Here is a 118,758-nt window from a genome sequence, read left to right as displayed (position 1 = left end):
GTATTATAGTAGTTATAATCTTGTACATAGGGGCAGTATTATAGTAGTTATATTCTTGTATATAGGGGGCAGTATTATAGTAGTTATATTCTTGTATATAGGGGCAGTATTATAGTAGTTATATTCTTGTATATAGGGGGCAGTATTATAGTAGTTATATTCTTGTATATAGGGGGCAGTATTATAGTAGTTATATTCTTGTATATAGGGGGCAGTATTATAGTAGTTATATTCTTGTATATAGGGAGCAGTATTATAGTAGTTATATTCTTGTATATAGGAGCAGTATTATAGTAGTTATATTCTTGTACATAGGGTCAGTATTAGGGCGGGTTCACACATGGCGGAATTTCACTTAAATTCCGCTGCGGACACTCCGCAGCGTTAATCCGCAGCGGAGCCGTTTCTCCATTGACTTTCACTTTAATTTAGCAGTGTTCGTTTACACGATGCGTACAATTCCGCTGCGGAGCATAGGCTGCGGAGCGGAATTTGGTGTCCGCAGCATGCTCTGTCTGTTGCGGAGCAGTGGCGGACTGGTTGCGGACTCATGGCGGAATTTCTCCATTGACTTCAATGGAGAGTCAAAATTCCGCAATGAAGTCCGCAGATCTTATGTGTGCTGCGGAGCGTATTGTTTTTACTACCATGACATTTCTTCATTCTGGCTGGACCTATGTATTTCTAGGTCTACAGCCAGACTGAGGAAGTCAATGGGGCTCCCGTAATGACGGGAGCGTTGCTAGGAGACGTCTGTAAATAGTCACTGTCCAGGGTGCTGAAAGAGTTAAGCGATCGTCAGTAACTGTTTCTGCACCCGGGACAGTGACTACCGATCTCAATATACATGTATCTGTAAAAAAAAATATAAGTTCATACTTACCGAGAACTCCCTGCGTCTGTCTCCAGTCCGGCCTCCCAGGATGACGTTTCAGTGTAAGTGACGGCTGCAGCCAATCACAGGCCAAGCACAGGCTGCAGCGGTCACATGGACTGGAGCGTCATCCAGGGAGGTCGGGCTGGATGCCGAAAGAGGGACGCGTCACCAAGACAACGGGCGGTAAGTATGAATTTCTTTGACTTTCACTAGGGAAAGTGCTGTCCCTTCTCTCTATCCTGCACTGAATAGGGAGAAGGGAAGCACTTTTCCTGCAGTCCGCAGCGGCCAGTCCGCATCAATTTTCTGCACATTTTGTGCAGATCCGCAGCCGTAATCCGCAACCCGGATTAGGTGCGGCATTGATGCGGACAGTTGCGGAGGAATTCCGCCATGTGTGGTCATGCCCTTATAGTAGTTATATTCTTGTATATAGGAGGCAGTATTATAGCAGTTATATTCTTGTATATAGGGGCAGTATTATAGTAGTTATATTCTTGTATATAGGAGCAGTATTATAGTAGTTATATTCTTGTATATAGGGGGCAGTATTATAGTAGTTATATTCTTGTATATAGGAGCAGTATTATAGTAGTTATATTCTTGTATATAGGAGCAGTATTATAGTAGTTATATTCTTGTATATAGGGGGGCAGTATTATAGTAGTTATATTCTTGTATATAGGAGCAGTATTACAGTAGTTATATTCTTGTATATAGGAGCAGTATTATAGTAGTTATATTCTTGTATATAGGAACAGTATTATAGTAGTTATATTCTTGTATATAGGAGCAGTATTATAGTAGTTATATTCTTGTATATAGGAGCAGTATTATAGTAGTTATATTCTTGTATATAGGAGCAGTATTATAGTAGTTATATTCTTGTATATAGGGAGCAGTATTATAGCAGTTATATTCTTGTATATAGAGGGCAGTATTATAGTAGTTATATTCTTGTATATAGGAGGCAGTATAAGGGCGGGTTCACACATGGCGGATTTTCACTTAAATTCCGCTGCGGACACTCCGCAGCGTTAATCCGCAGCGGAGCCGTTTCTCCATTGACTTTCACTTTAATTTCGCAGTGTTCGTTTACACGATGCGTACAATTCCGCTGCGGAGCATAGGCTGCGGAGCGGAATGTGGTGTCCGCAGCATGCTCTGTCTGTTGCGGAGCAGTGGCGGACTGGTTGCGGACTCATGGCGGAATTTCTCCATTGACTTCAATGGAGATTCTAAGTTCCGCAATGAAGTCCGCAGCTGTCATGCACATGTTATGTGTGGTGCGGAGCGTATTGGTTTTGCTACCATGACATTTCTTCATTCTGGCTGGACCTATGTATTTCTAGGTCTACAGCCAGACTGAGGAAGTCAATGGGGCTCCCGTAATGACGGGAGCGTTGCTAGGAGACGTCAGTAAATAGTCACTGTCCAGGGTGCTGAAAGAGTTAAGCGATCGGCAGTAACTGTTTCTGCACCCGGGACAGTGACTACCGATCCCAATATACATGTATCTGTAAAAAAACATATAAGTTCATACTTACCGAGAACTCCCTGTTTCTGTCTCCAGTCCGGCCTCCCAGGATGACGTTTCAGTGGAAGTGACGGCTGCAGCCAATCACAGGCCAAGCACAGGCTGCAGCGGTCACATGGACTGGCGCGTCATCCAGGGAGGTCGGGCTGGATGCCGAAAGAGGGACGCGTCATCAAGACAACGGGCGGTAAGTATGAATTTCTTTTACTTTCACTAGGGAAAGTGCTGTCCCTTCTCTCTATCCTGCACTGATAGGGAGAAGGGAAGCACTTTTCCTGCAGTCCGCAGCGGCCAGTCCGCATCAATTTTCTGCACATTTTGTGCAGATCCGCAGCCGTAATCCGCAACCCGGATTAGGTGCGGCATTGATGCGGACAGTTGCGGAGGAATTCCGCCATGTGTGGTCATGCCCTTATAGTAGTTATATTCCTGTATATAGGGGGCAGTATTATAGTAGTTATATTCTTGTATATAGGAGCAGTATTATAGTAGTTATATTCTTGTATATAGAGGCAGTATTATAGTAGTTATATTCTTGTATATAGGAGGCAGTATTATAGTAGTTATATTCTTGTATATAGAGGGAGTATTATAGTTGTTATATTCTTGTATATAGAGGGCAGTATTATATATAGTAGTTATATTCTTGTATATAGGAGGCAGTATTATAGTAGTTATATTCCTGTATATAGGGGGCAGTATTATAGTAGTTATATTCTTGTATATAGGGGCAGTATTATAGTAGTTATATTATTGTATATAGGGGCAGTATTATAGTAGTTATATTCTTGTATATAGGAGCAGTATTATAGTAGTTATATTCTTGTATATAGGGGCAGTATTATAGTAGTTATATCCTTGTACATACGGGGGCAGTATTATAGTAGTTATATTCTTGTATATAGGGAGCAGTATTATAGTAGTTATATTCTTGTATATAGGAGCAGTATTATAGTTGTTATATTCTTGTACATAGGGGGCAGTGCCATGTGATTTGAGAATGATTGTAGCACCAGTGATATCAATATTACTAATGACTAGATATTCCCTTTAAGCCGTCGCATCTAAGCAGTGATTATCAGGTAAATATGTGATTACATTTCACCAGGAAACCTTTTAGTCCTAGAGAAAGATAAGAACTTGCCAGTAGCTGTGGTGGTCGGGCGCTCAGAGCAGGAGAAGGTTTTGCCAAGTTGTGTCCTATGGGAACCAGGAGTTGAGAGTTATCCAAATTCTGAGCAGATCTGAAATCACAGTTCAACGAGGATTAAAAATATCAGCTGTGAACTGATGTTTCTCCGTAAACTTCGACTCCTTCTCATCTCACTTGTGCACTCAGGGCAGACGATCATTTTCATGTTCTACCGCCCGTTTTGATGTAATTTATACCCCAACAGATTATTATATAGAATTAAAGACGAGGGGAACACAAAAAAATATTAATTTTTTTCAAAATGATAAGAACCACTTGGCAAATACAACAACTTCCGAGCCTATGTAAAAAAACAAACAAACTGATTTTTTGGGGTTTATTGAGACAGTGGAATTGTGAAATGGAAAGAACATCGCGCTTCCCCTCTTCTCCACAGCTTTACAGATCTGCCTATTAAAGTAGTCATACTTTTTAACAATAACCAAAGCACCATTTCAGGAATCGGGAACCCACCAAGAGTAGTCGCGACCTCCCAATTCCATAGTAGTGATGTGGTCATCTATGGCACAATTGTTGGTTATCAGTTGTCCTGCAGTTTCTCATGAGGTTTCCACTGGTCGGAAACAGATGTCTTGTCACTATTGATGAGTTATTCTTTAGTACCAGTGATTGATATCTGTTGTGTTGACAAAAAAAAATTGCCTCTGGCCCTTTAAGTAATTTTCATGATCAGGAAGATGGTCGATCACTTCCTGCTGTAGTGTTTTCGTGCGCTTACTGCTCAAAGACCGATTGTAAATGAAGTGTAGATGTCTGACAAGGGGAGTCAGAGACGACTCACACTGGATGCGTAACTGAAGGCTCAACTCTGCTTGTAGAAATGGTACTGTTTATGGGGAGCTCTGACTGGCACTGTACTGAGGGCACCGGTTAACACTGTTTGCGGGAGAGAGCTCTGGCTGACACTATAAGTTTAGGGAATGCACTTGCCTTGATTATGGGAAAACTTTTTCTGGCATTGTTTATGGGGGTTCTTTTCTGGCACTGTTTAAAAGGGTAACACTGCCTGACACTGTTTATTGGGACACTATTTATGGGGAAACTTGGTGGCATTGTTTATGTTGCCCTGACATAGTTTATACTGGTACCGCTGCCTGCCACTGTTTATGGAGAAATTTTTCCTGACACTGTTATTGGGGCATTATTCTGGGCACAATGTTATGGGAAACTATGACCGACACTGTTTATGGGGTGTTCTGGCTGACAATGTTTATAGAAAAACTCTGTCACTGTAATGGGGGAATTGTTAGGAGATTTTTTTCTGGTGCTATTATGGGGGATTTCTGCCATTGGTTGTAAGTGGAATGCTGTCTTGTACCCTACAATGCTTTTGTGGGCGTGGTCATGGCACTGAGGGTGGAGCTTGAGGGTCTCTTTCTTAAATAGAGGCAATTATCGCATAAGTCCGCTGACTAACGTCCACAAGCCAAAAATCTTCAACCTTTACTGAACAATTCTCATCAGCTGTAGAGGTGTTTGTAAGGTGCGGAAATATTTCTCAACGTTGTAATTGACCCCGGGGAGGTTTGTTTGAACAACTCAGACCATTTGGCTTCACTTAAAAGATCTGCGGAAATGTTTCTTGGTGTAAAATCACAAAACGCAATGTTCTCCTGGAAAACAATAACTGGTAAAATAATAACAACTCTCATCGGTTTCTTTCAGCGCTCAGTCAGAAAAAAAAATAAACTTTTCATATCAAGGATCACAGCTGGATTCCTGCAGAGCACGGATGAGTGATATCACAATACACACGGGCGCAGCACGCACAGCGTACACAAAACGACGCCACACCGATCCCTGCAGAGCATCGCTGGGAGGAGAACCAAGGAAAATATCAGGACGTCTCTACAGGGAGTCAGGGATTGAAGCCGATCGTCCACTAACTTGTTTCTGCTTCTGGAAAAGCTGGGTGACCACTGAAATGACTGTCAATACCATTACCCAGCTTTTCTAGTCCCCTGAAAACTTATATGCCTTATCTAACATTCTAGAAGTGCAGATTTATAACGTTAACCTGTTTTCCCTTACGTCCTGCAGCAGCAGAATAATGGGGTCTTTCTGTGAAATAGTCGGACAGATGGCGTTTATGATTAAATCAAATTAATCACTAATTAACTGAAACCTCCTGACCCTATAAAGCGACGTCCAGCCCCTCCAGCCTCTCCAGCCGCTCCAGCCGCTCCAGCCCCTCCAGCCTCTCCAGTCTCTCCAGCCCCTCCAGCCCCTCCAGTCTCTCCAGTCTCTCCAGCCCCTACAGCCTCTCCAGCCCCTCCAGCCCCTCCAGTCTCTCCAGTCTCTCCAGCCCCTCCAGTCTCTCCAGCCCCTCCAGTCTCTCCAGCTCCTCCAGTCTCTCCAGCCCCTCCAGCCCCTCCAGCCCCTCCAGCCTCTCCAGCCGCTCCAGCCCCTCCAGTCTCTCCAGCCCCTCCAGTCTCTCCAGCCCCTCCAGTCTCTACAGTCTCTCCAGCCCCTCCAGCCCCTCCAGCCCCTCCAGCCTCTCCAGCCGCTCCAGCCCCTCCAGCCTCTCCAGCCTCTCCAGTCTCTCCAGCCCCTCCAGCCCCTCCAGCCCCTCCAGCCGCACCAGCTTGTGGGTTTTCTGGATGGTTCGCTGCTTGTTTGCTTTGCATTATGTTTCTGTTCTTATTTTTCTTGAGCCCCCTTTACTAGAACAGTGTCCACCTCTTGGGCAGATTAAAGTCTGATCCCGCTGGAGCTCGTACTCAATATTTATCAACCATCATAGGCAAAATTTTTGGTTCTCCGAGGAGACGGCTCTTGAGAGGTCAATTTTGAGTCCCACCAGACAAGAGGGCCCTCCCTATGGGGTTACTTCTTGCTAAATTCCCATTATTGTGTTGCTGGTCGGATGTAAGGGAAGTGTAGGCTTCTAACGTTTATCTGTTCTCCCTTTACGTAAGAGTAAGTCCAAACGGTGCGGCCCTGACCCGGTCGCGACGCGGTCAAAAACCATGCCAGCACCATATTCGGCGCGGTTGTCAACTAGCCTGTTAATGGCTGCGTGTTATTGCGGGTAAAACAGCCATTTACCGAATGTGGTGCCGGTGCGGTTGTTGGCCGTGTCGCGACCAGGTCACGGCCGTTCCGTTTAGATTCACCGTATCAGCAGCACAAGCTTCCCGACCTGATTACTGCGACTACTTTATAAGAAACACAAGGGGGAGGGGCTGGACCACCTTTTAGGGTATGTTCACACGGCAGCGTCCATTACGGACGTAATTTGGAGCTGTTCTTCATTGGATTCAATGAAAAACGGCTCCAATTACGTCCCAAGAAGTGTCCTGCACTTCTTTTGACGAGGCTGTAATTTTACGCGTCGTCTTTTGACTGTGACGCGTAAAATGACAGGTCGTCGGCACAGAACATCGTAAAGCCCATGGAAATGAATGGGCAGATGTTTGCCGACGTATTGGAGCCGTGTTTTCAGGCGTAATTCGAGACGTAAAACTCCTCCATTACGCCTGAAAATAGGTTGTGTGAAGCCAGCCTTATAGTAGCGCTGTGGATGGCACTGTTATAGGGGCACTGTGGCTGGCACTGTTATAGGAGCGCTGTGGCTGGCACTGTTACAGGGGCACTGTGGCTGGCACTGTTATAGGAGCGCTGTGGCTGGCACTGTTATAGGAGCGCTGTGGCTGGCACTGTTATAGGAGCGCTGTGGCTGGTATTGTTATAGGAGCGCTGTGGCTGGTATTGTTATAGGAGCACTGTGGCTGGTACTGTTATAGGAGCGCTGTGGCTGACACTGTTATAGGAGCACTGTGGCTGGTACTGTTATAGGAGCGCTGTGGCTGGCACTGTTATAGGAGCACTGTGGCTGGCACTGTTATAGGGGCACTGTGGCTGGCACTGTTATAGGGGCATTGTGGCTGGCACTGTTATAGGGGCACTGTGGCTGGCACTGTTATAGGAGCGATGTGGCTGGCACTGTTATAGGAGCGCTGTGGCTGGTACTGTTATAGGCGCACTGTGGCTGGTACTGTTATAGGAGCATTGTGGCTGGCACTGTTATAGGGGCATTGTGGCTGGCACTGTTATAGGGGCACTGTGGCTGGCACTGTTATAGGAGCGCTGTGGCTGGCACTGTTATAGGAGCGCTGTGGCTGGCACTGTTATAGGAGCGCTGTGGCTGGTACTGTTATAGGAGCGCTGTGGCTGGTACTGTTATAAGAGTGCTGTGGCTGGTACTGTTATAGGAGCGCTGTGGCTGGTATTGTTATAGGAGCGCTGTGGCTGGTACTGTTATAGGAGCGCTGTGGCTGGCACTGTTATAGGAGCGCTGTGGCTGGCACTGTTATAGGAGCGCTGTGGCTGGCACTGTTATAGGAGCGCTGTGGCTGGCACTGTTATAGGAGCGCTGTGGCTGGTACTGTTATAGGAGCGCTGTGGCTGGCACTGTTATAGGAGCGCTGTGGCTGGCACTGTTATAGGAGCGCTGTGGCTGGCACTGTTATAGGAGCACTGTGGCTGGCACTGTTATAGGAGCACTGTGGCTGGCACTGTTATAGGAGCGCTGTGGCTGGTACTGCTATAGGAGCACTGTGGCTGGCACTGTTATAGGAGCGCTGTGGCTGGTACTGCTATAGGAGCACTGTGGCTGACACTGTTATAGGAGCGCTGTGGCTGGTACTGTTATAGTAGCGCTGTGGCTGGCACTGTTATAGGAGCGCTGTGGCTGGCACTGTTATAGGAGCGCTGTGGCTGGTACTGTTATAGGGGCACTGTGGCTGGCACTGTTATAGGAGCATTGTGGCTGGCACTGTTATAGGAGCATTGTGGCTGGCACTGTTATAGGAGCACTGTGGCTGGCACTGTTATAGGAGCACTGTGGCTGATTATGGATCTGGGCTTCTAGAAATTTTCATATACCGGTCCCTTTTTCCAGTGTACAGAAGTTTGTGATAGGACTACACTTCAACATTGGGGCAGATTTATTATTGTCTATAATTTACCAGAAGATGCAGCAAATTCATTACAGTGGTGCGCGCTCTGTGATAGGTTTGGAGCCACTTGCTAGACATGTTAGACACTTTTCTCTGAATTATACCCTCTCGATTGGCTTATTTTAAACTAATATTTTCCGCCCAAATTTTGGCGCATTTTAAGTCTCCGCTGGACGCTTTCAAATATCACTAGTATGGTGCAAAAAAACGTATCTAAAAAGTATAATAATTCTGGCACAAGGCGTGTACGCCATTTTTTTGGCGCAAGTTAAGCATAAGCTCCGCCTCATTGCTGACTCTGATAGGAGATATGGTGGTGTCTTGTATAGCGGTAGAGCCCAGGACCCTCCGCACGCCCTGGACTTGTGCCCTGACGAAGTACCCAGCACAACTCATCTTAGAACATTTTTATTTTATCGTAAGAACAGTTGAAATTTTGGACATAAATTTGATGTTCCAATTTGAAATAAAATAATAGAACATTTGTCGGGATTTATTCCATATAAAGTCCCAGTAAGTACTATCACCCCATATACCCAGGTCAGTGCCCCCCTTCTCGCAGGCAGGCGGTGGGGTTAACGTGAGTATCTGCCGGCACACGTGTGGCGGGTGAGGGGACGTTTCTTGAGGCCGGGACGCTTGGCCCATATTCAGCTGCTTTCAGGGTGATGTCATTAACATTTGGTTAAGTAAAAACAACAACAACCGAGTCGCTCAGACCCATTTATGGAGATTTTTCCATCATTGAGTGTTTTTTGCAGATGTTTGATTGATGAATCCCCAGGACCAGATACATGAGACGGGGGTTGGCACCGACTACACGTCTCTTATATTCATTCACATCCTCACCTTGTGGGGGAACTGCAGGCAGAGCAGAGAAGCAAAGAGAGTACAACGTTTATTTCCATATATTTTTTTGTTATATCTGGTTCTGGGAAAGTTGGGTGATGACCAATATCATCACCATTAAAATGAATTATAGCCTCCTCATGGTCACCCAGCTTTCCCAGACCCTAATGGCAAATTTGCCTTGCTATACAGAGGATACATTACTATATAACTAGGCAGATGTGCCATTCAGGCATCATAAAAAGCTGGGTGATAATTAAGCACTTGGTTTACGTGTCCTACAGCATAGTCCTACTATCTGGGCTGAATCAATATTACTGTTCATCCTGTGCCTCCTGATTCATGAATGGAATGTTAGAACTACAGTAAAGACCGACACAGGCAGTAGAAGAAAGAATGCAGGCATGGATATAAGTCTGCACAACAATCCAGAATTATAGGCTGTTCAGGATCTGTGGAAAGTTGGGTGTTGAATGACTTAGTTTTAGTTTTACCGGAGAGCGTGGCTTCTCATTGGTCCGAAGGTTCCCTAGTTATCGGTAACGCAGCTGAGAGACATATCCTTGGCTTTCAACACAGAATGGGATCCGCCCTGGAACAAATATTTATTAGTACTGAGCGTCGTACACAAATTGCGCAGTATTAAGTCAGCGGCGTCCGTGACTGAGTGATGGTCGGGGGATGGGAGGTTGTGTACTATTCATCTATCATCAGAGACAGTCCATGTAGAACAAATAAACCGAATGTGTCATTAATAAAAATCAGGAGGCTCCGGGCGATGACATTGATGACCTAATCTAAGAGAGGGCGAACGAGGTAACATCCGAGCGCGGTCCCGGGGCATCGCACCTCGCTGCCTCGCTCACATCATAAAAGAGATTTTTGGTTTTTATGTAAATAAAGCTTAATCGCTATATAAATGAAACGTTTTACAATGTGTCAATTCAACATTTTCAAGATTTCTGCTTGCTGTCAGTGAATGAGAACACTTGTGTACATTCTGAGGTCATGCCTAGTCCTGTCCTCAGCTGAGAAGTGGATATAATTGTATCCAGTCTAGACAACGCTCTGTGACCTAAACATCCTGCACTCCAGACTGATACATTGTAGCAAACTATTAGATCTGTGCGGCTGCTGCTGATGTGTTTATCTCACAGAGCGTTGTCTAGACTAACGAACGTTGTATATGTCCGTGTGCTGTCTGTTAAAAAAACGGACAGCCCATGGACCTACGCAATTCAATGGGGCTATTCAGGCGTCCGTGATTTTTCACGCAACGTGTTTCCGTTGCGTGAAACTCACTGCATGTTCTATTCTGGTCCGTTTTGAAGACCACGTCGCCCATTGAAGTCTATGTTGAGAAATTGAAGTAGATTAGAACGTTGTAGAACTTTTTCTTTATAAAGTGATTAAGATTTATTTACATAAAAGTGGAAAACCCCTTAGGCCGTGTTACCACGTAGCGTAAACGCAGCGGAATTTCCGTAACGGAATTGTGTGTGGAAATTCCGCGGCATTTACAGCAACAGCAAAGTGGATGAGATTTGGAAAATCTGATGCCCACGCTGCAGAAAAAAACGCAGTGTAAACATTAATAACTTGACCTGCGGTTCGGAATTTAATTCCTGCATGTCAATTTATGCCGCGGTTTTGCTGATTTTACGTTGCGGGTTTTCCTCATTGAATTTAGTGGGGATGCAAAACCCGCAACAGGAAGCCAAGTGTTACGATTTTTTTGGCGTAATCGCAAATCTGGAAAAAAAGAATCATACTTACCCAGAACGCGCTCCTTCTTCCTGCAGTCCGGCCTCCTGAGATGACGTTTCATCATATATGACCGCTGCGGCCAATCACAGGATCCCGGAGCGGACGTCAATGGAGGGATTGGGTAAGTATGAGCACTTTTTTCACGCAGCAGAAATTCCATCTGAAAAACCGCACCACAATGTGGTTCGATTATTCGACGGAGGCTGCTGCGGGTTCCACGTCGGATACGCTGCATGATTTTTACGCAGCGTATCCGACCCGTGGGAACTTGGCCTAAACATGAATAAGGACAAGATACAAAGTCAGAGTAAGGAGTCCGGATGGAGACCGTGGATATTGTAGAGGGCGACGTTCCCATGGGCGGCGCGTCACCGCTAAACATACAATATAGCATTTTATATTATGTTTTACTTTCCTTTCTTATCAATTTTTCTATTTTTACCTGGAAACCATAATCAAGTTTCTCTTAGGATTCCCGTACACGATGCGGCCGAGCTGCAGAGAATCGTGCGGTTTTATTGTGAATGGCGGCGGTTTAGCGATGCATTCTTCAGCCACACGATCTATACAGGTATAACATATGGAAACCATGTGCTTCACCTGTGCAGGCGGTGCTCGGCCGCCTCGGGTATATGATGGCGTCCCGCTGTGAATAGGCTGAGGGTCACATCCGCTTATTATCACCGTAGGGCCCCGCGTACACGACCGTAGATTTCACCTATCCGTAAATATTGTCCGTAAATACGGATCTGTAGTCATTTCTAGCCATCCGTAAATCCTCCGCATCTACGGAACAGTGTCCGTAAAAAAGGTCCGTAGTGCATCCGTAATGCAGACGTATTTACACATCCACATCCTTTCTACGGCACGGACACCCATCCGTAAAACTACGGAAAGGTGTCAGTGACCCATAGAAGTGAATGGGTCCGTAATTACAGATGAAAACTACGGTCGTGTGCATGGGGCCTCAGGCCGGGTTCCCACGGGTCGTATATGCTGCGTAAAACTACTGGCAGTGATATGGGAATCGAGGATAATTTGGCAGATTTGCCATTCAGGGCTTCGGGAAAGCTGAGTAGTTGTGGGAGCTCTGGTGGCCCTATTGTTTGTCACGCAGCTTTCTAATTAAACAAAGAAGTGGCTGATCCGAATTGTTAACAGCTTGACAGAAGACGACGACTCGGGACGTTCTATTTACTGGAGATTTTGCGCTTTTTTTTTTTCTTAAAGGGGAAGCGCTCTTTAAATTACTTGAAAATTTTGGCAAAAAAATATGTTTTCCTCTTTTCCCCACTGATTGAAGAAGATATGAGGGGATGAGGAGGAGGTGATGAGAGGATGATGAGGAGGTTCATCGGCATCGCCCTGTCTAGTGGATCTCGGCCTGTAAATATCCAACCACAAACTTCAAAGGAAGGAATTTTGTTTTGAATCGTTTCCTCCTTGAGAATTGACTTGACTTCAATCCTGTGTCTGTGGCTCCTCCAGGCTGCGGCGCGTGAATGTGCTCAAATATAATCACAGATGCTTCAGGAAAATGAGAGTATTCTCGGGGTGACCTCCTGACTGGGGACCTGTGGCCCTCAGCGCAAAATATAGCGAGTGATCTCATAGGGAGGAGGAATGTACAGAAATGCTGCTGAATTCTGTAACATCCAGTAAAGGCAATACTCATATTTATGGGGGCGCGGGCATCAGCCAGTGCTCAGGGCCACACGGCTGAGGGGGCCACTAGTTGTCCTTTTTCCCCATATTGATTTCGGATCCCAGCAATGGGGTGGACTGAGACGCAACAGATGAGTATCTCACAATAAAAGTGGTTTCTGTTTTGATGCAACTTGAAGACTTTGTGTTTCAATTATTTCTTCTTTTTCAAGATCTATGCTTGCTGTTAGTGAACTGGAAGATTCTTGTTTACATCCAAAGGCTGAAACCTTTAACAGACTTAATGCTTCTCACAGCTGAGGGGTTGTTACAATTGTATTTAGTCTAGACAATCCCCTGTAAGCTAAACAGTCTGGACTTTAGACCGATACATTGTAACAAACTGTCAGGATAGGAGAGAGGTTTATGCTGCTGCTGATATATTTAGGATTGCATAGACTGGATACAACAGTAACAAACTCTCAGCCTTGAGAAGTAATAGGCCGCATGCAGATGGTTGTAATGCAGCTGTATAGAACGATATTCATTCAGTTGAAGCACAGAGAACAGCAGTAAAAATACCTGTAAAATACGGTCACATCACAGTCACCTGAACGCAGAACATGAACCGAGAATTAGGAAATGATAAGTAAATTAGATTGCAAGCTCTTCTGTGACCTCCACCACTTGACTGATTGGTTGCTATCCGACAGCTGTAAATGTGAAGGCTTGTAAAATTAATATTTGTGTTATTTTATTTCTGCCCATCCACTGGTACCAATGTGGTGCCCACGAGATGCTGCTGCCATAGAATGGAACTTTAAAAAAACAAACAAAACAGAACATCTTAGATTGAAATTGATCAAATAAAAAATAATATTTTCATTACAATAAATATTTTAAGTGGAAAATTATTAATATGTAAAATATAAAAAAATGAGGGTCAATTTGGGAATAACCCTTTAAGAGCTGTAATTTCCGAGAACAAAATCTGAAAATCCAGATTAAGAACAATAAACATTCTACCAGGAAGTGGAAAAACCCATCAGAGAAGCCACAGCACTCATCATCTCCTCTGTAACGCTCCCCCGTAAAGCCCATGTTCCCCCTGTCACCGTTTATATACAGAATGAGTCTCCAAAAACGGCGTACATACATACATTACATTACTTATCCTGTACTGATCCTGAGTTATATCCTGTATTATACTCCAGAGCTGCACTCACTATTCTGCTGGTGGAGTCACTGTGTACATACATTACTTATCCTGCACTGATCAAGAGTTACATCCTGTATTATACTCCAGAGCTGCACTCACTATTCTGCTGGTGAAGTCACTGTCTACATACATTACATTACTTATCCTGTACTGATCCTGAGTTACATCCTGTATTATACTGCAGAGCTGCGCTCACTATTCTGCTGGTAGAGTCACTGTGTACATACATTACATTACATTACCTATCCTGTACTGATCCTGGGTTACATCCTGTATTATACTCCAGAGCTGCACTCACTATTCTGCTGGTAGAGTCACTGTGTACATACATTACATTACTTATCCTGTACTGATCCGGAGTTATATCCTGTATTATACTCCAGAGCTGCACTCACTATTCTGCTGGCGGAGTCACTGTGTACATACATTACATTACTTATCCTGTACTGAACCTGAGTTATATCCTGTATTATACTCCAGAGCTGCACTCACTATTCTGCTGGTGGGAGTCACTGTGTACATACATTACATTACTTATCCTGCACTGATCCTGAGTTACATACTGTATTATATTCCAGAGCTGCACTCACTATTCTGCTGGCGGAGTCACTGTGTACATACATGACATTACTTATCCTGTACTGAACCTGAGTTATATCCTGTATTATACTCCAGAGCTGCACTCACTATTCTGCTGGTGGGAGTCACTGTGTACATACATTACATTACTTATCCTGCACTGATCCTGAGTTACATACTGTATTATACTCCAGAGCTGCACTCACTATTCTGCTGGTGGAGTCACTGTGTACATACATTACATTACTTATCCTGTACTGATCCCGAGTTACATCCTGTATTATACTCCAGAGCTGCACTCATTATTCTGCTGGTGGAGTCACTGTGTACATACATTACTTATCCTGTACTGATCCCGAGTTACATCCTGTATTATACTCCAGAGCTGCACTCACTATTCTGCTGGTGGAGTCACTGTGTACATACATTACATTACTTATCTTGTACTGATCCTGAGTTACATTATGTATTATACTCCAGAGCTGCACTCACTATTCTATTGGTGGAGTCACTATGTACATACATTACATTACTTATCCTGTACTGATCCTGAGTTATATCCTGTATTATACTCCAGAGCTGCACTCACTATTCTGCTGGTGGGGTCACTGTGTATATACATTACATTACTTATCCTGTACTGATCCTGATCCTGTATTATACTCCAGAGCTGCACTCACTATTCTGCTGGTGGAGTCACTGTGTACATACATTACATTACTTATCCTGTACTGATCCTGAGTTACATCCTGTATTATACTCCAGAGCTGCACTTACTATTCTGCTGGTGGAGTCACTGTGTACATACATTACATTACTTATCCTGTACTGATCCTGAGTTACATCCTGTATTATACTCCAGAGCTGCACTTACTATTCTGCTGGTGGAGTCACTGTGTACATACATTACTTATCCTGTACTGATCCTGAGTTAAATCCTGTATTATACTCCAGAGCTGCACACACTATTCTGCTGGTGGGGTCACTGTGTACATACATTACTTATCCTGTACTGATCCTGAGTTACATCCTGTATTATACTCCAGAGCTGCACTCACTATTCTGCTGGTGGAGTGACTGTGTACATACATTACATTACTAATCCTGTACTGATCCTGAGTTACATCCTGTATTATACTCCAGAGCTGTACTCACTATTCTGCTGGTGGAGTCACTGTGTACATACATTACATTACTTATCCTGTACTGATCCTGAGTTATATCCTGTATTATACTCCAGAGCTGCACTCACAATTCTGCAGCTTCAGAGCTGAAATCCCCCCCCCCAACATTCCCTGCTTGTTTAGTGTTTGTACAGAGCTTGCGCTGTAGATTTTAACCTTTGAAATTATAATCTTTACACTAAGCAAGGGCGAGCACACACCTAAAATAGTCACTAATTTATAATAGTGCAGAGAGAAGCAGCTGTTATTAGTCACACATAATGATGTGAAAGTCTCAGCACTGGAGATATGTGACATAAAGTCGTGATCATGGGGGAGGGGAGGTTTCTACACTTTCTTCTGTTAAGTTATCCTCTAATGTCACAGCTGGGAGACAACCAATATGGCGGCCATTATAGCCTCCACAAGGAGTTCTAGCTGCATATGTACTTATAGAACTTCTGCCGATGTGATATGGGCGTGGCCTGTCCATGTAGGCGGGATTAAGCTACGCAGATTCAGGGAGCCAAGATATAAACAAGCAAGACAAAGTGAAAGACTGTAAGCTAGCGGGCATCAAGAATGATTTTGTAACATATTTTATTTTTAATTAGATAAAACCCAAACCGTAAACATCACATGACTGAAGCGATGACATCACATTGACTGAAGTGATGACATCACCGGTGACATCACTGCTCCCTATGAATTAATTGGTTGATTTTTCTGATGCCTCTACTTAAACTGCTCTGTGTTTGCTTGTTATGGGCAATAGTGTTGTGATAAGTGAGGCCTAATAGTCCAAATAATGTAACAAAGTCACGTATTTATTTATCTCCAGGTCATGTAATCACAATTTCCTCAGAAAGTCCCTCCATTTGTAATGAATCCGTCCTCTCTTGGAAATTCCAGGGTTTCCTGCACTTGGTAGGACATTATATGCCGGCAGTGATCTTATATAAGGTCACGCGGAGACCAGCAAATGGTGAATTGTAGGATGAACATCACAGATCATAGTAGACAATCGCTTATGTAGCAATTCCCGAATGTAATGGTGTTATCAGCATCACCCTCATCATCTGCAGCAGATCCTCCACAGAGAAAGGAGACAACATTAGCAGTGGTCATTCCTCTAATCTGGCATTACTGGGACCTGACAGATTATCAGACATTTTTAGACTCTGCTGCAATTCTGTGCCGGACTATCAGAATTTCTGGACTATTGGATTCTTGATTAAAGAAATTTTACTGTATAAGAAAATATATACAAAGTTTTGCTTTCTTAATATTTGCTAAATAAAGGTAAGTGTAGCGTGTATTGAGAGGAACAGCCAACAGTGGCGCCCCCTGCTGTTCACAAGGGAAAATGCCTGCTAGCTACAAATGCTAAAGCATAGATATATATATATTTATTTAGTTATTTATTTTGGGGTGGTGGTCTGTACCCCTACTGTCCTTGCAATGATAGGGCCCTGTAAGAAGTTGTTACTGTACTTGCGCCACCTGCTGGACACCTTTATAATATCTATTCAGCAATAATCTATAGAAATGGGAAAACCTAATTTTGTGTTGTTCACCATTTACAGATGTACATTACGGATGTCGTCATCTTTAACTTGATTCTGATAACGTGCTGCAGCGTGATATCACACAACATAAGCCATTGAAAAAGTCAAGATAAGAAATCCAGCCATTGTTTATTTAATGCGTTAAAAGTCAAGATAAAGACGACTACATCTGTATATAGAAAAAACTGGATGTAAAGATGTCCCTATAGCTGGAAGTCCCGGTCCCAGATGAACGCAGCTCTGCGGAGCGGATGGTATTGCTGTATTATTTGCCCACTTGGTGCCTTATGGTCCATTTTATTCTTAAATTGAAGCCTGTGTTCACACTTTACTGCGATCTGCCAGCAGGTAGAACCGTATAACATGAAAGCTTCGTCTGCAAACAAGTGCAACCTCATAAGCGAAGCAAGTTATTGGTTACGTTCAAGACAATGGCTTCCAGACATAGAGATAGTGAATATCCAGACGTCACATAACTGAGCAGCCACAGGCGAGACCAGAAAGACGCTGCTTAGTGTAGACTCTGCCCTCCCGGCCGTATACATGGCACGACAGGCTCTTCCCACTGTATCCATACTGGACATTCGCTACTGGGATCATCTCCACCGTCTGATGCTGAGTGAACAGAGGACCAGAACATGAAGATATAAAGAATTTGTGTCATTTTTAGATAGAAAATGGTGTTTAACATAATAGATTTTTATAATAGGATTATAATTTAACAGCATCAGCGCTGCACTGCAGGATCAGGCAGCACTCAATGTAAAAAGATGGATCTGGCGCCATCTTGTGGCTATACTTAGGTAATGCAGCTCATGCAAGTGTGATGGAAAAGTGGACACACCATATGTGCAGCTGCAAAGGGCTCAGTAGATAAGGGGGGACACTACCACCTTAAACACAAGCTGCAGCTTTCTACTTTCTATAAGATTGTATGTAAGGAACTAGACCAAGGAATTTATAGGTGTCACAATTACTGGTGGATCGTGAGAGATTGGGGGGGGGGGCTCTATGATGAGATATTCAAGATTAAGAGGCCTATATACTGTGTCCGCCCCTGGTCAGGACCTCCCCCACCCTCCTCAGAATGATTATTATTTGGACTCTACATGAAGGATTATTACTGTGATCATCGTCTATCTGCCTAATTATTCCGAACTACTGCTCCTTCCATTATAGAGGGGCCCCAAACATGAACCTAGATCTAGCCCCGGGGAATGTTCCCAGCAGAAAGTATCACACATGATATTATTAGATACACAGCTCAGCCGACAGTATCACACATGATAGGATTAGATACACAGCTCAGCAGACAGTATCACACATGATAGGATTAGATACACAGCTCAGCAGTCAGGATCACACATGATAGGATTAGATACACAGTTCAGCAGACAGTATCACACATGATAGGATTAGATACACAGCTCAGCAGACAGTATCACACATAATAGGCTTAGATACACAGCTCAGCAGACAGTATCACACATAATAGGCTTAGATACACAGCTCAGCAGACAGTATCACACATGATAGGATTAGATACACAGCTCAGCAGACAGTATCACACATGATAGGATTAGATACACAGCTCAGCAGACAGTATCACACATGATAGGATTAGATACACAGCTCAGCAGTCAGTATCACACATGATAGGATTAGATACACAGCTCAGCAGACAGTATCACACATGATAGGATTAGATACACAGCTCAGCAGTCAGTATCACACATGATAGGATTAGATACACAGCTCAGCAGATAGTATCACACATGATTTTTCTGAATGTTATTATTATATACAATGTGACTTCAAGTCTGATGAATAAATTAAATTTGTGTTTTGTTCTCTGTGTTATAATAAGAGCGCAGATAATATTGATCCAATCCACCAAATGATCTGATTAACCAATTACATTTCTGCGCTAATCAGCAGCTTCAGGTGGTCGGAGGGGGAGGGGACTGGGAGACTTTCTACAAGTTTCTGAAAGAACAAGCTGCAGAAATCTGTCAGAGAACATAAAAACTGATCCCCTTCATCTCTCACTGTGGGTGGGGTTTAGCATAATGGGTTGGGCTTAGCATAATGGGTTGGGCTTAGCCAGGCAGGTTTCCTATTACAGATATAGCTGGGGAGGATCTTGCTACAGCAATACGCCTCCCAGCCAGAGATTGGACTGGTCTGAGGTCTGTGAGGAGGGGGGGGGGGAGGGGGGTAAAAATATATATATACACACACACACACACACACACACCCTAGTACTACTATTACTCTACTACTACATTAGTACTACTATTACTCTACTATTACACTAGTACTACTATTACTCTACTACTACGCTAGTACTACTATTACTCTACTATTACACTAGTACTACTATTACTCTACTACTACGCTAGTACTACTATTACTCTACTACTACTACACTAGTACTACTATTACTCTACTATTACACTAGTACTACTATTACACTAGTACTACTATTACTCTACTACTACACTAGTACTATTACTCTACTACTACGCTAGTACTACTATTACTCTACTATTACACTAGTACTACTATTACTCTACTACTACACTAGTACTACTATTACTCTACTACTACACTAGTACTACTATTACTCTACTACTACACTAGTACTACTATTACTCTACTACTACACTAGTACTACTATTACTCTACTATTACACTAGTACTACTATTACTCTACTATTACACTAGTACTACTATTACTCTACTACTACATTAGTACTACTATTACTCTACTATTACACTAGTACTACTATTACTCTACTACTACGCTAGTACTACTATTACTCTACTACTACTACACTAGTACTACTATTACTCTACTATTACACTAGTACTACTATTACTCTACTATTACACTAGTACTACTATTACTCTACTACTACACTAGTACTATTACTCTACTACTACGCTAGTACTACTATTACTCTACTATTACACTAGTACTACTATTACTCTACTACTACACTAGTACTACTATTACTCTACTACTACACTAGTACTACTATTACTCTACTACTACACTAGTACTACTATTACTCTACTACTACTATTACTCTACTACTACACTAGTACTACTATTACTCTACTACTACACTAGTACTACTATTACTCTACTATTACACTAGTACTACTATTACACTAGTACTACTATTACTCTACTACTACATTAGTACTACTATTACTCTACTATTACACTAGTACTACTATTACTCTACTACTACGCTAGTACTACTATTACTCTACTATTACACTAGTACTACTATTACTCTACTACTACGCTAGTACTACTATTACTCTACTGTACTACTATTACTCTACTATTACACTACTACTACTATTACTCTACTATTACACTAGTACTACTATTACTCTACTACTACACTAGTACTATTACTCTACTACTACGCTAGTACTACTATTACTCTACTATTACACTAGTACTACTATTACTCTACTACTACACTAGTACTACTATTACTCTACTACTACACTAGTACTACTATTACTCTACTACTACACTAGTACTACTATTACTCTACTACTACACTAGTACTACTATTACTCTACTATTACACTAGTACTACTATTACTCTACTATTACACTAGTACTACTATTACTCTACTACTACATTAGTACTACTATTACTCTACTATTACACTAGTACTACTATTACTCTACTACTACGCTAGTACTACTATTACTCTACTATTACACTAGTACTACTATTACTCTACTACTACGCTAGTACTACTATTACTCTACTACTACTACACTAGTACTACTATTACTCTACTATTACACTAGTACTACTATTACTCTACTATTACACTAGTACTACTATTACTCTACTACTACACTAGTACTATTACTCTACTACTACGCTAGTACTACTATTACTCTACTATTACACTAGTACTACTATTACTCTACTACTACACTAGTACTACTATTACTCTACTACTACACTAGTACTACTATTACTCTACTACTACACTAGTACTACTATTACTCTACTACTACACTAGTACTACTATTACTCTACTACTACACTAGTACTACTATTACTCTACTATTACACTAGTACTACTATTACTCTACTATTACACTAGTACTACTATTACTCTACTACTACATTAGTACTACTATTACTCTACTATTACACTAGTACTACTATTACTCTACTATTACACTAGTACTACTACTACTACACTAGTACTACTATTACTCTACTACTACACTAGTACTACTATTACTCTACTACTACATTAGTACTACTATTACTCTACTATTACACTAGTACTACTATTACTCTACTATTACACTAGTACTACTATTACTCTACTACTACACTAGTACTACTATTACTCTACTATTACACTAGTACTACTATTACTCTACTATTACACTAGTACTACTATTAGGGCTGATTCAGACGTGCGTGGCGTTTTTGCGCACGCAAAGCACGCAGCGTTTTGCCTGCGCAAAAGCCACTTGCCTGCTCCGTGAGGCAGCATCATATGATGCGCGGCTGCGTGCTTTTCGCGCAGCCGCCATCATTATGACACGCCATTCGGATGTTTGTAAACAGAAAAGCACGTGGTGCTTTTCTGTTTACATTCATCCTTTTGACAGCTGGTGCGTGAAACAGGCAGTTCGCACGGAAGTGCTTCCGTGCGACCTGCGTGGTTTTCACGCACCCATTGACTTCAATGGGTGCGTGATGCGCGAAATACGCGGAGATATTGACCATGTCGCGCTTTTTGCGCAGCGGACAAACGCTGCGCAAAAAGCACGGACTGTCTGTACTGCCCCATAGACTTGTATTGGTCTGTGCGTGGCATGTGAAAACCACGCGGCCCGCACGAACGCAATACACGTTCGTGTGAATCCCCCCTTACTCTACTATTACACTAGTACTACTATTACTATTACTCTACTACTACACTAGTACTACTATTACTCTACTACTACTACTACTACACTAGTACTACTATTACTCTACTACTACACTAGTACTACTATTACTCTACTATTACACTAGTACTACTATTACTCTACTATTACACTAGTACTACTATTACTCTACTACTACATTAGTACTACTATTACTCTACTATTACACTAGTACTACTATTACACTAGTACTACTACTACTACTACACTAGTACTACTATTACTCTACTACTACTACACTAGTAGTACTACCATTACTCTACTACTACATTAGTACTACTATTACTCTACTATTACACTAGTACTACTATTACTCTACTATTACACTAGTACTACTATTACTCTACTACTACACTAGTACTACTATTACACTAGTACTACTATTACTCTACTACTACACTAGTACTACTATTACTCTACTACTACATTAGTACTACTATTACACTAGTACTACTATTACTCTACTATTACACTAGTACTACTATTACTCTACTACTACACTAGTACTACTATTACTCTACTATTACACTAGTACTACTATTACTCTACTATTACACTATTACTACTGTTACTCTACTACTACACTAGTACTATTACTCTACTACTACGCTAGTACTACTATTACTCTACTATTACACTAGTACTACTATTACTCTACTACTACACTAGTACTACTATTACTCTACTACTACACTAGTACTACTATTACTCTACTACTACACTAGTACTACTATTACTCTACTACTACACTAGTACTACTATTACTCTACTATTACACTAGTACTACTATTACTCTACTATTACACTAGTACTACTATTACTCTACTACTACATTAGTACTACTATTAATCTACTATTACACTAGTACTACTATTACACTAGTACTACTACTACTACTACACTAGTACTACTATTACTCTACTATTACATTAGTACTACTATTACTCTACTATTACACTAGTACTACTATTACTCTACTATTACACTAGTACTACTATTACTCTACTACTACACTAGTACTACTATTACTCTACTATTACACTATTACTACTATTACTCTACTACTACACTAGTACTACTATTACTCTACTACTACATTAGTACTACTATTACTCTACTATTACACTAGTACTACTATTACTCTACTACTACGCTAGTACTACTATTACTCTACTATTACACTAGTACTACTATTACTCTACTACTACACTAGTACTACTATTACTCTACTACTACTACACTAGTACTACTATTACTCTACTATTACACTAGTACTACTATTACTCTACTATTACACTAGTACTACTGTTACTCTACTACTACACTAGTACTATTACTCTACTATTACACTAGTACTACTATTACTCTACTATTACACTAGTACTACTATTACTCTACTACTACGCTAGTACTACTATTACTCTACTATTACACTAGTACTACTATTACTCTACTACTACTACACTAGTACTACTATTACTCTACTACTATACTAGTACTACTATTACTCTACTATTACACTACTACTACTATTACTCTACTACTACACTAGTACTACTATTACTCTACTATTACACTACTACTACTATTTCTCTACTACTTCTATACTATTACAATATCACTACAATATAACTAATACTTAATTGGTACAGAAGTAATAGTGTAGTCGTTTAGTATTAACTGTAGTCATATTTCTATACTTTTACTATATTATTACCCCTGTGGCTACCAGTGTCCCTTTTAGAGGACTCTATTGTGGGACACCAGAGTCCAGACCTTTATCCGACCACAACTGTATCTAGACGTTGGTCTGTACCTGCCGCAGGACGTGACACGAGGGGCCACAAGCGTTCTGGTGATCTTGGATCAATTTCTCAGAGGCCGCGGATATCTCAGGGACATCAGTAAATCCCGCTAAAGGATGAACCTGCAATGATAAAAATTATGATGATGGAAAGTCCTTGCTCCTCAGCTGTCACCCGGCTTTCCCAGACTCCTGCAAGGAATGCACCACCCAATTTTTCCAGAACAAGATATCAGTAAGAAACGGTGGAGAACAGGAGGGGGATGGTCAATTTGGGGGGGGGCTCTTTATCGTAATGTCCTGTGTCTGCGCTGAACCCTCCACTCATTCCACATCATGGACCGGGGAGCAGATTTGGTTTTCTATGGCCTAAGGATCAATAAACTCATCGTCCTGTGGATGATGGGAGGTTCCTGCAGTTATACAATTACTGGCAATCTCCTTTAAGAAAAGCAACATATCGGATTCTCCAGAATTACATTAACAGTAACAAAGTGTTAAACCCAATTTATGACGATTATCTTACTGTTGTATCCAGTCACATGACTGATGATTATGTATCTAATCCACAGGTAACTAAGTGTATCTAATCTATGGATATGTATCTAGTCCACATGTTTATATTTACTCAATAGTTATGTATCTAATACACAGGAAAGTAATTCTTATGTATGATTCTAATCCACAGATATGTATCTAATCCAAAATTATGTATCTAATCCACAAGTATATTCCTAATCCACAGATATGTATCAAATCCACAGATATGTATCTAATCCAAAATGATGTATCTAATCCACAAGTATATTCCTAATCCACAGATATGTATCTAATCCACAAGTATATTCCTAATCCACAGATATGTAACTAATTCTCTTGTTTGTTTTATTGATAAATTTGTATATAACCCAGTAGTATATATCAAATTTTAATAAATGTATCTAATCCACAAGTACCTAATCCACAGTATATTTATTTTAAAAAAAAATAGTATCTAATCCACAGATACATATCTAATTCACATCTATATATATATATATCATTTTTATCTGTATATTAGCCACAGGTAAGTCTCTAACATGTTGGTATACATCTAGTCCCTAAATATCTGGTCTACAAGAGTACGTATCTAATCCACAAGTATGTATCATATTCACAAGTAAGTATCTAATTCACAAGTATGTATCATATTCACAAGTATGTATCCAATCCATTGGTATCTATTTTATTGATATAAATGTATCTAATTCATGGTCTGTATTTAAACCTTAGGGATGTATCTAACCTATAAGTATATACTATAACTGCTGGGCACGTATCTAATCCAAAGAAACCGGTATCTTTTTTCCAGTAAGGACACGTTCAGACGTGGCGGTGTTTTTCCGCTGCAAATGTTGGTGCAGATTCGGGGCAATTAGGCAACGAATCTGCAGCAACATTTGCATATTTGACAGGTAATTCAGACGTTGCAGATATCACAGCGGACTTGCCACAGATTTCAGGTTTTGTATTGTAAAGGCTGAAATCCGCAGTGAAATTCCGCTTCTTCCCCGCAACAGACAGTGCATGCTGGGAGGGAAAATTCTGCACCGCAGCCTGTGGTCCGCAGCCGAGTTTTCCGCAACGTCTGAACTAACTTGCCTAAAAATGTATAGAAACAAATGTAAAAAAACGGTAGCTGGAGAATTCCACTGCAATTCCGCCACGTGTGAACATGCCCTTAATGTTTCTGATCCACTCTGTATCTAATCCGTTGGTATATACCACATTGTATACATTTACCGTCACATCATCGTCCGTTATAATCACCTCCCCCGTCACCTTCTGCAGGAGAATTAGGGGAAAATTAGGCTCTTCTTCGTGGGGATTAGAAACGACCTCAGAACGGAGCGTCTTCCTGCAATGACAGAATAATAAATCTCAAGTGATAATTACTGCAACACAAGAGGAATATTCCCAAGATCCTAACAAACATCTGAGCTGATATCTCCCTGCAGCCCCTGCTGGTTCAATGTCTGCAAAGGGCATTTATGCCACAGAAAGTGCACGAAACAGTGAACAGCAACCGGCGCAGTGGCGTAGCTATAGGGGTCGCATTGGTCGCAGTTGCGACCGGGCCCCTAAGCCTGGGGGGCCCACGTGCCCCTGTTGCCATACACCATGCTTGTTAAAAATTCATTTTCTATGCCGTGAAGCCGGCACTTCCTGGCTACGGTCACATGGTACACTTAGTGACCATGTTGTCACGTGACACGTCTTCCAGCCAGTGCAGTGGAAGAGTCGGTGCGGAGGACTCCAGGTGAGCTGCAGACTCTGTAATGTAATGTGTTGTGTCTATCTATCTATCTATCTCATATCTATCTATCTCATATCTATCTATCTATCTCATATCTATCCATCTATCTATCTCATATCTATCTATCTATCTATCTATCTATCTATCTATCTATCTATCTATCTATCTATCTATCTCATATCTATCTATCATCTCATATCTATCTATCTATCTATCTATCTCATATCTATCTATCTATCTATCTATCTATCTCATATCTATCTATCTCATATCTATCTATCTATCTATCTATCTATCTATCTATCTATCTCATATCTATCTATCATCTCATATCTATCTATCTATCTATCTCATATCTATCTATCTATCTATCTATCTATCTATCTCATATCTATCTATCATCTCATATCTATCTATCTATCTATCTCATATCTATCTATCTATCTATCTATCTATCTCATATCTATCTATCATCTCATATCTATCTATCTATCTATCTATCTCATATCTATCTATCTATCTATCTCCTATCTATCTATCTCCTATCTATCTATCTATCTCCTATCTATCTATCTCATATCTATCTATCTCATATCTATATATCTATCTCATATCTATCTATCTATCTATCTATCTATCTATCTATCTATCTATCTATCTATCTATCGCATATCTATCTATCTATCGCATATCTATCTATCTATCTATCTATCTCTCATATCTATCTATCTATCTATCTCTCATATCTATCTATCTATCTCATATCTATCTATCTATCTATCTATCTATCTCATATCTAGCTATCGCCTATCTATCTATCTCATATCTATCTATCTATCTATCTATCTATCTATCTATCTATCTATCTCCTATCTATCTATCTCCTATCTATCTATCTCCTATCTATCTATCTCATATCTATCTATCTCATATCTATCTCTCATATCTATCTCATATCTATGTATCTATCTATCTATCTATCTCATATCTATCTATCTATCTATCTATCTATCATCTCATATCTATCTATCTATCTCATATCTATCTCATATCTATCTATCTCATATCTATCTCTCATATCTATCTCTCATATCTATCTCTCATATCTATCTCTCATATCTATCTCTCATATCTATCTCTCATATCTATCTCTCATATCTATCTATCTATCTATCTATCTCATATCTATCTACCGACATTAATGACGCCGGCTCACCATTTCACTGATAGCTGCAGGTAATAAAAGAGTTGTCCTTTTCCTTTGCATGAAATGCAGAATCTTCTACCTCGTCCAGAACATTTGCTGCATCTTAAAGTTAAAGAAAAGTTCATTGAAATTCAGTCTTCCTATAACTGACAGCAGAACTTATACTACAACCTCCAGTGACTCCTCAATGTCCTCACCGAGGTTCTCCCTGCCTCCCCCGATGCATTATATATTTATAAATGTACAGATGTTACAGGAGGAAGGGAGGGCAAAAAGTAAAAAGAAACCAGCAAAGCAAGAAAACATTATAGGTAACAAAATTGAGAAGTGAAATGAACAGTCAGAGCAAAATGTATAATATATAACACTATAGAAAAATATAATAGTTGAACTGATGTAGTGGTGAGAAAATTGTTCTATTCCTATTCATAGGGGGCAGTATTATAGTAGTTATATTCTTGTATATAGGGGGCAGTATTATAGTAGTTATATTCTTGTACATAGGGGGCAGTATTATAGTAGATATATTCTTGTATATAGGAGCAGTATTATAGTAGTTATATTCTTGTATATAGGGGGCAGTATTATAGTAGTTATATTCTTGTATATAGGAGGCAGTATTATAGTAGTTATATTCTTGTATATAGGGGCAGTATTATAGTAGTTATATTCTTGTATATAGGAGCAGTATTATAGTAGTTATATTCTTGTATATAGGAGGCAGTATTATAGTAGTTATATTCTTGTATATAGGAGCAGTATTATAGTAGTTATATTCTTGTATATAGGGGGCAGTATTATAGTAGTTATATCCTTGTATATAGGAGCAGTATTATAGTAGTTATATTCTTGTACATAGGGGGCAGTATTATAGTAGTTATATTCTTGTATATAGGAGCAGTATTATAGTAGTTATATTCTTGTATATAGGGGGCAGTATTATAGTAGTTCTATTCTTGTATATAGGGAGCAGTATTATAGTAGTTATATTCTTGTATATAGGGGGCAGTATTATAGTAGTTATATTCTTGTATATAGGGGGCATTATTATAGTAGTTATATTCTTGTATATAGGAGTAGTATTATAGTAGTTATATTCTTGTACATAGGGGGCAGTATTATAGTAGTTATATTCTTGTATATAGGAGCAGTATTATAGTAGTTATATTCTTGTATATAGGGGGCAGTATTATAGTAGTTATATTCTTGTATATAGGGAGTAGTATTATAGTAGTTATATTCTTGTATATAGGGGGCAGTATTATAGTAGTTATATTCTTGTATATAGGAGCAGTATTATAGTAGTTATATGCTTGTATATAGGGGGCAGTATTATAGTAGTTATATTCTTGTATATAGGGGCAGTATTATAGTAGTTATATTCTTATATATAGGAGCAGTATTATAGTAGTTATATTCTTGTATATAGGGGGCAGTATTATAGTAGTTATATTCTTGTATATAGGAGCAGTATTATAGTAGTTATATTCTTGTATATAGGGGCAGTATTATAGTAGTTATATTCTTGTATATAGGGGCAGTATTATAGTAGTTATATTCTTATATATAGGAGCAGTATTATAGTAGTTATATTCTTGTATATAGGAGGCAGTATTATAGTCGTTATATTCTTGTATATAGGGGGCAGTATTATAGTAGTTATATTCTTGTATATAGGGGGCAGTATTATAGTAGTTATATTCTTGTATATAGGAGCAGTATTATAGTAGTTATATTCTTGTATATAGGGGCAGTATTATAGTAGTTATATTCTTATATATAGGGAGCAGTATTATAGTAGTTATATTCTTGTATATAGGAGCAGTATTATAGTAGTTATATTCTTGTATATATGGGGGAGTATTATAGTAGTTATATTCTTGTATATAGGGGCAGTATTATAGTAGTTATATTCTTGTATATATGGGCAGTATTATAGTAGTTATATTCTTGTATATAGGTGCAATATTATAGTAGTTATATTCTTGTATATAGGAGGCAGTATTATAGTAGTTATATTCTTGTATATAGGAGGCAGTATTATAGTAGTTATATTCTTGTATATAGGGGCAGTATTCTAGTAGTTATATTCTTGTATATAGGGGCAGTATTATAGTAGTTATATTCTTGTATATAGGAGAAGTATTATAGTAATTATATTCTTGTATATAGGGGCAGTATTATAGTAGTTATATTCTTGTATATAGGGGCAGTATTATAGTAGATATATTCTTGTATATAGGAGCAGTATTATAGTAGTTATATTCTTGTATATTGGAGCAGTATTATAGTAGTTATATTCTTGTACATAGGTAGCAGTATTATAGTAATTATATTCTTGTATATAGGGGACAGTATTATAGTAGTTATATTCTTGTATATAGGAGCAGTATTATAGTAGTTATATTCTTGTATATAGGGGCAGTATTATAGTAGTTATATTCTTGCATATAGAAGCAGTATTATAGTAGTTATATTCTTGTATATAGGGGGCAGTATTATAGTAGTTATATTCTTGTATATAGGGGACAGTATTATAGTAGTTATATTCTTGTATATAGGAGCAGTATTATAGTAGGTATATTCTTGTATATAGGAGCAGTATTATAGTAGTTATATTCTTGTATATAGGGGGCAGTATTATAGTAGTTATATTCTTGTATATAGGAGGCAGTATTATAGTAGTTATATTCTTGTATATAGGGGGCAGTATTATAGTAGCTATATTCTTGTATATAGGGAGCAGTATTATAGTAGTTATATTCTTGTATATAGGAGCAGTATTATAGTAGCTATATTCTTGTATATAGGGGCAGTATTATAGTAGTTATATTCTTGTATATAGGAGCAGTATTATAGTAGTTATATTCTTGTATATAGGAGCAGTATTATAGTAGTTATATTCTTGTATATAGGGGCAGTATTATAGTAGTTATATTCTTGTATATAGGGGGCAGTATTATAGTAGTTACATTCTTGTATATAGGGGCAGTATTATAGTAGTTATATTCTTGTATATAGGGACAGTAGTATAGTAGTTATATTCTTGTATATAGGAGGCGGTATTATAGTAGTTATATTCTTGTATATAGGGGCAGTATTATAGTAGTTATATTCTTGTATATAGGAGCAGTATTATAGTAGTTATATTCTTGTATATAGGGGGCAGTTGTTAGGGATCTGCCAGGTACTACGTCTAGGTATACTCCTGGGATTAATCAATCCACACCTGAGGCCAGACCTGTTCGACTGACACCATCTCCCACCAACCAGGGTGGCAGGCTCAGGAGTGGGAGAGCCTATCGCGGCCTGGTCAGTCGGAGTTAGCTCCGCCCCCTGTCCTTTATTACCTGCCGTGTTCTCTTCCTCAGTGCTTGTAATTCTTCTGGATTCCTGGCCTCACTGCTGCTTGCTCCAGCCTGCTTCTGCCGTGCTTCTGCCTCGCTGAAGTTCCGCTTAACCTGCTTTGCTTTGCCCCTGGCTTGCTTCCTTCTCCGTGCTCACTTTGGTATACTCCACTTCATCCTGGTCCTGACTACTCATTCACCGCTCCGTTTCCTCGCGGCGTTCCGTGGCTACTGCCCCTTCCCTTGCGTGTTCCCTGTTTGTTCTCCCGTGCACTTAGACAGCGTAGGGACCGCCGCCCAGTTGTACCCCGTCGCCTAGGGCGGGTCGTTGCAAGTAGGCAGGGACAGGGCGGTGGGTAGATTAGGGCTCACTTTCCCTTCACCTCCTTCCTGCCATTACATAATTACAAGCCCTTACCTAGTCTACCATTTCTCCTACGCTGACGCTATCATGGACCCCCTTGAGACCCTGACCAAGCAGATGCAGGGCCTCTCCCTACAGGTCCAGGCCCTGGCCCAGAGGGTCAACCAGGGTGACGCTGCCTTAGTAGTACCCCTCACCTCACCTCTAGAACCCGACCTCAAGTTACCTGACCGGTTCTCAGGGGACCGTAAGACATTTCTCTCCTTCCGGGAGAGTTGCAGACTGTATTTCCGCCTAAAACCTCACTCCTCAGGTTCCGAGAACCAGCGGGTGGATATCATCATATCCCGACTCCAGGAAGGGCCCCAAGAGTGGGCCTTCTCCTTGGCTCCTGACGCCCCTGAACTTTCCTCTGTTGATCGTTTTTTCTCTGCCCTCTGACTCATTTACGACGAGACTGACAGGACTGCTTTAGCCGAGAGTCAGCTGGTGACCTTACGTCAAGGTAGGAGACCGGTTGAGGAATACTGTTCTGATTTTAGAAAGTGGTGCGTAGCTTCTCGGTGGAACGATCCGGCCCTAAGGTGCCAGTTTAGGTTAGGATTATCTGACGCCCTGAAGGATCTGCTGGTTAGCTACCCCTCTTCTGACTCCCTTGACCAGGTTATGGCCCTAGCAGTACTACTTGACCGACGTCTCAGGGAACGTCAGCTTGAACGCTTCAATGTGCTCCCCTCTGACTTTTCTGCGATCCCCCCCGAGGTCCCGTCTCCTCGCCCCTCCACGGAGGACTCGGAGGTACCTATGCAACTCAGGGCCTCCATGTCCCCTCGAAAACGTAGGAAGTTTCGCAGAATGAATGGTCTCTGCTTCTACTGTGGGGACGACAAGCATCTACTGAACACCTGTCCCAGGCGCAAGAATAAGAAGCCGGAAAACTTCCGCGCCTAAGTGATCATCGGGGAGGTCACTTGGGCGCACAGGTATTTCCCGTTAATGTGAAACGCAATAAAATTTTGCTTCCCTTTCAGGTCTCGTTTGCTGGCCGGTCTGCCACGGGCAGTGCTTTCATGGATTCTGGCTCATCTGCTAATATCATGTCTGTGGAATTTGCTATGTCTCTAAAGATGCCTTTTATTGATTTGCCTTATCCTATCCCTGTAGTAGGTATCGACTCTACTCCCCTTGCTAATGGTTATTTTACTCAGCATACTCCTGTTTTTGAACTCCTGGTTGGCTCCATGCATTTGGAGCAGTGCTCTGTACTGGTGATGCAGGGATTATCGTCTGATCTGGTATTAGGTCTTCCCTGGTTGCAGTTGCATAATCCCACGTTTGATTGGAATACTGGGGATCTCACCAAATGGGGTAGTGATTGCCTGATGTCATGTCTTTCGGTTAACTCTATTTCTCCCCGGGAGGAGGTAAACACGCTACCCGAGGTTGTTCAGGACTTCGCCGATGTGTTTTCTAAGGAGGCCTCCGAGGTGTTGCCCCCTCATAGAGATTACGATTGCGCCATCGATTTGGTGCCTGGTGCCAAGCTTCCTAAGGGTAGGATATTTAATCTTTCATGTCTCTGTGGCTCTTGCAATTCAAGCCTGCTCTGTGGCTTGAATTGCAAGTGGTTTGTATATTAAGTGGAGTTCCAAAAACCGGATTGATTTACTGTGTTGTGTGTGACAAAGTGGGGGGCCATTGTATGTGATATATGTATTGATTGCTTGCTTGCTACAAAGTTTGCAAAAGTGACATAATTTGTAACCTTTTTTTTCCTTTGCAGTTTCCTGAGTAGCTGAGTAAGGGGGAGGGCTTAGCTGCTACCAGGTGGTATAAATCAGGCCTCACTACTCTGTAGAGCCTGCTCTGTGGCTTGAATTGCAAGTGGTTTGTATATTAAGTGGAGTTCCAAAAACCGGATTGATTTACTGTGTTGTGTGTGACAAAGTGGGGGGCCATTGTATGTGATATATGTATTGATTGCTTGCTTGCTACAAAGTTTGCAAAAGTGACATAATTTGTAACCTTTTTTTTCCTTTGCAGTTTCCTGAGTAGCTGAGTAAGGGGGAGGGCTTAGCTGCTACCAGGTGGTATAAATCAGGCCTCACTACTCTGTAGAGCCTGCTCTGTGGCTTGAATTGCAAGTGGTTTGTATATTAAGTGGAGTTCCAAAAACCGGATTGATTTACTGTGTTGTGTGTGACAAAGTGGGGGGCCATTGTATGTGATATATGTATTGATTGCTTGCTTGCTACAAAGTTTGCAAAAGTGACATAATTTGTAACCTTTTTTTTCCTTTGCAGTTTCCTGAGTAGCTGAGTAAGGGGGAGGGCTTAGCTGCTACCAGGTGGTATAAATCAGGCCTCACTACTCTGTAGAGCCTGCTCTGTGGCTTGAATTGCAAGTGGTTTGTATATTAAGTGGAGTTCCAAAAACCGGATTGATTTACTGTGTTGTGTGTGACAAAGTGGGGGGCCATTGTATGTGATATATGTATTGATTGCTTGCTTGCTACAAAGTTTGCAAAAGTGACATAATTTGTAACCTTTTTTTTCCTTTGCAGTTTCCTGAGTAGCTGAGTAAGGGGGAGGGCTTAGCTGCTACCAGGTGGTATAAATCAGGCCTCACTACTCTGTAGAGCCTGCTCTGTGGCTTGAATTGCAAGTGGTTTGTATATTAAGTGGAGTTCCAAAAACCGGATTTCAAAGGAGGAGTTAAAGCCCAAGTAAGTGCTCTTCTACTTTATCTTTTTGGTTAACACCTGTTCGCTGTTTTTTTGTAACTGGGATAATGGACAGCAAGATTGGAGGTTTTCTTCAGTGCACAGTTTGCCATATGTATGCACGACTGGAGCCGGAGTTCCAGGGTGAATATCTCTGTGGCAGATGTGAGCATATTGTTCACCTGGAAGCTCGTATTAGAGATCTGGAGGAGCAGAATGCAACACTGAGGAGGATAGACAATTTTGAACGGAGCTTGCTGCTCACAGAGCATGCAGTTAGTGGGTTACAACTGGAGGGTGAAGACATGGGTGAGCAGGATCAGGTAAGTAGCTGGGTTAATGTAGTTAGGGGCAGTAGAAAGGGGTCAAAGACAAGGAAGGCCGATCCGGTTTCTGACATTCCAGGCAAAATTGCCAAGTTGGGTGATGATGCGAGGGTGTCAGTCTCAGAAATGGCAGCCCTAGTGGATACTGATCTCCCTAACAGCCGGGAGAACAGCCCAGCTAGTAGTCGGCGGGATGGTAATGCAGGTAAGCCAAGACAATTGATAGTCGTAGGGGATTCTATAATCAGGAAGACGGATAGAATTATTTGTCGCCAAGACCACCTCAACCGAATGGTTTGCTGTCTCCCTGGTGCCAGGGTTCGGCATGTGGTGGAACGGGTGGACAAATTGCTGGGAGGGGCTGGTGATGATCCAGCTGTCGTGGTCCATGTCGGTACCAACGACAGAATAAATGGTAGGTGGAGGAGCCTTAAGAATAATTTTAAAGAACTAGGCTACAAGCTGAAGGGAAGGACCTCCAAGGTTGTATTCTCAGGAATACTGCCTGTGCCATGCGCATCACAGGAAAGACAGCGGGAGCTTAGGGAGTTAAATGCATGGCTGAAGTCTTGGTGTAGAGGAGAAGGATTTGGGTTCCTAGAGCACTGGGCTGACTTTTCATTGGGGTACAAACTGTATTCTGCAGATGATTTGCACCTAAATGGAAGGGGGTCCGCTGTGCTGGGGGAGAGAATTCTAGCTGGGGTGGCGGAGTATTTAAACTAGGGCTGAGGAGGGAGGTCAATGTAGAAAAAAAAGGGGTAGCCAGGTTAGAGAGGGGTCAGACTATATTGGTGGGGGGAGAAACAGAATGTGGGGAGAGGACTGGACAACAGGATAAGGAGATCCTTTCGTTACAAAACATCAGTGTAAATAAAAAGGACCGATTAATGTCAAATCACATTTCTGATAATAAAAGTGAAAAACTGACAGGCAAGTTAAAGTGTATGTTCACAAATGCCAGAAGTCTAGCAAGTAAAATGGGGGAGCTGGAGGCCTTGATACTGGAAGAAAATATAGATATAGTTGGTGTTGCTGAAACATGGCTGGACTCTTCACATGACTGGGCTGTAAATCTACAGGGTTTTACACTTTTTCGTAAAGACAGGACAAATAGGAAAGGTGGTGGTGTATGTCTGTATGTGAGAAGTGATATGAAGGCGGTGGTGTATGTCTGTATGTGAGAAGTGATATGAAGGCGAGTGTGAAAGAGACAATATTGGGTGAAGACTGTGAGGAGGTTGAAACCTTGTGGGTGGAACTAGAAAGGGAGGTAAACACTGAAAAAATTACTTTTGGTGTAATCTATAGACCCCCCAATATAACTGAGGAGATGGAAGTTCAGCTATATAAACAGATGGAGCGGGCTGCACAGGCGGGTACTGTAGTGATAATGGGAGATTTTAATTTCCGGGATATTAATTGGTGTCATGGTTCGGCTTCAACTGCAAAGGGGAGACATTTCCTCAACCTGTTGCAGGAAAATTTTATGGGCCAGTTTGTGGAAGACCCGACTAGAGGTGAAGCTCTGTTGGATCTGGTCATTTCTAATAATGCAGATCTTGTTGGGAATGTCAATGTTCGTGAAAACCTCGGTAACAGTGATCACAATATAGTTACATTTTACCTATACTGTAAAAAACAAACGCAGGCTGGGAGGGCAAAAACATTTAATTTTAAGAAAGCCAATTTCCCCAGGATGAGGGCTGCAATTCAGGATATGGACTGGGAAGAACTAATGTCAAATAATGGGACAAATGATAAATGGGAGATTTTCAAATCTACTTTGAGTTATTATAGTGCAAAATTTATTCCTACAGGTAATAAGTATAAACGACTCAAATTAAACCCCACATGGCTTACACCTTCTGTGAAAGGGGCAATACATGACAAAAAAAGGGCATTTAAAAAATACAAATCTGAGGGTACAGCTGTAGCCTTTGTAAAATATAAAGAGCTTAATAAAATCTGTAAAAATGTAATAAAATTAGCAAAAATACAAAATGAAAGGCAGGTGGCCAAGGATAGTAAAACAAATCCTAAAAAATTCTTCAAGCATATAAATGCAAAAAAGCCAAGGTCTGAACATGTAGGACCCCTAGATAATGGTAATGGGGAGTTGATCACAGGGGATCAAGAGAAGGCAGAGTTACTAAATGGGTTCTTTAGCTCTGTATATACAACTGAAGAAAGAGCAGCTGATGTAGCCGGTGCCGGTGCTGTTAATATATCAGTTGATATACTGAATTGGATGAATGTAGAGATGGTCCAAGCTAAATTAAATAAAATAAATGTGCACAAGGCTCCGGGACCAGATGGGTTACACCCTAGAATTCTTAAAGAGCTTAGTTCAGTTATTTCTGTCCCCCTTTTCATAATATTCAGAGAATCTCTAGTGACTGGTATAGTGCCAAGGGACTGGCGCAGGGCAAATGTGGTGCCTATTTTCAAAAAGGGCTCTAGGTCTTCCCCGGGTAATTATAGACCAGTAAGCTTAACATCCATCGTGGGGAAAATGTTTGAGGGGCTATTGAGGGACTATATACAGGATTATGTGACAATAAATAGCATTATAAGTGACAGCCAGCACGGTTTTACTAAGGACAGAAGTTGTCAAACTAACCTAATCTGTTTTTATGAAGAGGTAAGCAGAAGTCTAGACAGAGGGGCCGCTGTGGATTTAGTGTTTTTGGACTTTGCAAAGGCATTTGACACTGTCCCCCATAGACGCCTAATGGGTAAATTACGGACTATAGGTTTAGAAAATATAGTTTGTAATTGGATTGAGAATTGGCTCAAGGACCGTATCCAGAGAGTTGTGGTCAATGATTCCTACTCTGAATGGTCACCGGTTATAAGTGGTGACCCCAGGGTTCAGTGCTGGGACCCCTACTATTCAACTTATTTATTAATGATATAGAGGAAGGGATTAATAGCACTATTTCGATTTTTGCAGATGACACCAAGCTATGTAATATAGTTCAGACTATGGAAGATGTTCATGAATTACAGGCAGATTTAAACAAACTAAGTGTTTGGGCGTCCACTTGGCAAATGAAGTTTAATGTAGATAAATGTAAAGTTATGCATCTGGGTACCAACAACCTGCATGCATCATATGTCCTAGGGGGAGCTACACTGGCGGATTCACTTGTTGAGAAGGATCTGGGTGTTCTTGTAAATCATAAACTCAATAACAGCATGCAGTGTCAATCAGCTGCTTCAAAGGCCAGCAAAATATTGTAGTGTATCAAAAGAGGCATGGACTCGCGGGACAGGGATGTAATATTGCCACTTTACAAAGCATTAGTGAGGCCTCATCTAGAATATGCAGTCCAGTTCTGGGCTCCAGTTCATAGAAAGGATGCCCTGGAGTTGGAAAAAATACAAAGAAGAGCAACGAAGCTAATAAGGGGCGCGGAGAATTTAAGTTATGAGGAAAGATTGAAAGAATTAAACCTATTTAGCCTTGAAAAAAGACGACTAAGGGGGGACATGATTAACTTATATAAATATATTAATGGCACATACAAAAAATATGGTGATATCCTGTTCCTTGTAAAACCCCCTCAAAAAACAAGGGGGCACTCCCTCCGTCTGGAGAAAAAAAGGTTCAAGCTGCAGAGGCGACAAGGCTTCTTTACAGTAAGAACGGTGAATTTATGGAATAGCCACCGCAGGAGCCGTCACAGCAGGGACAGTAGATGGCTTTAAAAAAGGGTTAGATAATTTCCTAGAACAAAAAAATATTAGCTCCTATGTGTAGAAATTTTTCCTTCCCTTTTCCCTTCCCTTGGTTGGACTTGATGGACATGTGTCTTTTTTCAGCCGTACTAACTATGTAACTATGTAACTATGTAACTATGTCCTGAACGTGAAGCTATGAGGGTGTATATCCAAGAATGCCTGGCCAAGGGTTTCATTCGCCCGTCGACTTCTCCTGTAGGTGCTGGCTTCTTCTTCGTGGGGAAGAAGGATGGTGGTCTTAGGCCGTGCATTGATTATCGTAACCTGAATAAGGTCACCGTAAGGAACCAGTACCCACATCCTTTGATCCCGGATCTTTTTAATCAGGTTCAGGGAGCCCAATGGTTTTCTAAGTTCGATCTACGGGGGGCATATAACCTTATCCGCATCAAAGAGGGGGATGAGTGGAAAACTGCGTTCAACACACCCGAGGGTCATTTCGAATACCTGGTCATGCCCTTTGGGTTGTGTAATGCCCCTGCTGTCTTCCAGAATTTTATTAATGAAATCCTGAGAGATTACCTGGGTAATTTTCTTGTTGTGTACCTTGATGACATACTGGTGTTTTCCAAGGACTGGTCCTCCCACGTGGAGCATGTCAGGAAGGTGCTCCAGGTCCTTCGGGAGAATAATCTGTTTGCTAAGACTGAAAAATGTGTCTTTGGGGTACAGGAGATACCATTTTTAGGGCAAATCCTCACTCCTCATGAATTCCGCATGGACCCTGCCAAGGTTCAGGCTGTGGCGGAATGGGTCCAACCTGCCTCCCTGAAGGCGTTACAGTGTTTTTTAGGGTTCGCCAACTATTACAGGAGATTTATTGCCAACTTCTCGGTCGTCGCTAAGCCTCTTACGGACCTTACTCGCAAGGGTGCTGATGTCCTCCATTGGCCCCTTGAGGCCGTCCAGGCCTTTGAGACCCTCAAGAAGTGCTTTATCTCGGCCCCCGTGCTGATTCAGCCCAACCAAGAGGAGCAATTTATTGTGGAGGTTGACGCATCCGAGGTGGGAGTGGGGGCCGTCTTGTCCCAGGGTACCAGGTCCCTCACCCATCTCCGCCCCTGTGCTTACTTCTCTAGGAAGTTTTCGCCCACGGAGAGTAACTATGATATTGGCAACCGCGAACTTCTAGCCATTAAATGGGCTTTTGAAGAGTGGCGGCACTTCCTGGAGGGGGCCAGACACCAGGTAACGGTCCTTACGGATCACAAGAATCTGGTGTTCCTAGAATCGGCCCGGAGGCTTAATCCTAGACAAGCTCGGTGGGCACTATTCTTTACCATATTTAATTTCTTGGTTACCTATAGGGCTGGGTCCAAGAATATTAAGGCTGATGCTCTGTCACGTAGTTTCATGGCCAATCCTCCTTCTGAAAAGGATCCTGCTTGTATTTTACCCCCTGGTATAATCGTTTCTGCCACGGATTCTGATTTAGCTTCTGATATCGCGGCTGATCAGGGTGCAGCTCCCGGGAACGTCCCTGGGGACAAACTGTTTGTTCCCCTGCAATACCGGCTAAGGGTACTCAGGGAAAACCATGACTCCGCACTATCTGGTCATCCTGGCATCTTGGGCACCAAACACCTCATTACCAGAAACAATTGGTGGCCTGGGTTGCCTAAAGACGTTAGGGCTTACGTCGCCGCTTGTGAGGTTTGCGCTAGGTCCAAAACCCCTAGGTCCCGACCTGCGGGCCTACTACGTTCCTTGCCCATTCCCCAGAGACCTTGGACCCATATCTCCATGGATTTTATCACCGATTTGCCTCCATCTCAGGGCAAGTCGGTGGTGTGGGTGGTAGTAGACCGCTTCAGTAAGATGTGCCACTTTGTGCCCCTTAAGAAGCTACCTAACGCCAAGACGTTAGCTTCTTTGTTTGTTAAACACATTCTGCGTCTCCATGGGGCCCCAGTCAATATCGTTTCTGACAGAGGGGTACAATTTGTTTCCTTATTTTGGAGAGCTTTTTGTAAAAAGTTGGAGATTGATCTGTCCTTCTCCTCCGCCTTCCATCCCGAAACTAATGGCCAAACGGAAAGGACTAACCAATCCCTGGAACAATATTTAAGGTGTTTCATCTCTGACTGTCAATTCGATTGGGTCTCATTCCTTCCCCTTGCTGAATTTTCCCTGAATAACCGGGTCAGTAACTCGTCAGGGGTCTCCCCGTTTTTCTGTAATTTCGGGTTTAACCCAAGGTTCTCCTCCGTTTCCCCTGGTTGTTCCAATAATCCTGAGGTAGAGGATGTTCATCGGGAACTGTGCACTGTCTGGGCCCAGGTTCAGAAGAACCTAGAGGCGTCCCAGAGCGCACAAAAGATTCAGGCGGATAGTAGACGTTCTGCTAACCCCCGGTTTGTCGTCGGGGATTTGGTCTGGTTGTCGTCCAGGAACTTGCGCCTTAAGGTCCCGTCCAGGAAGTTTGCTCCCCGATTTATTGGACCTTATAAGATCATTGAAGTCCTCAACCCTGTATCCTTCCGTCTGGAGCTGCCCCCATCCTTTCTCATACATGACGTCTTCCATGCCTCCCTCCTTAAACGCTGCTCCCCGTCCTGGTCCCCCTCGAGGAAACCTCCTGTTCCCGTTCTCACCCCTGAGGGGGTGGAATTCGAGGTGGCCAAGATTATGGACAGTAGGATGGTCCAAGGCTCCCTCCAGTACCTGGTCCATTGGAGAGGATACGGGCCGGAGGAGAGGACTTGGGTACCTGCCCGTGATGTTCACGCTGGGGTATTGATCAGGAGGTTCCACCTTCTCTTCCCTACTAAACCGGGTCCTCTTAGTAAGGGTCCGGTGGCCCCTCATAAAAGGGGGAGTACTGTTAGGGATCTGCCAGGTACTACGTCTAGGTATACTCCTGGGATTAATCAATCCACACCTGAGGCCAGACCTGTTCGACAGACACCATCTCCCACCAACCAGGGTGGCAGGCTCAGGAGTGGGAGAGCCTATCGCGGCCTGGTCAGTCGGAGTTAGCTCCGCCCCCTGTCCTTTATTACCTGCCGTGTTCTCTTCCTCGGTGCTTGTAATTCTTCTGGATTCCTGGCCCCACTGCTGCTTGCTCCAGCCTGCTTCTGCCGTGCTTCTGCCTTGCTGCAGTTCCGCTTAACCTGCTTTGCTTTGCCCCTGGCTTGCTTCCTTCTCCGTGCTCACTTTGGTATACTCCACTTCATCCTGATCCTGACTACTCATTCACCGCTCCGTTTCCTCGCGGCGTTCCGTGGCTACTGCCCCTTCCCTTGCGTGTTCCCTGTTTGTTCTCCCGTGCACTTAGACAGCGTAGGGACCGTTGCCCAGTTGTACCCCGTCGCCTAGGGCAGGTCGTTGCAAGTAGGCAGGGACAGGGCGGTGGGTAGATTAGGGCTCACTTTCCCTTCACCTCCTTCCTGCCATTACAGCAGTATTATAGTAGTTATATTCTTGTATATAGGGGCAGTATTATAGTAGTTATATTCTTGTATATAGGGGCAGTATTATAGTAGTTATATTCTTGTATATAGGAGCAGTATTATAGTAGTTATATTTTTGGATATAGGGGGCAGTATTATAGTAGTTATATTCTTGTATATAGGAGCAGTATTATAGTAGTTATATTCTTGTATATAGGAGCAGTATTATAGTAGTTATATTCTTGTATATAGTGGCAGTATTATAGTAGCTATATTCTTGTATATAGGGGGCAGTATTATAGTAGTTATATTCTTGTATATAAGGGAAGTATTATAGTAGTTATATTCTTGTATATAGGGGCAGTAGTATAGTAGCTATATTCTTGTATATAGGAGGCAGTATTATAGTAGTTTGATTCTTGTATATAGGGAGCAGTATTATAGCAGTTATATTCTTGTATATAGGGAGCAGTATTATAGTAGTTATATTCTTGTATATAGGGGCAGTATTATGGTAGTTATATTCTTGTATATAGGGGCAGTATTATAGTAGTTATATTCTTGTATATAGGGGCAGTATTATAGTAGTTATATTCTTGTATATAGGGAGCAGTATTATAGTAGTTATATTCTTGTATATAGGGGCAGTATTATAGTAGTTATATTCTTGTATATAGGGGGCAGTATTATAGTAGATATATTCTTGTATATAGGGGGCAGTATTCCAGTAGTTACATTCTTGTATATAGGAGCAGTATTATAGTAGTTATATTCTTGTATATGGGGGGCAGTATTATTGTAGTTATATTCTTGTATATAGGGGGCAGTATTATTGTAGTTATATTCTTGTATATAGGGGGCAGTATTATAGTAGTTATATTCTTGTATATAGGGGGCAGTATTATAGTAGCTATATTCTTGTATATAGGGAGCAGTATTATAGTAGTTATATTCTTGTATATAGGAGCAGTATTATAGTAGCTATATTCTTGTATATAGGGGCAGTATTATAGTAGTTATATTCTTGTATATAGGGGCAGTATTATAGTAGTTATATTCTTGTATATAGGGGCAGTATTATAGTAGTTATATTCTTGTATATAGGGGCAGTATTATAGTAGTTATATTCTTGTATATAGGGGCAGTATTATAATAGTTATATTCTTGTATATAGGGAGCAGTATTATAATAGTTATATTCTTGTATATAGGAGCAGTATTATAGTAGTTATATTCTTGTATATAGGGGCAGTATTATAATAGTTATATTCTTGTATATAGGGGCAGTATTATAATAGTTATATTCTTGTATATAGGGGCAGTATTATAGTAGTTATATTCTTGTATATAGGGGCAGTATTATAGTAGTTATATTCTTGTATATAGGGAGCAGTATTATAGTAGTTATATTCTTGTATATAGGGGCAGTATTATAGTAGTTATATTCTTGTATATAGGGGGGAGTATTATAGTAGTTATATTCTTGTATATAGGGGGCAGTATTCCAGTAGTTACATTCTTGTATATAGGAGCAGTATTATAGTAGTTATATTCTTGTATATGGGGGGCAGTATTATAGTAGTTATATTCTTGTATATAGGGGGCAGTATTATTGTAGTTATATTCTTGTATATAGGAGCAGTATTATAGTAGTTATATTCTTGTATATAGGAGCAATATTATAGTAGTTATATTCTTGTATATAGGAGCAGTATTATAGTAGTTATATTCTTGTATATAGGGGCAGTATTATAATAGTTATATTCTTGTATATAGGGGCAGTATTATAATAGTTATATTCTTGTATATAGGGGCAGTATTATAATAGTTATATTCTTGTATATAGGGGCAGTATTATAATAGTTATATTCTTGTATATAGGGCAGTATTATAATAGTTATATTCTTGTATATAGGAGCAGTATTATAGTAGTTATATTCTTGTATATAGGGGCAGTATTATAATAGTTATATTCTTGTATATAGGGGGGAGTATTATAGTAGTTATATTCTTGTATATAGGGGGCAGTATTCCAGTAGTTACATTCCTGTATATAGGAGCAGTATTATAGTAGTTATATTCTTGTATATGGGGGGCAGTATTATAGTAGTTATATTCTTGTATATAGGGGGCAGTATTATTGTAGTTATATTCTTGTATATAGGAGCAGTATTATAGTAGTTATATTCTTGTATATAGGGGGCAGTATTATAGTAGTTATATTCTTGTATATAGGGGGCAGTATTATAGTAGCTATATTCTTGTATATAGGGAGCAGTCTTATAGTAGTTATATTCTTGTATATAGGAGCAGTATTATAGTAGCTATATTCTTGTATATAGGGGCAGTATTATAGTAGTTATATTCTTGTATATAGGGGCAGTATTATAGTAGTTATATTCTTGTATATAGGAGCAGTATTATAGTAGTTATATTCTTGTATATAGGGGCAGTATTATAGTAGTTATATTCTTGTATATAAGGGGCAGTATTATAGTAGTTACATTCTTGTATATAGCGGCAGTATTATAGTAGTTATATTCTTGTATATAGGGGCAGTATTATAGTAGTTATATTCTTGTATATAGGAGCAGTATTATAGTAGTTATATTCTTGTATATAGGGGCAGTATTATAGTAGTTATATTCTTGTATATAGGGGGCAGTATTATAGTAGTTATATTCTTGTATGTAGGAGCAGTATTATAGTAGTTATATTCTTGTATATAGGGGCAGTATTATAGTAGTTATATTCTTGTATATAGGGACAGTAGTATAGTAGTTATATTCTTGTATATAGGAGGCGGTATTATAGTAGTTATATTCTTGTATATAGGAGCAGTATTATAGTAGTTATATTCTTGTATATAGGGGGCAGTATTATAGTAGTTATATTCTTGTATATAGGGAGCAGTATTATAATAGTTATATTCTTGTATATAGGGGCAGTATTATAGTAGTTATATTCTTGTATATAGGGGCAGTATTATAATAGTTATATTCTTGTATATAGGGAGCAGTATTATAATAGTTATATTCTTGTATATAGGAGCAGTATTATAGTAGTTATATTCTTGTATATAGGGGCAGTATTATAATAGTTATATTCTTGTATATAGGGGCAGTATTATAATAGTTATATTCTTGTATATAGGGGCAGTATTATAATAGTTATATTCTTGTATATAGGGGCAGTATTATAATAGTTATATTCTTGTATATAGGGGCAGTATTATAATAGTTATATTCTTGTATATAGGAGCAGTATTATAGTAGTTATATTCTTGTATATATGGGCAGTATTATAATTGTTATATTCTTGTACATAGGGGGCAGTATTATAGTAGTTATATTCTTGTATATAGGGGTAGTATTATAGTAGTTATATTCTTGTATGTAGGAGCAGTATTATAGTAGTTATATTCTTGTATATAGGAGCAGTATTATAGTAGTTATATTTTTGTATATAGGAGCAGTATTATAGTAGTTATATTCTTGTATATAGGGGGCAGTATTATAGTAGTTATATTCTTGTATATAGTGGCAGTATTATAGTAGTTATATTCTTGTATATAGGGGCAGTATTATAGTAGTTATATTCTTGTATATAGGGGGCAGTATTATAGTAGCTATATTCTTGTATATAGGGGGCAGTATTATAGTAGCTATATTCTTGTATATAGGGGGTAGTATTATAGTAGTTATATTCTTGTATATAAAGGCAGTATTATAGTAGTTATATTCTTGTATATAGGGAGCAGTATTCTAGTAGTTATATTCTTGTATATAGGGACAGTATTATAGTAGTTATATTCTTGTATATAGGGAGCAGTATTATAGTAGTTATATTCTTGTATATAGGAGCAGTATTATAGTAGTTATATTCTTGTATATGGGGGGCAGTATTATTGTAGTTATATTCTTGTATATAGGGGGCAGTATTATAGTAGTTATATTCTTATATATAGGGAGCAGTATTATAGTAGTTATATTCTTGTATATAGGGAGCAGTATTCTAGTAGTTATATTCTTGTATATAGGGGCAGTATTATAGTAGTTATATTCTTGTATATAGGGAGCAGTATTATAGTAGTTATATTCTTGTATATAGGAGCAGTATTATAGTAGTTATATTCTTGTACATAGGGGGCAGTATTATAGTAGTTATATTCTTGTATATAGGGGGCAGTATTATAGTAGTTATATTCTTGTACATAGGGGGCAGTATTATAGTAGTTATATTCTTGTATATAGGAGCAGTATTATAGTAGTTATATTCTTGTATATAGGAGCAGTATTATAGTAGTTATATTCTTGTATATAGGGGGCAGTATTATAGTAGTTATATTCTTGTATATAAGGGCAGTATTATAGTAGTTATATTCTTGTATATAGGGGGCAGTATTATAGTAGTTATATTCTTGTATATAGGGGGCAGTATTATATTAGTTATATTCTTGTATATGGGGAGCAGTATTATAGTAGTTATATTCTTGTATATAGGAGGCAGTATTATAGTAGTTATATTCTTGTATATAGAAGCAGTATTATAGTAGTTATATTCTTGTACATAGGGGCAGTATTATAGTAGTTATATTCTTGTATATAGGAGCAGTATTATAGTAGTTATATTCTTGTACATAGGGGGCAGTATTATAGTAGTTATATTCTTGTATATAGGGGGCAGTATTATAGTAGTTATATTCTTGTACATAGGGGGCAGTATTATAGTAGTTATATTCTTGTATATAGGAGCAGTATTATAGTAGTTATATTCTTGTATATAGGAGCAGTATTATAGTAGTTATATTCTTGTATATAGGGGGCAGTATTATAGTAGTTATATTCTTGTATATAAGGGCAATATTATAGTAGTTATATTCTTGTATATAAGAGGCAGTATTATAGTATTTATATTCTTGTATATAGGGGGCAGTATTATAGTAGTTATATTCTTGTATATAGGGAGCAGTATTATAGTAGTTATATTCTTGTATATAGGAGCAGTATTATAGTAGTTATATTCTTGTATATTGGGGGCAGTATTATTGTACTTATATTCTTGTATATAGGGGGCAGTATTATAGTAGATATATTCTTGTATATAGGAGCAGTATTATAGTAGTTATATTCTTGTATATAGGAGCAGTATTATAGTAGTTATATTCTTGTATATAGGAGCAGTATTATAGTAGTTATATTCTTGTATATAGGGGCAGTATTATAGTAGTTATATTCTTGTATATAGGAGCAGTATTATAGTAGTTATATTCTTGTATATAGGGGGCAGTATTATAGTCGTTATATTCTTGTATATAGGGGCAGTATTCTATATTCTTGTATATAGGAGCAGTATTATTGTAGTTATATTCTGATACATAGGGGGCAGTATTATTTTCGTTACATTCTTATCTATACATTACATACAATACTCTGTTATTACTGAACTATGTACCTTCTTCTGCCGCTCCCTGAGCACGTCGGACATCTCTTGTTTCTGGATTTCTGGCGGTTGCTGCTGGAACAACGACATCTGAACTGTGGTGAAATTGGGAAAATATATAAGTCTAGAAAACTGAGAAAAAGAAAAAAAAAACTAGAAAAGAAACTTGTCCTTACCTGTCCTGATCCCCCACATCTTGTGCATTTACAGCGTCCACGGCCGACACATTTATGGCACGTCTACAACAATAAATCTCAAAATCACACATATTGATCAGTAGTAACCATAAGTTAAATAATTTAAGAAATTCTTAAAAGAAACCGATCATCAGGCACTACCTTCTCAGATTATTTTCAGTTGTCTGATCCCCTATTATTGCTGAATTAGGGCTTTAACAGCGCCTCTTAAATAGCCTCCAAAATGGACATTAGAAGGCAGTAAAATAGCTTAAGACATAAGCCCCTCCATCAGCGAAATCTAGAGGGACCTGAAGGGAAACAGATCCTGCCATGTGAGTGGCCCCTTTAATAGACACATAGGCAATAACCTTAATCCTCGACATGACATTATATGACTAATATAAGAGCTGCAGTCCTGAAGAGCTTACAATCTATAAAAATATTTGTATTTAGTGGGGTATCTAAAATGACGGAAATGCTGAACACACAACAGCCGTTCTTTATGGATTTTTGGTTTACCTTTATTTCTCCGGATCGAGGAACTGGAAACCTCTTTAAACCTTCATGAAACATTTTTGGTGTGTAGACCTCAATACCCCAAAGCAGCGGCGGAGGTTCTCGGTCTGGAGCGTCGATTCGCTGACCTACAGATTCCAAGACACTGAGATTTAGGATTAGTAATTTTGGGGGAAAAAAATGAATAACTGCTGTGCAAAATTCAACCACTAGGGGGCAGGGACGATCATCACAGATAAGAAATAGAATATTGGGTTTTTTTTAATAGTTTTTTGGAGTTTTTGATGCAATAAATCGAATAAGACCACGTGGATGCAACGCTCTGTGGATATTCTGTATACCTGTAATTTTTGGGACCAGCTGCTTTGTGTACGCTACATACTCACCAGTATAAGGTTTGCAGGTTTTCTCAATGTGTCTTGTTTCAGTGAAAGTGTCCAATCTGTACTGTAATAAAGACATAGCAACAAGATGTTCTACTTTATTTGAGGTCTGGAGGCTTCAGCCACATTCAGAGTTGCATTGTAGATTTCTGCCATTGCAACAGGTTTTATACTCCAGTTACATCCAAAGCTGCGTTCACAATTCTGCTGGAAACCTAACCACTTCTCTGAATATCAGGACCCCAGAGACTATTTCCTGCCTTGGCCTGACCCCATTTATTTTCCTCATGTGTACCCCCACCCATAATGTGCTGCCTCCTGCTGCATTGCATTGTAGGAGATATTATTTTGCCTTTATGAAACTACTCTGTCTCTCATAAATACTTCATCATTTGCATTACATCACTATAAACTATGCGCTGTACAGACAGTTAACCAGTAGGGGGCAGTAGGGAGGTTTGTATCTAGCAGAGTGAACTGGAAAGATTGTGAATGCAGCTCTGGGTGTGACTAGAGTATAAGACAGTACGTACCTCTAGATGGGGGCAAAATAATGTTTATATCTTAAAATGTATCCCAAAACTCACTCTGTATATAGGCATTTGTGTTAACCTCTCGATAGCCGGCTCTTCTGCTCTCGGTTTACAGCAGCAGTATGAGGAGGACACATATCTCCGCACGGCCTCCCTCGCCTCGGCCTCTGTAATGAGGGTGATGTTTCTAAAAGCATGGAGGGGCAGTTAACATTAGGGGTTCCTGTAGTGCAGGTTAGTGAAGCAGAGAAGTGCAGCAATGTAAGCAGTGAGGCTGGCACTGTTGTGGGGGAACTGCGGCCCATGTTCACAAACATTGTGCTTCTTACCTGTAATTCTGGGGGCCCCTGTTAGAGGCAAAACTGTCACTACCCATGGAGGTTCCTGTGTTGGGAGTAATCAAGAGAATATTTAAAGGTTAGGAGACATTTTATATCATTGTTACAAACTATCAGAACAGGAGAGAGATTTGTGTGGCTGATCTCATTAGCTCAAAGAGGATTGTCTAGACTGGATACAATTGTAACAAAATTGCAGCTGTGAGAAGTATAAAATCTGTACATGTCATCAGCCTCTGGATGTAAAGAACAATGCTTCTGTTCACTGACAGCAAGCAGAGATCATGAAACAAAGTTATAAAGTTGCAGATTGTTTCATTATAATATGCCACATGTGCTACACTATTGTAAACACTTTTTTTTATTCTTAGGTCCACAATTCTGCGCTGAATAATTCATTAATACTTCTGTATAGGGGGCTCTGGCTTTCTGATTTGGTAAAGTATTAAATTCTTGCTGCCTGCAGTCACCACTAGGGGGAGCTCTTTGTATATGGATTTATACAGCTAGTATAGAACCAAATAGGAGGGGGGTTTAATCTACTCCACTTCTCTGGTTAGAAAAAGTAGCATATTTTGATATATAACATATTTGCTCTTAAATTTATGACTTTTCACTCCTCCCACCACGTTTGTAAGTGGGTGGGGTTAGGCGGGAGAGCGGGGGGGGGGGGGGGCAAAGCCTGTCCAACAGATTTACTATAATTTATCTAGATTTCAATGTCAGTCTATAGGGCGGCCAAAGATGCGCAAAATTTTGCCCATTTTACTCCAACGCTCTCTGGCATGTTAAATCTGCTCCACATACAATGAGCTCCCTCTAGTGGAGGCTGCAGGTAGCGGCTATGACAGTGTCCCAGAAAGCAGGGGAAGCAGTTTAATGAGAGGGCCCCCGCTCACAATGGACCCCACAGCAGTCGCTTTCTTTGCCTCCACGGTCAGGTTACAGAAATGAGGGGTCTGTGTGCTGCCGCCTTTGATTCTGCAGGAGGAAAGTTATAGGGCCCGGATATAACAAGAGAGAACAGGAAAACAGGTGCAGCAGAAAATAAATCCTATACCTTGCTCCATCCGGGTGTTCCCAATGTCACATCCAGCAGGTCAGTGACGGGCGGACGGTCCCTGAGGCAGCGCCACATGTAGGATAAAGACTAAGAGACCCCGATTCCCCAGACATTGTGCAAGGAGACAACACAACCAACTCTACAGGTAGAGACAATTCACAGAGCGCACAGAATCAGGTCATGTCCAGCTGAGAGCCCGGGCACAGTGCTTAGTGGAGTCACACGGCTGGCACCTCTACCTGGCAAGCCCCGGGGGATGGGTCTGAATAATGATGCCCCTCGGGAGGGGGTAGACAATGGCTTGTTGCTCCGGCCGACATTACAGTAAAATCTGGTGAGATGATGATAAGAAGTTTAGAATCGGCTCCTTCAGAGGAATTGTTTTCACGCTAAATATAGGGCGGCTAAATATAGGGTGTTCATTGTTATGGGGGGAGGGAGTGACTCACTACATGAAGTGCAATAAAAGAGAAGAGCAAGAAATGAAGGGGGCGCCACGCTCCGGTCAACTGTCGCATAGTTAGATCTGGGAAAGTTGGGTATCTGTCCCTGGGAAAGCTGGGTGACAACCAATATGGCAGCTGTTGCACAAGGGTTTACATCCAGCTACTTAGTTATGCAGCCGAAGGAGTAGAACGCCACATTACTAGGCCGATTTGCCATGCTGGACTCTAGGAAAGCTGGGTGACAACCTCTGTGAGCTGCGATGGCGGCCGTATTGGGGGGTCACCCAGTTTTCGCGGAATAGACTCAGTAATTTATATTTACTGGGATTTTTTGTTATTATTCAAGTGGAAACGTTCTGTAATGAAATCTTAAACCAAGTTGGATACAAATAGACGACTTTTAGTTGCAACAGATTAAAAAAAAGTAACCCTTAAATACCCAGTTGCATAATTGTGCACGCCCCCCCCCCCTCCCCTCTCCCCCCATATTATTAGGAGTCTATAAAAGTTGAAAAGGAAGAAAACGTTTTCCCAGTTCACCGCTGCTTCCGTGGGTCTCCCGTGTAGCGCTCAGATTTACGTCCTGGCTGACGAGTATTTATGGGTAAAATAGAGGTTGAATCCAGCGCTTCAGAGTAAAACGTCCAATCTTTATGCGTTATCGATTAAAAAGAATAGCCACGAGTAAGGACGGAGGAGTCGCCAGAACCGCGTGGGCTCTCCGCACCCCCGGACGTCGCTCTACAAGTTTTTAAATCGGTAAGAAATAAAGTTTGGACGTTTTACTATAAAAGTTGAACTCTTGGGGTTTATTCCGGTGTGGAGAATAATGCAGCGCATTTCTGTAGAGCGGTGGTCCGTCACCATGTAATTGCCAGCTGTTGTGGAACTACAGCTCCCAGCACGCCCTGACAAACGGTAGGCTGGGATTTGTAGTCAGGGCACACGGCGAACCTGGTAAAGTGCTGGGGCCTACACAGCCGCAAGGGTTTCCACACCTAGAGAAGCCCCTGACATCACTACCCATGTATGGACAGTGACGTCAGTGGCTCCTCCTGGAGAGGAATCCCCGGCCAGAGTGTCGGCAACGCTCCGGCTGGGGATTCCACTCCTAGAGGGAGTACCAAAGGCACTACTTACAGGGAGGGGGGCTGTGTGGCACTATCCACGGAGGGTACTAAATATATGGGGCATAAAGGGGGCCTAACTTCTTTATGGGGGCCCAAACTGGGCCCACTAAGTCTGCGTCGCCCAAGGGCCCACATTAAGCACATTAACATTTTAGTTCTACAACAGCTGGAGAGTCACAGATTACAGACCACCGAGTGCACATTGGAAAGTCCCCAGGGTCATCTGAACACAAACCAGTGGATGGCGTCACACACGTTATCGGGCCGCACGGCGCCGGGTGTGGTGTTTGTATTGTGTTGAAAAAATCATGTTATTCTTCCTAAAATATCCAAGGTGACCACCGTCCAACCAATAGCATGTATATACATGAGCAATACCTGCTGCATTCATGTTTGATTTATCTTCAAAGTATGGGCAGATGTAGCAGAGCTGAATTCGTCATTTAACACTTTAAAGTTTTGATTTTTTTTCTTTTTTCAATTAAAGGAGTTTTCCCACTAAATAATTTCGTTCTGAGTCCCCGTTACTCTACAACTGCAGTGAATAGGAGCCATAGTCGAGCTTGCACACTACAACGCCATACGAACAAAGAGTGATAGAAACCGCCAAGCCGGAACCCTGTTCTTATGGGGTCTAAGCAGGGGGCGCCCAGCAATAAAACATTTATCCCGTTTAGATAATGCAGTAGGCATAATATCACCATAAGTGGTGCCACATGACAATGTTAGCTCAGCTACATCACATCCACAGAACTGTATGGCGGATCTCATGCAATAGAGAACTAATGTAACACTGCCATCTTGTGGTCATATTGCAAACTGCAGAAAGAATATCCTAAAATGCAATCACGTAAAAAGGGACTTTAGGGACCGACTAGAGAACATGGACAACCATGAAATGTGTTATAGCGAAGTATTACAGACAAGTATAATAGGCGTAATACAAACTTTAATAAATATATTCAGTTTATCATCACACAATGCATAATGTAAACGCGACAAGGACAAGTTTCTACGATTATATTAGGTTACGGTTTATTATACTTGACATTATTTCTTATTAAAACAGAATTTTGTGCACATTTTAGGGTTGTGGATTAAACCTCCTCTGTATCCTGGTGAATGACATACAATTAGAAAAACATTAAATAGTCACGAAAGACGCTGTAAATATAAATGGTTGGTCCGGGGAGATCACATGACCGCGCAGCAGCTCTTCTGAGGGTAATTCTGTACGTACACCAGGTTTTCCTTTCCATAAACAAAGTAGTTTCGTTGATTCCCTTTCCAGCTGTATTGAACCTTGGTGAGAGGAAGTAATTCAACGCTTTGTCTCTGAAGGGAAGGAAAATCCTGTTACATTGACCGGATGGAGTGTGTGATCTGTTACAAGGTGGTTGTTTTTTTTGGTTTTGGTTTTTAGTTGTTTTTTTTTTTATAAGGAACCAAAAATCTGAGCAGCCTGTTGCCACCACCAGGGGGCGATCTATGTGCAGATTCTAATCAGGTGAATAGGATTTATAGACAACTGCGTAGAGATCGCCCTCTAGTGGTGGAAACAGGCAGCTGAGATTCTTACAAGTGTGTTGCGGAGGGGGGGGGGTGCTCTGAGGAACTCTGCTCTGTACTGAAGAAATGGAGAACTGGGGCCTTATCACTTATATTAGGAAAGTTCTACAAATCATTTATGCTGCTGGTCTCTAACAAAAATAAATTTAAAGAAATAAAGGTAATAACGGTAGTGTCCTTTAAGAAAGGATCATTTATGCTGCAATATTGTTATGGTAAATAAACTAGGCAGCTCAGACCGATTGCAGGCTGGGACTTTTAGTCCTCCAAGAACAAGGGTCATCACTTGATTATATGATGAGATTGTAAACACTTATGCAACAATTAATATTTAAAACATTAATAGAGAAAATGAACCCCTCCCCCCAACACTTCTACCATGTAACCAGATACAGCACGTGACATATACCTGTCTCAGAACACGACAGGAGGAGGAGAACTGGGTGCGATGTTGCTCCAAAGCATTCTGGGAAGCCCAAGTAATAGAGGAGTCTGGGAAATCTGCCAGTGGAGACACCTGTACGTGAAATGAATAAGGAATTATGTCAAATTTAATGCACTTCATCTGCTGGGGACCCTGCTCCTCCGCCTATATTACACTCAGTTTGTGACCGGCCATAAGATCAGCTCAGTCATGTCCTAAAATACTCTGTACTGCTGCGAGGTCCCTGCTTCTTCCATTATGTAACACAAGATCAGCACACTGCTCTCCTGAAATACTATGTGCTGCCGGGAGGTCCCTGCTCCTTCCACTTTGTAGCTCATTCTATGACCCTCCACTAGATCAGCTCACTCATGTCCTGAAATACTCTGTGCTCCTCATCCTTCCACTATATAGCTCTCAGTCTGTGGCTCCCCGTATGATAGATCGGTCTAGATTGCTGACCGATAACTGTTCGTCTGTAAAGATCTTCTCTCCGTGCACAGTTTTGAAGAGGTCAGAGGAGAATTCGGAGTGATGGTCCGATATGAATTGATATTGATTATTCTTCCTGCAAAAATCAAAGACACAAATCTCATTAATACAAATACAGAAGATCAATAAATAATGAAATATGATACAGTCATAAAGGGCAAAGAATGTATCATAGGAGATTAGCTATTCAGAAGCCTGGGAAAGCTGGGTGACCATCTGTTTGGGAGGCTTAAGGGTCATCACCCAGCTTTCCCCAAAACAAAGGGGGCGACTTACAGACTTTATTAAGGAAAATACTCTGCAAGAAAGTTATCCAGTTTAACTCAATGTATCAGCAGGTTCAAGATCTCTGCTTGCGGTTACTGAATGGGAACATTCTTGTCAACATTCAGAGTCTGAAAACCTGTACAGACAATACCTATGACAGCTGGAGGGTTTACTACAGTTCTAGACAATCCTGTGTGAGCTAAACACAGCAGCAGCTCAAATATCTCTCCAGTCCTGAGAGTTTGTTACAATGTATCAGAGTCCAGACTGTATACCTCACAGAGAATGGTCTAAACTGGATACAATAGTAACAAATCCTCAGTTGTGAGGAGTATTTTATCTGTAAAGGATATTTAGCCTTCACTGAAAGCAATCAGATATCTTGAAATGGTGGATAATTGAAACAGGGAGTATATTAGACCGCTCTAGAACTTTCTATTACAAAATTATTAAACTTTATTTCCAGAAAACCCATTTATAGTGCAGACGTGAATTATCGATGGTCTTGTCCTCACCAGGTAACGTTCAGCTGCATGTAAGTCAGGACCTGCCCCCTCCCGGCACAGCTGACGCAGTTCTGAGCGTTGGTGCTGCTACACATCCTGCAGCTGCAAGACACATGGGGGAGGGGTAAAAGTTAGAACATGTCTGACTCCTGCCGGCTTGCCATTACATACATCATACATGCAGCTTTTATATGTTACAGTGTATAGGATGTCTAGGGCAGAAGGAACAGAGTAATAGAAACTGCTTGCACAATATTGGTTTATGGGGGAGCTTAGAAACCCCTGCTTTCCATGAAAGAGTTAAAATGTCATTTCAGGTGACTTTTCAGAATAAACTGTTGTGTGTGTACATGAGGACTAACACTATTTCTGGACATTATATGAAGATAGAAGAGATCCTGCTCTCCTATCCCTCTGTAGCACACCCTCAAAAGGCGCAGCATGGAGGAGATCATACAGCAGTAATAAGCAGTGTAGCTGTGAATCCTGCACTGGGGTGAGATATAGCCCTTACTAAAAGCAGCATCACCGAGTATATTATACAGCAGTAATAAGCAGTGTAGCTGTGTAAACTGCACTGGGGTCAGATAGAACACTTACTAGAAGCAGCAGCATCCAGTACATTATACAGCAGAAATGATCCGTGTTGCTGTGAAAACTGCACTGGGGTGAGATATAACACTTAGGGCTCGTCCACTCGTAATGGAATTGCAGACGGAAAACACGCAGCATAATACAGTAGCAGCAAAGTGGCGTGAGATTTTACAGATCTCATCCACACGCTGCGTAAAATTTCCTATCAGAAATTCACCTGCGGTGCGTATTTTTCATACTGCAGCATGTCAATTCCTGCTGTGAAAAGTGACTGAATTGCTGCGTTTTTCAGAGGAGAAGTCACCATCCCCCAGCATTGAGAAAAACGCTGCAAAATATGCACCATTTTCTGCGTAAAAAAAAGCGCAGGAAATGGTGCGGTTTTTCCGCAGCAGAAATACGGCTAGTTTTTGCGGAATTGCTGCAGAAATTTTCTGGAGCAATTCTGTTACATGTGGACAAGCCCTTACTAGTAGCTGCAGCAGCATAGAGGACATTATACAGCAGTAGTGAGCAATGTAGCTGTGAAAACTGCACTGGGGTGAGATATACCACTCACTAGAAGCAGCAGGTGTGCGCGCGTGCGTGTGCGCGCGTGTGTTTGCTTGTATTATTGCTTTATGCAGGGTTTGTTATTACGACAGTGACCATTATAAGACGGTCGGGGTCTGCGGAGAGCCACAGGTTACAGACCTCTGGCCCAAGATATTGGCTTTTTCTATAAGTCACCTCTCGGTCCCGCTCCCGAAGCACTGCGGACACATCTCCATCTGCATACGTCTTCCGGTCCCGTTACACCACGTGCACTGAATCTGTGTCAAGAATAGGAACAGAGAACTCCTTACATAGAATAAGCTAAAAAAAACAAAACTATTCATGATAAAAAGGGTCTAATTATAACAACCTGGAAATTACTGCCTCCCCCCCCCCCCCCTCATTTACCCTAAAGAGGATCTGAAATATTATGCAGCGTCCAATGAAATTAATGTGCTGTCTGTGTAATAAACAGGACAGGTTTGGCACCCCTTTTATTACATCCACGTCGCAGTATAATTTTCTCCCATCCAAGTATTTCTACGAGTGCTTCCACCGAGTACCCCAGTCACATCCAGAGCTGAATTCACAGTTCTGTTGGCTTCCTGAGCTGTAGGATTATACTGCTGGTTCAGTGTCTGTACAGATAATGCCCTGCCGTGAATTGTGAAGTAACACTACATCACCCCACCAATGTATAGTGCAGTGTAGGAGCTCGGCTAAGCTGTTAGGGGCGTGTCTGTCAACAAAGTGCTGACAGATTCCAACAAAATTGTGAATACATCTCTATTATATCTTCATATACTCATTGACTGGTTAGTAATACCCACCCGGCCGGTCCCGTGACACTTCAGACACATGTTCTTTCCCATCCCTTTACATTGTGAACAAGCCTGAAAAAAAGCAAAACACAAGAAAAGGTAAAAAACTAAATTAGAAATCCAGGACGGAGGAACACAAAGGAAGATCTATGGATACAAATGTAGACAATGAATGGACAGGCTCCTACTAAATACACAGGGCTAAACACACTAATACTGCACAGTAGGTTTACCAAAGCAGTGCTAAGACCTCGTTTTGTTATCTTGCCGTCTGCTATTTTCCTCCCAGATCAGCCAGTTATGCCCCTGACCTCTTCTCTATCTTGTAGCAGGATCCAGAAAGTAGTAAAAGTTACAGGGGTAAATTTTCAAAGCTGTCGTTTAGTCACAGAGTCACCCCGGCTTCAGAGAACTGCGCAGTTCCTACTCTACTTTCAGGTTTTACACGGAATTCAGTGGAGTGCCTGAGCGTGGAAAGCTATGAAAATCAGGTCATTATAAATCGATGTCTGGATCAGCCAGTAACATGGACAATAAAAGTCTTAACAGGATGGACTCCAGCCTCCTCAGGACTAGCGTATCACTAGACAAATTCCAATAGTCTCGAAACTTCACATATTGTCCTGGATGAAAATCCCACATTCTAACAATCCAGCACCTAATATTATCGGATCTGATATACAAATGGAATTTCTGCACTACTAGATGCCGGAATATCGGAATCGTATACATTTTGGACTTCCAGGGACACCTAGTCTAGCGCCTCCTCCTGGTTCAGTACCTTCACAGAGGATGTATTAGGAACTTTCATCTTCTGAGTCCCATCCTTGAACATGTCTGGTACAACAACCGGGACCTCCCACGGCTGAAGAGCGGATCCAATATTTGCAGAATCCACGTGTTGACCTGTAGGTACATCAGAGGGAGACATGTCGGTATGAATTGAGGACTACCCTCCGATTCCCAAAATGAAGGCGCCACCTCTAAAAGCAATTTCCCAATGTAATGATGTTTCAATAATATCCACCCATCAAGAAATGTCACACTCTCTGTGGCTTATCTGCTAAGCTCCACCCAATTCACTAATGTTGTCATGACCACACCCCCATCAGCATGCCACTCCCCTTTGGTGATCTGTAAGAAAAAGGTGTCTAGTCAAGTAAACATGGCCATTTCAGGGGGCCTGGATACATATAGTATTGAGATCTCATGTATACTGACCTGTATATTGTTCCGTTACCCATTCACAGTTCCGCGACTCAGTGAAAGTCTCCAAACAATACTGCCGATAAAAATACAAACAAGCAAAACTGCAGTGTAAAGCATGGGAAAGGATAGAGTAAGAGCTTGAACTGCCAAAATGAGACAGCAGGCATATTTCAGACTACCCGAGACTCCTACAGACAATATAGCATAACTGTAGTCGCCGATTATAGCAGTGTACTAATAGAGCAGAGCTGCAGTGTAAAGCATGAGACAGGACAAAGCAGAAATCTAAGCTTCTGATGAGTCAGGAGGTGGATTTTAGACTAATTGAGACTCCAATAGACAGTGCAGCTAAGCTGGAGCCACTGATCATAGCAATGTCCTAATGGAGAAGAGCTGCAGTGAAAAACATGGGGAAGGGAGAGAGAGCAGCAAACAGCAGGCCAGTAGGTGGAATCCAAACTTTACAATGCAAATATCTGGACACATACAGAAGTCAGAGACACAATTACCCTATAAGTGTTTAAGGGCAGCAGCTCCTCGGTGGTCATCTCTTTCGCTGGGGCAGCTCCACAGCAACATTTGCTTTTGCGATATTCCCGAAATGCTTGTTTGGCTACAGCGTCTGTGATAAACGTGGCTCTGCGGAGGGGACCAGAGAAGAAAAACTAGGGATTCTGCAATGAGGCGTCCAATAGCAATGTACTACAACCCCCCCCCCCCCCCCCCCCATACACCATTAATGAGAGGGGGGTTCACAAATGACACCTGAGTGGAGAGCGGCGGGCAGGCACCTGTCTATAACACGGAGGCCCATTGATTTCAATAACTTTCCAAACCAGAGGACGTAACAACATTTCCGGGGCCCCAGTGCAAAACCTCCAAACCGTCCCGGATTTAGCGGGGCAGTCCCGGATTCCAGGCGGTGTCCCACTGTCCCTGGTGGCATGTCCTGCTGTCAACTATATGTGAATCCTCAGGACGCAGATACAGTTGACCCCAATACCGAAGCAGGAAACCATCAGAATTAGTTCAGGAGGAGCAGGGGGAGCTGATGGTTCCCAACTACATTCAGTGCTGTGCTCGGGGAAGCCCTTCATGTCACGGTCCATGTACAGTGACGTCAGTGGCCACTCCTTGAGCGGAGTCCCCATTGCCGATGATCTGGCTGGGTATTCCGCTCCTAGAGGGAATCCCCAATGGCGCTATCTACAAGTGCACTGGCACTTTATATGTGGACACTGGCACTAGGGGCAGCTGTGGGGACATTATACTGCATGGTGTTCTGCTATGGGGCATTATGCTATATGGGGGCAGCTATGGGGCAATATACTGTATGGGGCAGCTATGGGGGCAGCTATGTGGGCATTACCCTGTATGAGGGAATTTGTTTGGGAATTATACTGCATGGGAGAATCGGTGCTGGCATTATACTGTATGGTGGCAGCTAGAGGGCATGATACTGTGTGGGCTGAACCTGGTGTGCATGGGCAGGGATTGGGTGGGATTAGAGGCGTGGCTTAAAAGAAAAAAAAATTCCCCATCTGTTGTCCCTCTTTGTGATACTTGAAAGTTGGGAGGTTTGTAAAATCTGCAACAGGAACTCCATCTACCATGTGCCACTTATAATACTGGGGTCTTCTTATGTGGCAGAGGGGTGGTTGGGCCCCCTCTAGCACCACAGCCCGAATGCAACTGCCCCCCCCCCCCCCTGCAGTTACCCCTCTGTCCAAACCAATTACTGGTGGCTGAATGTAAGTTACTCCATTATAGAGTTTTCTCTTTTTAAGACACTGTCCCTTTAATGTAATTTAACCCTTTAATCCCTCAGGTAACAGGAGACTTCTTACCTTCGGTCTGTACTTGTTGGACAAGACGTTTGGCCAGCAGGAAGAGGTAGACATTTCCCAGCTGTAGAAATAATGAAAATACAGCAAGTGATCAGGCTGCCATTAGAGCCCCCACAAGGGCTGTTAGTCACCCAGCTTTCCAAGAGCCCTGAAAGGCAGATCTGCAGCCACACCAGGGTAGGGGGTATAACAAAGACCGGATTGCAGTCAAGATTTTTTTCCATCAGGAGTTGAAAAGCTGGGCGATACTGTGGGATTAGTAACGCCACTTAAACTGGTTGTTTGGAAAAGATGGGTGACAATATGGCCACTATTACACCTGCCACCAGTGTCACGTGGAGTCCCTAATGGTAATCCGGACCCAACATACCATACAGGGAAGTATATAACAGAAGACAAATCGCAGAGGGCAGATCTGCCATTCAGGAGAGCGGGAAAGCTGGATGGAAGCTCTTATTAGATCTGTCATGGCGGCCACATAGGTTGTAACTAAGAAGCTACAGGATATAACTTGAAACTATTCGCCAGAAGACGGCGACTTATTTACTGTCTATTCTTTTTTTCTTAAAGGAACAGTCTGGGCAAAACCGATGAATTGCGTTATCACTCGTGTAAAGCCTAAGGGACGGAGCATGACACTTTTTTAACCCTGGACAATCCCTTTAATTTTATGAAATGCTCTTTAATAAACTTTACTGCACTATGACCCCATGACACACGTACTCACCATCAGTCACAGCCGGGTTCCCAGGCGCTCCGCTGCCGTTCTGGGCAACCTCTATTTGCATGTCCACCAGAGGGCGACCCTGAGAAATCACAGTTGTACCTAAACGGATAGGAACTTGTGTACCAAGACTGGCATTCATGGCAACTAGTGCGTTGGATGGTGGCACCACGCTGGAGTTTCCATTGATCAGAGTTGGGTTGGTCGCTCTTGCGTTGGGAGGATGAACCTGCACGATGCCAGGGCCGGCGTGCGATGATGTGAGGGGCAGAGCGGGTGCAGTGCTGCCCTGGCTTCTGTGGGGGGTATTTTGAGATGACAAACTCATAGGTGGAGGAACCATCGCAGCTTTTGAAAATTTAGGAGCATTCAAGTCAACGTCAACGAAATCTGATGTGGCGCGAGATGAAGTCACCGCCATCCTTACCGGGTCTGGGGAGCAGAGGTCACCCCCATCATTCATTTAGCATTAGAAGTACAATTACATAGTAATCATGTTAGGGAATTACATATGGGAAACTACAACTCCCAGCATGCCTTAACTGCCATTACATAGTACCCATATTAGGGAATTGCACGTTGATCAGTTCCCTAATACAGTAGCCATCAACCTATAGCTCTAGCTGTTGGAAAACTACAACTCCCAGCATGCTTTGACAATTGTTACATAGTACCCATATTGTACAGTAGCCATCAACCCGTGGCTCTCCATTTTTTGGCAAACTATAACTCCCAGCATGCTCTGACTGCCGTTATATAGTACCCATTGGTGAAGTGCATATGTAGCAATTCCCTAATGCAGTAGCCATCAACCTATAGCGCTCCAGCTGTTGGGAAACTACAACTCCCAGAATGCCTTGACAGTGGCTGTCAAGGCATGCTGGGAGTTGTAGTTTCCCATCAGTTTCAGAGCTATAAATTGGAGACCATGGCCATTATATGTTACATTCATTTCTATCCAAGCGAGAAGGATCCTATAGGAGTAGTAGTCCATCCCTTATGCATTTCCCTAATAAGATGATTAGAGCTTCACTTTCGGGGTCCCTCTTATACAGTAACTCTGTGGCTGCTGCTTAAATAGCAATTCCCTAATACAACGACATCACAGAATTCTTCCCGTTACCTGAGGGAAAGTTACGAAATGGCATCAGAGGAAGGCGTTTCTTGCAAATTGACACTAGTCTGGATCCCATTGCAGAATACAGACTGCCATAAACAGCAACCGGCAGAGTCAAAAGGAAATCAATGGCCCTTAGACTATATTAGGTTATTGCTATTTAAGCCATTCTCCTCTATGCAGGGGATTCAATAACGGTTTATACAATAACATAATAAATCTCTGCGCCGCGTCGTATTGAACTGGCTGGTGAATCGGTCGGCTCGTCACACGTCTCTCTGGTCTGGCGATTACCTACCTGTATGTGATTATGTACTAGATCTATACTGACCTGGAGAAGCGGACGCTACACGGAGGTCTGTCAGATCCATTATTCTGGTGACAAAAAAAAAAAAAAAAAAGTACAATAATAATTTTCTTTGAGTCAGCAGAATATTACACTGATGTGGTAAAGGTGCGTTCATTCTCACAGCTGAGGGTTTGTTACAGTTGTATCCAGTCTAGACAATCCTCTGTCAGGCAAACACATGAGAAGCACAAAACTCTTACCCTGTCCTGATAGTTTGTTACAATGGATCAGTGCAGGGAAAATGTATCAGTCTGGAGTCCAGGATGTTTAGTTCACAGTGAATTGTCTGGACTGGATACATTTGTAACAAACCCTCAGCTGTATTAGGCCCTGTTCACACTGAGTTTTTTTTGCAGGCAGAAAAATCTGCCTCAAAAGGAATTTTGTGGAAGATTTTAATCTGCCTGCATTTTCTTTGCTGCATTTCTCACTGCATTTTGTTGCCCACGTCCATTGAGCGCCGCGGGCATAAAACGCTTTCTCCGCCTCTCATTGATTTCAATGGGAGGTCAGAGACGGAAACGCGGGAAGAAAAAAAAAAAAAAGAGCATGTCGCTACTTTTTCTCAAGCGTTATTTTTTGGCACTCGTTCTGCGTCAAAAACAGCGCCAAAAACCTGTGTGAACTCGCCCTTAGTCTTTCTAGCTTTTTTCACTCACTGACAACAAGCAGAAATCTTGAACACGGTGAGGAAGTGAAACACTAAATTACGTTAGAAAGTTGCAGAACATTTTTTTATGATGCAATAGTCGAGCTTTATATAAAACCTCCTTAAGGATAGGACCGCACTGCAACTTTACACGCCGTGATTCTCGCACTTTGCGACGACAGCGCGATATTGTGCGTTTTCCCCGCCGGTGTTGCACGTACCTGCAGTGACAGTCACAATATCCGACATCGTGCGCCAGACAATATATAAACTCTGCATTCACTTCACCCCGATGCAATTAATCCACGACACGAGTTTGTCCCACGGGCTGCAGCACCTCTCACTATGTGCTCAGGTATACAGCTGGACTGTTGTTCTCTGTTATCAGCCATATCAGGTTAGTTCATGGCTATCTGCAGTATGAGAGTCACAGGAGGAGTCCAGTGTGCGTAGTAAAATAATTCCCCCACAGTTTTTAAACTTTCTAATATATTTTTTTAAAATTCCTCACCATTTTCAAGATCTCTGCTTGCCATCAATAAATGGAAACATTTGTGTTCATGGAGCCAGGCTGAAATTCTGTACAGTCTAGTTCCACCTTCTTACAACTGCAGTTTGTTACAATGTACCAGTGACGGCGAGATCAGCCTGGAGTCAGGACACTAGATCTCTGTTCTTAATGATCGGATATTATATTCTTGATTTAAATTCCCGTTTCACCTACATTAGAAATACGCCGCTACTAGGAACCCCAGCCAGCGTCCACACGTGAGGTCCAGGTGTAAAGGTGTTCCCATCACATGATTTGGGGGAGGGGGATGCCGACACCTGATGCTGAAAGTGGAGGGAGCTGTAACCCTTTAGCTGCTGAGACAGCAGATCTTCAGATGATACACCTGGTCCTTCCACATAACCGCCCACAACTTCACCAGTCCCTGTATCATTTGATGATAAGTTATATGGAATCTTATCATCCTGCCATCTTCTCCACCTCCTTTCAATCCCTTCAGCCCCCCTAGAAGACCATTTTTCACTGCAATTTTTGGTGGTCATCTCAAAGAGGTTTTACTGTATCTGTTTCTGGGAAAGCTGGGTAACTACCAACATGGCAGGCATTATAGCTCCCATAGGGATTGGGATCTTTACTATCTGCCCCCCTTTTGTGCTGTCTGTAGGTTATCAAGAAGAGAGGACAGAAGGAGTGGAGTGACTCATGACTGCAGGGTCAGACTACACATGGTTTGTGTGTAGTCTGTAACCATGGAGACACATAGATCTGCATAGGAGCTGTATACACAAAATAGTAGAAGATTTTTAATCAAAGTTACTTACAAAGTTGCTTCGTTCTGTTAGTCTGGATGCTGCAGAGCAATAAAAACTATGGGACACATGTACTAAGAGTGACGTTTCATATGCCAGTGTAAATTATTATAAAGTGTCGGGACATGGGTGCCCCCTCTCCCTTCCGATGAGCCCCGCCCATTATTTGAAAAGTGGCGAGAGCAGCGGAAACAGCTGAAATGATGCAGTTTTTGTGACTTGTGAGCCATTTGCGACTATTCTATGTCTGAAAACTGGTGGGGAAAAGTTGTGAAATTCCGCCCATTGTATTTAGCGCGCGCAATCCTAAAATATGAGACAACGAGCTTTATAAGTAGCAGTAGTTTATGCCTGCGCATGGTAAATAGTAACATGAATTCCATAAACGACACATATTTCATGTATATATATAGACGAGCTGTCCCTAATCCAAGCATTATTATGATGTTTTAACCATTTTTATGTTGGTCCTTAAAGGGCCATCCACACTAAGATATCTGAAAAGTATGTTTTATTGTTTTGACCTAGGTGTAACGTAGCAGAAACATTGATATCGAGCCATGAAGCAATTAAGTTCAATATTCCTCTGCAGCTTTGTATGAACATAATACACTGGATTCTGACTTTATTATCCGGATGGGACCTCATATAGGCCAAGCAGCTGGCAGTGCATTCATGTGAGCTGCTGTGACATCACTGGCTCCGCCCCTGAGGAACATGATGCAAATAGACATGTGAAAGGCGCTCCAGGGTGGGTATAGGTCACATGACGACGTAGCAATACATTGGATTCTGACTGTATTGTCCTGGCAGGACCTCATAAAGGCCAAGCAGCTGGCAGTGCAGTCAGGTGAGATGCTGTGACATCACTGGCTCCGCCCCTGAGGAACATGATGTAAATAGCAGACATGTGAAAGGCGCTCTGTGGTGGGTATGAGTCACATGATGACGCAGCAACACTTCTGTGGATAGTTGTCGGTGTACACTTCATTTTCTTTTCCGTATACAAAGTAATCATAGCGATTCCTTCTCCACATGTACTCCACCTTGGTGAGAGGCAGCCACTCAATGCTGTGTCTCTGAAGGAACAGGGAAAATATTCAATAAGACAGGTTTACCCTGAAACTGAGGCCTCCCCCGATGGACCCCACAGAAGCTCCCCCCTCCCCTATGCTATATTGTAGCCACTTATTCTATTAGAATTACAATTATTCACGTTAAAGGCCTTTCTGTTACTATTTCTCTGGCGTTGTAACGCACCTGTCTAATCATCCGGCTCGTAGAAGAAAACTGGGCGTGATGCTGCTGCAAGGCATTCTGGGAAGCCTGATTTATGGACTGAGCTGGGAAATTAACCAGTGGAGACAACTGTAAGAAAGAAGAGAAAATGACAGAAATCAAGATCCAATCACATAGATAGAACATTGTATTCTATCTATCTATCTATCTATCTATCTATCTATCTATCTATCTATCTATCTATCTATCTATCTATCTATCTATCTCATATCTATCTATCTATCTATCTATCTATCTATCTATCTATCTATCTATCTATCTATCTATCTATCTATCTATCTATCTATCTCATATCTATCTATCTATCTCATATCTATCTATCTATCTATCTAATATCTATCTATCTATCTATCTATCTATCTATCTATCTATCTATCTATCTATCTATCTATCTATCTATCTATCTATCTATCTCATATCTATCTATCTATCTATCTATCTATCTATCTATCTATCTATCTATCTATCTATCTATCTATCTCATATCTATCTATCTATCTATCTATCTATCTATCTATCTATCTATCTCATATCTATCTATCTCATATCTATCTATCTATCTATCTATCTATCTATCTATCTATCTATCTATCTATCTATCTCATATCCTATCTATCTATCTATCTATCTATCTATCTATCTATCTATCTATCTATCTATCTATCTATCTATCTATCTATTTGTCTATCCACAGAACACTGCGAACACTAATGTCTCCTAAACCGCTAAATATAAATAAATATGCGTTACTGCTAAATCTACTTAAAATAGGGAGGTTCTTAGCGCACATTTTGATCAAATTGTGTGAGCCCACCTGCCACGATAAGGCGACCTCTGTAAGGTGGGAAACTACGCTGCACATCTCATATCTATCTATCTATCTATCTATCTATCTATCTATCTCATATCTAACTCATATCTATCTCTCTATCTATCTATCTATCTATCTATCTATCTATCTATCTATATCTATCTATCTCATATCTATCTATCTATCTATCTATCTATCTATATCTATCTCATATCTATCTCATATCTAACTCATATCTATCTATCTATCTATCTATCTATCTATCTATCTCATATCTATCTCATATCTATCTATCTATCTATCTATCTATCTATCTATCTATCTATCTATCTATCTATCTATCCCATATCTATCTATCCCATATCTATCTATCCCATATCTATCTATCTCATATCTATCTATCTCATATCTATCTATCTCATATCTATCTATCTCATATCTATCTATCTATCTATCTATCTATCTATCTATCTATCTATCTATCTATCTATCTATCTATCTATCTATCTATCTATCTATCTCATATCTAACTCATATCTATCATCTATCTATCTATCTATCTATCTATCTATCTATCTATCTATCTATCTATCTATCTATCTAACTCATATCTATCTATCTATCTATCTATCTATCTATCTATCTATCTATCTATCTATCTATCTATCTATCTATCTATCATCTATCTATCTATCTATCTATCTATCTATCTATCTATCTATCTATCTATCTCATATCTATCTATCTATCTATCTATCTCATATCTATCTATCTATCTATCTATCTATCTATCTATCTATCTATCTATCTATCTATCTATCTATCTATCTATCTATCTCATATCTATCTCTCTCTCTCTCTCTCTCTCTCTCTATCTATCTATCTATCTATCTATCTATCTATCTATCTATCTATCTATCTATCTATCTATCTATCTATCTATCTATCTATCTAACGTTCATACAGAATCAAAGCCTCACCAGCATTTGCTCATCCATGTAAATCTTTTCTCCACTGACTTTTTTAAACAGCTCAGTGGGAAACTCTGAATTGTGTTCGGCTACAAACTCATAAATATTATTCTTCCTGGAAATAAAAGAAACAATGTAATAAACAGGGAACTCCATAGAGGGGGGGGGGCAAAGTTTTGTGCTTTCATTTTCTCCAAAAACATCAGATTCCAGCAGGCGGCAGCGACAATGTTTATGTGATATGTTCTGTCTTTCTATGTAAACCCCTGAGGATTGTCACCCGTCCTCCTCCTCACCATGTGACGGTCAGCTCGATGTAGTTCAAGATTTGTCCGCGTCCAGAGCATCCCGCACACCTCTCATATCTGCTACTGTTACAAGTCGTGCAGCTGTGAAAGAAAAGATGATGGATACAGGGGTTGGTGAAGGCGGTGATATTAATTACTCCTATAGACAGAAACTGGATTGCAAGAGTTGTCAAGATCAATTTAAAGGGAATGTAATATAAAAATAAGCAACTGTACAAATAGACTTGATTAAATTCCTCCTATCAGTTTGTGTCCACAGCTCCTATTCAAATCTATGTGTCTCAGTGGTTACCGACTATTCACAAAAAAATGTGCTAAAAATTGGTCACACAGGAGCAAAATATTGATGAACAGCCAATCATAGGGATAGGAGTAACACATGACTGCAAGATCAGACTACACAGGGTTTGTTTGTTGTCTGTAACCATGGAAACACATAGGTCTGCTTAGGGGCTGTATACACAAAAAAGTAGGAGCTTTTTAATCAAGACTATTTGCAAAGTTGCTAGAGTTAGAGCGGGTATATTCTTTGCTTTGTTTGGCAATCTAATGTGGCCAGCGCCTACCGCATATAATTGGAGGCGATGTGGCGAACAGGTCAGGGAATGAATAGCTCCGCCCACCTTGCTGTTCCTTGTCCTGTGCAGCGGTGACAACGGTCATTGAATTGGCGCCCAGTCCCATTGCAAACCCAGCACCTCACCTGCATTAGAGCAAAAAGTGACCTATAAATACTGAATGGTCCGCTGATAATGTCAAAGTATCACTCGATATTGGCTCCAGGGTGCCCCGTATATTATAATATTTTTGTAACAGAAGTTTTTCCGTATTTAGTGTCAACCTGCACGTGATTTTCATATACATGAATGCAGACACAGAAATTATCTTTCATGATCAGAACAATTTTATTTAAGACGATTTAAGGTGTAACTAAACTTATATAAAACTTCTAACATGTCATAGTAACATGTCACAAGATTTGATTGGTGGGGGTCCGAGCACTGAGACCCCACTGATCGATAAAACAGGAAAGACGATCAGAAACTAAGCAGCTCAGCGCTCACACGAGCGATTCTGACGCATCGTTTTGGCGATCGGTGGGGGTCTCAGTGCCTGGACCCCCACCAATCAAAACTTCTGACATGTCACTATGGCATGTCAGAAGTTTTCTGAAAGTTTAGTTACCCTTTAATTCCGATGCTATCTATCATCCTGCACAATAAGGTGTCTAGTCTGGCAATTCATTCATTTTTTTAATACAACTATCTGCCCGTCAGTTTTTCCATTATTCATTTTTCAATCTTGAAGTTGACAAAAGTGATATTTAACTTTACACATGCAATCTTGTAGCCAACAAAATGTATCCTTTATTGTACACAAGGGATCCTGTCTGTTCACAGAATAAAGATTTTGTGATATAAATCATCTTGTAGTTTATAATAATGACACTTCAGTTGACAAGTGATCTGACACAATTTAGACTTTATTTGACACAAATGATCCTGCGGTCAACAAGTTTTATTTGATGTATACTTGATACGATATACTCGATGTCAATGATATTATACTTGATACACAAGGTTTTTATTTGGTGAAAGTGATCATTTTTATTACACAAGTGACCCAGTAGTCAATAAAAGTGATATTCTCCGTGACATATGTGATCCCCTGGTGACAAAAATGGGTATTTTACATGATGCAAGCAATTTAAAGAGGCTCTGTCACCACATTATAAGTGGCCTATATTGTACATGGTGTGATCGGCGCTGTAATGTTGGGAACAGTGGTCCTAGTAATAAAGAGTCTCTGTCACCACATTATAAGTGGCCTATATTGTACATGATGTGATCGGCGCTGTAATGTAGGGAACAGTGGTCCTAGTAATAAAGAGTCTCTGTCACCACATTATAAGTGGCCTATATTGTACATGGTGTGATCGGCGCTGTAATGTTGGGAACAGTGGTCCTAGTAATAAAGAGTCTCTGTCACCACATTATAAGTGGAGTATCTTGTACATGATGTGATCGGCGCTGTAATGTAGGGAACAGTGGTCCTAGTAATAAAGAGTCTCTGTCACCACATTATAAGTGGCCTGTCTTGTACATGATGTGATCGGCGTAATGTAGATTACAGCAGTGTTTTTTATTTAGAAAAACAATAATTTTTGACGGAGTTATGACCTATATTAGTTTTATGCTAATGAGTTTCTTAATGGACAACTGAGTGTGTTTTACTATATGGTCAAGTGGGCGTTGTGGAGAGAAGTGTATGACGCTGACCAATCAGCGTCATACACTTCTCCCTATTCATTTACACTGCAGATAGCGATATAGCTATATAGGGAGCCACATTGTGGCGATACGCGTGGGGCTTTCAATCCCCTTTTCCCCTCATGGTCCAGGACCAGGAAATGTTGATCTGATGCAACATTTTGCTAGATATTTCACATATTGAACGCCTGCTGAGGGGTCTAGGTGAGAGAGTGGGGGTTTCTATTGTTTGCCACTTATCAGGGTGCCCCTCCCCCTCCCAGTGATTCTTTTATCGCATTTTTATGCTGATTTTAAATGTTTTTATCATTTTTGTGGTGTATTAAATTTAAATAAATATATTTTGGTTACTATTATGGCTATTTCATGATATATTTTTTGCCTCATATACGTACCCATTTGGTGTTTTGAGTTTTCATACTGTGGTTTACAGGGTATGTGGCAATATACATGCAGTGCCCGCCAGTGATATACATGTAATCACTTTATGAGACGGGCGAACCCCTTTAATGTTAGTAAATGCTTCCTATTGATCCAATGGCCCCATGTCTTCTCTGTTACGCAGTCATGTGGTTCACATACTTACCCGTCCGGTTCCATGACATTCCCTGCACACTGTTCTGCAAATTCCAAGACACTGAGGACAAGACTATAACAACAAAGATAAATATGGAGATGATTATATTATGTTTCTCTTTATTTTGCATTGTAGAAAAACTAAATCTGTTATTACTTGGGAGAGAAAACAGCAACAATGTAATAAAGAAATGTTACACAGATGCCGAACACAGAGCCAATGGGAATCAGAGTATAAGATTCTATTTACATATAAGTATACAGTAAATAACTTGTTACAATGTATCAGTGCTGGAAAAATGTATCAGTCTGGAGTCCAGGATGTCACAGATTGTCCAGACTAGATACAATTGTAACAAACCCTCAGCTGTGAGAAGTATCTATCTTATATAAGAGATAAGGGTATGTTCGCACGGCTTATTTTCTGACGTTTTTCGGGCTGTATGCGTCCTGAAAAATGACTGAAAAAACCGGAAGCAGAAGAACGTGGCATTTTTTACCCGCCCGTTTTCCAAAAACGACACGTGAAAAGATGCCTGCGAAAAAGAAGTGCATGTCACTTCTTGGGACGATTTTGGAGATGTTTTTCATAGACTCTATAGAAAAACAGCTCCAAAAACAGCCGTAAAAAACGCAGCGAAAAAAACGGGTTGCTAAAAAAATGCCTGAAAATCAGGAGAGTTTTCCCTTGAAAACAGCTCCGTATTTTCAGACGTTTTTGGTTAAGCGTGTGAACATACCCACAGGGTGCACACACAAAATAAAAAACGTCTCAAAATACGGAGCTGTTTTCAAGGGAAAACTCTCCTGATTTTCAGGCATTTCTTAGAAACCCGCGTTTTCCGCTGCATTTTTTACGGCCGTTTTTGGAGCTGTTTTTCTATAGAGTCTATGAAAAACTGTTCCAAAAACGGCTGAAGAAGTGACATGCGCTTCTTTTTCGCCCCGTCGGAACAGAACACCGTTTTCCCATTGAAATCAATGGGCAGATGTTTGGAGGCGTTCTGCTTCCGATTTTTTGTCCGTTTTTGGCCCGAAAAATGGCAGAAAACACTTTGTGTGAACATACCCTGTGGGTTCCTCTTATTCCGGGATGAGGGGGGGCAGACATTTGTACTTCTAGTTATTATTTTTACCTTCAAGGAAGATGTATGAGGAACGGGCATCTTCATTTCCTCATCTTTGAACATAACTGGGATCTGGATGGGTATATCCCATGGCTGAGGGGGAATCCCACAAAATAGTGAGTCCACTGGCTGACCTGTCGCTAATGACAAAATGAAGACTGAAGATTTATTAATAATAAACTATAATGATGCAGTTTTTTTTTTTTTGTTTTTTTTTTTTTTGGGGGGGGGGGATTGCCTGATTTACAATTGCATTACTGGAAACGCCAAAGCTAGAATAGACATATAACTGTGCGGCAGATGTGGCTGGATCTTACTGCCCAAATCTTTTCAATGCCGTTATGGAACAAATAGCATTTTATGGTTCTGCCACTAGAGGGCGATGCACTATAATGTCGCAATACCACCTGGGGGCATAGAATGTATGAAGCTCAAGATTGGTAGCAAATCAGTAATTAGGAAGGGTGTGAGGAAATCCATACAGAAGAAAAAGACCCGAAACCCATATAAACATGGGGAAAACACGCAATTCTGGCTGACTGAAACCCATAACCCCATGCTGACCTTAATAACATACTGACCGGTGTGAGGTACGGTCACCCATTTACATGTCCGTGACTCTGTTAACGTCTCCAGTCGATACTAGGAATAAGTTAAGCGACATATTAAAATAATAAACTGGCCAAGATAAAATGCAAAATAAGCAACAGATACAAGTCTATAAAATGTGATGCTTTCCCTTTAAGGGCAAGTGATAGAACATGTAAGTGCAGGAAGTCTACACACCCTGTATGTATTAAAAGGTCGGAGTTCATGGAAGTCCATCTCCTCTGCAGGGCTGGAGCCGTAGCAGCATTTATTGTTGGCGTATTTCATTAGCGCATTTCTAGCATCATCTTCCGAGATCGAAGGAATTCTGCAAATATGGAGGCACCAAACCAATCAGTGATCCAAACGCAATTATAGAATTCATTAAAGGAGAACTGAAAAAATGATACATTGTGTTATGTCCAGTGCGGGCCTGAGGGGGCGGGGCATGACACGATTATTTCTCTGGTGTTCTTTGAATCCCTGTGTCATGCTCCGCCCCCTAATTCCTTGTACTGGACATAACCAGATCTGGCTGGAAAGACAAGATATTTATAATATAAGAAAAGGATTTATCCTGAATAATTCTAAATTAAGACATTATGTGCCAGTGAGGCAGTCCAAATAGACACTCTGGCCATTCCTCCCAACTTTTAAGTGTTGTAAACAGGGACAACTGATGCGCCGCAGCAAATTTTTTGTTAAGCCAAGCCTCTAACCCTGCCCAATCCATGCCCATACACACCCAGTTCAGCCCACACAGTATCATGCTCTCATAGTGCCCATCACACAGTTAAATGCCCATTAGCTGCCCCCACACAGTATAATGCCCCCATAGTGCCCCCACACAGTATAATGCCCCATAGTGCCTAGTAAAAATAATAAAATAAATACTCATCTAGCCCCATTCCCGCAAAGATTGATGTAGATCCCTCTGCAGGTCTCCTCTGGGCTGTGCTCAGGGCTGTATTGAATAGTTACATAGTGAATGGTGGAGCAGGGAGCTGGCAGCTCCCTGCTCCACCATTGGATTCAACTATATTTGCGTACTGAGGACACAGATAAAGTTTAAACAGGGACATGCCACCGGTCGCCCTGGACAGCGGGACACCGCACAGAATCCAGGACTCTCCTGCTGGATCTGGGACAGTTGGGAGGTACGTTACGGAGCCTTTGAGGAGAGGGGTCATCTCACCCCCCTTTAAGCAAATAACTGACGGAGAAAGCCATGAGTTCATGTCACCTTCTCTCCTACAATTAATGGGAAGTGGTGGGGGAGCCCAACAAGCTGTATACCCCCTTTCCCAGTTGGGGGGGGGGGCAGAGGCATCACTTATAGCTCATGGGCAAAAGCTGTAAAAGGGCCATCAACTATCACATACCATGTTTAACACTCAGAGGGGCCATTAGCTCTCCTCAGACCCAGGACTCGGGTGCCACTTTTACCTCCGCGCCTTCTACGCTATAGCTATGCCTCTGGGTGTAGTGGTGGGAACTTGTCTGTAAGGGCATGCTGGGAGTTGTAGTTTTGCAACATTTGGAGAGCCACAGGTTGGAGAACACATGGATCAAATGAATAACTGACTTATCCCAAATCTACAGACTCTGCCCTGGTGATACACGAGCCTCTGTCTTCTGCTATGTATATGACACTACAAGTTCTCTTACATCCAGCTGGTATTTGCAGGTGTCGGCACGGTGTCTGGGATTGGTCCCGGTTGTGGTGGAGGCAGAAACTTATCTATAGATGGCAGGAAAAAAATATAGAACTTTTTTGTGTTTTTGGCTTCATGCAAATAAATAACATTGAATAATGAAAACTTCTACAACTTTCTGATATACTCTGTGTCTCAATTCCTGATACATATCAAGATCTGTACTTGCTGTCAGTGAATGGGAACACTCTTGTTTACTTCCAGAGGCTTAAAACCTATACAGACCTAATACTTCTCACAGCTGAGGTTTTGTTACAATAGTATTCAGTCTAGACAATCCTCTGTGTAGTAAACACATCAGCAACACAAATCTTTCCCCTCTCCTTAGTTTGTTACAATGTATCAGTGCAAAGAAAATGTATCAATCTGGAGTACAGGCTATTTACCGCACAAAGCATTGTCTGAACAGAATACAATTGTAACAAACCATCATCTGTGAGATGTATTAGGTCAGGAAGGTTTTTCAGCCTCTGGATGTAAACAAGAATGTTCCCATTTACTGACAGCAAGCAGAAATCTTGAAAATAGTGAGGAAATGAAACACAAAGTATGTTATAAATTTCATAGGAATGACACAGGAGAATTAAAGGGTAACTAAACATTTAACAAACTTCAAACATGTCATAGTGACTTGTCAGAAGTTTTGATCGGTGGGGGTCCGAGCACGGAGACCCCCACCAATCACTAAAACGAACCGGCAGAAGTGATCGTGCGAGCGCTGAGCCGCTTCGTTTCTGATCGGCTTTTTCCGGAAATCAATGTAATGGAGTACGGGCTCAATAGAAAGTCTATAAGTCCGTACTCCGATACATTGGCTTTCCGGAAAAAGCCGAACAGAAACTAAGCGGCTCAGCGCTCGCACGATCACTTCTGCCGGTTCGTTTTAGCGATTGGTGGGGGTCTCAGTGCTCGGACCCCCCACCAATCAACACTTCTGACAAGTCACTATGACATGTCAGAAGTTTGTTGAACGTTTACTTACCCTTTAAGGAAAAGATTTCAAAGCACCTTTAAGAAATTCAGGGTAAAGCCGCATCTCCCTAATTTGTAGCGTACGAGTTCTCATTTCAAGAAACTTGATAAAAGGCGTCATTCTTCCGGAATAATTGGAGAAGCCGTGTAATAAGCATCAGAGGTCATGAGGCATCGTTATGTGTCTCTACTTCTCCTGTCAAGATGTTGAAGGTTTTATTCAGCCGTTTCTGAGTTATTATCTGTTCCTGGGAAAGCTGGGTGACTACCAATATGGCCGCCATTAAGATTTACGCAGGGGTGGTCACACAGCTCTCCTCCCTTCTTGGATGGTAAATCTTCCTAGTTGTTTTATTTAAGACATAAATGAGGGGATAAAGAACAATCTCTACTCTTCGAGGAGGGGTAGCGGCCGGAGATGGTGTGCGGTAAAATAAGCCGTCTATCCCAAATCTCCGAACAAAACCTCTGTGTTCCTATGATTGTATATCCACTTCTTAATGGGCAGCTTGAGTTTAACCAGTGACGGAGCGCGGGGGGATGGGAGCCATCCAGACCCTGACCACCAGTAACCTCTCAGGGTAGGACACGTCCAAAATAAATGAAAGAGCCGGACAACCCGGGACCCTTGAGATCGATTTCCGGAAAGCCGGGTTTCTACTCGCTCTATGAATACTGAACACCTGGGACCTTCTCTCACTGTGATTTGGAGATACCTGCTCGGGGGACGGCCAGGTACAACGTCCATCCCTCATCCGTAAGACCCTCCCCCCCCCCCACACCTACGTCGGCCTCCCAGTCGCCATAGAGAATAGAAATGGCTCTCTGACCACGGACGCCCAGCAGGTATAAGAGGAAAGAAAGGGAATTATTACAAAATCATCCCCTGGAAATTGAGTTTGGATTCGCAAATCTACGCCGTAAATAAGAAAGGTGAAAACCATTGGGGAGGAGGAATTTCTCCTTGAGTTTCTGGAATGATTGAAGTAAATCCTCCACACAAACGTCCCCATGAAATGCGCCCCTTGGACCCCCATCCAGAAACTCAAGGTTAATCCAAAAGGTCAGGGAGAGGGGGCGATTATGTCATAGAGGCGCAAAGGGGTCAAAATCCACCCAGTAACGGGAGGATCGAGCCGCGACCAAATCAGTAACGTTTGTTTTAGAGGGGGAATCCGGGTCCATTCTTAGCACAAAACAAGAGGTTCGGGGGTGATGATACGACGGATTAGGCCACGTTCACAAGTGGCAGAATATTTCCCCTGCAAATGTTGGTGTAGATTCGGGGCAATTAGGCAACGAATCTGCAGCAACATTTGCATATGTGACAGGTAATTCAGACGTTGCAGATATCACAGCGGACGCCACAGATTTCAGTTTTTGCATTGCAAAGGCTGAAATCCGCAGTGAAATTCCACTTCTTCTCCGCAACGTCATGAGCTGCTGCGGAGGGAAAATTCTGCACCGCAGCCTGATTCCCGCACAGTTATTTTCTGCAACGTCTGAACTGAGTTTCCTAAAAATGTATAGAAAGAAATGTAAAAAACGGCGGCTGCAGAATTCCACTGCGGACTGTCCAGAGCGGAACTCAACAGCAATTCCGCCTTGTGTGAATGTGCCGTAATAGGGGTGAATGAGCAACACCAACGCGCTATTCTTCTCCGAATTTAACCACGAAGGACACTGGGCCGCCAAGTATTATATTAACCGAAATAGGATACTGTATCTCATTGTCTATATTTATTTATCAACCCAATTGGGAACCACCATAAACATAATAAACCGAAAAAAAACTCCCGGGATTTCAAGAATAATTCGCCAGTAATAAATAAATCTATAGATTCTACACAATATAAACTTTATTACAATATCATTTTGGCCTCGTTCACATCTGCGTTGGGGTCCCGTTCTGACGTTCCATCGGAGGCATCCGTCAGAACGGAACCCTGAACAGACACAAACTGACAGGAACGTAAACCAGAGGTTTCTCTTTCCATCACCATTGATTTCAATGGTGACGGATCTGTCGCTTTGCCGGAAGCAATAGCGTAGTCGACTGCGCTATTGCTTCTGGCAAAACGATGGGTCCGGTGCACAAGAGAGACAAAGGGAAACCATGGGCACCGGATCCGTCACCATTGAAATCAACCTCTGGTTTACGTTTGTGTCTGTTCAGGGTCCCATTCTGACGGAAAGCTCCGACGGAACATCAGCACGGGACCCGAACGCAGATGTGAACAGAGCCTAAGATGTACAAACATCTAAAAGCAACCATTAAAAACAAATGAAAAGATGGACAGTGGGAGCATAAGGGTATGTTCACACGGCAGCGTCCGTTACAGCTGAAATTACGGGCCTGTTTTCAGGAGAAAACAGCTCCGTAATTTCAGCCGTCGTGGCATGTTGAGGTGCTTTTTCGCTGCGTCAATTACGGACGTAAATGGAGCTGTTTTTCCATGGAGTCAATGGAAAACAGCTCCATTTAACGTCTGAAGAAGTGACAGGCACTTCTTTGACCGTCGGAACAGAACATCGTAAGACCCATTCAAATGAATGAGCAGATGTTTGCCGACGCTATCGAGCCGCATTTTCGGTTAAATCGAGGCGGAAAACGCCAGAATTACATCCGTAAATAAGCCGTGTGAACATACCCTAAGGGCTTATTCACACGGACGCACGTATTTCAATGGGGCCGTCCACACGGCTGTCGTTTCAATAGACCGTGTGAAGGGTCCGTTGAAAAATAGAACATTTCCTATTTTCTTCCGTTTTCACGGATCCCTCAATAGACTCAAGTCTATGAGGATCCATGAAAACGGGACCCGCACGGGTGAAACTCGGACGTGAAAAATGGCAGTTTTTTACGTCCGAGTTTTCCCACGTTCATGTGAATAAGCCCTAAGACAAATAATACCGACCACAAATAATACTGTACATGCTGAATACTCAATGTTAGATGATCCACAATATTTGCTTCCAAAAACTTGTATCATAGCACAAAATAAAACAGATACAGACAGGCCGACAGGGGGAATAGTACCCGCCAGGGTCAAACAATTACCCACCAAATGCCCTGATGAAGCCTGCGCGAAATGCGTGTTGGGGTGCTGGACAGTGGTGTAGGCAATATATATATCAGGGCATTTGGTGGGTAATTGATGACCCTGGCGGGTACTTTTCCCCTTGTCGGCCTGTCTGTATCTGCTTTATTTTGTGCTGTGATACAGGTTTTTGGAAGCAAATATTGTGGCTCATCTAACATTGAGTATTCAGCATGTCCAGCAGGTGTTTCCATTATATGTAGCGGCCGGTATTATTTGTCTTCCCCCAATTGCGGACCCATTCATTGCACACTGTCCAGTTTTTCATTTGTTTTTAATGGCTGCTTATAGATGTTTGTACAACAAAGTGATATTGTAATAATGTTTATATTGTGTCGAATCTATAGATTGATTTATTACTGGTGAATTATTTCTGAAATCCCGGGATGTTGTTTTGGTTTATTATGCCCAGTAGTATTATTTAAAATCAGGGATTGCTGCCCCCCTCCTTCTTCTTGCTATGTTCTATGAAGATGATGGGTCGCCAATGGGGGTCTCTTGTTTGCCGAAATAAAGGATGTGATGATCCTATGTCGTTTCTGAAAAAAAATGACCCGGTAACAGGAGATTGTAGCAGTAAGTAGAGGATTTTGGACAACAGAATTATCTTCACCAGTCCCAGCGGGTGAGGACAACAGTAACGGACCAGGCCTGCGTGGCTGCCGGGGTTCCAAGATGGCGGCTCCCAGGAGAGGGATCCCGCGTGAGAAGGACAGCATCGGTCTTCAGAGGTGGATAGCAATCAGATCTGGGGTGCATTACATTACATTACTGGTGGAGTCACTTATCCTGTACTGATCCTGAGTTATAGCCTGTATTATACTCCAGAGCTGCACTCACTATTCTGCTGGTGGAGTCACTGTGTACATACATTACATTACTTATCCTGTACTGATCCTGAGTTACATCCTGCATTATACTCCAGAGCTACACTCACTATTCTGCTGGATGAGTCACTGTGTACATACATTACATTACTTATCCTGTACTGATCCTGAGTTACATCCTGTATTATACTCCAGAGCTGCACTCACTATTCTGCTGGTGGAGTCACTGTGTACATACATTACATTACTTATCCTGTACTGATCCTGAGTTACATCCTGTATTATACTCCAGAGCTGCACTCACTATTCTGCTGGTGGAGTCACTGTGTACATACATTACTTATCCTGTACTGATCCCGAGTTATATCCTGTATTATACTCCAGAGCTGTACTCACTATTCTGCTGGTGGAGTCACTGTGTACATACATTACATTACTTATCCTGTACTGATCCTGAGTTACATCCTGTATTATACTCCAGAGCTGCACTCACTATTCTGCTGGGAGTCACTGTGTACATATATTACATTACTTATCCTGTACTGATCCTGAGTTATATCCTGTATTATACTCCAGAGCTGCACTCACTATTCTGCTGGTGGAGTCACTGTGTACATACATTACATTACTTATCCTGTACTGATCCTGAGTTATATCCTGTATTATACTCCAGAGCTGCACTCACTATTCTGCTGGTGGAGTCACTGTGTACATACATTACTTATCCTGTACTGATCCCGAGTTACATCCTGTATTATACTCCAGAGCTCCACTCACTATTCTGCTGGTGGAGTCACTGTGTACATACATTACATTACTTATCCTGTACTGATCCTGAGTTACAGCCTGTATTATACTCCAGAGCTGCACTCACTATTCTGCTGGTAGAGTCACTGTGTACATACATTACATTACTTATCCTGTACTTATCCTGAGTTACATCCTGTATTATACTCCAGAGCTCCACTCACTATTCTGCTGGTGGAGTCACTGTGTACATACATTACATTACTTATCCTGTACTGATCCTGAGTTATATCCTGTATTATACTCCAGAGCTGCACTCACTATTCTGCTGGTGGAGTCACTGTGTACATACATTACATTACTTATCCTGTACTGATCCTGAGTTATATCCTGTATTATACTCCAGAGCTGCACTCACTATTCTGCTGGTGGAGTCACTGTGTACATACATTACTTATCCTGTACTGATCCCGAGTTACATCCTGTATTATACTCCAGAGCTGCACTCACTATTCTGCTGGTGGAGTCACTTTGTACATACATTACATTACTTATCCTGTACTGATCCTGAGTTACATCCTGTATTATACTCCAGAGCTGCACTCACTATTCTGCTGGTGGAGTCACTGTGTACATACATTACATTACTTATCCTGTACTGATCCTGAGTTACATCCTGTATTATACTCCAGAGCTGTACTCACTATTCTGCTGGTGGAGTCACTGTGTACATACATTACATTACTTATCCTGTACTGATCCTGAGTTACATCCTGTATTATACTCCAGAGCTGCACTCACTATTCTGCTGGGAGTCACTGTGTACATACATTACATTACTTATCCTGTACTGATCCTGAGTTATATCCTGTATTATACTCCAGAGCTGCACTCACTATTCTGCTGGTGGAGTCACTGTGTACATACATTACTTATCCTGTACTGATCCTGAGTTACATCCTGTATTATACTCCAGAGCTGTACTCACTATTCTGCTGGTGGAGTCACTGTGTACATACATTACATTACTTATCCTGTACTGATCCTGAGTTACATCCTGTATTATACTCCAGAGCTGCACTCACTATTCTGCTGGGAGTCACTGTGTACATATATTACATTACTTATCCTGTACTGATCCTGAGTTATATCCTGTATTATACTCCAGAGCTGCACTCACTATTCTGCTGGTGGAGTCACTGTGTACATACATTACATTACTTATCCTGTACTGATCCTGAGTTATATCCTGTATTATACTCCAGAGCTGCACTCACTATTCTGCTGGTGGAGTCACTGTGTACATACATTACTTATCCTGTACTGATCCCGAGTTACATCCTGTATTATACTCCAGAGCTCCACTCACTATTCTGCTGGTGGAGTCACTGTGTACATACATTACATTACTTATCCTGTACTGATCCTGAGTTACAGCCTGTATTATACTCCAGAGCTGCACTCACTATTCTGCTGGTAGAGTCACTGTGTACATACATTACATTACTTATCCTGTACTTATCCTGAGTTACATCCTGTATTATACTCCAGAGCTCCACTCACTATTCTGCTGGTGGAGTCACTGTGTACATACATTACATTACTTATCCTGTACTGATCCTGAGTTATATCCTGTATTATACTCCAGAGCTGCACTCACTATTCTGCTGGTGGAGTCACTGTGTACATACATTACATTACTTATCCTGTACTGATCCTGAGTTATATCCTGTATTATACTCCAGAGCTGCACTCACTATTCTGCTGGTGGAGTCACTGTGTACATACATTACTTATCCTGTACTGATCCCGAGTTACATCCTGTATTATACTCCAGAGCTGCACTCACTATTCTGCTGGTGGAGTCACTGTGTACATACATTACATTACTTATCCTGTACTGATCCTGAGTTACATCCTGTATTATACTCCAGAGCTGCACTCACTATTCTGCTGGTGGAGTCACTGTGTACATACATTACTTATCCTGTACTGATCCTGAGTTACATACTGTATTATACTCCAGAGCTGCACTCACTATTCTGCTGGTGGAGTCACTGTGTACATACATTACATTACTTATCTGTAAAGGATCTGCCAGGCACAGCTTCGGGGTTAACTCCCTTAATTAATCAGTCAGCACCTGAATCTACATCCCTGAGACTGACTCCAGCTTCCACCACTCAGGCTGGCAGGCTTAGGAGTGGGAGAGCCTATTGCAGCCTGGCCAGACTCAGCTAGCTCCCGCCCTCTGTCTATTTATACCTGCATTTCCTGTTCCTCCTTGCTTGTTATTCTTTTTCGTGTGGTTTCCTGGCCCAGCTACAGCTCCTTCTATTTTGTTCCTGCTCCATACAGACCCCGGCTTACTGACTACTCTTCTGCTCTTCGTTTGGTACCTCGCACACTCCTGGCTTGACTCGGCTCGTTCACCACTCTGGTTGCTCACGGTGTTGCCGTGGGCAACTGCCCCTTTCCCTTGCTTGTATTCCCTTGTATGTTTGTCGTGTTTGTCGTGCACTTACTGAGTGCAGGGACCGCCGCCCAGTTGTACCCCGTCGCCTAGGGCGGGTCGTTGCAAGTAGGCAGGGACAGAGTGGTGGGTAGATTAGGGCTCACTTGTCCGTTTCCCTACCCCCCGGTCATTACATTATCCTGTACTGATCCTGAGTTACATCCTGTATTATACTCCAGAGCTGCACTCACTATTCTGCTGGTGGAGTCACTGTGTACATACATTACATTACTTATCCTGTACTGATCCCGAGTTATATCCTGTATTATACTCCAGAGCTGTACTCACTATTCTGCTGGTGGAGTCACTGTGTACATACATTACATTACTTATCCTGTACTGATCCTGAGTTACATCCTGTATTATACTCCAGAGCTGCACTCACTATTCTGCTGGTGGAGTCACTGTGTACATATATTACATTACTTATCCTGTACTGATCCTGAGTTACATCCTGTATTATACTCCAGAGCTGCACTCACTATTCTGCTGGTGGAGTCACTGTGTGCATACATTACATTACTGATCCTGAGCAGTAACGGTAAGTCTGGAGTTGGGGAGGATAGAACGGCTGGTTAGTGATGATTTACAAATCACCGACCAGTTTTATTTTTAATGGATTTATATAAAAATCTTTCCTTGCAGCTCCTGATTCTTATTTCTATTTTGCTTGTAGCGCCCCTGCAGGAAGAACAGGGCAGCGCATCCATGACTAAGCAATAGGGCTCAACAGATCGCCATTGTTTCAGGTGGCTTTATTCTGCTGACTGTTGACCGAGATCTTAGTTGTGACTAATGGGAACGGTGTGAACATGAAAAAATGAGGAGGGGTATCCAAATATAGACAACCCCTTTAAATTCCACAATTATATTTCTACTAAATCAGACAATATCTTAAAGTGTAATATAAATATGCAACATAAATGTTCACAATTTTCTTACCACCGTCACTGCCCATCCCTTCATACCCTGGAATAGTCGCCCAGTCAGAGGGTGGTGCTGTTGGACCATCGGTGACTACAGCAGGATTAGAAAGAGGAGCCCCTTCTGAAATCATGGCTGGAGCCATAGCCGGATTCATCGCTGCTGATGTCATTGCTTCATCGGGATAGTAGGATAATCCGGGGAGCAGAGGAGCCCGTTCCGAATCTGATGACGACCGAGGAAAGACATAGACAGTGTTTAGGTAAAAAATCAATCCATGGATTCATTCATCAACTTTCTTACATATGTTTCCCCTTCTATTGTCTACAGACTACACAGGGTTTGTTTGTAGTCTGTAAGCATGGAGACGCATAGCTCTGCATGGGAGCTGTATACACAAAACGGTAGTAAGTTCTTAAAGTTGCTTCATTTGTTTCTTTTAGATGCATTTGAGAAGTTTAAAAGGAAAGATTGCAAAAGTTTATATAACCTTTAAAGAAGCGTTGCCGCGTCTTCTAATATTATATATTTTGTCAGATTGTAATAATTGGGAAATCGATTTCACAACTGAGAATGTATCAGGGTTATTAGGGCTCGATATTCATTGCAACATTCCTGGAACCATCGTTGTGAAAGTTTACACGTCTGTACACGGTGCTGCGTTACATCCTGACTGCGCAGAAGGAAATGACAGGATTATTACATTATATTGTGAATGAACGGCACTATTATGGAGGCAACGAGGCTGACGGTTGCTTGCACCAGCTTTTCAAACCATCCCCCACTGACCTAAAAGAATGATCATGACGGATCTGATGTCTGCTTGAGTCTAATAGAAATTAATATCATCCGTTATTGCTGTTCTTAAACAATAAGCTGAAGGTTTGTTACAATGTATCAGTGCAGACAATCCTCTGTGAGTTAAGCACATTAGTTGCAAAAATCCGTCTCCTGTCCTACACTCCAGGTTGATTTTATTTTACCTGAACTGATACATTGTAGCAAACAGGACAGAAGGGTGAATGTGCTGTGGATTGTCTACACTGATACATTATAATAACCTGCAGCTGTGAGAGCAGGACAAGATCAATAACAGTTTTTAGCCTCTGGATGTAAACTTGAATATTCTCATACACTGAAAGCAAGCAGAGATCTTGAAAATGGAGAAAAATTATAAAGTTGCAGAACTTTGTGACATATACCTGGAGGCATCAGGTAATTGGGTTCAAACGGCTGCCCCATCGCTCCGTAGTTTGCGGAGTTTGGTGTTCTGGTTGAGAAAACGGAAATTATTATTATTAATAAAAATCCTAAACTCTCCCTGACATCTGCCCCCCAAAAATAAACATGCTAACAAGGTTTTCACCCGCTTCTTTTATCTGTTTCTGGGAAAGCTGGATGACACCAATACATTACAGGCTCTATTACAGCCTCCATAGTGACTCTCACCCAACTTTCCCAGACTCCTGAATGGCAATTGTGCTCATTCCCAGTTCTCATTCCCAACTTGTTGCATGACAAAGCAGGTTTCTGCCATTCAGTACTCTAGAAAAGCGGAGTTTAGTATTTACAACCAGCTTTCCAATAAAACAGATAAAACTATTGGCGGAGGCGGTGGACCTAAAGGGGTGGCAGTCACCATCGGGACCCTTCTCCTTTGGGATCCATAAGCCTGAAGGCTACATAGAAGAGCAATAACTGAGCAAGCAGGGGGTGTTGAGGTTATAATACGTGTGCAGTGATGTAATAATGATATAAAGACCGTATATTATATATAGCTCCTATACATCGTGATGTCATCGTACATGAGTCAATGTTACGTGATGTAATCGCGGAGATTCAGGCTGCGCCGCGGCTTCCTGACTATAAGTCGTAATGAATGACGGCAATAACAGAATTTCCTGATCTAATTATATTAGTGCAGATTCAGATCAAGTGACAGGAAGACCCCCCCCCCCCCCCCCCCCCTCCATTATAATAGTATAATAGATCATCTGTGCCGGGATCCTGCTGTATAATGCTCAGGCTAGACCGGATTCCCAGCCCGGCTCTCACACCCCAATATTTCTGCCCCATTGATGGACTGTGAAAGGGAAGATGTTGCAATGACACAAGCAATTCCTGCTGATTGGTGATACAGAGCAGAGTTGTCATAGGGTCGTCATCTGCTCCTCATCATATGTAGTAAATTCTAGGTCACAGCAAAATCATTGAACGCCCCCACACTTCACCCCAAGATACTAAAATAGGGGGGAGGGATGTAAAGAGGAAACGACAATAGCAGATTTAATACTAAATAAAATGTATTGTTCTAATGCTTCATCCAGCTTTCCCAAACTCCTGAACAGTAAATGCAAAAGTTATGGATATCAATGGATGATTATTCAACAAGATAATAAAAAATGTTTCTATAATTAAGACATAGAAAGATCATTGTACATAACAATAATAGTAGTAATAATAATAGTCAGCATAAGTGGACTGTACTGGCTGATAACAGAGAGCAATAGATTGCAAGCACCTGTCCCACAGGCAGCCTCTCCCCACCCTAAAATGGCTGATAACAGGGAACAATAGATTGTATCGAACAAGGAATAAATAGACTTTAGGCTTGACACCTGGGACAACATGTGACTGGACGAGCTGAGACTTGTAGTTCTGCAATGATACAATGTACCGTAATAGATATAAATAGGATCCCATGTAAAACTGATACAAAGTAACGACATAAAGTTTGTATGTGACAGACCTGATCCCCCTGCGCTCCTCCATGGTCCCGTATGTGACTGATACAAGAGAAGTAAAGTCCCTGACGCTTCCTCTTCCTTGTTGGAGCTGAGACATGTGAATCATTACACGGGTGACAAATCTCCGCCCGCCGGGGTCACGCTGTACTTTCTGTTTCAGTTCTCAGATTTCTACCATGTGTCCTAGAACTGAGCGCTCTCCGAATTAGAAGGTCGGCCGCAGAGCTTACAATCCTTTATAAGAACGTTAAGGCTGAGTTCACACGGGGCGGGTTTTGTTGCAGAAATTCAGTTCCATTCATCTGAATGTGGTTGTTTCTGCAGCAGGGGCTGGGATTTCTGCAACTAAATCTGCAGCGTGTGAATGCACCCTTAAAGGGGTAACTCCAGTCTGCTCTTAACAGTGAGAGAAATGGTCTTAAAGTGGGTTTGTGCCGGATTAGAAAAGCATTATTTATTGCAAAAACAGCGCCACACTTGTCCACAGGTTGTGTGTGGTATTTCAGCTCAGCCACATTCACTACAATGGAGCAGAGCTGCAATACCAGACACAACCCAAGGAAAGGTGTGGCGCTGTTTCTGGAGGAAAGCAGTCATGTTTTTATAATCTGGTACAAACCCTTTGAGAGTAAAGTTTGAGATCGCAATCCCTCTTCCGTTCCCTAATTATTCCATTTCTTTCCAAAATATATCTGCTTGCCTTCAGTGAATGGAACCATTGCTGTTTAGATAAAGTCTGAAATCCTGCGTAGACCTAAGACCACATTCACACAGATTTTTTTGCTGGCAGAAAAAGCTGCCTATTTCCTCCAGGAATTTTGAGGCAGATTTTGACCTGCCAGCACGCTCTTTGCGGCCGCGGCCATTGAGCGTCGTGGGCAAAAAAACGCAGCGAAAACTGCTTTCACTGCCTCCCATTGATGTCAATGAGAGGTCAGGGACCGAAACGCCTGAAGTGCATGACGCTTCTTCTGCACGCAAGCTTTTTTTTCCACCAATTAAAAAAAAGAATCCAAAAACGCCTCCCATTGATTTCAAAGGGAGGCGTTTTTGGACTTTTTTGGCGCAATTTCCGCATCAAAAACAGTGCCAAATAACTCTGTGTGAACATACCACAATATTTCTCACAGCTGAAAGTTTGTTATAATTGCATCCAGTCTAGAAAACCCTCTGTGAGGTAAACATATGTCCTGATGTTTTGTTACTATGTATCAGTGCAGGTAAAAATGTATCAATCTGGAGTTCAATCCAGGATTGTCTAGACACCAGAAAATAGGAACCAATTCCCAAGATTCCTATATTGTGTAATAGTTTATTGGTGAATCATGTTTAATAGATTCTGTTCTAGCGCCCCCTTCTGACCATCCAGTGCATTAAACATTGGACAGTGCAGGCGTTCTGTGGAAGTAATCGTATTCAGCTAGTCCGACCCCACGGGTTGCAGGACATCTCTTGCCTGGGTCAGGGTTCGCAGATTTTTCTTGCTTCGAGGCAAAATCTATACATTGTGTTATACCCAGTTCAGGGCCTGGAGGGCATTGTCCAAAGCATACCAGAGAGACTTTGTGTCATGCTCCGCCCCCTCAGGACCTGGGCATAGCCCAGTGCACCAGTTTTGTTAATTGTTCCTTTAAGGCCCCATGCACACAACCAGAATTTTGGTCTGCAATTACGGACCGTAATTTTGAATCAAAATACAGTTCCATTCATTGCTATGGCCCACGGACACCTTCCCGTTTATTTACAGGGTCGTAGAAAGCTTCCGTAAAAAATAGGACATGTCCTATTTTTTTAATTTTACGGAATGTGCTCCCATACTTTATAACGGGATCACGGCCCGCAAATGCGGGTGACTGTCTGCGGCCAGCCATGCCCATAATCACAGACCGCGATTACAGCTACGGTCGTGTGCATGGGGCTTTAAGAGAAGTCAAAAAAATGATGCTTTATACAGTATTTCTACTTAAACATGTTCTAGTATCAAGAAACTGCATCAAAAAGCATGAACTTGGGCTCCGTTCACACTGCCGTTTGGGGTTTGCAGCGGTTACTTTAACAAAAAAAATGTGAAAAACTGCATGTTAATATTTGTTCATAGAAGTGTTGCACGAGCACATAAAATGTGAAATGCTCTTCTATGTGCTCCTGCAAAACTTCTATGAACAATATTAACATGCAGTTTTTCACGTTATTTTTTTTTTTATAGCTGTACTGCTTTAAGCTTTGTGCCGCACCACTCGCCGCACGTATGATCAGGATGGTGAACAGGACTTTCAATAAGTAATTTCTATTTTTTCTTATGACATTTTGTTGTGCGACAAGTTAAAGAAACAACCAGCGTATGGCGCTCTTGTATGAAGTGAATACAATGAGCTCCCCCTAGTGGTGGCTGCAGGTAGATTGAAATTTATTATATAAATGTCTATGCAGGGGATTTGGAGCTTTGCATCAGAAAAACTGGGCTCCAACCTCTGTAAAAAAGTTATAATTATTGAGCTATTTAGGATTACATAAAATATTACGCTGCAGATATTCTTGTTAACCCCTTCACCACCAAAATGATTAATACTGGTGTCTTCTTGGTCCCCCTCACAGAGCAGGGATCGGGCGTGACTGCTTCCTCTGTATACCAGATAGCTGGACCCCTGGTCACATGTTCCCTAGATGTAGAACAAATAAAAAACCTGCCCACATAATAACGGGATCTGCTGAATATTTAATCGGCGGTTTTTAACACAGTTTTTCAGGTTCAATTGCCTCATGGCGTCCTGCCGCACCCCAGCCCCCACCATGGAGCTTGGAAAGTTGGTCATTGGACGAATACGTTACTATGAGCAGAGACCTGGAGAGCGAGCCCCGGCGCAATTTATAAATGTGACACAGACAAATAATTTGATGTTAAAAACGAAAATTTATTGCAGCAGGTTTCCATAAGAAAACATGAAGTGCATAAAAACAACAGTCACCACATACGGCAGCGGTGTCGATACTGCGAGAGGTGGCGACGCCTCGTGTGACATCATCATACAACTAAAATCACGATAAAGAATAGAAAATATGATACAATGATAACAGTAACACTACACCCCCTCCATGTATCTGTCCACGGACGTTCACTGGGGTCACGCTAGACAATCCCTTCAAATTGGAAGGGCATCTAATCCCCCTCCCCACAAAAAAATTGTAATAAAAAAATCTCCAGTAATTATAAAAACTTGACATGAAAAGAGTTAATTCAGCAATTTCTCAATTCTATCTGTTCCTGGGAAAGCTGTATACCAATATGGTCACTATTAAAATGAACACACAGCTTTAAAATCGACTGTTAGTCTTACTTCCATGCGATTTGGGAAAGCCGAGTGACCATCAATATTACTGGTCACTCAGCTTTTCCGGATTCCGGAATGGTTAATCTGAATAGTTGTGCAGTAATATCCACGGCTCCTAAAGCAACACCTAATTTGGCAGATTAACCATTCAGGAATCTGGGAAAGCTGTGTGACAACCAATGTAGTAGATGTACTGGCAGCCATATTGGTGGTCACCCAGTTTTCCATCACAAAAAAAAAAGAAAGCTTGATAAAAATGTATTTAAGACTTCACAGAAGAGGCCGAAACAAGTACATTTTACAAGAAATCTCTGAAAGAAAGTGACAAACTAATAAAAAGTATAAACATGTAACACACTGCACCAGACATCGCATACAAGACACATCTATAGCATCCTGGACACTGCACCAGACATCGCATACAAGACATCTATAGCATCCTGGACACTGCAGCAGCCGGAGGAGAGTATACAGAAGCCGCCGCGTCCGGTGAGCAACCAATTCCAATGCTGCATTCTAGGACTCCATCATCATCATCAAAAACCAAAAGTCTAAAAAACGTAAAAATAAAGTTCTCCGATCAGAGAATGGCGCAGCAGCAAGTGGACGGATAATCCTTAGTCTCCACCTTATTCTCCCGTCCATACACAAAGTAACTGCAGTTCTTGCCCTTCCAATTGTACTCAACCTTAGTGAGCGGCAGCAATTCGATGGTTTGTCTCTGTGGAAAGAAAATACAGAACATTACACAGGAAAACCAGCATAGGGGGCAGTATTTAGGGTATGTTCACACGCTTAACCAAAAACGTCTGAAAATACGGAGTGGTTTTCAAGGGAAAACAGCTCCTGATTTTCAGACCTTTTTTGAGCAACTCGCGGTTTTCGCTGTGTTTTTTATTGCCGTTTTTGGAGCCGTTTTCAATAGAGTATGAAAAACGGCTCCAAAAACATCCCTAGAAGTGTCCTGCACTTCTTTTGACGAGCCGTCATTTTACGCGCCGTATTTTGACAGCGACGCCTAAAATAAAGGATCGTGGGAACAGAACATCGTAATTCCCATTGCAAGCAATGGGCAGATGTTTGTAGGCGTAATGGAGCCGGTTTTTCAGACGTAAAACTCCTGAATTAAGTCTGAAAATAGGTTGTGTGAACATACCCTAACTAGTTATATTCTTGTATATAGGGGGCAGTATTATAGTAGTTATATTCTTGTATATAGGAGGCAGTATTATAGTAGTTATATTCTTGTATATAGGAGCAGTATTATAGTAGTTATATTCTGTATATAGGAGGCAGTATTATAGTAGTTATATTCTTGTATATAGGAGCAGTATTATAGTAGTTATATTCTTGTATATAGGGGGCAGTATTATAGTAGTTATATTCTGTATATAGGAGGCAGTATTATAGTAGTTATATTCTTGTATATAGGAGCAGTATTATAGTAGTTATATTCTTGTATATAGGAGCAGTATTATAATAGTTATATTCTTGTATATAGGAGCAGTATTATAGTAGTTATATTCTTGTATATAGGGGCAGTATTATAGTAGTTATATTCTTGTATATAGGGGCAGTGTTATAGTAGTTATATTGTATACAGAGGCAGTATTATAGTAGTTCTTGTATATAGGGGCAGTATTATAGTAGTTATATTCTGTATATAGGAGGCAGTATTATAGTAGTTATATTCTTGTATATAGGAGCAGTATTATAGTAGTTATATTCTTGTATATAGGGGGCAGTATTATAGTAGTTATATTCTGTATATAGGAGGCAGTATTATAGTAGTTATATTCTTGTATATAGGAGCAGTATTATAGTAGTTATATTCTTGTATATAGGGGGCAGTATTATAGTAGTTATATTCTTGTATATAGGGGGCAGTATTATAGTAGTTATATTCTTGTATATAGGAGGCAGTATTATAGTAGTTATATTCTTGTATATAGGGGGCAGTATTATAGTAGTTATATTCCTGTATATAGGGGGCAGTATTATAGTAGTTATATTCTTGTATATAGGAGCAGTATTATAGTAGTTATATTCTTGTATATGGGAGCAGTATTATAGTAGTTATATTCTTGTATATAGGAGCAGTATTATAGTAGTTATATTCTTGTATATAGGGGCAGTATTATAGTAGTTATATTCTTGTATATAGGAGCAGTATTATAGTAGTTATATTCTTGTATATAGGGGGCAGTATTATAGTAGTTATATTCTTGTATATAGGGACAGTATTATAGTAGTTATATTCTTGTATATAGGAGCAGTATTATAGTAGTTCTATTCTTGTATATAGGGGGCAGTATTATAGTAGTTATATTCTTGTATATAGGGGCAGTATTATAGTAGTTCTATTCTTGTATATAGGGGGCAGTATTATAGTAGTTATATTCTTGTATATAGGGACAGTATTATAGTAGTTATATTCTTGTATATAGGAGCAGTATTATAGTAGTTATATTCTTGTATATAGGGGGCAGTATTATAGTAGTTATATTCTTGTATATAGGGGCAGTATTATAGTAGTTATATTCTTGTATATAGGAGCAGTATTATAGTAGTTATATTCTTGTATATAGGGGCAGTATTATAGTAGTTATATTCTTGTATATAGGGGCAGTATTATAGTAGTTATATTCTTGTATATAGGAGCAGTATTATAGTAGTTATATTCTTGTATATAGGGGGAAGTATTATAGTAGTTATATTCTTGTATATAGGGGGCAGTATTATAGTAGTTATATTCCTGTATATAGGGGGCAGTATTATAGTAGTTATATTCTTGTATATAGGAGCAGTATTATAGTAGTTATATTCTTGTATATAGGAGGCAGTATTATAGTAGTTATATTCTTGTATATAGGAGCAGTATTATAGTAGTTATATTCTTGTATATAGGGGGAAGTATTATAGTAGTTATATTCTTGTATATAGGGGGCAGTATTATAGTAGTTATATTCTTGTATATAGGGGGCAGTATTATAGTAGTTATATTCTTGTATATAGGGGGCAGTATTATAGTAGTTATATTCCTGTATATAGGGGGCAGTATTATAGTAGTTATATTCTTGTATATAGGGGCAGTATTATAGTAGTTATATTCTTGAATATAGGAGCAGTATTATAGTAGTTATATTCTTGTATATAGGGGGCAGTATTATAGTAGTTATATTCTTGTATATAGGGACAGTATTATAGTAGTTATATTCTTGTATATAGGAGCAGTATTATAGTAGTTCTATTCTTGTATATAGGGGGCAGTATTATAGTAGTTATATTCTTGTATATAGGGGCAGTATTATAGTAGTTCTATTCTTGTATATAGGGGCAGTATTATAGTAGTTCTATTCTTGTATATAGGGGGCAGTATTATAGTAGTTATATTCTTGTATATAGGGACATTATTATAGTAGTTATATTCTTGTATATAGGGGGCAGTATTATAGTAGTTCTATTCTTGTATATAGGGAGCTGTATTATAGTAGTTATATTCTTGTATATAGGGGCAGTATTATAGTAGTTATATTCTTGTATATAGGGGGTAGTATTATAGTAGTTATATTCTTGTATATATGAGCAGTATTATAGTAGTTATATTCTTGTATATAGGGGGCAGTATTATAGTAGTTATATTCTTGTATATAGGATCAGTATTATAGTAGTTATATTCTTGTATATAGGAGGCAGTATTATAGTAGTTATATTCTTGTATATAGGAGGCAGTATTATAGTAGTTATATTCTTGTATATAGGAGCAGTATTATAGTAGTTATATTCTTGTATATAGGGTCAGTATTAGGGCAAAGCCACACGTGGCGGAATTGCTCTTGAATTCCGCTGCGGACACTCCGCAGCGTTAATCCGCAGCGGAGCCGTTTCTCCATTGACTTCCACTTCTATTTAGTAGTGTTCGTTTAGACGAGGCGGAAAATTCCGCTGCGGAGCATAGGCTGCGGTGCGGAATTTGGTGTCCGCAGCATGCACTGGTTGTGGCGGACTGGTTGCGGACTCACGGCGGAATTTCTCCATTGACTTCAATGGAGATTCTAAATTTCCGCAATGAAGTCCGCAGCTGTCATGCACATGTTATGTGTGCTGCGGATGCGTGTTGCTTTTTTGACATGACATTTCTTCATTCTGGCTGGACCTATGTATTTCTAGGTCTACAGCCAGACTGAGGAAGTCAATGGGGCTCCCGTAATGACGGGAGCGTTACTAGGAGACGTCAGTAAATAGTCACTGTCCAGGGTGCTGAAAGAGTTAAGCGATCGGCAGTAACTGTTTCTGCCCCCTGGACAGTGACTACCGATCACAATATACAGCAACCTGTAAAAAAAAATAGAAGTTCATACTTACCGAGAACTCCCTGCTTCTGTCTCCAGTCCGGCTTCCCAGGATGACGTTTCAGTCTAAGTGACGGCTGCAGCCAATCACAGGCTGCAGCGGTCACATGGACTGCCGCGTCATCCAGGGAGGTCGGGCTGGATGCCGAAAGAGGGACGCGTCACCAAGACAACGGCCGGTAAGTATGAAATTCGTTTACTTTCACTAGGGAAAGTGCTGGCCCTTCTCTCTATCCTGCACTGATAGAGAGAAGGGATGCACTTTTACCGCAGTCCGCAGCAGCTAGTCCGCATCAATTTACTGCACATTTTGGGCAGATCCGCCGCAGAATCTGCAACGCAGATTCTGTGCGGCATTGATGCGGACAGTTGCATAGGAAATCCGCCACGTGTGGGCATGCCCTTATAGTAGTTATATTCTTGTATATAGGGGCAGTATTATAGTAGTTATATTCTTGTATATAGGGGCAGTATTATAGTAGTTATTTTCCTGTATATAGGGGCAGTATTATAGTAGTTATATTCTTGTATATAGGAGGCCGTATTATAGTAGTTATATTCTTGTATATAGGAGCAGTATTATAGTAGTTATATTCTTGTATATAGGAGCAGTATTATAGTAGTTATATTCTTGTATATAGGGGTAGTATTATAGTAGGTATATTCTTGTATATAGGGGGCAGTATTATAGTAGTTATATTCTTGTATATAGGAGCAGTATTATAGTAGTTATATTCTTGTATATAGAAGGCCGTATTATAGTAGTTATATTCTTGTATATAGGGGCAGTATTATAGTAGTTATATTCTTGTATATAGGAGGCCGTATTATAGTAGTTATATTCTTGTATATAGGAGCAGTATTATAGTAGTTATATTCTTGTATATAGGAGCAGTATTATAGTAGTTATATTCTTGTATATAGGGGTAGTATTATAGTAGGTATATTCTTGTATATAGGGAGCAGTATTATAGTAGTTATATTCTTGTATATAGGAGAAGTATTATAGTAGTTATATTCTTGTATATAGAAGGCCGTATTATAGTAGTTATATTCTTGTATATAGGGAGCAGTATTATAGTAGTTATATTCTTGTATATAGGGGCAGTATTATAGTAGTTATATTCTTGTATATAGGAGTCAGTATTATAGTAGTTATATTCTTGTATATAGGGAGCAGTATTATAGTAGTTATATTCTTGTATATAGGAGCAGTATTATAGTAGTTATATTCTTGTATATAGGAGCAGTATTATAGTAGTTATATTCTTGTATATAGGGGCAGTGTTATAGTAGTTATATTCTTGTATATAGGGAGCAGTATTATAGTAGTTATATTCTTGTATATAGGAGCAGTATTATAGTAGATATATTCTTGTATATAGGGGGCAGTATTATAGTAGTTATATTCTTGTATATAGGGGGCAGTATTATAGTAGTTATATTCTTGTATATAGGGGGCAGTATTATAGTAGTTATATTCTTGTATATAGGGGCAGTATTATAGTAGTTATATTCTTGTATATAGGGGGCAGTATTATAGTAGTTATATTCTTGTATATAGGGGGCAGTATTATAGTAGTTATATTCTTGTATATAGGGGGCAGTATTATACTAGTTATATTCTTGTATATAGGGGGCAGTATTATACTAGTTATATTCTTGTATATAGGGGGCAGTATTATAGTAGTTATATTCTTGTATATAGGAGCAGTATTATAGTAGTTATATTCTTGTATATAGGAGCAGTATTATAGTAGTTATATTCTTGTATATAGGGGGCAGTATTATAGTAGTTATATTCTTGTATATAGGAGGCAGTATTATAGTAGTTATATTCTTGTATATAGGAGAGGTATTATAGTAGTTATATTCTTGTATATAGGGGCAGTATTATAGTAGTTATATTCTTGTATATAGGAGCAGTATTATAGTAGTTATATTCTTGTATATAGGGGCAGTATTATAGTAGTTATATTCTTGTATACAGGAGCAGTATTATAGTAGTTATATTCTTGTATATAGGGTGCAGTATTATAGTAGTTATATTCTTGTATATAGGGGCAGTATTATAGTAGTTATATTCTTGTATATAGCGAGCAGTATTATAGTAGTTATATTCTTGTATATAGGGGCAGTATTATAGTAGTTATATTCTTGTATATAGGGTGCAGTATTATAGTAGTTATATTCTTGTATATAGGGGCAGTATTATAGTAGTTATATTCTTGTATATAGCGAGCAGTATTATAGTAGTTATATTCTTGTATATAGGAGCAGTATTATAGTAGTTATATTCTTGTATATTGGAGCAGTATTATAGTAGTTATATTCTTGTATATAGGAGCAGTATTATAGTAGTTATATTCTTGTATATAGGAGCAGTATTATAGTAGTTATATTCTTGTATATAGGGGCAGTATTATAGTAGTTATATTCTTGTATATAGGAGCAGTATTATAGTAGTTATATTCTTGTATATAGGGGCAGTATTATAGTAGTTATATTCTTGTATATAGGAGCAGTATTATAGTAGTTATATTCTTGTATATAGGAGCAGTATTATAGTAGTTATATTCTTGTATATAGGGGCAGTATTATAGTAGTTATATTCTTGTATATAGGGGGCAGTATTATAGTAGTTATATTCTTGTATATAGGGGGCAGTATTATAGTAGTTATATTCTTGTATATAGGGGGCAGTATTATAGTAGTTATATTCTTGTATATAGGGGGCAGTATTATAGTAGTTATATTCTTGTATATAGGGGGCAGTATTATAGTAGTTATATTCTTGTATATAGGAGCAGTATTATAGTAGTTATATTCTTGTATATAGGGGGCAGTATTATACTAGTGGCTGGAGGTACATGCCATACACAGATGAAGCTCTTGCAGATATGACAATATCTGGATTGGTCCCATGCTATACTCTCACCGCTCTTACCTGCTTTAGGATACGACATGTGGAAATGAACTGGGAGTAATGCTGCTGGACCGCGGTTTGGGAGGACTGGTTTATGGACGGTTCAGGGAAATTCATGATAGGAGGCACCTATACAGAAGACACAAACCTACGGATTACTGAAGCATCTTATACTATTGCAATAATATTAGGTTCGGTGGAAACACTTCACTCAGTGCACCCCTAAAAACTTTTCCCCTTCCTCACCAGTATCTGCTCGTCTGTATACATCTTCTCTCCTGTCACTTTCTTGAAGAGATCAGTGGAGAAATTTGAGTGATGATCGGGAATGTACTCGTGTAGATTATTCTTCCTGCAAATACAATGAAAATCTGTGATGTTCCGCTACAAGTCTCTGTTACAAGGGACAATATACGGATATTCATTTGGTGTTTAGCTGAATGCAATCTATTGCCCGCTGTTATCAGCCTTTTTAGTTGTGGAGAGGAGATGATGATCTATTATCAGTCGCTCTTCTTACGCTGCTGTATTTTTATTATTATTATAAGCTGCCCACTTTAGGGATAGCGGCCCCTTCACCTCTGCGTGTGTAATGTCCTCACCAGGTTATGGTCAGCTCAATGAAGGTCATCACTTGGCCCTTTCCAGCGCAGCCCGGACACGTCTGGACATTGGTCTGGTTGCAGGTTGTGCATCTGTAAATCGATGAAGTTAATGTTGAAAACAAAAAGTAAATACATAATAATGTGCTGCTTAGATATAGTTAATATACACAATATGGCAAAAAGTATGTGACACCCCCCACCCCCCCTGCCCAGGTCCAAAAGTGTAAGCATACGGTCACACCATCTCCAAAGACTATCAGCAGTGACAGGACGGTAACCTGATGGGGGATTCCAGGTTCGGATGGGAACCAAGAAAACGCTTCCTACCCACATTTATGGGATCCACTGTAAGGTCCGGTGTGGGGGGGGGGGGGGAGAAGTCCCCGAAGCTAAAACGCCAACTATAGCTGCAAAGGCGTGGAAGTCGATGTTACTGCCCGTGGATTTGGAATGAGATACTTCTATGGATTGGATATTAGGGGGGTGCACATACTTTGCAACATAGTTTTGTTGATAATGGGATCCACTAGTCTTGAACATCCAGCAGAGCCGGAGATGTTCTATGGGGCTGGGGGGAGGGGCAATCATTGGCAGGACGTAGCCTAATCTCCCCCCCCCCCCCCTCACACACAAACAACATACCCTTTAAATCCAGTCCCATGGCAGTCCATACACTCGTCCGCTGAGCGCTTCCCGGATCCATTACAGTTCTCACATTTCACCTAGAAGCAGAGGAAATACAGATCATAGAGTCCGTCTCCTTTAACCCCTTCCTGTCTCAGCCATATTTCAGATTTTCATTTCTTCCTCCCCACTTTCCAAAAGCCATCATTTTTTTTCCCCGTCGATTTAGCCTTACGAGGGCTTGATTTTTGTGGGATGAGTTGTAGTTTTTCATGACACCATTTACTGTAGACAAAAAAGTGGAAATTGAATCCAGCACTGAGTCCTTTTGGGTCTGTTAAAATAGGAAGCTTCTTCCAAGTTTTATTTGCAAAAAAGTTAAAACAACAAATGTAATGAGTACGGGTATTCCCAAAGTACAATGAGGGGTTTAAGCAGTGTGAGCAGTGCCTACGCGTTTCTGACGCCAACTGCGTCCTTAGTCATGGCTTCAGAAGCCATTGCGAGCTATTTGTACCATTTTGGGGTACATGAGACTTTTTGATCACGTTTTATTCTACTTTTTATGGGAGAGGAAGGGACCGAAAAAAACAACAAAACACAACACAGTAAATCTGTCATTTTAATAGGAGTACAAAGATGGCAGACCTAGGAGACTTCATTAGGCCCCCAGACTGCCATGATGACCATTGGCACCCCGCAATCTCATCACGGGGGAAGGCATTGGCATGTCAGAGGGTGCTGCGTCATTTAAGGGGTTAAACAACTCGTTCGACTGAAGGGTCGGCTGTAAGATACGGCCGACAAATTTATTCTATGGAGCGTGCTCAGTCCACCCAACCTTCGGCAGAGGTCGGGAAGGGGTTAAACTTCTATTCTGATTGATACAATATCACAATATCAACACTGATACATACAATATGGACACTTTTCTGTACAATACCGAGGGGTAGGCGGCGATCTCTTGTGGGGGGCCACTTAGGGCCCCCCCGATTGCAGACACCCTAGCCACACCCACTAGCAGCCGTACTGTGAGTATACACCAGAGCTCCCCCTGCTGGCAGATACTATTACTACATCAATACTAACCTGGCTGTTCCCATTACATTTCTGGCAGATGATCTTTCCTTTTCCGTTGCACTCTTGGCAGGACTGGAAGACAAGACGATAAGATTAGATTTGGCGCCCTTTCCCGGAATGGCTCCGTATGATTGTTGCGGATGTAATGACGAGTTACCTTCTTGGAAGTTGTATGAGGAACGGGCATTTTTTTCGTTTCATCTTTGAAGAGGGCTGGAGGGGTCACTTGGATTTCCCATGGCTGAGGGGCCGGACCTTTGTCTGGAGAGTCGAGCGTATCCGCTGCAATGAAGAAAACAGGCGGCTGGTAGAACTTGTACAGACCGTCTGATTATAAAATAGCGCTGCACCAATATGGCCGCCATTATAGATGCCAAAGACAATGGGGCAGATTTACAATTGTTGCGCCTTTTTTTGTTAAAAATCTATTTAGGCAAATCTATTAGTGCTCGCGCCTCACTAAAAGACTTGGTGTCTAGAAAATGGGGATGTGGTTAGAGGAAAGGAGGCGCGGCTTAAATGCGTGCCAAAATGTTGGCGCAAAAAAAAAATGATATGACAAAATCTGAGCCAAAGATGTCGTGTGAGGAAGAAAAAAAAAGGGGGAATTTACTAACATTGGTGTTTCGACTAGAGGAAGATGCGCTAATTAAGAACGGCACACCTCCTAATAAATTTGGCGCATTGTGGGCTACACGTGCACCACAAACAAAAATCGACGCCAGCTGCAGGCTGATGTAAATTTCTGAAATATAATGGACGCCAATTTCTGCCATAAATTAAAGCAAATTGTCGAGCCATGGGTGTCCCCGCTCCCTCCTGGTACGCCCCGCGAGCGGCGTAAAATTGAAAACACGTGCACTTTTTTTGCGCAAAACAGGAGTCTTTAAAATTTTAATCATTCTTCCGTCTGAAGACTGGCGCAAACCGCTTCATAAATATCTCCCATAGTATCTAACAAGTCTACCAAGATGCGCCAAATTGATCACACAGCATGGCGCATCTACTGTCTGCCTGGTCTGACGTTACTCTGCCTAAATATTACACTAAATATTAGTAAATCCATCCCAATGTCAGTCACCCAGCTTTTCCAGACTCCTGAATGGTAGCGTCTTGCAGGATTACATCCCGTGATCCGATACTGCTGGATATTGTCGCACGGCCGGGTGACATTCTACAGATAAATGTGCAGCATAACCAACATATCCAACATATCACTCACCAGTCAGAGGTTTAGTCACCCATTCACATGACCGCGACTCTGTAAACGTTTCCAGGCGATACTATGGGGGGGGGGGGCACACAAAAAGTTAATATAAAAACTGGGAGTCACTATAAGAACATATAACTCTGCACAGCCAGATACATTGGGGCAGCGCTCACCCGATACGTGTTGTGTGGACGGAGCTGAATAATTTCCATCTCTTCTGCTGGGGACGACCCGTAACAGCACTGACCGCTGGCATAGTCCAGCAGCGCCTGTTTTGCTGCCTCTTGATTGATGGATGGAATTCTGGCGACAGAGAAAGTGGTCAGGGGGCGGCATAGCATCGGGGCGGCACAGTATAGCGGGAGGCACAGTATAGCGGGAGGCACAGATTAGCGGGAGGCACAGTATAGCGGGAGGCACAGTATAGCGGGCGGCATAGCATGCGGGAGGCACAGTATAGCGGGAGGCACAGTATAGCGGGAGGCACAGTATAGCGGGAGGCACAGTATAGCGGGAGGCACAGTATAGCGGGAGGCACAGTATAGCGGGCGGCATAGCATGCGGGAGGCACAGTATAGCGGGAGGCACAGTATAGCGGGAGGCACAGTATAGCGGGAGGCACAGTATAGCGGGAGGCACAGTATAGCGGGCGGCATAGTGGGTAGCTCTGCACCCAGGGATTGACATCTACATGAACATGGGGTTCACATTCTCGCTTTCCTCCACTTTGTGCTCACATTGGGCTGGTCTGATCTTCCCCGAACTGTTTGGTTACCACAGAGGACGGATGGGGAGCTTTGGGGCACCTCTGGCACGGGCCGATTGTCGGTTCATTCCCCATACAAGACATAGAAACAAATAATACAATAAAATAAAGCGCCACTTACAACCAGTCCTTGTTTGTAGCAGCGGGTATATTGTCGGGTCCTGGTCCTACAGCTGGTGGGGGTGGCAGAAATCTACTATCTGCAAATACAATAAATAGGATCAGACATTGGAAACAGTCAGAGGATAAAACTGCTCTTTACCAGACATAGCAGAGCTGTAGCGGTTGCACAGGTCGGTGAAGATGCATTATTATAGATTATGGATTATTTCTCATTATTAGATCTGTAAACAAATCGTAATCATTGTATAATGAAACGTTCTGCCACTTTCTTAGGCCACGGTCACATCTGTGTTGGAGCCTTCGTTGCAGATTTTGTCAAGTTTGATGGGGAAAACAGCGCTGCACAATTGTTACCCTTCAAAACCACCGACAACTTGGTGGGACCAGGCGGGCCCCATTGTAAGTCATTTGGGTCCGTTGAGCGCTGCTGGTGTCAGTCGTGCGACAGACACAGAGCTGCATCATGGCTACTATTATAACCAGAAGCAGATGTCAACAGCCTAATAATATAATTTACGTGTTAAATTCCTCACTATTTTCAAGATCTCTGCTTGCTCTCAGTTATTGGGAACACACAGAAAACCAGTATATACCGGATACTTCTCACAGCTGAGGGTTTGTTAGAATTGTATCCAGACTAGATAATCCCCTGTGAGCTAAACAGCCTCCGGACTGATACATTTCACCTGCACCGAAACATTGTAACAAACTATCAGGACAGAAGAGAGAGGTGTGCTGCTAATGTTTTTATCTCAGAGTGGATACAATTGTCACGAACTCTCAGCTGTGAGAAGTATTAGGTCTGATCTCTGCATTTCAATTCTTTACCATTTTGAAGATCTCCAATTGCTGTCAGTGAATGGGAACATACAAAGTGTTTTAGAAAGTTACATAAATGTTCATGATTGAGCCTTATATACAGTACAGACACGTGCAATGCAAATACTCTAACAAGTAAATAAAGTTATGTTACTCACCGTCGCCATTACCAGCCATCCCTTCATAGCCAGGGATGCCAGTAAACTGGGGATAAGGCGCCACCTGAGGGGCAAGGGCATTTGTGTTTACTGTGGGGTAATATGCAGGAGCCACTGCGGGGTTCATAGCAGGCGGGTAGGGGGGCCCAGGGGCCATTGCTGGAATAATATGAGAACAAAAATATAATTGTATCAGGTTATATATCTCAAGTAATTTATAAATCTACCTCTGTAGTGACTGCATCTTAAAGGGCGTGTATACTTTTGTAAATAGTCTTGATTAAATATATCCTACTTTGTGTATGCAGCTCCTATATGGATCTGTGTGTCTCCATGGTTAGACTACAAACAAACCTTGTGTAGTCTGATCCGGCAGTCATGTATAAAAGCCCTTTAAGGGTACGAACACACTAGGCATAAACACTGCGGAATTTCCGCAACTAAATCATTGAGGAAAATCCGCAGCGTATTACAGTAGCAGCAGTGTGGGCGAGATTTCAACAAATCTCGTCCCCACACTGCGGAAAAAAGCTGAGGAAAAAAGGCACATAAATTGACCTGATGATCAATGCTGCGGAATTGCTGCTCTTCCATTGCAGGTTTTCCCATTGAACTCAACAGGGTGTGTGTTGCGACATTTGCGGCAGAATCACAGCGATTCCGCTGGAAAAAAAATCGCAGGTAAGAAAAAAATTAAATAAAGTTATACTTACCCATAGTTCCCTGGTTCTTCTCCACTCCTGGGATGACGTTTCATCCTATGTGACCGCTGCAGCCAATCACAGGCTGCAGAGGTCACATGGCCTGCAACGTCATCCCGGGAGGCCAGAGCGGACGACAGAGGAGGGAGGGGGTAAGTATGTGCTATAATTCACGCAGCGGAATTTATGCCCCAGTAAAAACGCACCATGTTGTGGTGCAGGATTTCGGATGGCATTCCCTGCAGTGTTCAGGGCGGATAGGCTGCGAAGTTTGACGCAGTGTATCCGCCCTGAATACGCTGTCTGTGGACCTTCACTCCTTACATCTGCCTCCTCTTCTACCGTCTGTAGTGAAGACTTGTGCATCTCTCTCTCATCTATCCACACCGCAATCATTGTGTAACATATCATAGGGACCATTTGCTTATTCTATATTCCCATGATCCATGCTCAAAACCTCCAACGTGCAACCTTCAATTAAGTGTCGAGACGTTACCTGGGTTCATGGGGTATCCTGGCTGGAAAGGGGGAGCAGGCTGTCCATAATTTGGCACTTCCATGGTTCTAGTTGATTTAAAACAAAGTAATTTGGGTCAGAAAACGTATATTTTTGCTATAGGAAATAACAAGAAATACATTGTAAAATAAAAATTTTAATTAATATCTGCTGCCACCAGGGGGCGCATGGCTGTATTAGAAAAGCAGCTGTAATGTCTCACTGTACGACTGCTGCACTAATGACAAGAGAATGCGGCCCCCGATAATCCACTGCCACCGGGGGAACAGATTGTTTAACATATTATTATTATGTCGCTCTGATCGAACGTGCGCCTATGGCCGGATACAGGTGCGGATTAACTAATAAAATAATTCGGGCCGTGCCCGCACTGCAGGAACCAGTATGTTCTATTTGCCAAGTGCAGACTTAACATTATATCCACCCCCCCCCCCCCCATCCTTCTATATCCATTGTTCTAGAAGCAAATAGAATTTGGCCACGCACAGTCTCTATAGAGGAGGGCGGGGGAGGGGGTGAATTTACACACCGCGCCTTTCCTGCACTTATTATGACTCCATTAAGATTCCCCCAGGGACTTCATATTTCATATCAGATTTCCACAGAAAGCATCTTTGCAATAAACTGTACAACAAGCGTGGGCTCGGCGAATGTGTACGGACACGTAAAACCGGAAAATACAATCTCACACAGTCACTTTCTAGGTATCCGGTGCTGCAGGGGAGCAGAGAATGCCCCCTGGAGGATGACGGCCCATCATGAGGAGGCCAGAACTACATGTGACAAGACTGAGATTTATGGGGCCCAGCTATCATTGGTGTGTCATAGTGACTACCCCGAGCTCACTACATACAGATATATACAGCTCCCATAGAGTGACATGGTAACATTCTACTGCCTGCAGCCACCACTAGGGGGAGCTCACTACATACAGATATATACAGCTCCCATAGAGTGACATGGTAACATTCTACTGCCTGCAGCCACCACTAGGAGGAGCTCACTGCATACAGATATATATACAGTTCCCAGAGAGTGACATGGTAACATTCTACTGCCTGCAGCCACCACTAGGAGGAGCTCACTACATACAGATATATACAGTTCCCAGAGAGTGACATGATAACATTCTGCTGCCTGCAGTCACCACTAGGGGGAGCTCACTACATACAGATATATACAGCTCCCATATAGTTACATGATAACATTCTAGCTGCCTGTAGCCACCACTAGGGGGAGCTCACTACATACAAATACATACAGTTCCCATAGAGTGACATGGTAACATTCTGCTGCCTGCAGCCACCACTAGGGGGAGCTCACTACATATAGATATATACAGCTCCCATAGTGTGACGTGATAACATTCTAGCTGCCTGCGAGTCACCACTAGAGGGAGCTCACTACATACAAATATATACAGTTCACATAGACATATACAGTTCACATAGAGTTACATGATAACATTCAGCTGCCTGCAGACACCACTAGAGGGAGCTCACTACATGCAGATGTATACAGCTCCCATCCAGTTCTATACTAGCTGTATGAATCCATATACATGGAGCTCCCCCTAGTGGTGGCTGATTTACACACAGTGTTTTGCTTTTATGGTGTTTTTTTGGTGCATTTATTAGTGCGGCCAGATGTTACATTAACGGACAAAAAGCTGGGTCATGTTGAAATTGATGGCAGGCGTCAGAGGCGAGTTGAGATGCCACAAGGCAAATTTGATAGATCCAAATAACATGCGCCTGGTCAGAGCTACAGATGTAGCAGACTGAGTGTCATCATTTTGCGCAACTGTTGGTGATTAACTCAGTGTATCAGGTATGGCATTACATAGGACTGCAGGTAAACCTGCAGTATTAAAAGAGGTAGTCTTATTTTATAAAGTCGGGGTACATCGCTAATCTGTGCCATCGCTTTATGATCAGTGGGACCCCCACCGATTCTGAGAATGAAGCACCGCGTCCTCTGTGCCATTTTTTCCTGCACAGTTGGGTGGCTGGGGTAGCACTGTGTGGGGAAAAGGACGAGGTTTTCTCAGGATTGGTGGGGGTCCTAAAGCTCAGACCCCCACTGATCATAAAGTGATGACCTATCCTAGTGAAATGCCGTCACTTTATAAAATGGGAATTAACTGGTATTGAACATTTAACGCATGTGTGGGGAAAACAAAATCCACTCTGCTACATCTGCATAGGAGATCAAAATGCAAACAAGCTGGGAAGATTGGCTATAAATGGCAGTGGCATGCGACTAGTGGTGCTCCAGCGGTTGTGGAACTACAACTCCAAGCATGACACCCCCTAGATTAATGGTGATCTGCCGTCCATACGATGCCCGCTGTTCTGTTGACAAGTTCTCTTGGAGTCCATAAAACAAAAAGCAGTTTGCTCAAATTGCTGGACATATGGACAAGTCAATGACAGCAAGCACAGGTGTTGCCCATCCCCAGCACTTATACAATTTCTGACTGGTTATGCGCCCGGCTATAAATACATAACCTTTACACGAGGGCTGGTCACATTACTCCAGTCCCATTAGCGCTGTCTCCGTCTCTACCACATTTGGCTCAGCTGTTCTCGCGGACACGAGAATCAACGCAACGTTCACCGTCCCTGGTACCTGCGCAGCTCGGCATCATATTGATGGACGGATGGTGGATGATATTTTCATTCTGCATCTCTATTTCCATGCACTTCAGGATTTCCTTATCTCAGGAGGGACTTCTAGGGGTTTGTCCACACGTAACGGAATTTGCTGCAGCGATTCCGCAGAAACGAGCAAGATTCCGCTGCGAAAGAACCGCAACATTTCCTGCGTTTTTTCCAATGTTGGGAGACGGTGACATCTCTGAAAAACGCAGCAATTCATTCACTTTCCACAGCAGGAATGAACATGCTGCAATACGACAGATACGCACCGCATGGGACTTTCTGCTCGGAAATATTACGCAATTTCAGACTTTCTCGAGTCCATTCCCCGATACATTGATTTCTGGAAAAATCAGAACAGAAACTAAGCGGATGAGAGCTCACACAAGCACTTCTGCCGCTTCACTTTAGCGATTAGTTTATTGTTCCCTGTTATCAGGCATTTCAGACCGAGGGCAGGTCGATTGTAGTGTTCCCCAATGGTATGACTGATCGGACGTTCAAACACTTCCCTGCCCCAATTATCTCTACATTATATCACATGTATCCAGACATTTACATCACACTCTTATATCACTCCAGCACTATTATATCCTCCAGAGACATTACATCATATGTGACTGATATCAGCCGCTCCTCTTATATCACTCCAGTACTATTATATCCTCCAGAGACATTACATCATATGTGACTGATATCAGCCGCTCCACTTATATCACTCCAGCACTATTATATCCTCCAGAGACATTACATCATATGTGACTGATATCAGCCGCTCCTCTTATATCACTCCAGCACTATTATATCCACCAGAGACATTACATCATATGTGACTGATATCAGCGGCTCCTCTTATAACACTCCAGTACTATTATATCCTCCAGAGACATTACATCATATGTGACTGATATCAGCCGCTCCTCTTATATCACTCCAGCACTATTATATCCTCCAGAGACATTACATCATATGTGTGACTGATATCAGCCGCTCCTCTTATAACACTCCAGTACTATTATATCCTCCAGAGACATTACATCATATGTGACTGATATCAGCCGCTCCTCTTATATCACTCCAGTACTATTATATCCTCCAGAGACATTACATCATATGTGACTGATATCAGCCGCTCCTCTTATATCACTCCAGTACTATTATATCCTCCAGACATTACATCATATATGTGACTGATATCAGCAGCTCCTCTTATATCACTCCAGTACTATTATATCCTCCAGAGACATTACATCATATGTGACTGATATCAGCCGCTCCTCTTATATCACTCCAGTACTATTATATCCTCCAGACATTACATCATATATGTGACTGATATCAGCAGCTCCTCTTATATCACTCCAGCACTATAATATCCTCCAGAGACATTACATCATATGTGTGACTGATATCAGCCGCTCCTCTTATAGCACTCCAGTACTATTATATCCTCCAGAGACATTACATCATATGTGACTGATATCAGCCGCTCCTCTTATAGCACTCCAGTACTATTATATCCTCCAGAGACATTACATCATATGTGACTGATATCAGCCGCTCCACTTATAACACTCCAGTACTATTATATCCTCCAGAGACATTACATCATATGTGACTGATATCAGCCGCTCCTCTTATATCACTCCAGCACTATTATATCCTCCAGAGACATTACATCATATGTGTGACTGATATCAGCCGCTCCTCTTATAACACTCCAGTACTATTATATCCTCCAGAGACATTACATCATATGTGACTGATATCAGCCGCTCCTCTTATATCACTCCAGTACTATTATATCCTCCAGAGACATTACATCATATATGTGACTGATATCAGCCGCTCCTCTTATAGCACTCCACTACTATTATATCCTCCAGAGACATTACATCATATGTGACTGATATCAGCCGCTCCACTTATATCACTCCAGCACTATTATATCCTCCAGAGACATTACATCATATGTGACTGATATCAGCCGCTCCTCTTATATCACTCCAGCACTATTATATCCACCAGAGACATTACATCATATGTGACTGATATCAGCCGCTCCTCTTATAACACTCCAGTACTATTATATCCTCCAGAGACATTACATCATATGTGACTGATATCAGCCGCTCCTCTTATAACACTCCAGCACTATTATATCCTCCAGAGACATTACATCATATGTGACTGATATCAGCCGCTCCTCTTATATCACTCCAGTACTATTATATCCTCCAGAGACATTACATCATATGTGTGACTGATATCAGCCGCTCCTCTTATATCACTCCAGTACTATTATATCCTCCAGAGACATTACATCATATGTGTGACTGATATCAGCCGCTCCTCTTATAACACTCCAGTACTATTATATCCTCCAGAGACATTACATCATATGTGTGACTGATATCAGCCGCTCCTCTTATATCACTCCAGTACTATTATATCCTCCAGAGACATTACATCATATGTGTGACTGATATCAGCCGCTCCTCTTATAACACTCCAGTACTATTATATCCTCCAGAGACATTACATCATATGTGTGACTGATATCAGCCGCTCCTCTTATAACACTCCAGTACTATTATATCCTCCAGAGACATTACATCATATGTGACTGATATCAGCCGCTCCTCTTATAACACTCCAGCACTATTATATCCTCCAGACATTACATCATATGTTACTGATATCAGCCGCTCCTCTTATATCACTCCAGTACTATTATATCCTCCAGAGACATTACATCATATGTGTGACTGATATCAGCCGCTCCTCTTATAACACTCCAGTACTATTATATCCTCCAGAGACATTACATCATATGTGTGACTGATATCAGCCGCTCCTCTTATAACACTCCAGTACTATTATATCCTCCAGAGACATTACATCATATGTGTGACTGATATCAGCCGCTCCTCTTATAACACTCCAGTACTATTATATCCTCCAGAGACATTACATCATACGTGTGACTGATATCAGCCGCTCCTCTTATAACACTCCAGCACTATTATATCCTCCAGAGACATTACATCATATGTGACTGATATCAGCCGCTCCTCTTATATCACTCCAGCACTATTATATCCTCCAGAGACATTACATCATATGTGACTGATATCAGCCGCTCCTCTTATATCACTCCAGCACTATTATATCCTCCAGAGACATTACATCATATGTGACTGATATCAGCCGCTCCTCTTATAACACTCCAGTACTATTATATCCTCCAGAGACATTACATCATGTGTGACTGATATCAGCCGCTCCTCTTATATCACTCCAGCACTATTATATCCTCCAGAGACATTACATCATATGTGACTGATATCAGCCGCTCCTCTTATAACACTCCAGTACTATTATATCCTCCAGAGACATTACATCATATGTGACTGATATCAGCCGCTCCTCTTATATCTCTCCAGTACTATTATATCCTCCAGAAACATTACATCATATGTGTGACTGATATCAGCCGCTCCTCTTATAACACTCCAGCACTATTATATCCTCCAGAGACATTACACCATATGTGACTGATATCAGCCGCTCCTCTTATATCACTCCAGTACTATTATATCCTCCAGAGACATTACATCATATGTGACTGATATCAGCAGCTCCTCTTATATCACTCCAGTACTATTATATCCTCCAGAGACATTACATCATATGTGACTTATATCAGCCGCTCCTCTTATATCACTCCAGCACTATTATATCCTCCAGAGACATTACATCATATGTGTGACTGATATCAGCCGCTCCTCTTATATCACTCCAGTACTATTATATCCTCCAGAGACATTACATCATATGTGACTGATATCAGCCGCTCCTCTTATATCACTCCAGCACTATTATATCCTCCAGAGACATTACATCATATGTGTGACTGATATCAGCCGCTCCTCTTATATCACTCCAGTACTATTATATCCTCCAGAGACATTACATCTTATGTGACTGATATCAGCCGCTCCTCTTATATCACTCCAGTACTATTATATCCTCCAGACATTACATCATATATGTGACTGATATCAGCCGCTCCTCTTATATCACTCCAGTACTATTATATCCTCCAGAGACATTACATCATATGTGTGACTGATATCAGCCGCTCCTCTTATAACACTCCAGCACTATTATATCCTCCAGAGACATTACATCATATGTGTGACTGATATCAGCCGCTCCTCTTATATCACTCCAGCACTATTATATCCTCCAGAGACATTACATCATATGTGACTGATATCAGCCGCTCCTCTTATTACACTCCAGTACTATTATATCCTCCAGAGACATTACATCATGTGTGACTGATATCAGCCGCTCCTCTTATATCACTCCAGCACTATTATATCCTCCAGAGACATTACATCATATGTGACTGATATCAGCCGCTCCTCTTATTACACTCCAGTACTATTATATCCTCCAGAGACATTACATCATGTGTGACTGATATCAGCCACTCCTCTTATAAGGCTGGGTTCACACGACCTATTTTCAGACGTAAACGAGGCGTATTATGCCTCGATTTACGCCTGAAAATAGGGCTCCAATACGTCGGCAAACATCTGCCCATTCACTTGAATGGGTTTGCCGACGTTCTGTGCCGACGTTCTGTGCCGACGACCTGTCATTTATGCGTCGTCGTTTGACAGCTGTAAAATCCCTGCCTCGTCAAAGAAGTGCGGGGCACTTATATACATTACGCGCGGGGCACTTACATACATACGTTACGCGCGGGGCACTTACATACATACGTTACGCGCGGGGTACTTACATACATACATACATACGTTACGCGCGGGGCACTTACATACATACGTTACGCGCGGGGCACTTACATACATTACATACATCCATACGTTGCGCGCGGGGCACTTACATACATACATACGTTACGCGCGGGGCACTTACATACATTACATACATCCATACGTTGCGCGCGGGGCACTTACATACATCCATACGTTGCGCGCGGGGCACTTACATACATCCATACGTTGCGCGCGGGGCACTTACATACATCCATACGTTGCGCGCGGGGCACTTACATACATCCATACGTTGCGCGCGGGGCACTTACATACATCCATACGTTGCGCGCGGGGCACTTACATACATCCATACGTTGCGCGCGGGGCACTTACATACATCCATACGTTGCGCGCGGGGCACTTACATACATCCATACGTTGCGCGCGGGGCACTTACATACATCCATACGTTGCGCGCGGGGCACTTACATACATCCATACGTTGCGCGCGGGGCACTTACATACATCCATACGTTGCGCGCGGGGCACTTACATACATCCATACGTTGCGCGCGGGGCACTTACATACATCCATACGTTGCGCGCGGGGCACTTACATACATCCATACGTTGCGCGCGGGGCACTTACATACATCCATACGTTGCGCGCGGGGCACTTACATACATCCATACGTTGCGCGCGGGGCACTTACATACATCCATACGTTGCGCGCGGGGCACTTACATACATCCATACGTTGCGCGCGGGGCACTTACATACATCCATACGTTGCGCGCGGGGCACTTACATACATCCATACGTTGCGCGCGGGGCACTTACATACATCCATACGTTGCGCGCGGGGCACTTACATACATCCATACGTTGCGCGCGGGGCACTTACATACATCCATACGTTGCGCGCGGGGCACTTACATACATCCATACGTTGCGCGCGGGGCACTTACATACATCCATACGTTGCGCGCGGGGCACTTACATACATCCATACGTTGCGCGCGGGGCACTTACATACATCCATACGTTGCGCGCGGGGCACTTACATACATCCATACGTTGCGCGCGGGGCACTTACATACATCCATACGTTGCGCGCGGGGCACTTACATACATCCATACGTTGCGCGCGGGGCACTTACATACATCCATACGTTGCGCGCGGGGCACTTACATACATCCATACGTTGCGCGCGGGGCACTTACATACATCCATACGTTGCGCGCGGGGCACTTACATACATCCATACGTTGCGCGCGGGGCACTTACATACATCCATACGTTGCGCGCGGGGCACTTACATACATCCATACGTTGCGCGCGGGGCACTTACATACATACATTGCGCGCGGGGCACTTACATACATACATTACGCGCGGGGCACTTACATACATACATTACGCGCGGGGCACTTACATACATACATTACGCGCGGGGCACTTACATACATACATTACGCGCGGGGCACTTACATACATACATTACGCGCGGGGCACTTACATACATACATTACGCGCGGGGCACTTACATACATACATTACGCGCGGGGCATTTACATACATACACTTCTTTGGACGTTTTTGGAGCCGTTTTCTCATAGACTCCAATGAAAACAGCTCCAAACAATGTCTGAAATTCAGGGGCTGTTTTCCCTTGAAAACAGCTCCGTATTTTCAGACGTAATTGCAGTTATCGTGTGCACATACCCTAACACTCCAGCACTATTATTAGCTGTTCAGTGTAGGGTGAGGCCCCTTTAAAAAGAAGCGGTATTCCATGCCAAATAGCCTATATCTGCCGCTGGCACAAGGGTGTACTATAACTTAAAGCTCCTGGGCCCCAATGCAAAACCTGTAACCGTATTTCAAATCTACCATGCGCCATTTATAATACTGGTGTCTTCCTATGTGGCAGAGGGGTTGGGGTGAGGCTGCTAGCTCTGTACCCCCTATAGCTACACCCCTGCACCGGCCCAATGTTTCCCACGCCTGTGTGACAGCTGCCGTGCCCCCGCCATGGACCATATTCCATGTACAAGGGGAAGTGGCGCAGAACATTTCAGTCAGAACATTCTGCAGAGCATTCAAAAAGTGATCCTCCACGCATGCGCACAAGGTCAGCCTCCCACCCCCACATCTACTAAACAACACCCTGCAAGATAGCCAGATAATGTGGAGGTGTAAGGTGCCGGGGACCTCGCCCACTAGTGCAGCACTACAAGTCCCAGCAGGTCTTGATGTAAAAGACGCAGAGAAACCACCAAAACTAAAGTCTTACAACTCAAGAAATAAAATAAAGACACGACTATAAATAACAGGGTAATTGTATTACCAGAAATAGATGTAGCAGAGCTGAATTTGTCACTGAAATGTTTTTGTGCACAGTGCTAAAGCACTGAATTTAGATCATGCGGTTGTTGCCTGCAGTCCCATGTAAAACTACAGATACTACATCATGATTCATGATATCACCCTGAGCTCTGCTACATCTTTATAAACAGTACCTGGAAAGTGGCGACCAGACAGACCTCGGAAACCTTCAGTAATGGGCAGAGACTTCCCTGAGAGGTCCCTTGCCTGTGGGGCGAGAAGTTCTCTGGCTGCTTTTCTCAGTGCTGGAATGTGAGGTGGGTCCAGGCTGGGGGATGGGGGGTGGGATCCGCACTATGTACTATCCGGATTGGCTTCTTTGCAACAATTCAATCCCATTGTGGAAACAAATACAAAAAATACGAGATGTCATTCTCAGCGGTCTATAGATTATATACGGAAATTATAAAACTGAAAAATTCTCCCACAATTGCACAATCCTTGTCTCCTGTTCCACGTATCGAGGTTTGTTTTGCGCTCAGAGCCCGCACCGATTGTAGAGGAAACGAGGAATCGAATCTGCAAAATAGCGCAATTCTGATAATGGTCCAGGGCTGGTCTGACCCAATCCTCCAAACAGAGGACACGGACAAAGTACAGACCAATGTTAGTCAAACCGCATTCTCTCACAGGGTTAAAAATTTGTATCACGCCCAATCTATTGCGGACGCCCTGTGGGTTTTCCCAGAGATTTAAATTTTTGCCATGGTGTGTGACCCTGGTCTAAAGAAGTGTCCGCCACTCACCATTTTTAGACAGTCTCAATTTCAAAATGCACATAAAACACGGAAATACTTGATCTTCTTAACTAGCAGTTTTTCCTGAATAACTCCATATTTTACCTGCATAATACTCCTATATAGTGCCCATATAATACTGCCATATTGTGCGAAATAATACCCCATATAATACTGCGCCAAATAATAGCCCACATAATACTGCCATACTGTGCCAAATAATACCCCATATTATACTGCCATACTGTACCAAATAATGCTCTATATAATACTGCCATACTGTGCCAAATAATACCCCATATTATACTGCCATACTGTGCCAAATAATACCCCATATTATACTGCCATACTGTGCCAAATAATGCTCTATATAATACTGCCATACTGTGCCAAATAATAGCCCATATAATACTGCCATACTGTGCCAAATAATAGCCCATATAATACTGCCATACTGTGCCAAATAATACCCCATATAATACGGCCATACTGTGCCAAATAATGCCCCATATTATACTGCCATACTGTGCCAAATAATAGCCCATATAATACTGCCATACTGTGCCAAATAATAGCCCATATAATACTGCCATACTGTGCCAAATAATAGCCCATATAATACTGCCATACTGTGCCAAATAATAGCCCATATAATACTGCCATACTGTGCCAAATAATAGCCCATATAATACTGCCATACTGTGCCAAATAATAGCCCATATAATACTGCCATACTGTGCCAAATAATAGCCCATATAATACTGCCATACTGTGCCAAATAATAGCCCATATAATACTGCCATACTGTGCCAAATAATACCCCATATAATACTGCCATACTGTGCCAAATAATAGCCCATATAATACTGCCATACTGTGCCAAATAATAGCCCATATAATACTGCCATACTGTGCCAAATAATAGCCCATATAATACTGCCATACTGTGCCAAATAATAGCCCATATAATACTGCCATACTGTGCCAAATAGCCCATATAATACTCCCATACTGTGCCAAATAATAGCCCATATAATACTGCCATACTGTGCCAAATAGCCCATATAATACTGCCATACTGTGCCAAATAGCCCATATAATACTGCCATACTGTGCCAAATAATACCCCATATTATACTGCCATACTGTGCCAAATAATACCCCATATTATACTGCCATACTGTGCCAAATAATAGCCCATATAATACTGCCATACTGTGCCAAATAATAGCCCATATAATACTGCCATACTGTGCCAAATAATAGCCCATATAATACTGCCATACTGTACCAAATAATAGCCCATATAATACTGCCATACTGTGCCAAATAATAGCCCATATAATACTGCCATACTGTGCCAAATAATAGCCCATATAATACTGCCATACTGTACCAAATAATAGCCCATATAATACTGTCATACTGTGCCAAATACCCCATATAATACTGCCATACTGTGCCAAATAATAGCCCATATAATACTGCCATACTGTGCCAAATACCCCATATAATACTGCCATACTGTGCCAAATAATAGCCCATATAATACTGCCATACTGTGCCAAATAATAGCCCATATAATACTGCCATACTGTGCCAAATAATAGCCCATATAATACTGCCATACTGTGCCAAATAATAGCCCATATAATACTGCCATACTGTGCCAAATAATAGCCCATATAATACTGCCATACTGTGCCAAATAATAGCCCATATAATACTGCCATACTGTGCCAAATAATAGCCCATATAATACTGCCATACTGTGCCAAATAGCCCATATAATACTGCCATACTGTGCCAAATAATAGCCCATATAATACTGCCATACTGTGCCAAATAGCCCATATTATACTGCCATACTGTGCCAAATAATACCCCATATTATACTGCCATACTGTGCCAAATAATAGCCCATATAATACTGCCATACTGTGCCAAATAATAGCCCATATAATACTGCCATACTGTGCCAAATAATAGCCCATATAATACTGCCATACTGTACCAAATAATAGCCCATATAATACTGCCATACTGTGCCAAATAATAGCCCATATAATACTGCCATACTGTGCCAAATAATAGCCCATATAATACTGCCATACTGTACCAAATAATAGCCCATATAATACTGTCATACTGTGCCAAATACCCCATATAATACTGCCATACTGTGCCAAATAATAGCCCATATAATACTGCCATACTGTGCCAAATACCCCATATAATACTGCCATACTGTGCCAAATAATAGCCCATATAATACTGCCATACTGTGCCAAATAATAGCCCATATAATACTGCCATACTGTGCCAAATAATAGCCCATATAATACTGCCATACTGTGCCAAATAATAGCCCATATAATACTGCCATACTGTGCCAAATAATAGCCCATATAATACTGCCATACTGTGCCAAATAATAGCCCATATAATACTGCCATACTGTACCAAATAATTGTCTTATACAGTGCCCAAATAATACTGCTATACAATATCCACATAACGCTGGTATAGAACGTCCCTCGCCCCACTGCCTTTCAGTGTCCAAATAATACCGCCATGTAACGCCTGAATAGCGAAGGAGTTGATCGTAAAGGCCCTGGTGGTCCGGGCCAGGGGAGGTTTACATGCTCCAGTCTCAGGCTTCGGTTATTAGGGGGCTCCAAAAGAAAAGGTGTCCTGTGAGATGACCCTGTCGGCCACACCCTGAAACCAGCCCTGGACAGAGAGCAGCAATAAAGTGCCCACAAGCACAGCACATAAAATACCCATAGAAGGCACCCCATAGCACACAGATAGCACCTATAGAATTCCCATGCAGCACCCACCAAGTACCACGGACCCCGTGATAAAATCCAGAAGGTTGCGATAGAGAAGTCCAGCCCTGTGACGGTGGGATCCAGCCATAAGGATTTATGTCACAATTATCATAACAATTCTGTAAATACACAAAAAACAATCCAACATGGAAACATCACAGAAGATACATTATAAAATAATCTTACAGCAGGTTACAGAGAAATCCAGGCGATCCCCGATCCTGCACTTCTCTCCAACTGAGACACACCCTGTTAACTCCTTGTGTGACGGCAGAGGATGTGACCCAAGAAAGAAGAGCAGATAATATGATGCAGTCACAGGGACACCACACCCGGCAGTGATTACAGTCTGGTTAGGGGACTATAAAATCCATATGTTTTCTAGTAATCCGATACGGAATTAGGAGATTAGATTAGGATGTCAGACGTAGCTGGAGGATGCTGGAGAAGGTGAACAACATGTGTGTTTGGGAGGAGGGACATGGAAAGTAAAAAAATGGAATAATACTGCCCACATGTTAGCGTCATAATGTGTGTCAATTATTTCACTAATACCTCCACATAGTGACAAACAACAGAGCCAAACAGTGCAAACATAATACTACAGTGTGAATATGTGACACCAGATACAGTGCCAAATAACAGTGCCATACAGTGCAGACATAATACTACAGTGTGAATATATTATACCAGATACAGTGCCAAATAACGGTGCCATACAGTGCAGACATAATACTACAGTGTGAATATATTATACCAGATACAGTGCCAAATAACGGTGCCATACAGTGCAGACATAATACTACTACAGTGTGAATATATTATACCAGATACAGTGCCAAATAACGGTGCCATACAGTGCAGACATAATACTACTACAGTGTGAATATGTAACACCAGATACAGTGCCAAATAACAGTGCCATACAGTGCAGACATAATACTACAGTGTGAATATATTATACCAGATACAGTGCCAAATAACGGTGCCATACAGTGCAGACATAATACTACAGTGTGAATATATTATACCAGATACAGTGCCAAATAACGGTGCCATACAGTGCAGACATAATACTACAGTGTGAATATATTATACCAGATACAGTGCCAAATAACGGTGCCATACAGTGCAGACATAATACTACTACAGTGTGAATATATTATACCAGATACAGTGCCAAATAACGGTGCCATACAGTGCAGACATAATACTACTACAGTGTGAATATGTAACACCAGATACAGTGCCAAATAACAGTGCCATACAGTGCAGACATAATACTACTACAGTGTGAATATATTATACCAGATACAGTGCCAAATAACGGTGCCATACAGGGCAGACATAATACTACTACAGTGTGAATATATTATACCAGATACAGTGCCAAATAACGGTGCCATACAGGGCAGACATAATACTACTACAGTGTGAATATATTATACCAGATACAGTGCCAAATAACGGTGCCATACAGGGCAGACATAATACTACAGTGTGAATATGTAACACCAGATACAGTGCCAAATAACGGTGCCATACAGGGCAGACATAATACTACTACAGTGTGAATATGTAACACCAGATACAGTGCCAAATAACACCACATACAGGGCAGACATAATACTACTACAGTGTGAATATATTATACCAGATACAGTGCCAAATAACAGTGCCATACAGTGCAGACATAATACTGATATACATGAGTTATATAGTACATAAATAAAATCACATACAGTGCCAAATAACAGCACATAGTGTAGACACAATATTGCTATACTGCGAATACATGTTATATAGCACATAAGTAACCACATATAGTGCAAAATAGCAGTGCCATTGGCAGCGGACTATCGGGATTACTCACCCCTTGACGGCCACAGCCATGAATCAGTGAGCGCTGGCCCGCATCTCCTCCTCTGGAGATGCCAGTATTATGTCTGCCATACAGTGCAGACATAATACTACTACATTCTGAATATGTAACATCACCATACAGCACCCACATGCTACTGCCATACAGCACCCACATGCTACTGTCGTACAGCACCCACATGCTACTGCCATACAGCACCCAAATACTACTGCCATACAGCACCCACATACTACTGCCGTACAGCACCCACATGCTACTGCCATACAGCACCCACATAGTACTGCCATACAGCACCCAAATACTACTGCCATACAGCACCCACATACTACTGCCGTACAGCACCCACATACTACTGCCATACAGCACCCCCACATGCTACAGTCATACAGCACCCACATACTACTGCCATACACCACCCACATACTACTGCCATACACCACCCACATGCTACTGCCATACAGCACCCACATACTACTGCCATACAGCACCCACGTACTACTGCCATACAGCACCCACATACTACTGCCATACAGCACCTACATACTACTGTTATACAGCACCCACATACTACTGTTATACAGCACCCACATACTACTGTTATACAGCACCCACATAATACTGCCGTACAGCCCCCACATACTACTGCCATACAGCACCCACATACTACTGCCGTACAGCACCCACATACTACTGCCGTACAGCACCCACATACTACTGCCGTACAGCAC

General features: G+C 41.6%; 4 protein-coding genes across 7 annotated transcripts; all 4 read right to left on the bottom strand.

Moving 5' to 3' along the window:
- Window positions 1-16,436: 16,436 nt before the first annotated feature.
- On the bottom strand, window positions 16,437-50,200 carry LOC142657415 (protein SSUH2 homolog). The gene is made up of 11 exons (XM_075832439.1): window positions 50,026-50,200; window positions 48,957-49,011; window positions 48,682-48,814; window positions 48,098-48,158; window positions 47,715-47,839; window positions 47,193-47,255; window positions 47,029-47,111; window positions 27,687-27,779; window positions 25,957-26,071; window positions 24,187-24,297; window positions 16,437-17,992 (listed from the first exon to the last, which is right to left on the bottom strand). The coding sequence occupies exons 1-11, from the start codon at window positions 50,033-50,035 to the stop codon at window positions 17,846-17,848; spliced, it is 996 nt and encodes a 331-aa protein (XP_075688554.1). The 5' UTR covers window positions 50,036-50,200; the 3' UTR covers window positions 16,437-17,845.
- Window positions 50,201-52,798: 2,598 nt separating this feature from the next.
- Window positions 52,799-62,079, bottom strand: LOC142657491 (protein SSUH2 homolog). Its single transcript, XM_075832526.1, has 12 exons — window positions 62,040-62,079; window positions 60,595-61,023; window positions 59,868-59,928; window positions 58,530-58,659; window positions 58,033-58,093; window positions 57,593-57,717; window positions 56,821-56,883; window positions 56,186-56,268; window positions 54,872-54,964; window positions 54,060-54,165; window positions 53,583-53,690; window positions 52,799-52,939 (listed from the first exon to the last, which is right to left on the bottom strand). Exons 1-12 carry the CDS (start codon window positions 62,077-62,079, stop codon window positions 52,799-52,801), a joined length of 1,440 nt encoding a protein of 479 aa, XP_075688641.1.
- Window positions 62,080-64,520: 2,441 nt separating this feature from the next.
- On the bottom strand, window positions 64,521-85,599 carry LOC142657414 (protein SSUH2 homolog). The gene is made up of 13 exons (XM_075832438.1): window positions 85,527-85,599; window positions 83,980-84,047; window positions 82,796-83,002; window positions 73,645-73,717; window positions 72,175-72,304; window positions 71,970-72,030; window positions 71,398-71,528; window positions 70,272-70,334; window positions 68,039-68,118; window positions 67,404-67,496; window positions 67,117-67,222; window positions 65,287-65,394; window positions 64,521-65,105 (listed from the first exon to the last, which is right to left on the bottom strand). The coding sequence occupies exons 1-13, from the start codon at window positions 85,547-85,549 to the stop codon at window positions 64,965-64,967; spliced, it is 1,284 nt and encodes a 427-aa protein (XP_075688553.1). The 5' UTR covers window positions 85,550-85,599; the 3' UTR covers window positions 64,521-64,964.
- Window positions 85,600-88,415: 2,816 nt separating this feature from the next.
- LOC142657412 (protein SSUH2 homolog) lies at window positions 88,416-116,527 on the bottom strand. Of its 4 annotated transcripts, XM_075832435.1 has the most exons (14): window positions 116,335-116,525; window positions 112,712-112,894; window positions 102,714-102,781; window positions 101,517-101,675; window positions 100,538-100,616; window positions 99,824-99,953; window positions 99,663-99,723; window positions 98,598-98,722; window positions 98,450-98,512; window positions 97,379-97,458; window positions 96,734-96,826; window positions 96,378-96,483; window positions 96,153-96,260; window positions 88,416-89,574 (listed from the first exon to the last, which is right to left on the bottom strand). In XM_075832435.1, the coding sequence occupies exons 3-14, from the start codon at window positions 102,775-102,777 to the stop codon at window positions 89,434-89,436; spliced, it is 1,209 nt and encodes a 402-aa protein (XP_075688550.1). In that variant the 5' UTR covers window positions 102,778-102,781; window positions 112,712-112,894; window positions 116,335-116,525; the 3' UTR covers window positions 88,416-89,433. The 4 variants fall into 4 exon arrangements, with proteins under 4 accessions (XP_075688550.1, XP_075688552.1, XP_075688549.1 ...); XM_075832437.1 differs by lacking the exon at window positions 112,712-112,894 and having other exon boundaries at window positions 116,335-116,527; XM_075832434.1 differs by lacking the exon at window positions 116,335-116,525 and having other exon boundaries at window positions 112,712-113,195.
- Window positions 116,528-118,758: the final 2,231 nt, after the last annotated feature.

The sequence above is a fragment of the Rhinoderma darwinii genome, chromosome 7 (genome assembly GCF_050947455.1).
Source record: "Rhinoderma darwinii isolate aRhiDar2 chromosome 7, aRhiDar2.hap1, whole genome shotgun sequence".
NCBI classification, from domain to species: domain Eukaryota; kingdom Metazoa; phylum Chordata; class Amphibia; order Anura; family Rhinodermatidae; genus Rhinoderma; species Rhinoderma darwinii.
This window is presented reverse-complemented; position numbering and strand designations above follow the sequence as displayed.

What these genes read in the sequence shown, in the direction of transcription:
- LOC142657415 (XM_075832439.1), bottom strand. An exon ending in CACAAATGCCTATATACAGA is followed by an intron (nt 48,159 to 48,681) that starts GTGAGTTTTGGG and finishes TCTTTATTACAG; the next exon opens with TACAGATTGGACACTTTCAC. An exon ending in CTCGATCCGGAGAAATAAAG is followed by an intron (nt 47,256 to 47,714) that starts GTAAACCAAAAA and finishes TTATTGTTGTAG; the next exon opens with ACGTGCCATAAATGTGTCGG.
- LOC142657491 (XM_075832526.1), bottom strand. Translation starts at nt 62,079, where the DNA reads ATGGATCTGACAGACCTCCGTGTAGCGTCCGCTTCTCCAG. An exon ending in GGTAACGGAACAATATACAG is followed by an intron (nt 57,718 to 58,032) that starts GTCAGTATACAT and finishes ATGTACCTACAG; the next exon opens with GTCAACACGTGGATTCTGCA. An exon ending in CCTGTCGTGTTCTGAGACAG is followed by an intron (nt 52,940 to 53,582) that starts GTATATGTCACG and finishes CCTTCCCTTCAG; the next exon opens with AGACAAAGCGTTGAATTACT.
- LOC142657414 (XM_075832438.1), bottom strand. Translation starts at nt 85,549, where the DNA reads ATGGAGGAGCGCAGGGGGATCAG. An exon ending in CAATTACCTGATGCCTCCAG is followed by an intron (nt 83,003 to 83,979) that starts GTATATGTCACA and finishes GGTCGTCATCAG; the next exon opens with ATTCGGAACGGGCTCCTCTG. An exon ending in CGAGCCGGATGATTAGACAG is followed by an intron (nt 65,106 to 65,286) that starts GTGCGTTACAAC and finishes CTGTTCCTTCAG; the next exon opens with AGACACAGCATTGAGTGGCT.
- LOC142657412 (XM_075832437.1), bottom strand. Translation starts at nt 102,777, where the DNA reads ATGGAAGTGCCAAATTATGGACAGCCTGCTCCCCCTTTCCAGCCAGGA. An exon ending in GATGGCTGGTAATGGCGACG is followed by an intron (nt 100,617 to 101,516) that starts GTGAGTAACATA and finishes TTGTATTTGCAG; the next exon opens with ATAGTAGATTTCTGCCACCC. An exon ending in CATGTCGTATCCTAAAGCAG is followed by an intron (nt 89,575 to 96,152) that starts GTAAGAGCGGTG and finishes TTCTTTCCACAG; the next exon opens with AGACAAACCATCGAATTGCT.